Here is a 144179-nt window from a genome sequence, read left to right as displayed (position 1 = left end):
CACCATCTCACATTTGTCAAAACACCATAAAAACGTCTTAAAATAAATAACACAACCTTTTCCCCCACCAATTTCAAAAATACCACCAAATTTTTGAAATTTATAGGGGTATTTTGGTCTTTTTTATTTAACTTATTTTTATTTTTTTACTAGTATACTATGGATAGAAATATGGATGCCCTGAGATTAGTTGGATATATTGAAAAAGAGTAAAATTAAAATACCATATATATTATTAAAAAATTCAGAATTAAGTGTAAAATATAAAATATGTATAACTATTTTTAAAGGGTGAGGTTTGTATAGAGCTTAGGCTCCAAACAATCAACTTAGAACAAACGTTCAAATAATGTCGAGAAATGTGGTTTCAATATTGGAAATCTTTGTGATAGCCTTAAAATATATTTTCATATTTATTTATAAAGTTTAAAGCTTCAAAATAGTATAGATCGACATACCTATGAAAATCTTGAATATTGGTGTCCAAAAATGTTTCCAAAACTTGAAATCCATTTTTTCTCATGTCCATGCATCTTGATGTCAGGATGATCTATTTGAAGATATTTGGATATTAAAACTACCTTTTCCAGTGAAATTTTTGAGGTAGGCTAAAATTTGATTGTTTAGAGCCTCGGCTCTATATAAACTTTTCCCATTTCTAAAATTTGAAAACAAAAATATATGTTTTGGTTAAGGGAAACGTTTATATAGAGCCTAAGCTCTAAACAATCAAATTAGAACCTACCTCAAAAATTTTACTAGAAGAGGTTGTTTTGAAACCCAAATATCATCAAATTGATCATCTCAACATCAAGATGCATGGACATAAGAAAAAAATGGATTTCAAGTTTTAGAAATAGTGCATCTTGTAAAACATTTTTTTACTGTCAATTTTCAAGATTTTCAAGTTTTCATAGATCTGGTTGATCTACATTATTTTTGAAGTTTTAAATTTTATAATTAAAGATGAAAATATATTTTAAGGCTATTATAGAAAATTTCAATATTAAAACGATATTTCTTGACACTATTTGAACGCAGGCTCAAATTTGATTGGTTAGAGCCTCGACTCTATATAAACCACACCCTTTTGTTAATTTCCCTTAATCTCATGCATCAGAAGGGACCATATTCAAGGTCCAGAAAAAATTTATTTTCTCTTCTATGCATCAATTTTTGCTCAAATTTGGGCAGTTGATGCTTATCACCATCTCACATTTGTCAAAACATCATAAAGATGTATTAAAATAAATAAAATGACCAATTTCCCACCGATTTTTTAAAAAAAAGAGCAACTTACCATTAAAGTATTGAAAGTATAGGAGTATTTTGGTTATTTCTATTTAGCTTATTTTTCAAAAACTTTACTAGTATACTATGGACAGAAATATGGATGCTCAAAATTTGAGCTTAGTTGGATATATTGAAAAAGAGTAAAATTAAAATACAATATATATAATAAGAAAAGTAAGACTTAAGTGTAAAATATAAAACGTATAGGACTATTTTTAAATTTTAAAAACAAAAAAATGTCATTTTGTTAATTTCCCTTAATTTCATGCATCAAAAGGACCATAGTCAAGGTCTAGATAATAGAAAGTGACTACACAATGAGCTAATATGTAACACGAAAAGTATGGCATCCACGTCATGTGGGCACATAAAGGGTACACAAGTACATTCAAAGGCTTAGATTTAATATGTTAAATCCAGGCCCAGCCATAAGCCACAATTATTGGATTTATTGTATTTTTAATTATAATTTTAATTCATATGAAAAATGGGGGTACATGCAAGGCTCACTCACTAAAAATAAAAATTGATTAAAATAAAAAGATTGATCAAAATACTTGAAACATTTAGGGGTATATTTTATTTTTATTTAAAATATTTTTCTGTTAGTTGGTCCACCCTATAAAGATGTTTGGAGCTCTGGACACACCAATGTTCTATTGTGTGGAAAAAATAATACTAAAACAAATGAATTTGTGGCCCTTGAATAGGCCTAGAATAAATTTGAACAGTTCAAGGCTGCTTGTCCGTATGTTGACGATCCTCATGTAATATACCAACACCTAGACATTCATTTCATCAATTCTTTGCTAAAACCGCTTGCCTTCATGATACTCCAGCTGTGAAATTAAATGAAAATGAATTTCAAAAATATTTAATTCAAATAAAATATATTATTTCTACTTTGTTGTGTAATTTTTAAGCTAATATTTAATTTAAAAATTTTATCCAAATAATCATGAGAAATGAACTATTTAACATTATGCCCGTATCTTTACGCTTCAAAAGACACATGATCATGACTTAGAAATGTTGCAAATAAGAATGGGAGCCGGGTTCCTAGTGGTAGTACTACCCAAGCCCTAGTTAAAGGTCACAACATCCATTCTTACAAACACTTTAAAAAAATTAACTATTTCCAAAATAGATAGGGGCCTGTAATCTCCACTGATTTACACAAAAAGAAAAAAAGAATAGTTAGTTCAACTCTCATTTGTATTTTGATAAATTTCCCATTTAAATTTTTATCTTTATGTTTGTTTTACTTTTCGTCGTAATTATTCTTTATGTTTTCATATTGTATTTTGTTATTTATATGCCAATTTTTTTGACATATTCTAATTATTTTGATGGGAGTTCTTTTCTAGCAGGTAAACTTGTTTTAACTTGAATGAAACTATGTAGTTCCCATTTTGGAAGGAATTTCAATATTTTATGGACAAGATTTTGGTGTGTTGGCCAACACACTTATTCTATGGACAAGATTTTGCTGTGTTGACCAACAAAATTATTCAAATGTAGTCCTTCCAAAATCCATTTCAAAGAGAGATATTTTATCTGTGACATTCTTGTTGAGATAGGAATCAAATTTTTTTGATGCGAGTTCTTGTCTAGCAGGTAAACTTGTTTTAACTTGAATGAATGTATACAGTTCCTATTTTGGAAGGAATTTCAATATTTCATGGACAAGATTTTTGCGTATTGACCGACACACCTATTCAAATGTAGTCTTCCTTCCAAAATCCATTTCAAAGAGAGATATTTCATCTGCAATTTTACAAGTTGATAATTCAAAATCCATCTTGAAGATGGATGTAGATCCAAAATTTCACATGTTGATAATCTCAACCACCACAATCATATATATATATATATATATATAAGTAATGATCCTATGAGACTCTCTCATACTCATGTGTATAGGACTTCAAAGGGTCACTATTAAATTTGGCACAAATCTCTATAAAAGTTATCACATGGGTGTAGGACTTAACTTTTCTAGAGATCTATATCAAATTTAATGGTGGTCCTTTGGGATCCTACACACATGGGTGTGGGAGGGTCTCATAGGATCATTACTTTTATATATATATATATATATATATATATATATATATATATATATATATATATATATATATATATATATATATATAAGATTAATTTTGAGCTTTGAAAAACCTATATTTATTTGTTTATTTTGCACCTTTCAATTCACTTATTTACAAATCATTAGATATAAACCATTTTTTGAGCTATATTGCATCTACAATGATTTTGAATGCCTCAAATCCTAAATCCATCTCTAAGATAGATTTTTAGAATGGAATTGCATTTAAATGGGTGCGTTGGAGACTCCCTTGTTTTTTAAATTTGGTATCAATGCCGCCCTTTTCTTTTCTAAATCTGTCCTATTACATAGTAAAGATTTTGGAGAACTTGTGGGGAAAAACCAATTGTGCAGGGAATTTTATACTCCACAGCACTTTTTTCTCTTTTTGACATCTGTCCCCCTAATTATCAAATAATTGTATCACTCTCCCTTCTATAAAAAATATTTATTTATAAAACATAAAAGGAAAAATATCAAAAAGGTCTTGAAACCCCTTCCAAAATACTAGAGAGGTCAAAAAAATATTAAAAATTTCCTAGGTTGCTTTTTTTGGTGTTCGAAAACCCTAATAATTAGGGGAAATTTTTTGGCCCCAAACAAGGCTTACCCGAATGAAAAAAGTACATCCACTTGTTAGGAGTTACAAACAACCAACAATTTGTTTGGTATTTGAAATGAGGAACAATAATAGATATTTACTTGTAAATACTCCTAATTGCAATTTGTGATCTTTTGATCCCTTTAGTGATTTTGTAAGTCGTTTCAACCCCTAAATTCATATTTTTCCAATATGAATTATCATTATGCTATGTTAACAAGTTAGACAAGTAAGCACCATAATATATATAGGGAAAAATGATCACAACCCCCTAAATAAAGAATTATGCCCAACTTTCACCGCCAAACTTTCTTCCCCTCGACCTTATTTTTTACTCTTAAATACGACCCTCTGGACATTTAAAGAAAACCTAATTAGAGAGCAGATATTTTACCCCTCAAATCTCTCTCTCTCTCTCTCTCTCTCTCTCTCTCTCTCTCTCTCTCTCTCTCTCTCTCTCTCTCTCTCTCTCTCTCTCTCTCTCTCTCTCTCTCTCTCTCTCTCTCTCTCTCTCTCTCTCTCTCTCTATGCGATTTCGAGATTGACCAGACAACTCAAAGTCCAATCTGCCTGAGATCGTGTCCAAACTTAAATTGTGACGGTTGAAAGAGGTAAGTCAAATCAGCAGATCAACCTCAAAGGGCCTCTCTTCACTCGGGGTGGCAATGGGTCGAGTATGGATCTGGTCCGGCTGGGCTCAAACCCGAATAGTATTCGGGTCCAAATTTTGGACGTGGATCCGATCTGATGGGTCCAAAAGTTGGACCCCATACCCGTTGCGTTTCGGGTCTATCCCGTCGGATCCGGATTTGGTCGAGTCCATTGCCACCCTCAAAGAGCTTTATTTTTCTCCTTCTTGTTTTATCATCATATACCCATATTATTGACAATAAGGTCACAATCACCTGCTATTAGACTTCAAGTCATATGATTTGATGTTTAATAGCTAAAGATGACTAGGAGTTCTTATTTATATAAATCCTTATGACTAGGAGCTCTTATTTATATAAATCCTTCGTATACCCAAACGAATAGGGTTTGAAGTATTTTATCTCCAACAGTTTACGGGTATGGGGGAGGTACGGATCAGGTCCAACCAGACCTAGACCCGACTCGTCGGGTCTAAATGATGGACCCATATCCGAACCTATGTCGAATATAGCTGGCAGGTCCTGGGTTAGGTCCAGGTCCATTGCCACCCATACTCTTCACTTTCTCTTTAGGGTTAAGGCTTGGAGGCTAGGGTTCCATACTTTGGATTCATGCAAAGGGCTTGAAAAATGCCTATTTATAGATTTTAAAAAAAAACAAAAAAAAAAAAATGGAAGGCAGCATTCTAGATCAAATTTGCGTCAACCAAGTGTCAGCATTGCGGTATGTGTCTTTGAGCCTCCTAGGTCTAGTAATGTGGGTATAAACCACTGACAGTTGTCTTGCTTTAGATGAGGTAGCGTTTTTTAGGATGGCTGATTTTGAGATATTTTTTAGCATATTTAACTCCAATCATTCCCGTCTTGATCCGTTTTGAATGTTTTCGTTCATTTAACACTTGGACTTGCATATTTTTCTAAACATGTATTTTAGGAATATTTTGGGAATCTTGGGACTATTCCTAAGCTGGATTATAGTTTGGGTATCGATTATAGTTTGGGTATGGACTATGGTCTAGTGTGTCTTATGATATGATTTAATAATGTGCTTTAAAGGTTTTAGAATTCATAAATAAAATTAAATTAAGAGGGTTTATCTAGAGTTGCACTTATTTGGTGTTCACTGGCCTTTGGGGATTAAGAAAACAACAAAGAAGTAGACACATGCGAGTGATGAAAACTTGAAAAACCCGGAAACAAATGGCCAAACGATGGTGGTCCCACCAGGTCCCTCGATACGTTGACTGATGTCCACTCAATTGTACCTAAGGAGTTTACATCCAGGGCTTTGGGTTGCGTGATGCGTGATCCAGAGATGTTTTTACCAGTGATCAGGTTCGACCATGTCACGAATGTTAGGTTTTAAAGTTTGAATAAAATTAAAAGAATTGAAATGAATATAAATTTAGCATACTACAAAATTATTTATCCCTATTGCACCTAAGGCTTCTTAATGGCTCATAGGTTAAAAGGTCAGGGGAATTAGTTTACTAAAGATTTTGTTCAAGGATATTTAAGGATTTTGAAGGGCTTTCCTAAGTTTTTCTCTTCCCCATTTCACTCTTGATTCTCTAGATTAGTCAGTTCTCTTGGATATCGAGATGATGTCATCGTTTATTGGGGCTCGTTCAATTTGTTTTTAAAAATATTTTAGAGAATTTTTAAAAGGAAAAAGTTTATATAGAACCGAGGCTCTAAACAATCAACTTAGAGCCCAACTCAAAATTCTCACTAAAAGAGGTTGTTTTGATGCCCAAATATCCTCAAATTGATCATCTCGACATCAAGATACATGGACATGGTAAAAAAATGGAATTCCAAGTTTTGGAAATAGTGCATCTTTTAACGCATTTTTGGACCGTCAAATTTCAAGATTTTCAAGTTTTCATAGACATGCTTGATCTACACTATTTTTGAAGCCTTGAATTTTATAATTAAAGATGAAAAAATATTTTAAGGTCGTCACAAAGATTTTCAATTTGAAACCACATTTTTTGACACTATTTGAAGTTGCGCTTTACTTTGATTACTTAAAGCCTCGGTTCTATACAAACCACACACTTTTTAAAATAGGGAGAAATTTTAGAAACAAATACTAGTCTCAGGATATGATTTTAAACTAAACAAATTAAATTTTTTGAAATGACAAACATAGAATTTTGAAAGCATCCAAATCAGGATTGCCCATGTATTCAGAGATTAAATAATTGATAAATGAATATTAAGAAGTAAACAATCAACAAATTATAAGTTAAGAAATTGAAATTAAGAAAATCAAAATTTGAAGAATATAAAATTTTTAAAGGAATAACTTAATCAGCCATTTAAGCTCATGTGATTTTCGAGCCCACGTAGTTTAACATGTAAATGGCCCATACTATTGTGGGGCTTATTTTAAGAACTTTGAATCCTTTTAATTTGAAAATTTTGTGGAAAGACCACCCTTGGAAATAGTTTTATTTTTTAAAAAAGGTATTTGAAATGTTTTGAAAGGATGAGGCTTATAGTTTAACCATATGTGACCCTTTTAGTTTGGAATTTTTTTTTTTTTTCTTTTCAACTCTTTTCAATGACATTTTGCTACCCAAAATCTTACTCCTAGAATCCAAATTTGGGAAACAATTTTACCCCAATATTTTTCTTTAAGGGTGTAAGTTGATTAATTGATTTACCATGAGCTAAGCTAACTCTGGCTAGGACTAGTCATGACTAGGAATCTTCACGTACTCCCTTGTCCTACGAATCTTTAAACCGCATGCCGAAATCCAAAGAAATATTCTGCTAGGTATTAAAAAAAAAGTCATATATTGGAAGATGCAGGATGTTGTCCCTATAGTTCGGAATCTCCTCGGCTTTCCAATTTCATTCCGACACTATCAATGGCCAAAGTCCCTTTAGAATTTGAGAGAGATCTTAAGCTTGATTCCATAATATTTATTAATCTTTGGGCATCACCTTTTGGTCCCCGAGTGTCCTTTTGGATTTTTACTTGGGAGGTCGAGTCATATCGTGCTTTGTAGGTTTTCACTAAGATCTTTTTATGTATGTCAGCTTTTTTGCTATAATGTCCTTATTGTATTTGTCTTCCGCTTTTTTTACCCATGCCCCCTTTCAGATTTTCACCACATCCTTCATTTTGACATTTTTAACCATGGCCCCCTTTCGAGATTCCACCATGTATGTTACGACCTTTTTTTTTTTTTTTTTGTAGCCCTAAATTATTTCTCTTGAGGTACATAGTATTGATGAGATCATTTAATCATTGAGACTTTTGGTTTTACATCGCCTTTATGTGATTGTGTAACCCTTCCCAATCCGGTTTGAATTTTCCTCATTGGTGCAAGCTTACGAAATTGTTGCTGGCAAATGTCCATATAGGAGATCATGGCAAGGGTGGTGCATGGATAAGTCACCCTTAGGCATTCTTCCAAGAGTCTTCCACCATGGCAGCCTAGCAATACCCTTACAGCTTAATTTTTTTTTTTCTTTTTTTCTAATTCCAATGTGTCCTGCAATTTCTTTCAGGACCTTTATCAATTTCTGATAGTCTATGCATCTCAGGAGGACTCCATCAAATAACTTTTTATAGATGTGGTTGCCCATTATAACGAAACCTACATAAATCTTCCTAGGGCTACCTTGTCTTTCTTTGTACCTCCAAAGAACCTGAATTTCATAGGATCGTGGCTTCATTTCCACTAACTACTTTGCATTTGTTTCGAATATTTCCCCCTCTTCCTCTTTTCTTCATTTTTAGCTTCATTTATTATGGGAAGAGATGCGTTGTGCTTGTGTCTAATAAAGAAGGGTTGCATAGTCTTCTTTGCGAGAACATCAACCATCGAAGCTGAGGTGTCTAGGGTGCCAAAAAACCAGTTATTTTTCCTAGCCACACATTGGAAGTTTATGCCTTTGACGTACTTGAGCAAGCTTTATACCTTTTTCTCAATAAGGTTGAAACTTAACATCTTTAGTCTTCCATTTTCCTTGTGTTGGATTGATGAGAAGGAGAGATTCACTAATAACTTGTAATCATTCACTTTAGAGTTAAAACAAGTTCCCGAATTTAGCTATTAATGGCTCATATGGGGAAGTTGGGGTAACGTGACTTGTTCCGTTGAGCATAGGGTGATTATTGTGCCTACATTGTACTCGTATCTTGCTTTGTGACCATATACTTCGAATTTGGATCCTCAATAGTGAAGAGGTCCTTATTAGGAGAGTTTGTGTTAACTGACATTTTATCTAGGAGTGCATGCTCTAAGTGATCGGTTACTACTTTTCCCTTGATTGACTGTTGCATGATATATTCGATGTCGAACTCGCTGAAAAGCATTATCCACTGTGCCAAACATCCATTAAGAATGGGTTCCTCGAGCAGGTACTTAAGTGAATTTACTTCGAAGATCAACAGAGTTTCTTTGTATCAAAGTTTTGTGTCTTGTAATTGACCCTCATTCTTGTAGACATGAGGGTACGTCTCTAGTGTCAGAGAACACCCAAATGGACCACACTCTCTTCATGAAGGGACTTACATTACTTTATGAGAGGGAGGTGGGGAGAGGTTTGACCTCTTCATGAGGGGGTTACCCTCCCATGAATGGAATGCACCATGCACCATTTAGGTGCCCATCCATGAGGAGGTTACTCCCATATGAATGAGGGAGGCCTTTCTCTCACTATAAAATGGGGAGGGGTGGGGGTCTCTACATACAACAACACACACACAAGAAAGGTGTGAGAGGTGTGAGAGCTCCTATTGAGAGAGAGAAAGTATGTGAGAGAGCGTGAGTACAATCCCTCTCCCATTCGAGTTCTAAAGATAGAACCAACCCTAAGAGATATTGTTGTGTGTGAGAGTCGAGCACGGACAGCTCCTCAATCGTATTTGTTGGAGTATTCATGAGCTTCCTCATCGCTTGGGATTTGCGGTGTGGAATAGATTTCGACAGCTCTAATAGTTGTCGGACGTGCCAAGGTGAGTTGATCATTCATCTCCACATTTGTTCACCAGAGCAGTTTTGCAAGTACTCATGTATGATACTCGGTTTCTGGTTGATTATTTTGCTTCCGCTTCGGCCGTTAGACCATTTATTCCAATATTGGTATCAGAGCGCCATTGTGGATTCCCGATTATGCCCGCATTATCGTTTTCGCCTTATTTTTTGAAGGCTTGATTATGGTTAGCCTATGATGTTGCAAAGTACACATGACAGTTTTATTAAGACTATGGGCAGGTGCACTATGTAACCTTATGCACCGACCATATAGATATGTAGGCCTTATGTATTGAGGAGTTGCCAGCCTTATATATGGGCTATGCAAGTTCATGCCTCCTAAACCATGAGCGTCATGACTACCTAATTTTTATAGGCATCACTTGTTAAGCCATGCATGGTAGGCCCTACTTATTTTTTTGGCATTTTAAGGCTGCATATATATATATATTTTTAGTGGGAGGGCATCTAGGAAAATGTATCACTTGCAAATTGTGAAGTATTTGAGATGCTAGATCCAAAAAATAAATTTGGTATTGATTATAAGTAATAGCTCAATGTGGTCACACGAAATTTTCATATCAAGACTTTTAAGGGTCAATTTTTTTTTCAAATAACTAGACAATTAACAAATATAAAAAAGATAATATTAGTGCAATCATGGATCAAACAAACTATCAAACATCCATATTAATAGGTGCACTTTTATTGTTTTGACTTAGAATGACTTTTAAAAATGTGATTGTGGATCTCACTAAAGGTGAAAAGTTAAGTTGAAGTAATTTTCTTATGTGGCATAGGAAAATGCAATACCTTCTAAATGAGTAAGGTACTCCTGAACATCTAATTACCATTAAGGAAAAACCTGAACAAGGTGTCGCAAATGAACTTCTCCATGAATATGAGGTATGGGATAATGCTGACCGTAGTACTCACTTTACTTTGCTAAGTGTTATGGTTGATGACCTCATTTGTGAGTTTGAGGGATTCACCACGACGAAGGCCATGTGAGATGAACTTCAACAGAAATATGTTGGCACTTCCACTGCTCGGTTAGGAGTCTTATCTATGGCTTTTGAGACATACAAAATGCCTTCAAATGTGTCGATACATACCATGTTTGAAAAATGTCTCAAATGATATGTGACATAGAGGCAGCAAGAAACAAACTCAGTCACGAGTAACAAATGCTCGGATTGCTTAGGTCTCTTCCAGAGTCCTAGGAAAATATCAAGTCGCTAAAGCTGTAACAACGTTTTCCCTACTTTCCCATCACCTTGAGATAGAGAAGCTGAGTTCCACTTAACTTCTGGAGCTGGAACCACTCTAGTTGCCCAATCAAGCAAGTCTCGAGGCTGTAAACCTCGAGGTAAGTTAAAGAACAAAGCACCTCAAAGGAATTTGCAAGCTAAGCAAGAGGTCGAGGAACAGAAAAAAGGTCAAGCATAGACGTGGGAAGTGCACAAGGGACAAATCTTAAATAATTTGCTCAAATTGCAAGAAAAACGGCTATTATGCACGTGAATGTCCTAAACCTAGAAAGGTACAAACTAATTTCCTTAGCTACACAAATGTTTACACCCAGGTGCTTGTTACTCATTCACAATTTATTGGGTGGATTGTGGATCTAGGAAAGACAAGGCACATAACAACGGATCAAGATGGGTTAATTGCGCTCTCCAAACTTTGCAGGTTGGAAGTCAGAAGATTTTCATAGAGAATTGTGCATCAGATGATGTGCTAGGGGTTGGATGTAGTGTTTTAAAATGCGGCCACATCATCGTGAGGACCATGTTTGCTTTAGAGCAAAGGAGTCAAAGTAAATGGTCAAAGCATAAGGATGAGAGAAAGACTAAAAAAATTATTCTGAATACCTCGTTTTGGAGTCAAATAATTCTTGCATTGGAGGTGGCTCGCCTTTTAGTGAGAGTGCTTCGACTGGTTGATGGTGATGTGATGCCCGCCATGGGCTACTTACATGAGGCAATGAAAAAGGCAAGAGAAGAGATAAAAAATGTTTTAAAGGATAATGAAAATATGCACAAGGCTATACTTAAAAATTTTAATAGAAAGTGGGATACCTAGCTTCACAGGCACCTCCATTCTGACGGTTACTTTCTAAACCCATCTCTTCACCACAAGCACCCATCCTTCTAGTCAAATCATGTAATAAATGGTTGGTTCCTAGATGTGCTTGAGAAGATGACGTCTGGCAAAGATATCCAGAGCCATGAATTGATTACGTTCAAGTTGGCATTGGAAAACTTTGGGAGAGATATTACTACTCGAAATAGGGAGACTACAGAACTAGGTAAAGGCCAAAAGTACCCTTACTTGTCTATGACTTTATATATAGTTCCATTGTTTATTTGTTTACCCTTAATTTTTTATCTATATTATAATTTAAATTACCAAATATTATACGGTTGCATGGTGGGCATTATATGGAAGCGAGACATCAAATCTACAATGTCTCGTTATTCGAGTGTTGAATCTCACATGTAGCTCATCTTATTGTGAACACAATTGGAGTGCATTTGAGCATGTAAGTCCTTAACTGCTTATTCTTTAATCCTTATTCTAATTTCAAATTTCAATTTTCTAATATAAAATCTAATTACAATTTTCTACCGCTGCTCCATACAAAAAAAAAGGAATAGGTTGGAGCAAAAAAAGTTGAATGATTTGGTTTATGTGCGATATAATGAGCGGCTTAAGAAGAGGTATCAAAATCGCATGAAGCTCAACCCTATTCAATTATATAGAGTTGATGGTGATTCCACAAGTGAGTGGACCATGAATCCAAGACTAGAACGTGTGTTTGAGGGTGAGGATCTTACATGGCTCGATGTCGAGCTAGCAACAGGGGCTAATGAAGAAGATCGACCACCAAACACTAAAACATAGAAGAGTAGAGGAGCTACGTCTAGAGTCGCATTCACACTTTAGCTCTAGAGGTCGAGGAGGAGGAGGCCGACTCAGAGGAGACCGATGAAGAAGAATACGTGGAGGTCGTCGAGGATGATATTGATGATGCACATGACGACTCTCAAGATGACTTCTCTAATTAATATTTGAAAAATTAACTTCAAATTTGTTTGGGATGATTGTATTAATTATTAACTCTTCTTGAGCTTGACTTCAAAACTCTTTAATCTTCATGGAGACGTGGACTTTTGGTTTGTAATATCACTATTTTGTAATTTTAAAGTTTGTGGTTACAAATTTGTGCTTATGGTTGTTGATTGTTGACTGTTTTATGAAGCTAGTTTCAAGTTTCTAGTTTCTATTAGGGGATAATGGATACATAATCTCCGACAGCTAATACTTTTGGAGTTAATCATTAAACTAAAATACCTACTATCACATATATCACCTCTATATTTTTTTCTATGCATTAACTTATCTTTGTAGATTTTTTAGATTTTTTTTATATTTATTGACCGCATCGTCGCAATGCACCCGCATCTGGATCGCATCGAGTCGCATCCCTTTATGGGCTCCCCCACTGCTTTTGACCGCATCTCGTATTTTAAAATATTGGTTGGAACTTATCAACTCCGATTATGAAGTGGACAAACCATTCTACTCCATGATGTCCTCTATGCTCCTAAAATGAGAAAAAGTTTGCTTTCAATTCTATGTCTGGTTAGAGACGGTTGCTTTATCAGTTTCATGCTTAGTTATGCTACATTTACATTTCCTGATGATTTTCACTATTTTAGTCGAATTATGAATGACTTGTTTGTTTTGGATAATGATGATGTTAATGTTTCCCTTCCTTCTACCTATATGACATCTTCATCTTTTTACATCACTTCTATTGCACACAACTCCATAATGTGGCATGATACGCTTGCCCATATAAGAAAAGATAAGATGATCCAATTAGCTAAAGAAGGATTATTGCCTTTATCCAAAATAGACATGCCTATCTGTGAACCATGAATAGTTAAAAAATCAACTAGAAAGCTATTTTCTAAAGCAAAGAGAGCAACCAATCTTCTAGAAATAATACTTTCCGACATTTGTGATCCATTTAATGAGATGGCCTGTGACAGTTCATGGTATTGGATCACATTTATTTATGATTATTCTCGCTATGGGTATGTATACCTAACCTCGCATAAATCACAAGCAATAAATTGATTTTTCTATTTTATACTAGAGGTTGAAAATCAATTGGACATAAGAATTAAGATTCTTCGGACTGATCGAGGGCGAAAATACTTATCTGATCAATTTAAAAAGCTTTGTGAGGATAAAGGAATCCGTAGACAAGAGACGATGTTCTATACTCCGCAACAAAACGGTGTTGCCGAAAAAAGGAATCATACTCTGTTGGACATGATGAGGTCTATGATGGCTCATGCCAACTTCCCAATATCATATGTACGTCCTAAATAAAGTGTCATCAAAATCAGTTCTCAAGACTCCTTATGAGTTATGGACAGGTAGAAAGCCAAATATTTCCCATTTATGTCCTTAAGGGTCAGTTGCACACATTCAGTTGATAAGGAAATTAGACAGGCTGTCTCTTGAGTGTATTTTTGTCAGATATTATGAGCACTCGAAGGGATATGTGTTCTGTCAATAATGTGATGGTGGTGGGATGAAGAAATAGAATCTTGCGATGTAGATTTTATAGAGATGAAATTCCCTAACAAGAAGTGGTCTTGTATGTTTGAAGAGCTCTATGAAGAGCCTAAATCTCATATAGACATTGAGGTAGTTCCTTCACTTGAGGCTAATAGTAGGAGTCTTCCCATGATTGTCGATGATAGTGGGAGTGTGCCATCGGTTGAGAATGAGCAAATTACCCATTTTGAGTCACCGACCAAGCTAGAGGCACCTATTGAGAATGAATCACATGTCGAACTTCAAAAGAGTCAATATGGAAAAGTTCTTTGTAGACACTTCAAAGTAGAGGGTCTCACATGCATTTCACTTACTCCTGATGAGCCTAGCTCATTACAAGAGGTCATTGAATTCTCATACTGTAGACCTCCGCTTGTCTAAATCAACAGCATAGTCAAAATCGTCATATCCCACCAGTTTTGTAAAGCTTCTCTGCCCGTTGAAGATAATTTCGAGATCTGATGTCCCGCTTAGATATCTAAAAATCTACTTAATAGCATTCAAATACTCCCTACCATGATTACTCATGTATCGACTAACAACACTTACAACATGAGATCAATTCGGCCTGCTACAAACCATAACATGCATGAGGCTTCTGACTGCAGAGACATCTGCTCTATCTCCTCATCCGTAGTGGGACACTGTCGTTCAGATAACTTGAAATGACTCGCCAATGGATTGCTTAGTGATTTGGCTTTCCATATTGAAACTCTCCAACACCTTTTCAACATACCTTTTCTGAGTTACCCATAGTTTACCTGCACTTATATCTCTATGAATCTCCATACCAAGAATCCTATTAGCAGCCCCTAGTCCTTCATATCAAACTCAGAACTTAACATAGACTTGAGAGATGTTATGTCATATGCATTCTTGGCAACGATGAGCATGTCATCAACATAAAGCATCCAGAGAATAAGGGAATTATCATCAAGAACTTTAAAATAAACACAACAATCATACTCACTTCTTGAATAGCCAATTCGCACCATGAAATAGTCAAAGCGCTTGTATCACTACCTGGGAGATTGCTTAAGACCATAAAGCGATCTCTTGAGCAAGCAAACTTGGCCTTCATTTTCATGCACCTTGAAGCCTTCAGGTTGTTCCATAAAGATTTGTTCCTCCAGATCACCATGAAGAAACATTGTCTTCACATCAAGCTGTTCTACCTCCAAATCAAACATGACTACTAAAACAAGTAATAGCCTTATTGAAGTGTGCTTGACAACCGAAGAGAATATTTCATTGTAGTCCACTCACTCCCTCTGAGCACAGCCCTTTGCTACGAGCCTAGCCTTGAATCTCTCACATTCCTTTTCTGTTGATGCCTCTTTCTTCCGAAAGATCTACTTGCACCCAATCACTTTCCTTCCTTTGGGCCTCTTGACAAGCTCTCAAGTCTTGTTCTTTTTCAGAGACTTTATCTCCTCCATCATTGTTGTCATCCATTTATCATTTTGTGCATCACTTAGAGCATATTCAAAAGAGTCGATTTCCCTAATACCAACTGTTAGAGCAAAAGCTACCATTTCCTCAAAGCCGTATCTTACAGGGGCTTTGTGAACACGATTCTTTCTGTCTTTTGCCAAATTGTAGGGTACACAATGTGATTGCTACTGTTCTGGTATGCTGCTAGATGATTCTTCCTTTTCTGATATTTTAGACTCTTTTAGCTCCACTTAGACTGTCGATCTTTCTCCATCACTTTCATCTACTAGCACTTTATCATCTTGCATGTTGATTGACTTCACCATGTGAGATTCATCAAACACAACATCCCTGCTAAGCACAACCTTATGTGAAGTAGGATCCCAAAGGTTGAATCTCCTTCACTCCCTTCTCAAAACCGAGAAAGATGCACTACTTAAACTTGGAGTTTAAGTTGGAACGTTGCCCACTCTGCACATGAACATACGTTGGACATCCGAAGATCCTCAACATAAAATAATCTATCGGCTTTCCTATCCACACCTCCTCTGAAATTTTGCAATCAATCGCTGTAGATGGTGACTTGTTAACGATGAAACATGACAACTTAACTGCTTCTGCCCAAAAACTTTTCTTCAAATCTGCATTCAATTTCATACCGCGAGTTCTTTCCAAAAGAGTCATGTTCATCCTCTCAGCCACACTATTTTGCTGAGGAGTTTATAGTGTGGTAGAGTGACGTACAATCCCCTCTTCTTTACAAAATTCTTGAAATTCTCTAAACTTGTACTCCCCTCCATTATCTGATCTCAAGCATTTCAGTTTCTTTCATGTCTTCCTTTCTACCTCTATTTTCCATTGTTTACACTTCGTGAATGCTTCACTTTTGTATTTCATAAAGTACACCCAGACTTTTCTTGAGTAATCGTCAATGAAGGTAATGAAGTATTCTACCCCACCCTTAGATTTGATTGGTGAAGGCCCCCATACATCAGTGTGTACATAGTCTAGTATATCTTTGCTCGTATGAACTGCAGTTCTGAATCTAATCTTGCACTATTTTTCGAAAATACAATACTTACAGAAATCCAGTTTACAGGCTCTGACACCCTTCAGCAATTTTCTTTTATGAAGTTCCATCATACCTCGTTCACTCATACGCCCTAAAGGAATATGCCACAATTTTGTGTCATACGTGTTGGACTCTACATCTGTTGTTACAGAAGCCCCACATGTAACTGTATTCCCTATCAACCTGTATAAGTTTCCAGCCATCTGATCTTTCATGATAATCATAAATCCCTTACTAACCTTGAGGATTCCACCTGTTGTTGTATATTTGCAACCATTCGAGTCAAGAGCCCCCAAGGATATTAAGGTTTCTTTAATTGTGGGACATGCGTCACTTCTGATAAGATTTGTATTATCCCATCAAACATCTTGATTTTGATATTTCTTATTCCAATGGTCTTGCATACCGCATTATTCCCCATTAGAACAAACCCCCCACTATATGATTTGTAAGTTTTGAACCTGTTTTTATTTGGACATATATGAAAAGAACATCCAAAATTTAAAATCCAAAAATCAGTAAATTGATTCTTACCTGAAGATATAGAGAGAAGATCTCTATCATCTTGTTAGAGTTATCGGTCACGCTAGCTTCATCATATGTTTTTCCTGTTTCTATCCTCTTTATATCCTCCTTTCTTTTCGGGCAGTCTCTCTTCATATGACATTCTTTTTTGCAGTAATAGCAAATAAACTTGCCCTTCCCCTTCGATTTTGACCGCTTCTACTTCCAGACCTCCTTTTATTTGATCTGGCCCTTTCATGACTCTCTTTGTGTTTTCTAAAGAAACCTTCTCCTTGAGATTTAATACTGCTAGTCTTCTTCCTTGTCTCGTTTGACATAAGAGTAGCAGTGACTTTGTCCATCTCAAGAGTCTCCTTCCTGTACAGTATAGTTGTAACTAGGTGACTATATGATCTTAGAAGCGAAGCCAACAAAAGTAGGGCATTGTCTTCATCCTCGATTTCGACCTCAAGGCTTGCTAACTGGCTTATGATCTGATATAACTCGCTGAGATGTTCAAGCAGATCTGTACTTTCTTCCATCTGAAGAGAATATAATTACTTCTTCAAGAACAACTTATTCGTCAGAGATTTCGTCATGTAGATACTCTCGAGTTTTATCCAAACCTCTAGAGTAGTTTCGAGGTCCACCACATAACGCAAAGCATCATCTGACAGATTCAGACGAATCGCGCTTACCGTCTTTTCTTCTATCTCTTGCCACTCTTCATCTTCTATCTTTGTTGGTTTTTTCGACTTCCCTAGCAAAGCCTTAGCCAAACCCTGCTGCAACAGAAGATCCTTCGTCCTTCGTCGCCAAAGAGTGAAGTTGTTCTTTCCATTGAATATCTCAATGTCATACTCGACGCTTGAGCCCTTTTCTACCAGCGTGAGCAAACCCCAAAACGCGAAATAACCTTGTAGGCTCTGATACCAATTTGTAGAAACGAAAAGCAATCCACGAAAACAAGAAAGAAGAAACAAATACAAAAGAAAGATACAACCAACAACAACGCGAAGATATACGTGGTTCGGCAACGTGCCTACCATGGGGGATGCGAGCTTCTTCAAGCCCTTCGGGCCTCCCGGCTTTTAACGGCCCTCTGGAATTGTTCTTTTGATTTTACCTTGACAAATCTATTTCCTCAGAATACAAGACATCAATCCTCAACACATGGGTGAGGTAAGTTACATACTCGATGTTAAAAAACATCGAGATCGCTCTCAAAGATTTCTTGTTATGTTACAAGAAACATATATCCAAAGGATTCTTGAGCGGTTCCCTATATAAAACTCGAAATAAATAGACACTCCAGTTGAGAAAGGGCATACTATAAGTCTCAACATGTGTCTGCAGACAGTAGCTGAGAGGAACAAAATGTCACGTGTTCCATATGCAAATGCAACTGGTAGTTTGATTTATGTGATGCTCTGTACGCATCCAGATATTGCCTATGCAGTGAGTCTTGTTAGTTGGTATCAAAGTAATCCATGACAAGGTTATTGGCAAGTAGTGAAAAAGATTTTTTGCTACTTTTGGAGAACCTCGAGTCAGATGATATGTTTCTAGGGAACCGATTTGCGGTTACGGGGATATAATGATGCTGATTGGGCAGCAGACTCAGAAGAGCGTAAATTGACTTCAGGTTATGTCGCTAGGAGGCGGTGCAACCTCATAGTGTAGCAAAAAGCAGTCGTGTGTCGCTCTTTCCACTATAAAGTTGAGCAATACAAAAAGCCATAGAGTTGAGAATATTTCTAAAGAACTTAGGTGTTGTCGCAACTAGTAATGAGTCTGTCACTGTATTTTGTGTTAGTACAACAGCACTTGCTTTTGCAAAAGACCTAAAGTACTATGGAAAGTCAAAACATATTGATGTTAGATATCACTATATTTGAGACATTGTTGCACATGGACAGGTGGTGTTAACTCATATTTCTACAATTGAAATATTAGTGGATCCCTTCACTAAAGCAATTGTCAAGGCCGCGCATCAGCCTCATGTAAGAACTATGAGCCTCAGGACCCTATGAGTTTATGTTACATTGTAGGATCTTGGCACCCTGTGATAATTGAATATATATGTTATTTTGTGTTATGATGGATTATTTGTATATTTTAATACACACAGGCGCACAATAGCGTGAGATTATCATTTAATTCGTCAGTAGGCTAAAGCTCACTACTCACACAGGTTACCCTCAACATTTAGGATATTGGAGGATGAGATATACACATGGTGTATTTGTCACCTTAACTAAGGGTTCGAGATGAGATTCCATAAGGGAATTGACATGATCTATTCAACTTGACATCCCGAAGATCATGTAGTATTTACGTAGCTAGGGATGAACGTCATGGATGTTCAAGTTGACTCATGGGTGTGACTATGGGGTGCTAAGTGGCGACCGGTTGCATGACTACGAAAAGACTAAAACCTGCAAGGTGTGGATTCTGACGCACATTTGATATGATCCACTATACTACACGTGTTATATTGGTGACCAAAACACATGCTCGTATGGAAAAAGATGATCCGTACTCCTTTTTGCCACTATGTGAGGCTAATAAGTAAGTGACCCATGATGCCCTCATAGACCTTAGATTGCATTAAGAAACTTTGCTTCGATCATTCACTTTGACATTTACTCCTTAGGGTCAAGTATGAGACTCGTTTGAGACATTGTTGAGAAAATGATTGGGTCATAGTAGAATAATGTATGTTGTAAGAGAAGACCATTTAATATCACACTTTGTTTTAGTACAACAAGAAAATAGTACATATTATGCGTGCATTGAAAGTAATTATGTACGAATGGGCTAAGTAATCTTCTGAGCTGGGCTCTTGAGAGATTAGTTGAGAACTTAATCCGGTGTGGTCAAATCAATTCTAGGGCAGGTGGAGCAAATTTTCTTTTGCAGGTATTGGAGAGATGATGTGTTCCATGCCAATTGGTTAGAAACTTAGTATGGTTCTCTCTAACAGAATGTTTGCTCCAGTAGGTTGCACACCGCATTTTCCCTTTATATGAAAGAATACTCACAATACAATAACAAACGACAACTCTTATTTGAGCATATAACTCCTCCCACATGTAGGACGAGTGGGAGATGTAGACATGAGGGTGCGTCCCTAGTGTGAGGAACACCCAAGTGGACCACACTCCCTTCATGAAGTGACTTACATTACTTCATGAGAAAGAGGTGGGGAGATGTTTGACCTTTTCATGAGGGGCTTACCCTCCCATGAATGGCATGCACCATGCACCATTAGGGGGCCCATTCATGAGGTGGTCACTCCCACATGAATGAGGGTGGCCTTTCTCTCACTATAAAAAGGGGAGGGATGGGGGCCTCTACACACAACAACACAAACAAGAAAGGTGTGAAAGCTCCCATTGAGAACGAGAAAGTATGTGAGAGAGTGTGAGTACAATTACTCTCTCATTCAAGTTCTAAAGATAGAAGCAACCCTGAGAGATAGAGTTGTGGGTGAGAGTTGAGCTTGGACTGCTTCTCAATCGCATTTGTTGGAGTATTCATGAGCTTCCACTTCGCTCGGGATTTGAGGTGTGAAACAGATTTTGATAGCTCTAATAGTTGTTCGACGTGCCTACGTGAGTTCATCATTCCTCTCCACTTTCGTTCACCAAAACTGTTTTGCGAGCCCTTAAGCATGATACTCGGTTCCCGTGTAGTGTTTTGCTTCTGCTTCGACCGTTGGATCATTTATTCCAGTAATTCTAAACTCTAATAGTGCACTCTGTAGGTTCAATTTAAGGTGGTGTTTTTGGAGTCGGTTGATGATCAATCTTAAGTTAGTTAGGTGACATCCTTAATGTTTGATTTGACGATAATTCCATCCATATAGCCTTTTGTTGTTCATTATGCTATGAAAATCGTGGTGATTGCCCAAGGATCAAGTAAAGCTCCTTCTCATTTCTCCATAATATGACCATCTTCATGTTCTCCATGTGGTAGGGAGACCTAGTTTCGGTTGTCCTCCGGTCACCCATGCACTTCTATTGGTATCTAACATATCTTTCACGATGGTTAATGATTTCCTACCATACTCACTTTTGGATTGCTTCATTCAAACCTTGGGCTCGTCGAACTTAGGACCACTCTTAGTTTCTTGGTCCTTTGGTCCCTCACGTGGGTGGCAAAGCACATTTGAGATTTTACCTTTTAAAAGGCTTGCGTTAACCTACCCCAATATGTTAGGCATGTTTTAATTAATTATAAATTTTTAACAAATTTTAAACTATTTTTAAAATTTAAATTGCCCCAGTGTAGGAGTGTCAGGAAAATGTGCACAAGGTATGCCTTTTAGCACGTACACTTACATTCGCCCCTTTACAGGTCCACGACCTTGTAGTGTCTACTAGTACTTTGATCAACAATTCGAGAGACATAAGACCGAAAGAAAGGATCTTCAATTCTGATGTACTCGTGCTGCTTTTAAAAGACTCAATTTAGAAAATACGTGGATTTGTGCTAACTAGGGCTTTAATGTTGTTGGACCATTGAGCCTAAGTGGGCTTAAAGGCCTCATTTGGCTACTAAGGGGGATGAGTGATGACCTTACTCCCTTCTTAAGTCTTTTTTAGGAATAACGTTAGTTTGTTGTTCTTCCTTGGGAATTAAGTTCATGTTGGCCTCATCCTCAAGGCCTGAGTCCACACAGTACTTTTAAATGAAGGGAGATGTAATGTTAATTCTTAAACGCCTTAAAGTATGTTGGGATGGATCAATGAGGGTACAACCTCACATACCATCCTTGTCATATCATTTTCCATAGAGGGGACCACTCTTATCAACTAATTCAATGGGGTTGGGCTTGCTTGGTTTCCATTAACAGTGGGGAGTAATGTCTTCTTCAACAAAATTTCCTAGCCTTGAGGTTCCCCTATACCACTGCGGTTCTTCAATTGTGGAAACTTGAGTCTCTTTTGGTTGACCGCCTTGGTCTTGGGATGCCCTTACCAATTGGTTAATTGGGATGTTCCTACTAATGGAGGTATGTCTCCCACTCTTGTGAGTCTCTAAGCATTCTTCTTGATTTGGTTCTTCTTCCCATTTAAGTGGGTTGTCAGTATTAGGCTAATTTAAGAAGGTAGCTCGAACGGCCCCTCTGGGTTCAGTGCTTCATATGATGGGCCACCCTATTGAGGATATGACTTGTTCATGTCTTCTAAGTTTGATTCTTCGTTTTTCTTAAGCAAGTTATTCCTTGAGTCGACCCCAGGCAGTAACTCGAGTGCTCCCTCTAGGTTTGGTTCCTCATCCCACTTAGGTGAATTGGCTAGGAAGGCCAATGGTAATTGTTGGACCACAATTTGCCTTTATCAAAGGTAGATAAATTACTGTTGATATTCTTTGTGCACAAGAATACACTAGTCTAAGGATTGCTGAAAAAGGTTATCTATAAGATTTATTTGGAAAAGGCCTATGATAGAGCAGAGTGGGAGGTCTTAATGAATATAATGAAGGTTATGGGTTTTGGTGCTAACAGTTAAAATGGATTAAAGTGTATTTATCAACAACACATCTCTCGATTCAAATAAATAGAAGACCAAAATATTTTTTTAAAGCCACAAGGGGTATTAGATAAGGAGACCCATTGTTTCATTTCATATTTACCATCATAGCTAAAGTCTCCAGTGCGATGTTTGTGAGTTTTCACTGTGAAAGAAAGTGACACAATGGTGTCTCATTTGCAATATGCAAATAACACACCAATATGTCATGGAGCAAGCAACTTGAAAATGTTGACACTCAAAATATTCTTGAAATGCTTTAAGGTGGTTACTAGTTTAAGAGTTAGCTTTAACAAAACCAATATTTTTTGGGATGTTTGTGGGGGAAATGAAGTCAAAGAATATGTTGATCTTATGGATTGTGGAGGAGGAAAAATTCCCATTATATATCTTGGTGTAGCTTTAACTTAAAAGAAGAGATCTAGTACTTTATAGGACTCTATAATCCAAAGGTTCCAATATAAATTAGACTAAGGGTTTGTTTGATAACAAGAAGTTAGTTCATGTTACTATTCATAATATGTGTTTGATAAAAAAAGGTAAGATAAAATTAGAAGTTTATTTACTATTTATGTTCCCACTTTTACATGTAGAAAAAGTTCCATGGTAACCATGGAACTTGAAAATAGAAGTTCTTCCCACCCCCAATAAAACACCGCTCTTCGCACCTGTGCCCTATTTCTTTATCCCTCTCGCACAGCCAGCTGCTCGCCCTTTCTTCGCAACAGCCAGCCGCTCACGCTGTCTCTTGCTCTATCACTCTCTTCTCTTATTGGAGCCTCCTTTCCCTCTGTTCTCTCTCTCACCCTCAACGACCAAGAGCTTGAGGAACCAGTGCGAGCTAGAGCAACAACCTCTCAATTATAGTTGTACGCAGATTTTCCAATTTTTTTATGTTTTTAGGGTTTTTATTTTTAAATCCCTGTAAAAAGATTTAGGGCTTTCCTTATTTTACAGGGATTCCTTAAAATAATTTGAGGCTTTACCGATATTATCGGCTGTAAAAAAAATGGAATCCTTGCGAAATATGCCGTAAGAAAATTTGGGGCTTTCTCAATATTTCTCTGTTGTAAATCTGCTGGATTTTATTATGTCTTCTTATTTCTTGTTCCATTTCTTTTCATGCACAAGTGAACAAGATACTTAGATTTATTTCAGTGATTCATGATATTTGATTCCCCAAATGTATGTAAAAAATCTGCAACCTTGATGCATATATTTATGTATTGGTGATTCGAGTTTACTGATTCTAGAGAGCTACAATAGTTCTTTATTTTATGGCTTGAAATGAGAGCCAAGATAATCTAATTTATTTCATTGATTCATGATATTTGATGGCACAAATGCATGTAAAAAAATCAAGAACCTTGATTCATATATTTATGTATTGGTGATTCGAGTTTACTGATTCTAGATAACTACAATAGTTCTTTATTTTGTAGCTTGAAATGGGAGCCACAAAATTTTAGTTTACAGTATGGAACTTTGCCGCTCTGACACAGCCAGCCGCTCACCCTGTCTCTTGCTCTCTCTCTCTTCTCTTCTTGGAGCCTCCCTTCCCTCGGTTCTCTTTCTCACCCTCTGCGAGCAAGAGCTTGACAAGAGCAACAACCTCTCAATCATAGTTGTATGCAGATTTTCCAAATTTTTTTATGTTTTCAGGGTTTTTTTTTAAAAATCTCTGTAAACAGATTTAGGGCTTTCCTTATTTTCAAGGATTCCTTAAAATAATTTGGGGCTTTACGAATATTATCTGCTGTAAAAAAATGGAATCCTTGTGAAATCTGCTGTAGGAAAATTAGGGCTTTCCCACTATTTCTCTATTGTAAATCTGCTGGATTTTATTATGTCTTTTTATTTCTTGTTCCATTTCTTTTCATGCACAAGTGAACAAGATACTTTGATTTATTTCATTGATTCATGATATTTGACTCCCCAAATGTATGTAAAAAAGCTGCAATCTTGATTCATATATTTATGTATTGGTGATTCGAGTTTACTGATTCTAGAGAGCTACAATAGTTCTTTATTTTATGGCTTGAAAAATGAGAGCCAAGATAATCTGATTCTTGAAAAATGAGAGCCAAGATAATCTGATTCATTTCATTGATTCATGATATTTGATGGCCCAAATGCATGTAAAAAATCAAGAACCTTGATTCATATATTTATGTATTGGTGATTCAAGTTTACTGATTGTAGATAACTACAATAGTTCTTTATTTTGTGGCTTGAAATGGGAGCCACGAAATTTCAGTTTACAATATGGAACTTTTATCGCTTGTCATTGAACCTCGATAAAGATTTTTTTCCCCTATTGTGTTTTGGATTTCCTTTGTTTATTTAGTGATTGTTGGTGATGTTATGCACATAACAAAGCTAAGAATGTTCCTGTATAATCTGATTTATTTCCTTGATTCGAGGTAGAATGTGTGAAAATCTCTCCTCTATGCTTTTTCTTCCATTCTTTCTCTGTCTCTACCCTAACCTACTCCAACATTTATTCCTATTTCCAGTTCGCTCTCAAACCTTTTCTTCATTTGCAAGAAGAGATAAAGAGGGAAAAAGCTAAGCAAGGGCAAAGTCTGAAAGGAGCAATTATAGAGAGAAAGGCCTGTTAGTTTGAACTTTTCATGGAGAAAAAGAATTGGGATTCGATTAATATTGATTTTATGGGTTTTTTAGATTGATTGAAATGTTGGTTACAATGAGAAAATCAAGGACTTGTTTACTTTAACAATTGAAGACAACCGTTGTCCTAGGGGAGGGTTAGACCAAGATTCATGACCTTTTTAACATTGACAGAAATGTTGGTTACAGTGAGAAATCAAGGATTAGTCTTTAGCATGTTATCAATCAAGGATTAATCTTTAGCATGTTATCAAATACAAGTACTTAGAACTTATTTAACATTCCGTGAGGTTATCAAACACAAAAACCAGGAACAACTTTAACTTTCTAAGGAGTTATCAAACACAAAAACCATGAACTTCTTACGGTTACTTCTATCTTCCCAGCTGGGTAGAAGATTAACTTTGATTAAGACATCTTTATCAAATTTGCCAATTTATTTGAGTCTCTATTTAGTACGCCGAGTGGGATTGCGAAGAGGTTACTACCTATGAAGAAATTACCAGGGAGAGAAACCGAGGTTGGTGAGCTGGAGGAAGGTTTGTACCTATATGTGATTAAAGAATGGAAGTGAGAAGAATAAAGGTATGAATAGCGCTTTACTCACAAAATGCTGGTAAAGCTGTACCATTAAAGAGGACCGATATAGAATTCTTCTTAAGAAATATAAGAATGATGGTGGGAAACGGGGATAATGTTAGGGTCCGGCAACAAAGGTGGATAGGGATAGGCCGTTAAAAATTCATTACTATGTTCCTGGTGAGGTGGATAAAGTAGTGTGGGAACCACGTTACAAAGCGGACATTTACTGCTGTTTATGCATACAAGTTGCTCTTTAACGAAAGAAGAAGACGGAGAGAGCCGAAGCTGGCTCATGCATGGAAGTTGTTAATTCGGTTGAAGGTTAAGCCTATAAAAATGTGAATATGTAAATCACTGTAGCGAATGGGTGTCCAAATTGTTAGAAGTACAAGTTACTTTTCCAGTATAGTTTTGAGGATCCGATCAACAGAAACATAATGGGTCTTCGCACAAAAAATATTAGTTGCGGAAAAGAAAGAAATAGAAGATATTCTGAAAATACAATTAAGGTGAAAGATGATCTATGCCAGCAAATTCAAATTACATTTGCATAATGGCTGTCAATCGAAAAAAGTGCTGGGTATCTCAAGAATCAATCTAATGTGCAATATCACAGAGTTGGTATAAGGAAAGATTTATAGGGTAGCTCTGAGGCTCCTTGAAAGGATGGATCAAAACTAAACTTTGATGGATACTCGTGGTAATTTAAAGCCAGCTGGGATAGATTGGTTATTAAAAACCATAATGGGACAGTACTTGATAAATTTTATGGCCAATTTTATTGAAAAAATAAATTATCGGAAATTACATCGACAAAAAGGCCCAAATGTAGCCATTGAATTTTGAAAAATGGGTTTTCCCCCTAACAACCCCGAGCTACTCATTTAACAAGAGGCAGCCATTGGAACTCATCACATCAAATGTCAAAAGAAACAGATTGGAAAATCATAATAGAATAAATTGCATCAATAAATAGAATGGGACCAGACAGTTAAATAAGAAGATAAACAAAAGAATGGATGCCTATGGATGCCTGAATACAACCGGAGTAAAGGCAAATAAGCAAAAATCAAAACGCCCATACCAACTTCTGGAAATGGGGATCTTATGACTTTTCCTCCTCCATAATCCAATCATGTGCAGGGTTGGGTCAGAAGCTGTATATCTTCCTATAAACACTTACACTCTTCCCTTCTTCCATCTAGCCAAGCACTTGAGAAATTCCATGACCTGAACGAAACAGCAGGTAGCTTCATGTTAGAGCGAGAGGGAGCACACAGAACAAGCAGCAGGCAGCGGCAGAGAGAGAGAGAGAGAGAGAGAGAGAGAGAGAGAGAGAGAGGGAGGGGGGTCACTAAGATGATATCTCAGGTTACTAAAACACAAATAACCATGGTTCTACCACCTACTTACCTCTGATGGGTCTCTCAGAGAGTAGAAGGCATTTGTCTCCTTGGGCAAGGCTGACACCAGCATGCCATAACCTCGGTTACTTTCTCGTAAGACCTGAAAATTATTTCATCAAAATGAGAGGTAATTAGACTCCCACAACCAAATGTAAAAGTAAACTCTCTCTCTTGTTTCTGACAAAAGACATCATGACACAATACCTTGAATGCATCTTCATCAGTACGGTCATCTCCTATGTATATGGGAAGCACATTGTTTGAATCAGTCAGATCTGCATGCAACAACACCGACCATCCCATACATTAAGTTTTCGAAACATATATCAATCAAAGATCAAAGCAAAAGAAGCAATTATATGCAACCATAAGTAAAAGAGTCTTCGCCATTTGTTAATATCACTCACCAAGCGAGTCAAGTAAGAATTCAACAGCCTTTCCTTTGTTCCAGTCTATCTTTGGACGGATTTCTAAAACCTAATGGGCCAAGTAAAATTAAGTCACTGTTCAAGGAAGACCTTCCCAAGAAGGTTAAAAAGAAGAGGAAAACACATAACAAAAAGGAAGACCTTCCCAAGAAGGTTAAAAAGAAAAGGAAAACACATAACAAAACCCTTTTGCTGCTTACCTTCCGCCCATGGGTTATACGCAAGCGCGGGTAACCTTTTAATACGTTAATCACACATTGTGCAACTGTAACCCAATCCTGCATGAATTTTGTTTCTCATGTCATTACAACCCGGGTGTTTGAACAGAGAGAGAGAGAGAGAGAGAGAGAAGGGGGGTTTGTCATGTAAAGGAATTTCACCTCCTCATCTACACGTCGATAGTGCACAGATGCACAGAACTTGTGGTTCTCAACCTTCACACCTTTAATCCCCTTTGTATTCTTCACGAGCAGCTCAAAAACCTGCGAAGACAAATCCCAACACATAAAAAAATGAACTAAATATTAAGCATATACGTATATAAATCAATAGATACACCAAATACAAATGCTTGCCAAACTGCCAATTAACAAGACAGTTTGCCAATGGTCTTTTGAATCAATCAATTTGGCAGTTAAATCCATAGGCTATGTTTCAGATGATAACTGCTTTTTTCTTAAGGACCCTTACTTCATATGTTCCCTAGTGTTAAGCTCCAACACAAGTGAAGCTTCTATGAGGCCTCTTGGCATTTACTTCATACATTCTCAATGTCAAGCTTCAATCCTAGTTAAGGTTCTAGGGCCTTCTTTCATCTATTAAGCTTCAGTGCATGTTCGTGCCTCCGAGGGGCAGAATCTCACTCCTGCTTCATATGTAGCACAGGACTAGGTTTTGTAGAAATCTATACTCGAATCAGAGAAAACAATTAACTAGCTTCTCAATCAATTGTATTTCATTTTTAAGTTTTCAATCTTGCAAAATGATTGAAATGTTGACGTCAAGAGAAACATAACGGAGAAAATTAGCTGAGAGGAATCAAGTACCTCCTCAATCATAGGTATAAATTCCTTTGCTGGCTGAAATAAATTTACTTCCTTCCCCTGGTACAAGAAAAACAAATAGGAGATTAAGGACACAAGTTCATACATATTAATAATAAGATGGCCCAAACTCAACAATCCCAAAAATGGCATTTGCATAATAATGCCTACCCTTTCCTGAGGTGAATGCCAAAAATCAGTTAAAGGCAGGGAGGGCTTCAAACAAGGAAAACAAGTAATCTTTATTTGCAATTTGTAAGCAAAACAGGTCCTTAAGCCTTCCCACTCCAGAGAAGTAGAATTAAGTGCCTACCACAGTGTTTGCAAAACCGCCGATCTAACCGGTAACCGCCCAGTTATAACGGAACTGGCCAGTGGCCTGTTCCGGTTTTGAGCGGTTTTGGTAATCAACCGATATTTTTAAACTTTTGATACAATACTACGTCGAATTTACATCACATATATTAGAATGGTTTATTGGTTAGCTTTGATGGTTAAGTTGTATGTGAATCATGGTTCGAATCTTGCTCCTTGCGTTTTTTCTTTTTAAGTTATCTTGCTCCCTATGTTTTTCCTTTTAAGTTATCATTCTTATCTTGCTCCCTACATTTTTTTCTTTTAAATTATCGTTGATTCAAAAAAATTACTGGAATCGAACTTGAAACAAGTCCTGTATTATAAGACCCACTAACCAATATGTCATTTACTACTTAGTTGACAAAAAGAAGGGGCCATATTATATATAACTTAATGTTTTCTTCATTTTCTTTTAAAAAAAGAGTTGGTCAAATCGATTTTTTAACACTATTTTAATATTTTTTACATTATGGTAAAGAATAAAAAAAAAAATTGGTCAATGATACTTTCATCTTTTCCAAAAAATTTTAAAAATACCTCTAGGCACAAATCGATTAGTTAAAATCCATTTTTTTCATTAATTTTCAAGTTCATTTGAGTGTGTTTTGTTTTAATCACATTCTTTATATACTTTTCATATTTTAATAGAATTTGTTTTTGTATCTTTTTTATTTTATTAACACTTTTTTGATCGTACGGGACTTGTAGATTGGTTGAATTGGCTAGTTTACCGGTTAGGCCGGTAAATCGCTTCTAGGCCCATGTCCGGTTAACCGTTCCGATTTGATTTTGAGAACACTGGCATGCCACTCTTAAGTTGATTTACTCCAATTTTCAATCATGTGCATATTAGCTATTATGCAATGTACACCAATTCAGGATGCCATAGCACCCCATCCTACTCATTCCACTCACCTGCTTGTCTGTAGTTCTAATGCAGTTTGGAAGTGACTCCTCTACAAGGGAGGGAGACTTCGAATGCTTCACTGGTCCCAATATATCCATTCCATGACTCCCAGCATAATAGAGTTCAGTTAATCCAACAAAGTCAAACACCTGAAAAGAGATTGTAAATGTTAGATGGACCAAACCATCAACTAATGAATGTGCAGAAATCACCATGGGAAGCTGTAAGTTCATATTTCATGTTACCTGGTCACGGCATCTTCCACTAATTATTGCTGTTGGAAAAAGTTCTGCAACATCTCTAACAGCAGCGCGCATCTGATAGCAGAATAGCAAGGATCAATTTTTTTTTAATAAAAACAAAAAAAGATAAAATCACATTCCCAGTTTTTAGAATCTAGCATAAATTTCATAAGCACATAATGAATTCCTAGTATAACACTGGTATCAATGAAGTTAGCATCTTCATGTCAAACACGAGAAGAAAACGCTTCTGGTCTCCACCCCACCCCCACCAAAACAACCAAAATGAAAAAAAGCCCCAAAAAAAAAGATCCACTTCTAAAAATGGCTGGCTTTAACATGATAAAATATTCAACTTCCAAAACAGCCACACCACATCTTAACATTCCTGGTAAATAAACCAATCTTACCGTGTTAGACATAAAAGCACGATCAGGATCATCCACAATTGGCGAAAGAGTCCCATCATAGTCTAAAAACAGTGCCAGTTGTTTTCCTTTGGCAGAACCTACTATTTGTTCAAATACGCTCAGAGCCGATGGATACTTTAGCTGCCAAGACAGAATAAGGGTACACTAAAGCACATAAGCTTCTTATTTGCATGATTAGAACAATGCAAACCGGTATAAATAGGAGAGATTCACTTACAGTCCATGATTGATAGCAAGCATCCTTTGCTTCCGGGTCCATAACTTCCACACTGGTGACATCTTTGACAAATCTCTTGCGAGGTGGTGAAGAGGATCTCATAGCATCCAGCCATCCACTTGCACGAGCATCATCAAGTTTGCTGAGAATGAATTTCTTCCTGGCACATGTCCAGTGCAGGCCGGAAGAGAAACCAGTTTGGGAGGGCGAATATGGCAGCAAACTTGCGGCAATACCTAATCTCGCCTTGTTTAAAGGTACTGGATCGGTGAGCACTGGGGAGGAATGATTAGACTTGAAGTCCATCGAATCAACACTCTTTTATCTTAATGTTAAGAATTAAACTCTTATGTACAAGATATATTCCTTCTGCTGATAACTGGACCAAGATAACAAGCACAAACCAATATCACACAAAAAAGCTCCTTCAAACTGTTTACCCAACCCTTTTATCAATGAAAAACCACCTCTTCAAAGTCTTCTTATCACTTGTGTTATGTGTGCAACCCATCAGGTGCAAGCTTCCTGAAAACTGCCATTTAAAGCACCCACTGAGGCATTTCAAATAGCAAAAAGCTAGAAAAAATAAGAGATACTGCTACACTCAAGACGAAAGGATGTGGAGAGGTCCAACAATACCTTATCATCCCCAACAATTTTATGCATTTATACTCTTCGGCTGAACATTTGCACAATGACCTCAACCCAAATGTGCTTACAAATTATAACAAATTATCCCACAATCCTGTCATTCAACAAACGGGAGACACCACATAAGACTTAGGAAAAATGCATAAACCTCATGATAAGTGTAGGTTTGAGTGCATGTACGCAACCTGACAAAGAGTTTCTAATAATACATATCCATTTCAAAGATGGTACTTTCTGCAAGAAACCTATAAATATGAAAGGAAATGTTTCCCCAAATTTCAACTCGACTAGGCCCCATCACAAAAGAAATACCAGAAATTGTATTTAACTCACAAAACCATGAATCCCATTTAACTATCCAAATTCCAGGTCACATGGACCTTCATACCAGTATATGGTCCACGAAGGTAACAAATGAAGATAAATCGTAATCGCAGCCCATGCATCCTATGATCAAACAAATATCTAGGGGTATATTCACATCGCCCCTGTCCTCCTATAAATAAATCTGTTACCAGGCTCATTGGATTTCACACGCATAATCTTAAACAGATTCAAACCTCTTCAAGCTATTCAGTTCAGTAAACTATCTGGCTGGTATTATTCTTCTTTTTATTCTAGCCAATCTACCAGGAAATATTTGAGGCAAAATGTTGAACAGGGTCTAAATCTTAAGATTTTTTTTTTGTTCTTTTTAATCAATAAACTTACAGTCTACATTAACATAAGGAACAGGTTAATGAATAGGCTTGTAAAAATGGCTCTCCAACTATGTCTATGAATGCCACTCACAAAGTTAGCAATTTGGGGACTGTATCTTGGTGAACCAAAAGCTGGTATTAAATCAGTTTGGATCAAAACAAAACAAAAAAAAAAAGAGAGAGAGAAAAAGGTTCCAAGAAAACAGAGAGTCATTGGGTAAAAAATGGTCATTCAATCGATTTAATTCACATATAATTGATCTAAGAAAAAAAAGTGTACGTTTATTTGTGTATATATATGATGGGGTAGGGTTAGATGAACTTCCAAGAAAATAAAAAAAATTCAATTCACAATGTAAGTACCCAACAGATAAACCAACATTAGTACCTTGTTACTGCACAAAGGAATATAAATGAAAAAAATGAAAAGAACGTGAAAAGCACAAAATTACTTCCTAAATTACTTCCTAAACCAAATATACTAATCATTACCATAATATTAATTTGTCGACAGAATTAGAAGCTTAATATTGAATCCCATCATCAACAATGGAAAACTCAAAATGATAATATATATATATATATATATATATATATATATATATATATATATATAGAAAGCACTACTCATGAGTGACTTTCTACAGTATTTTGCTCATGGCTCATTACATCCAAAGTCCATCATAGGGTCACAGTTGTCTGATAGTATTTGAATTTTAATAATTTTTCTATAATTAGATTCATCTAAAATTTGAGGCGTATGTACATCTCGAAACTCGAAACTAAATAAAATATTAAAAAATAAATATATATTATATTAAATTGAGAATACGCCTGAAATATTCATAGGGGTAATTTGGTCAATTTATATTAAATTATTTTTTTATTTTGCTTAGGTACGTGTCACTAAGGTGCACACACAAAATTACAGATGAATCTGATTTGTAAAAATATTATTAAAATTCAAACACTAATAAGACAATCGTGCCCATTTTCTGGAATTTGGATGGTGATAAACAATGAGCGAAAAACTATAGAACTTCACACACGAGTGTTTTAAGTGTTTTTCCTGCACATACACAGCATCATCATAATTATTATCCTTACCTCATCTATTTCGGATAGGCTACACCAATTTTGCTCTGCTATTCTGCTCTATCAAGTACCATGTCCTTAGTCAGACCATAATCTTCTCATTACTTCCATCTATATCCTTTTGGGTCTTCCCTTTGCCCTTTTAGAGCCTTCCATTTGAATCAAATCACCCCTCCTAACTATTTATAAGTCGACGTTACACATGGTTAGACCACCTAAGTCTACTATCCATCATTTTATCGCATATAGAAGCCACCCCTAAATTCCCTTGGATGTATATGCAAATACATATGTATGCATGTGTATGTATGTATGCATGTATATATTTACATATATATATAACGGAAGACAAAATGTTACAGTTTAATCTGTCATTTTTAGATGATCAAATTTTTCAAACTCTCCATAAATTACCAAGGAGTAAAAAGTCATGTGCACATCAAGTGCCTCAAGACCTGCAAACCCTAGACCACCTAGGGCAACTTGGTGCATTCGACAACCATGAACCCAACAAATACATGAAGGAAAAACAACAAGCGCAATCAATTAAGAGAAACATGTCTAATAGATCTTTAGGAAATATGGTAGAATGCAAAGTAATTTTCCATAATTTTCTAAACAAAATCACTCTCCATAAATTACCAAGGAGTAAAAACTCATGTGCACATCATGTGGCTCAAGACCTGCAGACCCTAGACCACCTAGGGCAACTTGGTGCATTCAACAACCATGAACCCAACAAATACATGAAGGAAAAACAACCACCACCACAATCAATTAAGAGAAACATGTCTAATAGATCCTCAGGAAATATGGTAGAATGCAAAACAATTTTCCATAATTTTGTAAACAAAATCACACTTCAATTTTATGGTAGATTTTATAAATATTGAAAATCTACTCCTCTTATGTATTTCGTTTGCTGTCTTTTTCAAAGTGAACAAGTGTGAAATCTTTAAAAGGAAAAAAAAGGTAATCAAACTTTCACATATATAACAGTTCATTCCAAACAATTTCATAAATTTTGAGATGCACACAAATCTTGCAAAGCTTCTAACTCAATACTCATATTCAATTCAGCAAGGGGTTTCACATGGATGATGCTGAAGATTGTGGGATTGCAATATCAAATTGGCTATACACATATATTATTCAAAAAAAAAATCACACACGCACGTATGCACACAACATGACCATTTATCTTTGACATAAGCAGCTCATATTCACCCCTAGCTATCAGAGATAAAATAACATGGCTGACAATTTCCTGTCTCTGCACAAAGTTCGAGAAACATTTTCATGGACTTCACATTTAACATGTCTAGCATGGTCATTGGCACATCCCTAGCAACCTGATTTCACATTTAACAACTGGGAAATTGTGAACTTCTTATGCCAATGGACAGCCAGCACTCACTGAATTTTCGCTCTCATGAAATCGACTATCTAGGTTTCATTTTTATATTTTGTTTAATTGTTCAATGGATTCAAGACAGCATGTGCAGAATTTGGGGTCAAACAAATCCCCCGAGATAGGTTTTTTAGAAGCTTTTGGGCTGTGGGTGAAAGCCAGGAGTTTCTAGACTATGAGCTAATGCGAAGATTTTTTGGGTTGTGAGAGAGTGAGTTAATGTCAAAGACAATAGGAAATGAAAATGGATAGACCGAGAGAGAGAGAGAGAGAGAGAGATGATAGATGAGAAGACGTGCAAAGAAAGTAAGGAAGGGAGGTCGTGGACATTGGCAGAGAGTAATTGGACATTGGCAGAGTAATTGTGAAAGAGAGGCCAGGCGGCAAAGAACAATGATGCGAGAAAGAGAATATAAAGGAAATAGGCTGGAAGAGCAAAGGGTATGAAAGTGGCCAAGAGAGGATGGACAGAGGGAGTATTGAGGAGGAAAAGATATCAAGGGGGAAGAGAGAGAGAGAGAAAGAGAGAGTGAGATTAATTGGAGTAGAACGAGAGTGGCACTAGAGGAGGTTCAACTTCAAACAGCAACAGTTCCATCTTATGCCATACAAAATTGTTCCAATTTTGTTCAACCCCATCTCGTAGATATCTCTTTTCTGATTATCAACAAAACTCTGCAAATTTTCTTCTCTACAATGTGTTAAAATGACATTAGAAATTCACCTAAACATGATACCAAATACCAGTGCGCCAATTGCCAAAAGCCCAAAACAGAGAATAAGCAAAGCGGAAAGTTTGAAATTGAAAGCATTTCTATATACGGGTTCAGATGCAGAGAAACGGAGAATCAAGACTCAAATGGATTGAATTTGCAAATACAGCAATAATGAATAACATTTTCTCTTGCAAGCATCATTTATCAGAACACATATCAGAACATCAAAACAGAATTTGGCAAATAAAATCGACATAACATTAGATGAGATAATCAAGGGGTACAATAAATGATTGGTCAGTATTTAATATAGAAAAAAAATGACACCATTGCCAACATGAACAAGTAAAGATAAAATAGATGAAAAACGCATATGAATCAGAAATGGAGATGAAACAGGGAACAGTCGATACCCCGCCAAACCAGGCGATCTTCAGCAGAACAATGCACTTCCAAATCTAGAACTCCTGATACCTGAATATAATATATAAAAATTAATCTGAGAAGGCTAAAATCTATGAAAAATAAAAGGAAGAGACTGCAAAATCAAGGCAATAAGCACTAAGCAATGACGCATCATTTGCTTACCAGAAAAAAATCAATGATATAAAATTATAAACATACAAATGCAAGGTGGAAAAAAGGCAAGGAGCTTTTTGCATGATTTTTCATAGTAGCTACCTCTTAGGCAATGAAATGTGCACAAAAAAATGCCTACAAACACAATTATGAGAGAAAAGAAAGGAGATTCTGGGATTATTTTCTTCACCTCTTAATGGCGAGAGGGAACTCGTATTGTAAAAAAAAAAGGAGAGAGAGGGCCTGGTTCTGTAACCAAACCAGAGCAAATTTTTAGAGAGTTTTTAGAGAGAGAAAGGAGAGGGCGTGGTCTTGTAACGTACCAAGAGAGAATGAATTTTGAGAGAGAGAATAAGAAAAGAAGGCTAAGAAGGCGGAAGGGCGGGCTATTTATACGCGTTTAGGAGACGTGGGGATCACGGCATCGGCCCCAACCAACTGGAGCTCAGTTTTTGAATCGTGAAAACAACCCCTCCCCAAAATATTATTTATATCCAAATACCAATGAATGGGCCTTTACCATTGCTTCCTCCTGTTATTGTTTCCTCCGAGGTTCACTACACCGAATAATAATAATTAAAAATAATAATAAAGATAAATAGATTTGTTAATTAAAACTAATAATCAAGAAAAATAGATTTGATTGGCCAACAAAAAGAAAAGGACATCATGCATTTGAGCTTGTCGGCCCTCCTTATTATTGGTCTTTATCCCTTCAACAGGTTGTGAAACATATGAGCTCATAACTTTCTCAACATTTAATTAGGTTATCAAAAACACATAAACCTAAAATTATCTTGTTATAATTTTTTATTTCCACTAAAAAAATAAAAAGGGGCATTAACTAGAGAAAAAGATTTCTATGTTTCACTACAACATAGAAGTTCTATGTTCTTCCTACCATCAAGCTGTCTATTTTATATCGAGAGCGCTATTCGTCGTTTGATCTTAGATCAGACATCTCAAAGTATTTTAGTTTTAGTTTTTTTAATACAGTTTTTTTAATATGAAATTTGGTACGTGTTATCTTTTTATTCGGGTGCACCTATAAAAAATATTAACAATAAGTTTTTGATAAAAAATAATGATCAAAATATCTCTTGAAACTTTTAAAGGTATTTTGATCATTTTATTTTATTGAAAATATCTTTTTATATTTTTCATTGGTTTAATATAGGAATGGACGTCCAAAATTTGGTGTCAAAACAGTTTATAGAAAAAAAATAAAAAATGAAACAATATAGAGACGTGACATTGTGATTGAAATAACCTTTGCCCTCCATTAAAAAATGGACGGTTGGATAAAGAGGAACATAAAACTTCTATATGGTAAAGGGAACGTATAAAACTTTCCCTTAACTAGAATCGCACAAAGATTATTAGTAGCAAAAGGGAATGGGTCAATAATAGTGTGCAATGCACTTTTTGTTAAACACATCTATTGTCAACATTGGGTTCTCTTGAATGGGTTGGGCCATGCAGCCTAGTGGGCCCGGCTCTAAAAAGTAGGGCCGAGACCAAAACTGTAATTCAAACACTGAGCGAGGCCCAATAAGGCAGGTACAATAACCTCAACACCGCCCTCCTTCTTTCTTGTTATTTTTCTTTATTATTTTTTTCATTTGGTTTTAGCCCGACCCAAAGCACGGCCCCCTTTTTTTCGTTTTAGTTTTTGTTCATTTATTTTTAGCCTGATCTTGGGCGTTGCTGCCATTAATTAGTTTTTCCTTAAAGAAAAGGTTATAACTTTTTCTTTTCTTTTTTTTCCTTAAAAAAAGGAGGAACGTGTCTCTCTATGACTTGGTAAAAGTAAAAGGCACGGGAAAGTGAGGTTGTTCCCGGAAAGCTATCGACCTTTTGAAAACTGACCTAGTTCCCAAAAAGCAATTCACCCTTTATTTTCTCCATCCGCAAAATTAAAAGGCAATGAAAAGGAAAGATTTGGGGTCAAAAATGTTGATGGGGCCGCGGGCGAGGGGCTGGACCCTTCCGTTTTCCAACCGTCGGCACCGAAGAGGGCCCACGGGCGATTCCGCGCCAGCTGCCCGTGTGACGTGGGCCCACTTGAGCGCGTGACGACACCTGTGTCACGCGTAACATACGTGGCGTGAGGACTCCTATGGGCCCGCCACGTAGGGGCGGCTGCCCTCCCGTCCCTTTCCTCCTGCACCCCCCTCTCTCTCTCTCTCTCTCTAAAACTTTCTCTCTCTATGAGACCAAGACCACGCCGTGTATTTTCTCGGGATTTTATTGGGAAATAAAATTTGGTAATATTGTTGGGCCGCACGGGCGGCGACACTTGGTGTGGAAACAACCTTTGTGGGTCCCGCAGCATTCAAGCCGCGGGTTTTGCCATTCACGTGCAACCCGGCGATCTTTTGTTTGTTTTCGCTTTATTTTTGTCGAGTCGTCGGCTCGGGAAGGACTCCGCGTTTGCTTGTCGAACTAACTAGAGATTATGCCGCCGTTTTGTTCACTCGGTCTATCTAAGTCGGAGTTGGCCATGTAACTCGGACTCGCAACGCCAGTGGGACCTGATTGCTTATGAGTTCGGTGGGCTGGTTTAAATTTTTCCTCCTCATTATTTCTGAAACACTCTCATCATAAATTTATTTTTTCAAAAATTCATTTTTTTACTACTTTTTAACCATATTTAGATGCGTTATATTTTTAAAAAATTGTTTCATGCAAGCTGGATTGCATTTCTATATATGCGTTCTAAAAAGTGTAAGGCATCCATCGTAAAGATGATGCAGGTAAGTGTTCCATCTAAAAACAATGAAAATTAATTGTCCAAATGTTTTCTTACTAGATTTATTACTTTTAGTTTTTGAAATTTATTTATTTTTTCATATTCATGATGATCTTCGTATTAGTGATTACATATCTTGGAAAATTAAGTCTTAAAATCCGTCTCAAAAATAGATTTATTAAGAGGCCCGTATTTCTAGATATGTGGGCTTGGTCGCATAGAAATCGGATCCTATATTTAATTTTACTTTAAATATATTTCCTTTTTAAAAAAAAAATTTGTATTTTTTCTTTTTTCAACATTTTTTGGCTTGACTCAGGCTGAGCAACTCTGACTCAGCTCGAGCTACTTGGCCTAGGCATGGGGGAGTCCCATCCCGAGTCCTGGTTTTGAACATTGCCACACTCCAAATTGGGACTTTAGCAGTCCATACAAAAAATCGTAATACAAAGGGAGCGTGATCTCTAAATAAAAGTTAAATATTTGTTCTTTACTAGAAATGTAACTCCCCAATCTATTAAAAAAAAAGGGTAGGGCCTTGTCTTCCCTACTGAATTACTCAAAACAAAACCAAAAAACCTTTATATATGAGTGAGAATTTGTCAATAATTTTTAAGGCTGCCAATGAACCTATCGGCCTAATATGGCCTTAAAAAATTAGGGTTTGAGATACAAAATGTAACTCGAGAGCCACCACAGGCTGTGGGGCCAGCCTGCTCCTAGGCCAAGTCCATTATACGGTTGACCCGGTTTGGTTAAACCCATCCCTTTTATCCTTTTTTTTGTCTACTTTTATTGTATTTTCTTGGGCCAAACACTCTTTAACCATGTCCAAGCCGAGCTTGGGCCAGATCCGTAGGAATTAGGTCAGCCCTGGCTGGCCCAACTCATTGCAACCCCTATCAACAAAAATGAATGGATTTCCAGTTCCACTCAAAATTTTTCCCAAAAATTCCCTTGTTCCTGTGCAGTCATTATTCGAGTTTGATCTTATTTTTTCCCTTACATTCTCCTCTTTGGACGCAGTTTCTATGAATCCATGTAGAAATGAGTCAACGTTTAAAAATAGATTTTTAAAACGGATTTTTTTACCTAATTTTGAAGGATATATAATCTCTAATATGAAGATCATGAATATAAAAATAATAATTTTATAAATTACGTTTGGATCGTTAGTTTCAATTGTTTTTAGATGGACCATTTATTTGCATCCATCTTTTAAAATGGATACCGCGTAGAAATGCGGTCCAGCCCCACGTGAAACAATTTCCCCTCCTCTTTTCATGGAAATAACTCATTTACTCTAAGTAATAATAGCCCCATGATTGAATAACTGATTTTCGTTTGTGGACTGTGTTTTTTCCATGTTTTATCCTATTACCATTGGAAGGTCTCCTATTCCCATAGGAAGTAATCTCTGGTGCCTTGACTTATTCGCCCTTTTCACGCCATAAATAGTGTGTATGGTCGTTATTCAGAGTGGGGGTGGTAGGATTTTGCGTGACGTATATACTTTTAAGGTCAAATTTTAAAGCACAATGTATAGTTTTCTAATTTTCAACAGGAAAAGTGTTTGGTGAGTTGGTCGACTTCGGCCAACTTCAACCGACTCACGTTATTTTTGTGTGATCTCCCTATAAAATATGCTAAAATTTTAGGGCGTGTTTGATAAGTGGAGTTTCTGGAAGTGAGAGTTAAATGTCCCACTTCCATGTTTGATATTACTGTGTGGAAGCAATAAAATGGAAAGACGACCCATGTAGCTTTTTTTAGTGTTAAAATGTATTCATTTTTTGAATATCTCTTTTCTATCAAAAATGATGGAAGGGGAGTTTTCCATAATTTGTGGGAGAGTCCCTTCCACTCCCAAAATCTCTATGTATCAAACACAACCTTAGGGTTAAGTAATCTCAACAATCTAAATTTGAAATTTTCTTTTTTTCAATAAATATAAATTATCATTTTTTTAATTCATTTTTTCACCGTCTATTTTAACTTTAGTGGACATCCATTGTAAAGATGGACATTAGATAGACAAGGGACCATGCAGTAAGAAGTGCGTCTGCTGACCCACCAAAACCGTGTCCATTTTTTGAACATTGGACGCTTGTTTATGTGATGAGAACCATATGTGGAGCCTTTAGGTTTTTTCGTTTTCTATTTCCTTTGATAACGGATGCTCTTTATCATTTTTTTTGTTCCATCCTCTATTGAACATTCAAAAATGCCAAATATTAACAAGCTACTAGTTTGACTAAATTAATCAATTTATGAATAAGTTCATTCTTTTATGGTTGAAGTTGTAATTTTATGTTGATTAGTACAGGAAGAGATGACATAAGCTACTAGTTTATGGTAGGTATATGGTACACCAAGATGGTATCCATCAGTGCTTACGAAATCGCCAAATCGACTCAGGATTTGACTGGCTCAACTTGAAACAGGAGTTAGGTGACTCAGAGCAACCCTGGAATTGCCCTAATCTCCTACATTTTTTGGTAACTTCAGGATTTTTCGTGTTAAAAATTGCCCCATCCACCTTGGAATTGCCCAATTCCCACCAAGTAGTAGGAACGTAGTGAGTTGGAGCCCAAGTCTAGCTAAAACTTTTGTAATGGCCTCAAAAATCATTTTCATTATTATTTATGAAATTTAAAGCTAAAAAAAAAAAGTGCAGTTTGAGCACATCTAGAAACATTTGAAAAGCCTGAAAATGGACCGTACAAATAATATGTTACAAGTTGTACAATTTTTAATAATCGAAATCTTTCTTCTTCTTTTTTTCCATATCCATACATCATCTCAAGGCCGAAATGATAACTAAGGGTTTTTCAACATCAAAATAACATTTTTCTATAAATTTTTAATATGCAGCAAGCTTACCTCTATGACATTAGTATAAGGCTAACACGTTATATAATGTTAGCTTACATCTATGACATTGCTTCTATGACAAAGACCTTTTACCATTGAACGAACACCAGAGATCTACACATTCACCTTAATAACGATAATATCCACCGTTGATGATTAAAAACAGACGGCTTTAGATATGTATACACAAATAACGTTAATTTCCACAATTAATGACCAAGAACAAACATTTTTAAAATCATATGTCTTCTTAAAAACCTACCCTCTTGTTTTCGAATAATAACTTGGAAAAATCACAAGACCTACCATATTTCGTATTAGTTTTTTTTTTTTTTCGTGTATGTGTGTGTGTGTTTTTTAGCTTTAACTTTCGGATTCTATTTCCTTAAAATTATTATTTAAGAGGAATACTAAAAGGTATAGAGAAGAATACTGGAAAGCACAAGGACAAATATATATAGGACCCGGTTTTTAAGCCCGTATATGTATAAATGCAGGCCTCTTAAAAAATCTATTTTTGAGATGGATTTGAAGACTTAAATTTTAAGGACATGTAATCTCTAACATAGTGATCATAAATATGAATAATAAATAAATTTAAAAAACTAAATATAATAATTATCGTAAAAAAACATTTGGACCGTTAGTTTCCATTGTTTTCAGATGGAACACCTACTTGCAACCATCTTTAAGATTGATGCTTTACACTTTCTGGACCGCATATGTAGAAATGCGGTCCAGCCCACAAGAAACAATTTTCCATATATCTATTTGTATGATAATAGTGAAATTAATTTATGGTATGCTATAGTCTATAACATAAATTCACTAATGCTCTCATACGATAGTTTAAAATAAGATCATTTATTTTTGGTACAAAGAGGTCACACTTACTAGTAGCTGTTAGACTTAAAATTAGGTGGTTGAGGATGTGCCACTGACTAGGCTTTAAAATTTAACATCTGGCTCTTTAGAGTGATTGTGACCTCTTTGCACCAAAACAAAATGGTCTCATAATATACAATCCCATAATATACAATCCATGAAAACATATTCTATGCAGTCATAAATTATTTAGGGAAACATGAACATTCATCTGCATCATGTTATTGTTTTTTTTAATGTTAACTTAGTTGTATTGAAATATCTTCAAATTTTATTGCTTATAAAATGTGCATCCATCATGTTCTTGATGCCCGATGGTTGGGATTTAACATATCCTAACAGGACGTTTGTTTTGAACCAATCCCCCGCTTCCATCAAGTTTATAAGTCGCCACTTCCATAACTTACCATAGAATTTTGAGGCATTGAAAGCTGCCACTTTCAAAAAATGGCTTCCACTCCCACCAAACAAACATGGGAATACTACAATTTGTAGAAGCCGTGGCTTCCACCAAACAAACGTACCTTAAAACTAGATATCCTGGGGAGATGCCTCTCTTAGTAATTATTACAACTCTGATTTGGGTGCGCATCTCAACCATTCTATAAAATATAACTTACTGCAAGTTTTTGGGGCCTATGGCTCTCTTTCAATCTTTTGAAAATGTTAAGTACGCCTATTTTGGTGGAATCACATTTTTGTAGAAAAAGCTTAAAACGTTAAAATCGATCTCCACGCATAAAAAGAACTCCCCTTCTAGGAGGGCATCCAAACAACATTTACAAGTCATTTCCATATAACCAAACAAGCCACATGTTTGCTTTTTAGAAGACGTGGTTTTGAAAACCGTGTCTTCTCGAAAAATGGGAAAGTAGACATCTCAAGTTCTATGGGCCCTTATGAAATCGGCGGTATCCACTTTTTAGCCTAAAATAAGATACACATGGATATCCCGTAATATTACTTTACTCTAAAACTTTTCTTTTATCAAATATAAAAATACAGCAGTACTAAAAGATACAATTTTCAAAATCGCATCTTCCAAAAATCAATCATGTTATAAATGATAGACAGGTTTCTTCCACTTGTAAATTCAACCAAACACAACCAACACTAGGGCCTGTAGGTGAATGGTGCAGCTTGGGCGGCTGGGTCCTTGGTCAATGAGTCGCCACTGTTTAAAAAAGAAATCGACGATTAATTGCATATGAATGTCTACATTTATTTATTCACATGGTGAGTAGACTAGACTATGAAACTTGGGCCACTTGAACAAGGGGGTGGGGCCCCCTCTTTCTTTTATTTGGACTATTGAATTGAATTTTTTTTCATCTAGATATCGATGTAATAAATTTATTATTTATTTTTGCTTGATGGTTGATGATATTATTTTCAACTACAAAAAAAATGTGCATATGTGTCTCATGCAATAAAATTGGTAGGCAAAAGTCCATCTGATAATGAATGGGCCCAAACCAACTTAACAAAACTGCTACATAAACGGCTCGAATTATGTTGGTGGGAAGCAGCATTACGTGGAGTGAGAATTAAAAAGAAGTAAAGATTTGACATATGATTATTTGTATCCACCTAACACATAGCTTTTCATTTTCCACCATCTGTTCCAATACGTCCTACGTGTTCCCGCTCTTTCCAGCTGTGGTAGGCTGAAAATTTGGCATCCCCTCTCTCTCTTGGATAGTTCTCTCCCCCTCTAGAGAGAGATTAAAACATTGTTGAAAAACCGAGGGATCTAACTGTTAACTGCCTGGTTAGCCTGGTTAGATTGGAGCTAGTTTTGATATTAGGCAGTTTTGGTGATCAATTGATATTTAAAAAATAAAATTTAAAAAATATATATATAAATTTTTTAAAATAAGGAATTTGATTAGTAATATATTTTTTAATATTCTTTATATTACGACAATGATTAAAAATTGTTTTGGTCATTAATACTCACTTTACGTTTTCCCATCTTTTTCAAAAAATTTAAAAAATATCTCTCATTAAAAATCGATTCGTTAAAATCCATTTTTTCCATTAATTTTCAACTTCATTTGAATGTGTTTTGTTTTAATCATTCTTTATATGCTTTTCATATTTTAGTAGTAATTTTTTTGTATCTTTTTTTTTTCAAAACTTTTTGATTGCTCGGGACTTGTTCGGTTAGAGCGGTTGAATCGGCTGGTTTACAGTTAGACCAGTTAAACAGCTTTTCCGGGCCTGTGTCCGATTAACCGTTCCGGTTTGATTTTACAAACATTGGATTAAACAGATAGGTGGCCTGAATCGCCCCCTCTGGATTTTTTGTCAAGTTTGGCAGATTGGCGACTTGGGTCACCCCTCTGGATGTTCAATCCGGATAGGCGATCTGGAAATTAAAAAAAAAAAGAAGTAAGTGGGCTGGTTATGGTTGATTATCTAACACAACCAAACTGGCCGATTTTGATATTTTTATAAGATATAGATCGGCCCGACTGATTCCCGATCGGTTAGTTTTGATCCGAATTACCTATTTTTAAAACTCTTAACTAAACAATCACAATTTGTCCCCTTTTTCATGTCTCTCTTGTAACCAACAAGAGGGGTGATCCAGGTCACCAATCTGGAAATTTTAAAAAAATTTAAAAAGTAAGTAGGCTGGTTTTGGTCGGTCTATGACAGAACTGAACTGGCCGATTCTTTTTATAGGATCTGAATCGGCTCAACCAATTCCTTATTCCAAATAAGTTCCGATGCGAATCACCTATTTTTCAAACCCTGAAATAAACAATCACAATCCGTCCCCTTTTTTCCCTCACTCTCTCATAACTAGCTCGAAATGCTAAACAATGAGAAAGCCCCATCTTTGTGTCACTCATTTTGTTCACATATTCAATGGAAGTAAGCATGGTTTTAGGCAGAATGAGACCAGCTTGCAATTTGGTTAACGGGTAACTAAAGTGACACTTCTAATTTTAAAGGAGCGAGTCACTTCATCATGATTGGGACTTGCAACTCCCATTCGAGCGCTCCTTCAAATCAAAGAAAAGTTTTTTTTTAGTGTTTCAAATCAAAGGAAAGTCTGGTACAATATGACTTCGTTCATTTTATTTTAAAAAATGTTTTTTATTGATATTGGTCAAGATCGAGATCATCGATTTAAAAAATTTTGGATATTGGAACCGCAAAAGTCACGCAAAACATCTCAAGCCAAGATACTTCGTTTACTTCATTTAAGAAAACGTTTTTTATCCATATTTGTTAGGTCGAGATGATTGATTTAAAAATTTTTCGATACTGAAACCGCAATTTTAGGTGAGATTTGAAATACATTTTTGTTTTTTATTTTATAAGGCCTTGACTTTAATTTAACCTTTTCCACAAAAAATAAAAAGCAAAAGATGCATAATAATGGGAGGCCGTAGGTCATTTCATCTCTACATTTTTCCTTTCACAAAGTGAACACACGCTTCACCGCTCTTGTTTCAAAGTTCCAAACTATGTACCATCATTCTTTGCTAGTTTTGTGATATTGGTGTGGTTTTTCTAGGGCTGAGGGCCTAAACAATCAAAGTAAGGCGCACCCGTAAATAGTGTCGGAATATATTTTTTGGTATTGAAAATCTTTGTGATGGCTTAAAACGTTATTTTTATATATAATTATAAAATTTAAAGCTAAAAAATAGTGTAGACCGAGTAGATCTGTGAACACTTGAAAAATCTTGAAAATTGATGATTCATAAATACATTACAAGATGGATTGTTTCTTAGACTTAAAATATATATTTTATTATGTCCATACATCTTGAGGTCGAGATGATCTATTTGATGATTTTTGGGCATCAAAATAACCTTTTTTTTAGTCTTAATTTAACGGTTTAAGGCCTCACCCTTGTATAAACATTTTTTCCTTGTGATGATTGATACGACACGAATTTGGTGAGTTGGCTAACTATTGCGTCGTCCGATTTTTGAGGAATTTAGGATACCAGACCTCTCATGTCACTACAATTCTATCTCCCCCTCAGATCCATAAATTTAGAGCTCTAAAAATTATGCAAAATTTGTCATAGTTAAGGAGTTTAAATGGATACTTCGAAAAAAATATACAAATGAGAGATTTTCAATTCTATGAGTTTGTTCATTTTCACATTCATAATACTGGTGGTGGAAATAAAAGACTTGTGGAATTTTGAATTAGGGGTGTGGTTTGCATAGGGCACTAAGTTCAAACAATAAAAAAAAGGCGCACGTCTAAATCTTGTTGAAAAATATAAGTTCAATGCTGAAAACTTTCATAATGGTGTAAAATCTGGGTTCACCACCAATAATAAAATTTAAAGCTCAAAAAATGGTATAGATTAAGTGGATCTATAAAAATTTGAAAGTTCTTGAAAATGGACAATTTCGATAATTTATTTTAAAAAAATAAAATTTCTATAAGGCCTAGGCGTTATGAAAGCAAAATAAAACCTCATCACAAATCCTCAATTCAGAAAGCACTATTGGCGTCGAAAATCTCTATGATGACTTTAAAATCAATTTTCGACACCAAAAATAAAATTTAAAGCTAAAAAATTCTACAGATCTTGCTGATCTATGAACACTTATTTTTAGGGAAAAATGGACGGTCTAGAAGATTTGTTGCAATATACACTATTTTTAAAATTTAAAATCCTAATTTTCTTCATGACCATAATATTCAAGCTGAGATGATCGATTTCAAGGTTTTTCAAAACTTGAATTGCAATTTTTCCTGAGTAATGAGATTATAATTTACTTATTTGGATAGGACTGCAACCATATCAAACTATTTTCCATTAAAAAGCATTATTTTTAAGACTTAAATTTTATTTTTCCTTTTTCCATATCCAACATCTCAAGATCATTCCAAAACTTTTCTAATATCAAAATTTATTTTTTAATAAATTTTTGATATGCGCCTCACTTGTATAACACAATGATGACATTTGAATTAGCCTATCTCCCACGTGGATTTTGGGTTGGTGGAGAGATGATGGTTTGATTTTGTAGGTTATTGGTCATCTACGTGTAGGTGTACAATATTGGGAGCCACATTGGATACACGTGTGGCTGAGTGAGATGTCTTCTTGTTTCCACCGTCGAAGACAAAAGGAAAAATATGAGTAAGAAATGGTGAACTTCTTTGAAACCTCTCTCGCCCCAACGTGGACACTTCTCATTGACGTCGACTCGGAGTCTAGGGCTGGAACGGGTAGGGCCACCGGAAACTGCATTATGGGATACGGATCCGGATCCAGACTCAGACCCAAACCTGGACCTAAAAATTAGTGTGGAATCTAGACTTGGATGCGCACCCGAGAGAGAGAGTGCACGCATGTTACAAGTGCAGGCTGGGCATGGGGCTTGGCAAGGAAAAATGATTGTGTTAATTAAAAGAATTTTTTTATTGGATGGATAGAGGCTTTGGATTCCTTTAAATAATTGTGTGTTTCTTTTATTTTGCGAGACACGTAAGGCAATGACTATGAGCTTCTTTTTTATCCTTTTTTTTTATCTTTTTTTTAATCATCATTGGGCTTTGGTTTAAACAATTAACTCCATCTTTTTTTTTATCTTTTTTTTAATCATCATTGGGCTTTGGTTTAAACAATTAACTCCACCTGTGAAGAGAGCGAAGGAAAAGAAGAAAGAGAAAGTTGTGGCCGTAAAGGGTGGAAGGTGAAATATTTGTTGCTTTTAAAGTTTAAAAAGTGAAAGCTTGTTTGGGTGAAACTTTAAATAATATTATTAAACATTATTTAAATATTTGTATTATTTGGGTCTGGTCCTGCTAGACTTGGACCCGAATAGTATTTGAGTATAGATTTTGGACTTGGACATGAGAAGAATTTAGACTCATACCCGGACCCAAGGTCGGGTTTAACCGTCAAGTCTCGAGTCTAGTCAGGTGTGGTCGGGTCCATTGCCACTTCTACTTGGACATAACTTTGTTTTGGAAAATATCAAAAAGGGATTAAAAAAAGAGAAACCCCTACACAATTACTAAAGGGTCAAAAGATAATAAATTACATTAGAAAGTTTTGCTTTTAAATATATATAAATCATATGCATCATCAAAAAAAAAAAAAAAAAATATTATTATTTTAAATTACCTTTATCTAGGATTTGAAATATAAAATATTTAGGGGTATTTTTGTTATTTGGAATAAGCGTGTGCCAACTAATGAAATTACCCTTAAATAGTTTAACATCAGGAATGTGGAACCATGGGGGTACTTATGTGACTCTAGCGACTTTAATTTTTACTCTAGTTCCATCTTATAAACACAGAAGAATGTTCATTTTTTTTTAGTGTACATGTAATACTGAACTTTGAGGGACAAGATGACCAACTTAGCTCTAGTTGTCAGCATTAGGAAGCTAGAATTCTATTTTTCCTTTGGAAACTTTTTGTAATTATTTTATAAAGCAGAACAATGAAAGACATTTTTGAAAATAATACCAATGCCAAATGACAAAAATACAGCTGAGTTTTCCACATTTCGAATACTGAACTGGGGGCAATTTGAAAAAATATTAACACTTTTTTGAGGCAGTACCTGATTGAAATAGAAACTTAAAATCGTACTTTCAAGTGTAATTTGTTATTTTTTGACTCATTTACCAATATTAGAAAGAGATTCAACCATAGGTAGCAAGTCCGACAATAACTACACATCGACAAACCAAAACATACGTAATAAATTAATTTTGCTCCAAAAGTCAGAGACAAAAAAAGGGGTAAAAAATACATATTGCCATAAATTAGGTAAATTCGAGAATTGTGAATAATTGATATTTGACTAAAAAAGGAGTGAAAAAAATCGGATATGTAAAAAAAAAACAATATAAGATTATGAGTTGTGATTATTGTATGGATACATTAAAATTATGGACTTGTGAATCCGAGCGTAAAACGTATGCTCAAAAAGTGAGTTCATAAAACAAATGACCCAACCTTGTGGTGGTGCATCTCTAGTGGAATCGTTAGTTGGTTGGTCTTGGTTCCGTACCTCGTGACAACAAAGCCCTTTATTAAAACCACGATGCTTCTACTTCTTATTTTGAAAAAAAAGGAGAAATTGTGTACCGCGCACCCCACTAGGTTCGTATGCGTGTGCGCAGGAAGGTGACCCCATTACCTTTTAGGATAAGGGTTAGGAAGTGTGGTGTGTGTGCAGTACAAACCAACAAAAGAAAGTTTTGAGGTAAGACTTACCTCATGGTGTTAGAATCGGATGTGCCCGGTCGTGTTTGCCCTCTTAGATCTCAACATTCATTAAACTCAAAATTGAATTATTAAGGATTAAGGTATTTGGGAGTTATTTGGATATTAAAATATATGGTTTGAACCTATCAAACAAGATATACAAACTAACATAATTAAGATCATGAAAGATTCTAGATTATCTTGAAATATTAGGATATTAGCGTGCTATCAAACATACCCTAAAGGTCCATCGGAGTGATATAGTGATGCCGAGATAAATAATAAACCAGAAAAATAGAAACATGAAATAAAAAAAAAGTTGACAAAATATACCTTCTCTCAAAGTCTACAAGGGCAACCACCCCAAAACATATTTTCACAATATCAACTTTACTTAATTCCAATATCTGTTGTCCTTTAAATACATTTACAAGAAATAGATAAATAAATAAAAAAACCACAAAAACCTCCCTATCTTAAAAGTCACTCACCACTTTTCATTCTCCCTTATCTATCTCTCTAACTACCACATAAAAATCTATCTCAATCTATCTCTTTAAGGGTGTGTTTGTTTATCTGAAGGTATTCTTTGAGAAAGCATTCTTTGATATTTTGAAAACGTTCCACATTTGTTTCACACTTTCATGAAAAGTTCAGAAATTAATATTTCAACAAAAGTTCCCATTCCTTTGTTAAAAAGTGAAAGATTAAGTTCCTAAGGGGGATATGAATTTAATATTTGATAACTTTTTTGTTGATCACTATTCACTATACATGATATAAAAACATAGTATTAATATTATTAATATGATATAATATAATATAATATTACTATAACATAATATTATATAATATAATATTCATAATATAACATTATCTTATATCATATATTTATTTTATTAATATAATTTTATATTATATAGTATATATTGATTATATATTATATGTAATATATAATATTACTATGTATTTATATTATATTATACATTATGTAAAATATATATTTATTATATAATATATAATATATAATATATAATATATAATATATACTATATAATATATAAATATTACATATATCTATTTTATTAATATAATTTATATTATATAGTATATATTAATTATATATTACATGTATATTTATATTATATTATATTATATATAATATGTAATATATATTTATTATATTATACATAAGATATATATAGAACAAGGGTTTTTTCGAATAAGCCAATATATATTAATATTTAATATAATAATTTATACTATACTAAATATTATATATAAAGTATAATATAAATATATATTATGTAAAATATATAAATGCAATATATATATTTAATACACTATATAAATACCTTATATTATACTTTATATTTTATATAATATATAAATATCTTATATTAAATTATAATGAATATTGTATTATATGTTACATATAATACAAACATATATTAATAAAATATATAAAAAAATTTTAACATTCCAACAAGTTATCAAACACAGTACCAATAACTTATTTAAATATTCAAGAACAAAATATTCAACGTTCCAGAAGATTTAAAAACATTCAACTTTCCAGAAGATATCTTTCAGAAAAACAAACGCGCCCTAAATCTCATGTTATCTTCTTTTTCTAAAAAGTAATTAAAGATAATTTGCATTTATCTAAACAGATAAACTATTTCCTAAACCAAAAGATAGGCCTTCTTGGGTGACAACTCATGCTCTTACTAAAACTCACACTCTACCTAACTTATCCCAACACTTCCTATTCCTAAAATTAAAAAATATATATATATAAAATAAAAATATCCAAGTTCTATTTTTATTATTCTCCTTGAGTTAGGAGAAACTCAATCCTGAGCTTACACCCTATAGAGGCAAATTAAATAATTGACGATGTAGTCCCACCATGCGTCTCGGTACTTTTGTTTCAATTTCTTCAATGAATCAATTCATCAAATGCTTTGTGCTTATCTCAAAGTAGAACACTAAGATCTTGGGCTTAATCTTGATTTCTCCTTTAGATTCACAGTTGGATTTTGAATACGGCACCACATATTTTTTTCTTCATAATTGATTTTCAAAATTTATTGAACATTTGGATTCTTGACGTCTTTTTTTGTATTGAGATCTACCTTTTCATAATTCATATTCTTGTTCCTCAAATTGCCAACTATGAAATAGATCTAATAGACTTTGTGTTATAAATTTGTTAATACGCTCTATGGGGTCTTCTTAGAGTCTCTCAATCTTTGATCAAGAGGTTTGATAACTAGATCGTACAGATTTATTGAGGAGAATCAGACATTGTTGGAATTAATGAATGACACGTATTTGACTCCAAATATAGATGATAGCTTTATTTGGGATCTTACCTCTTCAGGAGAGCTTTGTCAAGCTTTTAAAAGATTCATTCAAATCTTCTTCAAGATAAACCACATATCCAAATCTCATAATAACTTGGCCTCCAAGCCAAAGTTATTATTCTTATCAACTTAACCCTACAAAATAGAAAAACCCCCTAAAATTGGGTGTGCCATCCATGGGGATAAGGAAACCCCTAAAATTGGGGTGTGTCACCCATGTGGTGGTATTGTTGACCCCACCAATTTAGGTCATGGTAGGCCAATGTGCACAATAAGCCCCAATAACATTTTTTAAATATTTAAAAATTAATAAAATATTTTAGAATTAATTTGAATATTTAAAACATTGAAAAATAAATATCTCCGTTTCTATAAATCCAAAATTTATAAATAAAATATCCAGAGATCTAAAAAAATTCAAATAATAATTCTAAACTCATATCATCATAAAATAAATAAAATTAAATTCATTAAATGAGATAAGGATCTATATGGTCTAGGAATAAATATATTGGGGCAATTCACCTTCAATTGTGGACTACGGAACACACTTGTTTTATCAATCGGATCAGTGTTTTCCATGACCCATAGTCCATACAGGAGCTCATTAGTGGGTCACTAGTCAAGGGGTCGTAATCTCAGTTTGTAGATTTTAGGTTCTCCCCTAGAAACGTGCCAAGGTCACATATACCTGATGCAGCTCCAATGGCATATAGGGGTATCTCTCGCACATGCATAAGTTTCACCATAAAAGGTGGTTCGCTTTCTTGAAACAGCTATCATTATGTATGTCGTGTGATGATACATAGATGAGGCTTTGACCCCTATCTCTGAATGCCACCATCACACACAAGGGTCACACAGTCCCTTGGCTCATTTATCTAGGAGGATGACCTATTAGAACCCTTATCGGATATTTTTCTATGCCCAAGTAACATAGGTTTTTTCCAACAGACTAGCCTAAACTGCGAGCACAGTTCGGTATGAGTGAATGTTATTTGCTTAGCATGGTCCATGAGGGACCACACTCCCACTGAGTTCATGTTCTATTATATCAAAATATTTCATTAAGTCAAAACGTTTCATTACAAGCACTAATAAGGCCTTTAATGGCCACACTCACCAAACAATTATGAGAAAACAAGGTTGGATTCTGGGTCTAGCCAAGTGGAGTGCTCTATTACCCAATTTATCCTAATTTATCTCCTTAATAGTTTTATTTGATGCCAAACTTGTTAAAAATGAAAGTGAATGATTTAAAAAAAAATGAGAATTTTTCTAAACAAAAATTGAATTTTAGAAATTTGTTTTGTAAAAATAAGAAAGGAAGATACGACCCCCATGACCCATATGTGACACATGTGTCCAATAGATGCCACATGTGTTACGTGAGCATGAATTTTTTTCTTTTTTTTATGTTTCTACCATTACTTCTATCATATGCAAAGTCTCTCTCTATCTCTGTCTCATTCATATTAAGTGAAAGAAAGACTAATGTGATATTGTTAGGGAATATATTTTTTTTATTTTTCTTCTTTTCACCCCTTTTGTTTTCTTTTTTTTTCTAGCAACGATCACGTACAAGTAGTCTTATTACAATAGCTCTTGCTTCAAAGAAAATTAAACTAACAAATCTAATATCTTAAAAACATTTGATGCCATTAAACCAATTTTCTTTAAACAAAGAAAATATCCACAATTCTTATGCTTGAGAATATAAAGACAATATAATTAAATATGATAAGAAAAAAAAACGAGAGTACTGGAGATTACTTCAATCGGGCTTATTACACCCTACACCGAGTCACCATCATCCAATACTGCGGGATCAATGATCAACCTTCAATCTCAACTGGGAAAGCAAGTTTAAATCAAGTCACACCAATAGAATATGAACCCCTTTAATCACAAACTCAAACCCTAAGTGAATTCCCTTAGCAACCTAGTTTGAGAGAGATGGATTCTCTTTTTGCTAAACCCTAAAACCCTTAGCCATAAATCCATTATTGAGAGATGGGAGAGAGAAGAACATCATAGCTTAAACCCTTAGGTTCTTCACAATGTGAGGAGAGAGATCAAAGATGTCAGAGTGGGGTGTGCCCCCCTTTGGCTTTCATGAGAGAGATAAACTTTCTTAGAAGAGAGATAGAAAGATAAGGTGTAGATATTTTTGGTAGAGACAAAATTAGGGTTTTTATTGGCTTGCCTCTCATATGAGATTGAATGTAAACCATTGATCATGGGTGACTTGTGGGGTGAGAGATTTGAGCCCTTAATTCCATAGATGGGCCATCGACATTATGGAAGGTGCTAGAATCTTTATCCCCATTTTTTAAACCATTTTTTCATCAATAAAAATTAAATAACATAATTTCAAATATAATATTGAGTATACCAAAATAATGCACAAACCTTCGCATGCTTTTTCAAAATTCATTCAAAGCTTCCTCAAGCTAATACCTTTCCAAAAAAAAAAAAACAACTCGGCCTACAAGCCAAAATCGCTTATCACAAAAATAGAAAGCTTCTAAATAGGTGGAGTGTGCCACCCATGAGAGGATCTCAGGGGCCCCACCATCTAGACCATGGTGGGCCCATGTGCACAATGGGCTCCCATGTAATTTTAAATATTTTTAAAAACTCAAAAAAATAATTTTAGAATTTATTTGAATATTTAAATCAATGTAAAATCAACATATCTGCTTTTATAAATCTAGATTTGATAAATAAAATATCTAGAGATCTAAAACTAAAAAAATGTAAATAATAATTCTAAAATCATATATATAATAAAAAATATATAATTAAATTCATTAGATGGGAAAATGATCCATATGGTCTAGGAATTAAATTAGTAGAATATTGGGACACTCCACCTTCAACTATGAACTACGAACCACACTTGCTTTATCAAACCGATCTAGTGTTTCTCATGACTTATAGTCCATGTAGTGGCTCATTAGTGGGTCATCAAAGTCTGGCCGATGAGCCAAGGGGTTTCAATCCCATTATGTGGATTTTAGGTTCTCCCCTAGAGATGGGCCAAGGTCACCTAGAATGGCCACACTCACCCAATATTAAGGTACTCTATTTTATATTTTTGTTGAAATTAGTCATCGACTAAAATTTATGCCTACAACTCCTCCCCCAAAATGTTTTTTGTTTTTTCATTTTTTATTCAAACCTCCTTAACTTGGTGCTAATGGATATTACCTATTTTTCTTATTTCAAAAATCAAGTCTATTATTTGAATTCTTACAAAACTTCCCAAAAGTACAACAAATTTCAAAATTAATTAGGAAAATATGCACTATTTGTATTAGTTGTTTCAAGTCACACAGCTTAAAATACCACAAATTTCAAATTTTATGAAAAAAATCACATGTACATCATCATGATTCTTAAAAAAAATTTAAATGTTATTTAATATCTTTATTAAGGACATGGTTCTTAAAAACCACATGTGTCTGAATTGTAGATTCCTCTTCTATTTTTTGCAACAAAGATGCAAGATAGTGGTTTTTTTAAGAGAAAGTACAAATTCATACATTATATATATAGTGTGGTTTGTATAGAGCCGAGGCTCTAAACAATCAAAGTAAAGTGCACTTTCAAATAGTGTCGAGAAATGTTGTTTCAATACTGAAAATCTTTGTGATAGCCTTAAAATATATTTTCATCTTTAATTATAAAATTTAAACCTTAAAAAATAATGCAGATTGAGCAGATCTATGAAAATTAGAAAGTCTAAAAAATTGATGGTCAAAAAATGCATTACTAGATGCACTATTTCCAAAACTTGAAATCCATTATATTCTCATATCCATGCATCTTGAGGCCGAGATGATCAATTTGAGAATAATTAGGCATCAAAACAACCTATCTTGTTATGTTAGCCTATAAAATTTTTCATTGTTATGTGTGGAATGGCAGTTTTGTTATTATGAATATCACTTTAAATGGGGTTTTGTATACCATTTTTTAGAGAGAGAAAGTAGATTGTGAGGGAGAGCCTTGGTTGAGGTTGAGACTTGGGATGGGTGTTTTGGGTAAGACCCTAGTATTCATTATGCCTATTTTGGGTTGTTTCGTCCCGTGCTGTGAAATTTGTTTCACTTTGGTCGAAGAGGTTGAAGATGAAAGTGAAGCAAAGCTTGGTGCCACCGCTTCGGTCAGCTTTGGGTTAGCTTCAAGCCGATTTGGCCTCTCGGCCAAAGCAAATAAATATCTATATACAAATATTTTTCTTTATTTTTTTGAAAATTTTATTTTTAATTTTTAATTTTTATATTTTTTATATATAAATATCTAATTTACTTATATTAAAATAAAAAAAAGGTCCAAAGAGTTCCTCTGAATTGGCTAAAGCATCGAATTACTTCGTTTTTCTCACCAAACCGAAGAAGACTCCAAAGCGAATCTGACAACATTAATTTCATCATCATTTTCTATTGTAGGTGGAGTCCTTGTGATGGAGTTGATAATGGAGTCTGGTTCTATACCCGTTTAGTCACAGTGGAAATAAAAATTGGCAATAGTAGGTGATGAAATCGATGGTGCTTTGATGATTGAAGAAACTCATGTATTTAGCAAACTTTCATAATTCTTTTATTATAATGTTAGATCATATCCTTGCGGGTTGCATCTAAACATAGCCCAATTAGGGTAAATAACATATATTTGTGTGTTGGTGGTGTTTAGATTATAATTTAAAATATACCGGTATAATTTTTGGTTTTCTTGTTTTGCTTATCTTATTTTCCTGCTATTATTCCTAAATTAATTGTACCGATATTTTTCTTGTGATTGAGTTTTTTGTGATTGATTTGTTGGTGATAAGCGAGTTGGTTTCAAGATATTGGATTTGTTGTAGTAGGGGGCTTACCACAACCAAGGGCAATTGAGCTAGGCTCGATTCCCAACAAGAAATATGAAAACTCTACGGTGTGTGATAATTTAAGAAAAATGACAATCTACAAGTTCAAAATGGAGAAGTTTGATGAGAATAAACATTTTAGATATTGGAAATTAAAAGTTTATGACATATTGATACAAGAAGGTCCATATACAACACCCCAAGAAATTCCTAGGAACCCTAAAGCATGAAGGATGTTGAATGCAATGAAGTGGATAAGAAAGCATTTACCACTCTTTGCATGTACCAACATGTTGGTATATTTTAATGGGATTGTATATAATGAGACCATTTATCTTTGGTACAAGGAGGTCACAGTTACTTATAACCATCCGATGTGAAATCTGATAGCTTGGACGTGTCAAAAAATTTGAGAAATTTCTTTTAAGCTTTGAGTTTGGTTTAATGGAATAAATATAACCACCCAATTTCACATCCAATGGTCAAGATTAATTGCGACCTCCTTGTACCAAAGGTAAATGGTCTCATTGTATATATTTTTTTTTTTTGGGTTTTGAGAAACTAGATAGATGAATATTAAAACATGAGCGACTCATCAGTTTAGGCCCAGTTTTGATGTCAAAGAAAAACATATTCACATTGAAAAAAATTGCAATTTTTTCCCCTCAATTGAGAAACATTATTGTTTTATTTTATTACGTTGGTAGATTGTTTGGATGTCTATTGAAATATAATGAGAAAATTTGATTTGCCATATATGTCTGTTTGGATTCGTTGCAATAAATTCTAAATTCGTATTTTTTGTTTTTTTTTTCTTATTACATAAAAATGTTTGGCCAACCTTGATTTTTACCTTAGTTCTTTCATGCGTCTGATAAACAGATGATTTGGGAAAATATTAATTTTTCCATGGGCATAGAGAGGAGAATGAACAATTATATATGTTTAAAAGTGAGAGTTTCACACCATTTGCATAACCCATGAACGATAACCCAAGCAATTAATATTAAAATTCGAAGTGCAAAAGAGAGTAGTGGAGAATATGATTACAACCAGTTATATCTATGTGCCATATTATGCTCGACGGTGAGCACAATAGTCATCCCAAAGTGCTTTAGCAATATGATCTCGCAATTCATCGCCATCATTTTTATCAGGTTGAGGGTTTACATCATTATGTTGAATATTTGTTCCTTCAACTGATCCATGTGCAAAATCCCTATCATACTCCTCATAGAGCCAATCATCACCACCTGTTATAGTTCGGATATGATTATGGAAAGTACAAACAGCAACGACAATCTTAACTTGTGTTTCATAAGGATATGTTGTTGCCACTTTCAAAATAGGGAATCTTTTCTTCAACACACCAAATGCACATTCAATAACGTTCTGAAGAGATAAATGCCGAAGATTGAAGAGTTCCTTTGCATTTCGTGGGGCTAAATTTCCCTGACCATAAGCCTTCAACTGATTCCTCACACCCCCAAATGGAGCTATGAAGTTCCATGTTTTCGCATAACCTGCATCGGCGAGATAATATTTATCTGAATGCATATAAATGACAAAAGTTATATATATACGGAATATAAAATTTTTAAGGAAGGAAAATAAATGTGACCTTTAGGAACCTTGAAACCAGATTTTAGTATAGCTTTTAATACAGAAGAATCCGATGATGATCCCTCCCAGCTAGCAAGTACAAAGCGAAGGTCAAAAGAACAAGCTGCCATTACATTTTGTGATAAAAAGCCTTTCCTGTTCCGATATGGAGCTTGCTCTTCAACACCACTACTCATTTGACTATGGGTACCATCTATTGCCCTAATGCAATTCTTCAAAAAGTAAAGAAAGAAAACTTCAATTAAAATTAATCATCAATTTCCCAAAATTATCTAAAGTTACCTAAATTTAAAATAAGTACCTTGAAAAAAGGATAATACATGCTTTTTTTTGCATATTTCTGGAAGTGTGCTACTTGAAGGTAGATGAACATAATCAAATGAAAATTTATGTATTGCATTGAGAACTCTCTCAAAATGGCGACTAACAGTTTCACCTAAGTGTTGGAACCAGTCTTGGACTATACGATTGCTTGAGCTCTTCCCCAGGATATATAAGAACATTGCCAACTGCTCTTCAACCTTTACACCTCGGGTATCATTTAGAAGATGTCTACTTCAAAAAATATCACAAAAGTTTTGAAATACGTTTAACTCCATACGACAAACTTGAAGGCATCGTTCCCTATGACCTTTAAGTATTTCTTCTATGTATGCATAACCAGATAGAGATGAATTCCGAAGAGGAATCTTGTTTACATAAATATCATTATAACTGCAAAGAGCAAGTGCAAGAATTAACTGTCACTTATGCCGTTGCTTCTCATGTCGTTTGGCTAATTCCATCTCAATCATGTTTCTTTGTTGATATGCTTGCCTTCACTGTATAAAATAAATGAAAGATATTCTAACGAAATTGAAAAAAAATTATGCGAACAAATGCATTATTGAAGGACTATATCTAACTCAAATAAACATCTACTACAAAATTGAGTCAATGTGCATTAGAATCTAACCTAGAAGAGTGTATTAGAAGTGCATATGCGTTTACACATTAAAGCTATTTTCTCTAAGAGCATAAATCAATGGGAAAAGGATAAGTAAAAATCAACAAACATTTCACACATGCCCTAAAAATCAACAACCATTTCATACATGTTACTCAAAAAATTCAGGTCCAAAAGTTATACAGAGATTAGGAAGTTCTTCAAGTCACTAATTAAGAGCGCCCCACAAAAATAAAAATAAAAACACAAAATGGGATGTCTACTCTACTGTGGCATGTTTACCTATAGGCATAAAATGTCATATTCTAATGAGAATTGTAGTGCAATATAATAAAGTTAAATAAATACTATTAATAGAATGGAAAAACTTACATTCTACTAGTATGGCAAGTTGATCATAAAGGGAAGAGCTCACCTTTCGAAATGGTTTTGCTTAAGGATGGGCCTATTTGCTTAGATGTGTGAGTTTTCCAAACATCTTGCATAACTAAATTCTTGCAACAACCAAAGAAAATAAAGAATTGAATAATCAACACTAAAAACCTACTTGAAGAAAACGATCACACACACCATTCAGAGCAGTTACAGCATGGGCATTGTTATCCCAGCCGAAATCACTTTGATTAATAAGGTTCTTTGCAATAAAATATTGCTTCTTAAGTGTAGCCCATCGAGTTTTTAGTTGTTGTATGGTATTTTGAACATTCAAATTTTTATTAAATGCAACCAAGACAGACCTCCAATCCTCTTTCTTCTATCCAATATCAGACCGCTTTCCAGTGAAATGTAAATTTTTCAATCGTTCAACCATGAATTCATCGTGAGTTGCAATCCAATTTGCCTTGGTTGGATCTTGAGAGGTAGGGGGTTGTTCTGACATCTCTAGGCTGAATGGTACCCTCTAACACTTGTCAAATTATCACACAATCTTGACTTTATGTAAAATGGATGCTATAGAAGTTCACATGTATCACAGTTCAAATATAAACAATTTTAAAAGGGATCAAATAGCAAAGCAAATAGTCAATAGAACGAACTCAAAGCTGTCACACATTTATGGAGAAATCTGTACAAAAACAATAATAAAAAATAACTTGCTTATAACTCATGCAGGGAATTCATAAATGTTTAGCTCAATAGCCTACGTCAAGAACACTTCATCAATGACATCTCATACAATAGAAGATGACTAGCTCCATCAAATAAACATTACGTCCACCAGAAAATCCTAGGATTGGAAAATCACAAGATTTAGGGGTTTGAAAGTAATGTATGAGTTCGGGCATTTAGATTAAGATATATGAAGTACCATTTAAAAAGATATAAACAGAAAGAGTAAGAACCCAGAAAACGGAAAAATAAAAAAAGAAAAAAGAAAATCAGTAGGGTTTAGGTATAATCAACATCATAACTAAACTAGAATAAACAATGTTAGAACAATACCAGTAACAAAAAGGATACATAAAAATCAATATAAAACTATAAACACAAGTGAAAATCAAAGTACATTATATGAAGTTATATTAGCTACTTCATCAATATAAGTAGAAAACAATAAAATACAAAAAAGTAAATAAAATACTGACTTTTTGTGTGATAATCAGAGAAAATTGTATGTGATTCTTGAGGTGCATATGTTATTCTACATTTTAATGTTGCAACAAAAGTTTTCCCTTTTAAGTAATTCAGTAGGCTTTTTAAAGGTATTAGTTAGAATAACCAAGGCTTCTGCCATTTTTTTCTTTCTTTTCCCCTTACCCTCTCAAAAACATCGATACGACATATCCTTTTCCCCTTACACACAATGTTTTGTATTTTCAGATGAACATAGTGTTTTCAAAATGAGACGTCTAGGTTACACATAGTGTTTTCAGAGGAACATTGCTGCAAAGTATTTTCAGAATGCAACGTCCAGGTTACACACAATGATAGAATAACATGGAACATAGTGTTGGAACTGTCAACAATTAAACCAATGAAGTCCAAGCTCAATTTCGAAACACTTTGTATCAACATACATTTAACAAAGACAATAATGAGTGCGAAGTAATATTTCATAAAAAATTGCCATCCATAACAAGGATTCGAACCATCTAATTTCATACTTTACAAGATACATAACAACTTCATAGGTGGAGGAGTCTATATAGCAGCCAAACATGTAAGCTAGAGTTGAAAACCTGCAATTTCTCGTTTCTATTGAAAGAGATATATTGGGAACGAAGAGAGGGACGACTGATGGGATAGATACAGAGAGCTTCCATTTAAGTTCAAGATTTGATAAGAGAGAAAGAGAACCGACCTTAAGTTGGGTTTTCAAAGGAAATTATTTTGGAATAGAGGAATTAGGTTTTACTCAGTTTATTCCCTTTTGGATTTAAAAACCCTAATTTGGGTTTTCAAAGGGAATTATTTCTCTCTGAGTTAGCAGCTATGAAACAACATGAAGGATTGAGAAGTTCAATATTATTATGAGAGAGAGAGTAGAGAGTACCTTGGATGGGCAAAAGAGAGACCTCCTTTACAAACCTTCATCTAAGACGTCTTTTACATACTTCCTCTGCTAATGTTTTGAGGTTGTAAAACATTTGCCTCTGAAACTTTTTTGAGCCTGCTTGAGAGTGGGAGATAGGCTTTTGTAGGTATGACTGAGAGTGGGAAGGTTTTGGGGAAAGTACGATTGAAAGCGGGAAGGTTGGGAAAAAAAAAAATTGTGAGCGTCACGTTTTTGGGCAAATTTGGCCCAACGTGATAATTTATTTTGATGGGGAATAAAATCCAATGGGATTATCCAAACGGTTCCTATTGCTATCTCAATCTTTTTCTCTTGTAATTTTAAAATATTCTAATTTTGGATACATCCAAATTAACCCTTAATTGTCACAATGCTTAGAAAGCATTTCCTAGTGATAAATATCAAATGGCCATTTCAAAACACTTGGCAGCATTATTTAGCAAGTAAAGCTTATCAAAATAATCATATCCAATATAATCACAACACATTTAATCTAGAGAGAAGAGAGAAAATAGTTCTAGTTCTTTATAATAAGAAAAATAAAGCAAATCTACTCGAGGATCAAGAACTACGTGCAGTATACAAACAAACATTGCAAGAACCTATTAAAACTGGTGATTTATATTAACCAAAAACTGAGATTTCAAACGACAGAGGGAGCAAGAGAGATTTGTTATGCATGAATAAGCATGTGCATAACATAGTTGAAACATCCAACGAAAGTAAGTAACTTCAAAGACTGGAGAAGGGGGTTCATTTCTCAATAAGAAATAGAAACCCTAAAATCTACTGATATGAAGAAGTGGTCCTGAATCACTTTTTCTTCCAGAATATGCCATCACCTTGAGGAATGGTAATGATGTGTGAAGTAGTGTATTGGTGATTGTCAATTTGGATTGCCAATTTGAATAGAAATTAGTTGGTACCAAACAAGTCCAGTATGGTATGGGTTCTGGCCTGGTTCCCCTAAAACTACCCCCACTTATATTTTTGTCTTTTTTTTTTTATATGCTTGTATAATGTTTTTTAAGGTTAATTTTAATGCCTACACCAGAAATCCTTATTTTTTTTGTATTTAACTCTATCTTTTTAAAATATTTTTTAGATCACCAATCCAATCACGATCTAAATCACCAATCAAATGTTCCAACAAAGATTTGTGGGTGAACAACAATTGTGGTTTTAAAAATATGTAGTATACACGGGAAAAGACTTTGATGATGATGATTATGACACATAATCTCTCCCACGTGACCACAAATTTCATATAATCACGAGGTTTAGTATACATGTGTATTACCGAAAAGCAAGAGGTTTTATATAAGGTGGACACCTTAAATTGTAAATTTAAGGTGCCCCACAAAACATCATGTGAAAAAGTTTTTGATATTAGAAAACCTTTTAATTGATCATATCAACATTGAAATGTATGAATATGAAAAAAAAAAGAAAGATTTCATGTTCTAAAAATCGTACATCTTACATCACATTATTTGGACTCGTTCATTTCCAAAATTCTTAGGCTATCTTACAAAGGGAAAAATTTATATAGAGCCGAGGCTCTAAACAATTAAATTTGAGCCTAACTAAAAAATTTCACTAGAAGAAGTTGTTTTGATGTCCAAATATCCTCAAATGGATCATCTCGACAACAAGATGTATGGACATCAGAAAAAAAATAGATTTCAAGTTTTAGAAGTAGTGTATTTTGTAATGCATTTTTGGACAGTCAATTTTAAAGATTTTTAAGTTTTCATAGATATGTCGATCTATACTATTTTTGAAGCTTTAAATTTTATAAATAAAGATAAAAATATATTTTAAGGCTATCACAAAAATTTATAGGATTGAAACTACATTTCTAACACCATTTAAAGGTAAGCTCTAATTTGATTGATTAGAGCCTAGGGTCTATACAAATCGCACCCTCCTACAAATTTTAGTTACTAAATTTGCAGCTTATGACGTATTGAAGGTGCGCTTAAGTTTGATTGTTCGCAACTTACTGCAAATCTAACCCTACTGAAAAACCCCTATTTCTTAATGCTCTTATACAAGGCTCAACCCCAAGGCGGAAGAGTGAAGCAGCGTCCTTCATTTGAAAGGCGGCTTCTCTCCATCTCTCATTTTTGCCTGAGCCCTGATACTAGGTACCCTCTCTCTCTCTCTCCTTTTCTCTTTCTCTCTCCACCATCTCCTCACCAGCCTTAGTATTTTGAACCTGTGACAGAGGCATAAAATGGTGCCACTAAAATCTCTAACGAGGCGTATTTGCTCCTGTCCACTTTTCATCCATCAGACCAGAGCCATTTCTTCGCAGCCCAACATCGCTCATGATGATGCATTGAATCAGGTCAGGGGTTTATTTGTATTTGCCTCTCTCTCTCCTTCTCTCTCTTTCTAACGATGCCTTGGCCTCGCTTAGGTCCTAGTGGAAGGTCGTGCTCATTCTCGAACTGTGGTCCTTAACAGGACTTCTTCTCTCAATGCTTTCACCACTTCAATGGTATTCTTCCCATCTTTTTCTGGCCCATTTTCCATATTTTGAATGCTGCATTGTATATGGTATTCATGGACCTCTCTCTATCTATCTATCTCTCTATCTATCTATCTCTCTGGGCATTTGGTGCGTATTTTGTAGTTAATGTTATTGCAAATCATGCGTTTGGTGGTTTCTTCAATTATTGCTTCACATTGCAATTCTTATTCTTTTTGATGAAATGATAGCTCTTTTGAGAGCTGAAGAGTGTGATTAATGGTTGGAGTTGTTTTCTTTGAACACTAACTAATGTGGTGAGTTATGGAATAAGCATGCCCGTTTTCTTTTTAAGTAAATGCTGTTTATGTACTTTCAGATTCTGCGGCTGAGGAAGCTGTACGAAGCATGGGAAGAAAACCCAGATATAGGTTTTGTAGTCTTGAAGGTAAATTGTGCTTGTTGATGTTTTTGGTTATTTTGTATGGTTTGTAAAGATTATTGCTTTTGAGTTTCTATATCATCCATTTATGCTGATAGTATACTTGTCCCAAATTTCATTTACTCCCAATGTTTGGCTGTTTACAGTTGTACTTGGTGATATTTGTATTGTCCTTAAAGCGTTATCATTCAATAGCATGGGGAATTATAAGAAAAGAAATTTTAATAGTTGACCTTTCTACTTGTTGGGTTCCTAAAGGGTAGCGGCAGGGCATTTTGTGGAGGTGGTGATGTTGTTAGGCTTTATCATCTTCTTGGTGAAGGTAAGCTGTTTCTCTTTGTTGAAATTTTTTATGAGCAGATGTTGAATGTATGATTGATTGGATTGTCATGTCTTGCTACTAACTTTAATGGATCGTGTTTACAATGCATAATCAGATTATAAGTTATGCTATTTTCGATCAATTATAATGGGAATTGAAAAATATGAATTTGCATTATACATGTTCCACCGTTTTCCAGTGTTGTACTGCCTTAGTGTCTAGCATGGTTTTCTTCTCTTAAGAATTAGAACTATACATCGGGACTTCATTGCTAGCACTGCGACCTGTTTCTTGGTTGTTGGAGTTGTTTGTGGCCAATAATTGCATAGACCTTTCACTCAATTCTGTCTAAACAATTTTTTATAGTAAATGCTTGCTTTCAAAACAAAGAGAATGAATCATAACATGGATGGATCCCTTTGAAAGTTTGTTGTTCAAGCTAAGCGAGTAGTGTTCATTGACACTTGTTCTTGTGACAACTAAGAGGTCGTCAAACCCTCCAGCAAATAAATTAGTATTTTTTTAATTGTTCATGTGAAACTTTAATTTTGGAAAAAGTTTATATAAGGCGTTAAACCTTACATTCTAGAAATAAGGGTACCAGAAAAATCCAACCAACAAAGTTTTTCCGAGGTCAGAAAACCCTGCAATTGATCATCTTGACCTTGAGATGTTAGATATGAAACTAAGAAAACAAAATTTTAAAACTAAAAATAGTGCATCTTGTAGCACATTATCTAGACTTTTCATTTCAAAATTTTTAAGTGTTTATATATCTGCTTGATCTACACTATTTTTGGAACTTGAAATTTTATAATTAGGGGTGCAAATAGATTTTTAGGTCCTCATAAGGGTTTCGGGCACTGAAACTGCATTTTATTGCAAGATTTAGAGGTTTGCCTCACTTTGATTGATTAAGGTTGACACCTTATACAGACCACAGCCTTTAATTTTTGAGCTAGCCTAACCCCACTAATTAACCCCAAAGTTACCTATTCATTGCGCTCACCTCTCTAGTAAGCATATGAAAAGACTGGCTGTTTTTATGGAAAGCTTGATGTCATTCCCAATATTTGAAAAATATTCTAATGGTAGCCTTGAATGTTAACTTTTAAATTGTGCCGATTTTGGAATTGCCTATTGCGGTTGGATCTGGATGCCTTGTTGATGTCCTTGAGACAAGATGATAGAGTGGTGTAGCAAATACCATGAGCGTAACTGGGACTTATCTTGTTTCTTGGACGAGTATGCACTTGGAACTCACCTTTAGATAGGGATCTGCTGATTTTTCAGATCTGGATTGCAACTAATAGCTTCTCCATTCACTGAATTTTACTTCCTTTTCTCAAATTAAGATGCAATCAATCTATTTGCAACTGCAAAATGAGAACAAAGGACATCAAGGTAAGATATTTGGCAGGAAATCCCACTTCATATTGTAGTTGATACCGCCATCCTTGCCTCCATCTTCCTCCGGGTTGAAGATGAGAGTGGGAGCATGGTGAAGGTCAATACCAGAGGTGATCTAGTTTGAGGTGTTGAATCCATAAGTTATATAAGAGAGAGAGCAGACTAACTCAACTATAAATCTTATCTAAATTGATCGGAATCATAGTTCAATGGCCTAAAAAAGGTTTAATTTTTTTTAAAAGATCATAATAACCAGCCAAAACTCAAAATTGGTATAAGCTAGTTTGACTGGCTGGTGGTTCAACATAGTAATTCAAAAAACAGTCTGCCCATTACCTAGGCGGGCATGCGGGCCCTCAGCCATTGCTAGGCCTGGGCGGCCCATCTAGGCACTAGGTCCTTGGGCGGGCCATCCAGGCACTAGGTCCCTGGGCGCCACCTAGAGCTAGGCGTTGGGTGCCTAGAGACCTGACCTGCCTAGTGGCGAAAATGCCCATCGAGTAGGGGTACAATCAGTTTTCCACCAAATAAGGGGAGGGGGGGGGGGGACAGGTGGGGGAATTGTCTTAACCCCTAAAAGTATTTTGAACCTCTAGAGTCCCAAAAAAAAGGAGGAAATTTTGAATTTGATTGGATTTAACTTCGAATTTGAAGTTTCTTAAAATTGATCCAAACATCATCCTTTTGTTTTGGATTCATTTTATACATTTTGGATTAGAGATTTATTAACGATTTTTTGAGAGTGGCAAGCATCTCAAAAAATGAAGATTGAAGATCGGGCATAAAGGCTATGACTTTGATTTAGAACTTTGGAATTTGGATCATGGGATTTTAATATTTTATGATTTGTTAGCATGCTATTATTACTTTGTCATGTGCTTTGTTTTGGATTTGACCTGATTTTAAATAAAAATGCCTGAATATGCATTTTTTTATACAAAAAATTCTCCTAAAACAAGATTCTTGAAGGCCCCCTGTCGCCCTTTTGGACCTGGGCCGCCCAGATCCTTGGGCACTGACCTAGGGGCCTGCTTGGGTGATGGGTGGGCTGGACCACCCTGGCCACCTAGGCGCCAACATTTTTTGAAATGCCGTTCAACAGTTTTTGAGCAGGTCTGATTGGTTCTTGACTAGTTTCATGTCTGGTTTGTGGTGAAACCGGGGTCTTGTTCAGCTTAATAACATTGCTGACTTGTGAATGGGTCTTTATCCTCGATATGGTAGGCATGTCAATCAGGAGACCGACATGCAAGTTAGTAAATATCCTTCTATTCAGAAGTTAGGTTGGGCATTTTCAAATTTCGACAACTCAGTTTCAGTTTCGGCTTTTCAGTCTTGGTAACATTTCTAGTTTGTGGTATGGGTCTTTATGTTTGATATGCTAGGGGCATTTGAATTGAGGGACCAACCCACAAAAGATCCTTCAATTCAAAAGTTTGGTTCAGTCTCTTTTTAATTGGGCAATTTTAGGTTCTTGAACTAACCCATCCCATTACTTTGTTTCTTTTTTTTTGTTGGTCTAGATAAGCCCAGGTTTTCTGAGGACCAGCTCATTGTATTAATGTATTAACAAAAAAATAGTATAAAGAAGGGCAACGCAAAATGCCATTGGAGAGGAAAACAAAAGTCTGTGACTAAGGTCATTAATAAAGCAAAAATAACCATATCGCTTCCCTTTTATGTTACCCTTAATTTAAAAATATCGAGCACTACAAGTATCAATACATTATGGGAAGAAAATAATCAATCAAAAGGGGACTGGGTTTCGATCTTTGGAGAGGCGGTGTTGTCATATCTGCATGGCAGTGGGATTAACCCCCATACTGGCTAGGAGGTCTCCAACCTTACTGCCTTCACAGTAAATGTGTGTGAACTTGATTTGGTAGAAGGTGCTTGCTTGTTTGCATGTTAAGGATACAAGCTACTTCCCTTCTAAACTTCCATCCTGAAATAGAGAGATTGCATGTACCCTCCTTTTAAATGTTTAGAATTGACTTCAATGCATAGATGATGAATGCGCATGTAAATGATATTTCAAACCCCTATATGGATGGCCTGTAACTCCGCATCATTGGTGCCATTCCTTTTGATTTTTTGTGGAAGATTTGAAGTTGTCTTTCCTGAGTAGAATTCATTGTCAGCCAAGCATTAGGGCTTGCGTGCATTCTTCTCTCGTCATTTAGGTGTTTCAAATTTGCTAACCTTCAATAACCAAGTTCATGAGGGAGAACTTCTCGCCCCTATCAACATTTTTTTTTTATTTATAACATTTTATGAAAGGAAAGGGTCATTAGTGTCATATTTCCAACACTATTATGGCTGTGGCTTGTGTGCATGGTGACAAATGTCTTTTTTTTTCTTTTGGGACAAGTGATAATTTTATTAGTGGAAAGACAATCTGGAAAAGTAAAATAAGAGCAGTCTGAGCTTACATAATGAATATATCTCTGTATAGAAATTTGAACAAATATATATTTATTTCACTTTGTCTAGAAGACAAAGATAGTCCTTATATTTGCTTCAAGTGATTTTGCTCGCATAGACCTATCCAGCCAGGGCTCTGTAAGTCTCAATGAAAAGAAAATACATGAGGGTGTAGTTTGCATATGGATGCATCCGTAGGTGTAGAGGTAAGGTGCACCTTCAAATTTTATCATGGTATATAATTTTGATGTAAAATGTTCTTAGGATTATCTCAAAATCTATTTTTATATCTAATTATAAAATTTTAAATTTCGAAAATGGTTAAAATCAAGTAGTTCTATGAGCATATGAAAATCTTGAAAATGGACGGTGTAGATAATATGTTGTAAAATGCACTATTTTTGAGCCTTAAAATCTTTTTATTTTTCATAGCAATACATCTCGATGTCGAGATGATCAATCAAAGGGTTTTTCAACATTAAAAATACCTTTTCCGATGGATTTTTGAGGGGCATCCGTGGTTCTACATTATAAGGCAGCATCCTTATATAAACTTTTTCCAATACATAATTCAATGAAAAGATATATAAAGCAATAAATGAGTGAAAGAATATTATCAAATTTTTTACTCCCACTAAATTAAGGTGTGCAATTGGATGTTGACATCTCAGATTTTGCCTTGTCATGCATGTCCATGCATCATAGATATTTCTCTTGGAAATTGAGGGATCAGGATTCATTGCCTGCACTTGCAGTCAATCACTTGAGTGATTCTGGAAACCATGACTGTTACCATGCAGTCAAGGTACCATATTTGCCTTATATATGAATTTAATCATGCAAGAATGTATTTGCGTGCCTGTGCAAATGTGCACATTTCTGTATGCATGGGCACTTGTGCATGGTATGGGACATTTCTGTTGAAAATGATAGAGATAAAAATGTTGATGAAATGCGTTGAATTACATGTTATGAACGTGTTTGGGTTTGTTTCTAAAAAATATAAACTGTTGCAATAGAGCAATCTTGAAACTTTAGAGTAAAATTACACTCAACTGTACCTTCCATATGCTATTCATATTTTTATGTCTTTATTTGTCTGTTGAATGCATGAATGTAATATTTAGTTACTTGTCTATTGAATGAATGCATGTAATATGTAGTTTTTGCCCCTTTCACAATGCAGGGAAAACAGAAGAATGTAAGGAGTTCTTTTATAAGTCATATGGATTTATGTACCTTGTTGGAACATACTTAAAGCCTCATGTGAGTATCAAGATATCTTGGGGATTATTTTAGGAACATTTTATTGCAATTGTCTCCTTTCATGTGTTCCGTCCAGATCCACTTTGATTGTTTATCTTTTTAATCATGATTTGAAGCTAAGGTAACATTTGGTGGTAATCATTTTTATAATAATTTTTTAAGAAAAGGTTCATTGTTTAAGAACTTGAAAGTTGTTAGGTTTCCTCAACTTGTGCCTAGCCAATTAAGGAAAATATAAATCTCTTTTGGTTTTTTTGAGTGTTTCCTCCAGCAATTATTGAACACTAAGCAAAGCTTATCAGTTCCAAGCTCTCATTTAGACCAAGTTTTATTATTTTGTTTTTTACTGTATTTCTTTTGTGCTTTAACTATATGATTCTGTCAGAATGCTAACTATAATTCAAAAGTCAAGAGCTTGACTCCTTAAAAGTTTCATCTAACTCCTTGTCGTTTTCATGAGACACTTTGAGATGAAGGTATTATTATTTTGAGGAATCATGATAAAGTATTGATCGATGTTATAGTTCAGATAAAATGAAAGCTTCTAATTTCCACAAATTATCGTTTGAAGGTTTGACATCTTTGTCCTGTCTATGACGATAAGAAACATTTTGGATAAGCAGAAAAGAAGTTAGACATGGGTTGTGGTAGAATAAAATCTCTTATATGCTTAAGTTTGTCTAGTTGATATACATGTGCACAGATGTTTGGCTAGGGGAATTTCTGTCATAGATCCTCTGTCTGTTAGGGATAAATGACTCCCTATACTACTTAATTAATCATCAGTAATGTGAATCAATAAATATATCCTTTTTTTTCCCCTTAAAAAGAGATCCAATTCTATTCTCCTCTTCTAGGGTCATATTTGCCAAGGAAAAAAGTTTTTTACAGTCAAAAAGGAAAAATCTCTAACTTGGACATTAGAGCTAAGAAAACTGAAAGTGATGTCTTTTGTATTTGATGAGTTTCTATAGCTATGCATGCTATTAGCTTACCATTGAGTTGGGCCATTGTTATGTGCCTGTATGTTTTAGTTGTAATATTTTTAATTTTCATTCTCAATTAAATTACATACTATTAAATGATTTCTATAATAGACATTCGTTAAGTTGAGCTACTTTGCTTTATGATATCAGAAATCCCCATATTCTCATTCTCAGTATAATGTTTTTGGAAACTATTGACTCTCTATGCTTTAGATGTTTACCTGTGAGGATTTTGTCCTGACATAGACCAAGTGAATATTACTTAGTCAGGGCACTTCCTTACCTACACTATCCTTTCTTGGGTGACACCTCTATGCTTGAATCTGAAAAATTCTAGTCCTGTCATTGTCCCTCCTACCTGCCCATGTAAACCATTCCATAAGTTCATAATTGATTATGTCTCAGAGCTTCTTAAATCAAATGTTGTCGAGGGGGCAGCAACCAGTAATTCTGATGGTTTGATGTAAAATTTGGAGTTGTAAAGCAATTATACAATTAAAGCGAAATAGTTAAATGTATAAAAAAGTTTCTTAAATCAAGTTATATTTCATGGGACTGAACCCTAGCTTCATTTCTTTACTTGCAATACCTGAGTTCGTAGATTGTGAGAGTTTGCCTTCAATGTTATTTTTCATCCTTCCATTATTAACACATTCTTATATTGTTGCTGCTTCATTGATAGCTTTTTGTTTCATGGATTCAATGCTAAAATGATTCACTTTTTTAGGTATATGTAATTACAAGAGTAGGGTGAAGTCATTTGTCACTAATTCTAAAATAGATGATTAATAAATAACCATAGAATTACAATTATAGAGAGTTCATACCGGTATGCATACAACTGAAAGGAATCATTAGTTGGTAATATTATTAATCATCTATTTAGAATTAGTGACAAATGGTTCTCTTTACGAAATTCTGTGACATCTCTTTTAATAGTTGTGACTATTTGCTGGTGATATTTAGTTACTTATTATGATGATGTTTAGGTTTCTTTATTGGATGGCATTACTATGGGAGGTGGGGGAGGGATTTCGATTCCAGGGACATTTCGTGTGGCAACTGAAAGAACTGTAGGTATTATGAAGTTAGGAGTGAGATATCATTATTGTCCTTTTATGTGTAATCTGATATATTGTTCAGTATGTTCTTTTCCTAGAAGGAATAAATCTTGCTAGTTTTCAACAATTTTATGTGTTTACTTAAAAACCGTGTTGATGCTAGGGAAATGCTGAATGTGTCATGGTGGATGGGCAGCATGAACTATTTTAGTGCATTTCTACAATAGGGATTATCGTATATGACTATTTTTTTGGATTTTAGTAACATAAATTTTAGTGGATCAAAGCATACATGTACAAAATGATAGACACGATGGAGATGACAGTATACCATCGCAATGGTACAAATACATACCACAACAAATTTTCATTTAGAGAGTGAACGTAGTGATCCGTCTGGCTTATCGTTTGCATGACCATCATATGTGACTATTTCGATCGTTATCATGCTTTCTTGTACTGGCTTAGTAACTTAGTATATATATATATATATATATATATATATATATATATATATATATATAGGATTAGCCCACTAGCTCATATGAACATATGAGCCCAACGACCCAGATTGAATCTGGGCCGATCTGACGATCACGGATGTCCGAAAGTGCTTGAATTTTATTTATTTTTCTACATATCCAAATCACTTGAAATTTTAGGTGTGTGTTCTTCTCATCAAGGCACACCTAATAAAAATATAAAAAAAATTATTCGAAAAAAGACCAAAATACCCCCCAAAACATTTTGGGGGTATTTTGGTCAATTTATTTCATGTAAAATATTTTTTTGATATTTTTCGAAGATTCACCTATTTTTGATGAACACACGCCTAAAATTTCAAGTAATTTGGATTTGTAGAAAAAAAAAACTAAAATTCAAACACTATCGAATATCTGTGATTGTCAGATCGGCCCAGGATCAATCTAGGACGTTGGGCTCATATGTTCGTATGAGCTAGTGTGCTAACCCCATCTTTTCCCTCTCTATATATATGTATAGGCAAGTGATTTCATGCAACAGTTGTATAGTAATATTATGAAACAATCTTCAAAACCTTGTTAGGGCCATTTGTTTGACCCACATTCCAAAATATACACTCTTTTCATTCTAATGAACAGTCCCAAAAACAAAAACATTTAAAATCACAACTTAGAAACTGGTTTTTAGCTTATTTAATATAGGCCGTCTATTTTGGTGAGATACTTAGATCTAGGCCTTTGAAAGATAATTTTTCTTTCATTAGATTGACAATGTTAAGAAAGAAAAAATTGATTTTGAATTCATAAAGGCCTAGATCTTGAAATTCACCAAATGGATGGTCTAGAATCATTGTTGGAGGGGATTCATTTTGACCATATATAGGGTGCAAATTAAATTTTATTTTTTTGAGATTGATTATTGAGATGAAGAGTATGTGTGCAAAATTTTGGGTCATACATAGAAGTGTGGTTTCATAATATTATAATGGCATGGTGACATGATATCATTTGTATATAGCCCAAGAAAGTAACAACCGAGCTACTAAGGTGTGAGCCAAGGGTGGTAACAACCGAGCTACTAAGGGACGAGTCTAGGAAGGAAACAACCGAGCTACAAACGGATGAGTGAGGTACGGACGAGTACATTCGGAATGATCAAGCGAATACCTATTAACTAGACCGCTTGACAGAAGGATTCCTATCATGTTCTTGCTTTAGTCAAACCTATTCTTGTTCCCATCTTTTGCTATAGTTCCATTTTACCATAGCCGCCTTTAGTGAGCTAAGGCATCTAGGCCACTTTCTAGCAACTTGATAAGCTCTATTTTATAAGCTACTTAGCCACTAGCTAAGCTATTTGATAAGCTTCTTAGCCACTTGACTTTATATGCTCCTTCTCCTTGGCTACTTGCTTGATAAGCCATTTGCCAAAGCCACTTTCTAAGCCATTTGAAAGGCCACTGGATAAGCAGCTTTAAAAAGAAGCTTCCTTAGCTACTTGCTAGCCACTTTCTTTGAACTTTGCCTTTGCAAGCAAATAAATAGTCTTTAGCCTACTTTTTCTAAGCTCCTTCTCCATCGGTAAGGCAGCTGTCTTTCTCCTTAGCGAGCTACTTGATAAGCTACTTGACAAGCGTACTCGAAGTAGTGAGTAAATGCTCATATATATATATATATATATAGAGGGAGACTGGTATTAGTTCTCTGAATTTGCACAATTTCTTCCAAGATAACGGTTTGAGTTTATGATAACAAATTTGAAAGTGTATCAGAAAGATATTAGAGAAACAGCTCCGATAGCTAACACAAAAGATCAGAAGGCCAGGGCTCACCTCCATGTACAGAACTATGCAAGTGCCATAGCAGATATATGATGGATATAATCCACCTCCAAATACCAAATCCATCTCCCAATACGCCAACTTGGTCCAAACTACCTTATTACTTTATAATGAGTTGTGCGCTTTGCTGAATATTTCACTTTCTCTTCCAGGAAAATCTCAATTCCCATGAAAATCTCAATTCTTTTTCAGCCATTTCCTAATTTTAGCTGCATTCCTCTTCATCATCATGACCTTTTGGAGATTAATCGCCATTGTCAAGAAAAGGATGACTAAATATTGAATATATAGCATCTTTTTGACATTCTATTGATCCTAGATTTCCCACAGTATTGGTATTGAACTTCTTCTGAGCGCTTATGTTTGTGTCCAAATTTCAAGGTGGTGCATACTTTATTTATTGTTTTCGTTTTCCCTTTTTTGGGGTAAGTCCATAGGGGAGAGGGCCCTTGCTATTTTCCCTTGATGTAAGCAAGGTTGTGGATAGTTGGTCTATGAACCTCAGTGATGGAAGTTGAATCGATAAGATATTGTGCTTATGGATATGTATGATGTACTTAATGAAAGGTGTGACTTTGTAGAATTCCAAAGTATAAAGTCAAATTTTTTCTCTTTTCTCTATTAATAACTGGAATTTCTACTTACAATTGCCCCAATACAATGCAGAAATAATGCTGCTACAGTCTAGGATCTTTAATTTGTACTGCCAAATAAAACTTTATTCAAAACTGAATTCAAACTTACAATATGAGTTCTAATACAATTAGGAATTCTAATCCAAATGGGACTTCTAAAACAAATATGAATAAACATTGGAAAATACATTGATAAATAGCGCTAGAAAGACTTATTAAAGCGTTGCCTAAGGTTAACGTCCTTAGGACTTAGCACATTACCAAACCTATCACACACTTGATCTTTAGGTGCTACAAAATCCTCTTGAGAAGCACCTCTGTAATACCCTCTAACAAAGCTATAGGGCTGAGATCATGGAATAAGACTGAGTTTCTTCCAACCTTTAGTCTTTGGGTCAATGCCACAAAGGTACCTACCTTGCCCTCAAGTTAGCATGTGGGCTGGGCATAGCCCTTATTTGGCTAGCCTGGGTGGTGCGAGCCACCCTTTATGGCTTTGACTTCCAGGTGGGGCATACCTGCCCGAGAGAGAGAGAGAGAGAGAGAGAGAGAGAGAGAGAGAGAGAGAGACGCCTAAACACAAGTAGTGGGAATGAGGGGACGACCTTCCTTTATATAGGCATTAAGGCCCTAGGATATTCCAAAGTGAATTAGGATTTAATTTGACTTAAGGAGTCCTAGTTAATATGTGAGGTGTGAGAGAAACAAATCTAAGCTACCCATCCTGAAAATTAGCCATCATGATGTTGGGGGGGGGGGGATTTTAGGAACCTTATCCTTTGAGTCTTTGAGCCATATCCACTTCGATTTAAACTAGAACTAGATCTTTCATAGTGCTATGAAATTTGGACTCTTACTCAACTTAGAAACATAGAACTAATTCTTAATCACATAGAAATTCAAGTCGACAAGGAAGATCTTTTTCAAAATTATTTTCATAAAACAAAATATTTCCTTATCTAGCTGGATTCCCTAATAGATCCCCGACTTACTAAGAAATATGGAGGGTGTCCCACTTCGTGGAGTGTAAACTCCAGTGGGCCTTGCGTCACACGCACCAGTGGGTCCCACATGTGTGGGGGCTTAGGCCTTGGTCCCACCATGTGGGTTTCACTCCATAAACATGCCCTTGGAAACTTAAGAAATATCAAAACCATGCTTTAAGGATTTTTAATGGTTAAAATAAATGTAAAAATTCTGAAAAAATATCTAAAAATCATAAGAGCATGAATAAAGTGGAAAACAATATGTTTGAAGTTCTTAATAAAGTCTAAAGCACTCAAAAATACCTATAGAAGTAGATTGGTACCAATTCGTCAAGAAAAAATGACTATCAGGGCATTCCACTTGTGCTAGAAATTGTGATGCACGAGTATCTTCTCAAACCAACCCATTGGGACTCATGACCCACAATCATATGCATAGGCTCATGAATGGCCCGTTGACGTTGCTTAATAAACAGTCGAACCATGGTCCTAGTCTGTGGATTACAAGTTGCCCTTCTAAGAGCACGTCACATGCACATATCGCTCTAGTGCATGGGGGGACTCTCTCTGTGCACATGTACATATATCTAACTATAGGGTGACTTCTTAGAATGTGGCTGTCATATATACATGCATGTGGAAGTTGGTTAAGGATTTGACCCTTGCTCTCACAGGCCTACAACCGCAAACGAGAGACCACAAAGCTCTTTTGGCCTACAAACATTGCCCCTGGGCATTTCTTCGACCTCAACAAGGGATGACCCTCTAGGATACCCTCAATAGTAGTGCCTTTGCCTATCCATTTCTTTAATTTCCTCAACAGTAGTGCCAATGCATATATCCACAAATCTATTTTTTCCACCTTTCCCATCTGGAAATATTCCCATCATTCCATCATCTTTATCCTAAGATGTGAGCAAAGTAGGAGTACTAGTGGCCAAGTTGTGTGCTAAAGGGAAAGTACCAACATAGCTTTGAATCTATGTGGAAGAACTTAGGCAGAAAGAGCTAGAATTCTAGGTTTCAATGGCTACTCACCAAATAGATTTAAGTATTATGCAGATATGTAGCACTCGATATTGTTCATGCAAAAGATTAGTTACTGGAGATGCCTTAACAAATAGTTGTTGATATCCTAAGAGGGATTTAGAGTAGGGGATAATTGCTTGTTCAGAGGTCCCTAGTTGGGGAGGGCCACTACGATAAATATTAGGGATTTTATAGCAAATATATTAAACTGTTCCTTTTTACATATGCATAAATATACCTAGCTATATTACATTAATATTGATCCATGCAACTACACATGAGATCTACTCATTTTTTACTGAAAAGGAGTTTTCTCAAAAGTCTCTATCTCCAACCCCTGTTGTCCCTCTCACTCTTAACTTCTCTCCTTGAATAGCTGTTGTTCCCCTCTCTCTAATTTCTCTCCCTACACCAGCCGAATGCCAGCACCAACGGGTAGGCAAGAGTGGGAGAGGAGAGGGATTATGTTGGAGAGGTTTGAACACCCACTTGTTGGCACTGTATGCTTTCCATAATGTTACAAATTACAACCCATTTCTCTCTCTAAGCCACTTTTACCCAACAACAAAACATACAATCCCTCTTCTCTTTAACCCTTCCACAACAACACAATCCCTTTTTCTCTCTCTAAACTAACTTACAACCCTCTCTAGTCCTCTTCGATCGTATCTAACAACAAACACAATACCCTTCTCTAAGAAGGGTGAGGATCTTAAACTTTCCCTTAACCCGTCCCAAGCTCGGGTAAAGGAGGAAGGTTGTGTTAGATAGGCAGCCAACATAACACTTTACCAAATGTTTTCATGAATATTGAAATTACGTTATTTGCTTATGCTTGGGCGTCCTCGTAAGCGATGTGTTGTATCATATGGTATGGCCTTTAATACAACAGAATGACAAACTAGGATTCGTGTTACCGACCCCAAATAGTTGAGAAAAGGCTTTGAGGATGATGGTGACGATGATCTCTCTAACCCCCAGACACTCTCTCCCACTCTCTCTCTATCCTCTCTCAAAAAAAAAGCAAGCCTCCTCTTTGTCTCTCTTACTCATGACAAAGATTAGTGGCTCTCTCAAGGCTCTAACTTATAGCAAATGACAATCTCTCTCTCTCGAAAGCACAAGCTGCTCTTTCTACCTCTAAGCCACAACAGAGCAACCAATCACAAACCACCTACTTCAATGAAATGGGAAAGTGATCTATCCACATTGCTTAGTGTTTTCACAATATCCTTTGTTATCCCACTCCACAGCCTACATGTCATGATATTGGCCACCAAATGCCTTCTCGCTCTCCTTAACCCTTATATCACATGCCAAAGCAATTAATGGGGTAAATTGGCCCATCGAGTTTCCTCTGATTCTGTTCATTAGGCTGCAAACAAAGCCAATAAATCTCTCTCTCTAATTCTCCTTCTCACTCCAAATCTCTCTCCCCCATATTGGGATGAAAAGCAAGAGATCTATCTATCATTGGTTTGTGGCGTTCCTTCTCTTTGTCATCTTAGGTCTCCCTACCTTGGGTCTCTCTATATATTCGTGTCTTCCTCTATATATTACTCTTTCTCTGTCTACTGATTAGGAGAGAAGTTAGAGAGAAAGAGGGATGTGTACTTATTAGAAAGAGAAGTTAGAGAGACAAAGGGATGACAGGTTAGAGAGACATCAAAGAGAAAAATCTCTCTCTCTCTCTCTCTCTCTTTTGTTAAAGAGGTAATGCCAACAACAACGTATATTTGAATATTCCACGTATTTGTACGGGTCAACCTTATGTAGAAAAAAGTATATCTATTTTATCATAAAAACTATAAATATTGAAAGATAAGTAAATATTTAAAAATGAGATAAACTTCATATTGAAAGATTTTGTTGCTCGAGTTCTCTTTTAAATTTTTTCTAGACTAATACTATCCTCCTGTCTGCAACGTACAAATTTACCATGTGATGCATTTTCTAGGTGCATAATGGAGCCGGCCGAAGGAGAGTTTGGGCTTTTCCTTAACTTTAGTAGAAAGGGTTCCCAAGAAAACAAGGAAAATGTTCCCAAAACAATCGCAATGCATTGGGAATGAATTCCAGCTCTTGATACTTAGAACAGCGATCTGGGAGGAGTGCCACCTTAATTAGAGATCCAACTAACTTAGAGTGAACAGCTTTGGAAGTGGGACAAAAATTTATGAATTGGAGGGTTTTACATGAGGAATCACTTAGAAATACCATAGGGTTATTGCTTTTGACGGTGGCATCCCACACAATTGCAAGGCTCCTGCAACTAAGAGCATGTAACAGTTTGTTCGAGCATCTTCCTAACCTCAAATGGTAGTTCTTGTGCTATACTATTCCTGGAATCAACTACATTGCCTTTAGCTTTCAATACATGCAACTGGTTGATAGATTGGCAAGATAACCGACACCTATTGCTAGTTGTCTAAAGGTCAAGAGACATTCATTGTTTCATCATCCAGAATAAAGCTAAATGCTGAGCCATATGAGCCTACTATTGTCTTTGCTGATATGCCATTCAAATGACTTCTGTAACTCATGATTACAGGGAACACCTGGGTGTTTTGCCATACCATTAGAGAATAAAAACATTAGCTTGATGACCTCATCCCCATGTGGATGATCAGAAATAGATAATTCTTGGTTTTCGACTGCGGACTTATTGTCCGACATGAAACATGAGGCTCTCCTTAGCTTTTTTGGCCTCCCATCACCTTGTGTTTTTTCTTCTTTGTGGTTCATTCTATAGAGGCAGGTAGCGTGGTTGGGGGTGGCAATCCCCCCTCGGAATCTCGCTCCAGCAATCCCAGAGCCAGAGCTGGAGCTCGCTCGTCCCATCAAGGGTGCTCAATCCCTATTTTATAAGGATCTCGATTCCTGACTGAAAGGGATCTTGATTGCTTTGGAAAGGGGATTGCGACCCCATTGGAATGGGGAATGATCATGGTTTGAAGGGATCTCTATCCTTGGGAACTCTTTCAAAAGGTTTCGAATTTTGAACCAAGTCTTTGAGTTTGAACCAAGTCTTTGAGTTTGAACCATTTATTTTGCTTTTTGCCAATTTTCTAGTTAACGACCCCTTGTAGGCAATTTTTTTTTCTTATTTTCTTAAGTGCTTGAGAACTAACAAACTGACTTGGAATTGCCCTTGTTGGCTTTGACCTAGGGGGCTTCCCTGTCCTGGATAGTCCCGAAGGGGAATTTTCCAAGGTTTTCTAGAACCATTACAGTGAGTGGCCCTATCACATCTGGTTGGGGACTTGGGTGATTCCTAAGTTTGATTGCCCTCCAGTATCTTTTTTCAAGATTTTTTATGGGACTTTCAGGCTATAGATTTTCGTTCTATATGTGTAGATAATACTAAAAAATGGATCATACATTTCTTAATTTTTTTAAATCAGTTAAAATTAAAATAATATGTGTGTTTAGTGTTCCCCAAAGCAATCCAACATACATATAGTACAAATATCATGCTACTCCCAGGCCCGATTCATGAACAACGCTCCCAGGCGCTCCCAAGGTGAGGGGCTTTTGCCATGGGCAATTTCCAAGCTCCCTTCCACTCCCAACAACTATGCTCCATTTCCTTATGTTTTTGGTTCATAATAATTTTCTAGGGCCCCAGCGGCATGTAAAGATTTTTATGCAAGGATGAAAACAATTATGAATGATGTTCTCAAGATGTATCTTTATTTTCTATTCTTCAATAGCAACATACTAGTTTTTGTGTAGAAGTTTTGTTTTGGTTGAGTTGCTACTGCTTTATAGTTTATTTTCTAGTTTAAATGTCATTTGTTTGGATGTAGAGAATGTAATCTTATGTTGAATCTTTCCTTATTCTATGAAATATGATGACAGGTTTTTGCTACTCCGGAAACTCAAATTGGATTCCATCCTGATGCTGGGGCTTCTTTCTATCTTTCTCATTTGCCTGGCTATTTAGGTATTTATGATGTGGATTGTTTCTTTGAAAATATTTCTATTTATATGGATCTGATTGTGCTATGCATGTATAAGCCATTTCTTTGTTGATAAGTGAGCATTAGAATTGTATGTTAGAAGTGCATGTAATATACTGGGGGGTGCAAGCTGAGTTTTACTGTACCAAAATGATAATTGCAAAACAATAGAAAGTGCATAAAACAGTTAAAAAGGAAGGCACAAGATTTGGTTGAAAATTTATGAGGAATCAGAATTATGTGCTTCAGAATCAAATATAGTATGAACTATTGTTTCTTGAGAAAACTGTTTAAAAGATGGATCACAACGTATGTGGGCTGTTCAAAAGGGACATATCCTATTGTTCCACAATGATGCTGCTGAGATTGTTGGGATATGTTTAAGAGAAAGTAGCGAGAGAACCATGCTCACAAAGATGGCTTAGGACATCTGCATATGCATACCTTGTTCATCGTGTGATCAGATGAGAAGGGGTTGAGAGTAAAATTCTAGGTGAACAAGGGCTGATTACATATGATAACTATTCATACGATATGTCAGTTTGAGAAAACCAGAGAAAACGATTGCAGCATCAGAGAAAGCTGTTTAATATTAAGGGACTTCTGAAAAGCTGGGATGCATGAAAGATTGGATAATGTGTTGATCAAACCCTGCAGTTCTAGTCTACCCGGCACCCACTCCACCATCAATGGATCGATCACCTGTGGTGTCCTGAACCCTTCGTTCAGTCGGTATATGTCTTTTAGGGTCTTTAGTATTCTCTTGACCTATTGGGGCCTACAACTTTGCCGAGTCGACTGGCATCCCTTTCAATTGCGCACTTATCGAAATGCTCATTACGAGAAAAGAACATTTGAGCCATGTAAATTTCTAAAAATAGACATTAAGTAAACATGTAATTTTTTTTTTTAATAAATTGACTTCTTGTATTGAAGTGTAAAGGTGTACCAAATTGCATGTATGAATGAATGAGAAGAAAAATTGCGTGTACATTTGTACAAAATTGGAAGGGCTTTCTGATAAAAAATTGTTCAAGGGAATTCGATCATTAAAGGATCTTTAGATCTCTCGGATAGGTGAAGAATCAAGATCTTGAGGAGGTTTTAAGAAAAAGTGCCTTACAGCCAAGGAAGGACTTGGAAAAGCCATGTGTCACACTTGGTCACATGACTTCTCATATATACAAAGGTGCACAAGCACAATATTACCCCTAATGAACTATAATAGTGCAGAAATATTATTTGGTCATATTTACATATACTAAATGACCATAATATTAAGAAAAAAAATTGAGGGTAGAATAATAAATTACATTTCTTCACTTCCCTAAACTATCCTTCTCTTTACACTCCCTCAAACTAATGGGGTTGATCAATAAGTAGCATCCGTTTGTGCAGAAGGAGATCATGGCACTTGCTAGCTGTAGATTGAAGGAATATATGGAATAATTAGTTTGTCATTTTGAAACTGTCCCCGACCAAAGTGACAATCAACTTCAATGTATGGTCCTTTCATGGAATAAAGGGTTATTGGCAATCTTGAGGGCACTAACATTATCAGCATTAACTGGAGTTGGAGCAGCAAGCCGAATATTACTAATAGGCTATCTAAGGCAAACCACCTCACTACTAGCGGAAGACATGTCTCTATGGTCCATACTCTAATTCATATGTCGAATTGGAAACAACAGATTGTTCCTTGGATTTCCATGTAATAGGTGATGAAGCAAGGAATAAGTAGTATACTCTAGTGGAGTGGTGAGTGTCAGGGCATCCAACATAGTCAGCATCAATGAAGGCCACTAGCTCGAGCTAGGAGTCAGGAGAGTCGAAATGATATCTGTCTTGAGTCCACGATTCGATGCACAATAGTCAAGTGTAGACAATGGGGATTTGAGACAAACTGACTAACGTCAGAAAACATGGAAAATTTATGGTTTGAGACATTATGAGGTATAAAAGACTTCCAACGAGGCATCAGTAGGTAGAAGGATCAGAGATTCTATCTCCATCATTTTTGGAATACTTCACATTAAGCTCTTATGGAGTATCCACAATATGGTTGTTGGGAACGGGAGCAGTTGCTGATGCTGGCGTTGGAGCCTGAGATTGATCTGGCTGAAGGTCCTTACCTTGGGAGCTATTTAGGGAGCGGCCTACTATAAGTACTATATGTATATAGGAGCGACTTTATACACACACTCACACACACACTCACCAGTAAGCTGCATGTGCTTTCACTTGTTACTGGAATATTATTTGTCTTAAAAATAACAGAGTTTTATCATTATAGTTGTATAAATGAAATTTATTTATGAAATACAAAATTAGCATACTTGCTCTAGAATAAAAAAAAAAGCTCGATTATTACACTTTGTTCTATAACTGTTTGTGTTGAAAATTCTTAATAACACTCAATTGAACATAAAAGATTTTGTAGTAAGAAGACATTTTAACATTCAAATATACCATGGAAATTATTTACTATACACATCAGTTGTCATTCCATATTATTGTTTATGAATAACAATATCCGTCCCCTTAATTGAAGAGATAATGGTCATACATAAGGTCTTAGCAAGAGATGCTTATGGAGGAGATGTCATAAGGAAGATAAAGGAGCTAAAAATCATAAAAATAGTGAAAGACAACTTTTGAAACATATAAATATTTAAGACATAAAAATTGTAATTAAAAACATATGAATTATTTAAAATTTACAAAACAAGAAACAATGCTAGTTAGCTAAATAGCATATTTTAAAATGAGAAATGATCCTATAGGACCCTCCCCCACCTATGTGTGTAGGACCCCAAAGGATTGCCATTAAATTTGGCACGGATCTATAGAAAAGTCAAGTCCCACACGCATGTGATCACTTTTCTAGAGATTCGTGCCAACTTTAATGGTGATCCTTTGGGGTCCTACACACATGGGTGGGGGAGGGTCCTATAGGATCATTACTCTTTTAAAATATTAAAAAGTCGCAATCAAAAGAACTGAAATATATCACTGACAATTTTAAATTATAGAAAGTCATAATTAAGAAGTGCAAAATTTCATAAAGAATAGTAAAAGAAGAATAATGTAAATATAGTATTTTTAATAAATATATTAAAAGGTGATACCTTATAAGATAAAAACAAAAATGTTATTCCAAAACCAAGATATTATGAGCGACATATTGTAGATGGAAAATAGCAAGAGAAAGCTAGGGGATATAGGAAGGTTAAAAAATTAGTTATAAATGATTTTTAATAAGTAAGAATTTATAATTAAAAGCACATATTACTTAAGAATCTCAAAAAATTAAAGTACTAATCACACATTTTGTAGAAATTATGAATTCATAAGTACAAAACCTTAAAAGATATTCATAAAAATGAGTAAAATACAAAACTAGAAATTAAATATGTTCTTTTCAAAAATCCTAAAAATAAAATCAATATGTTCTTTAAATTAAAAATAAAGCAAGGGTTCAAGAGAGACCTATAGAGGAGATGATATGAGAAAGGTAAAGGAGCTAGAAATCATAATTTAGTGAGCAACAATGTTTGAAGCATATAAATATTTAGAACATGAAAATTGTAAAAACATAGAAATTGTTCAAAAATTCCCAAACCCCAGGTTTCAAATGAGTATATCGCTTCTTGATTGAATGTTATACATTTGTTTAGAAAAGTGAGTAAATTGTTTATGTTATGTTTTAAGATAATACATAGGTAGCCGTGTATGCCACTGTGGGCCAGAGGTGCGAATATACACATAATGTTAGCATTCTCAAATTTTTTTAATAAAATTCATATATGATTATATTTAGAACTCGCAAAATAAATTAATTAAAAATATTCAACTTTTTTTTTTTTGTTTGACAAAGTTAACATTTTATTACTGGGGAGAATGATTACATGGATGTGATGATCCGAAGTCACCCACGCAAGGTGACTCGACAAAAAATGCGTTTAGTCTATCATGTACAAAACAGGCTTATAGAAACAGCCCAATTACATTGATTTACATGGTGCTTTCAAAAAATTCAGCAGGGCAAAAAATATGCCAATATACAAGGATTTTTAGGTTATGTGCCAATGATCCAGAGCAAAAAAGGAATTGGACCCGGCTTGAGCTTGTCCTTGGCTTCTAGCTCATTCTTTCGCCAAGCGATCTGCGGAGTTATTGGACGTCCTCCATATATGCTTCCAGGAGACTTCCATAGCCCTGCAAATGTGATCAATTTCATAAAAAATTGAGGTTAGGTGCCATGGTGGAGAAGACACTTTACTTACCCAGGAAATGACATTTTGTGAGTCTCCTTCCACTATGAGGTGCGGGCCCCAAGAACGGTTGAATTTTTTCAAGTCTAGTAAGAGGGCCAAGGCTTTTGCGTGGTGGGAGTCCTTGAGACCAAGGTGCACCGAAAATATTAGGAGAATGTTGCTTTGGTGGTCTCTGAAGACCCCTCCAGCCCCTGCCGGGCCTGGATTCCCTAGGTGACCAAAGAGATTTCCTTGTGAAGGAGTGCCGATGTGTGGACTTTTTGGCCTTGAAAGATTCTAATATTTCTTTCCACCCAGACTGTCCAAATGGTTGCAGCTATTGTTGCCTTCCAAAGGATTCTTCCGGCCTCCGGCCAACATAAGTCGAAATCACAAGATGTCAAGGCCTTGATCGAGGGAGGGGTGATCCATTTGATGCCAAGTAGTTGCAACACTTGGCCCCTAAGATCGTAGGTAAAATCGCAGAGGATGAATAGATATGGGGATTTGATTCCTCCTCACATTGTCACAAAGCACACCTATTAGGGATCGGGATCCCTTTCTTTTGGAGATGGTCCACTGTGAGAGCTCTATGGGAGCCGGCAAGCTAGTTGAAAGTCTGAACTTTGGGTGGAGCTATGGTGGACCAAACTTTGGACAGAACCGAGGTGGGATTCCTCGAGAGAGTGGGGGGTAAAGTTAAGCTCTTATAAAAGGAGGCTATCGAGAACTTGCAAGAGGGGGCTAGAGTCTAGACTATAGCGTCTCTGCCATGAGGAGAGATGAATAGAGAGTGAAGGGTTGGCGAGAGCAACATGAAGTGAATGGTTTCCTCTTCAGTTAGGTTCCTTCGGAGTGATGGATTCCAAACTCTATGTCCTCCTGTCAAAATCATTTCCTCAGCAATAGTAGAATCTTTGTTTAGAGCAAGTGAGTAAAGGGTAGGGAACACCTCTCATAGAGGGGAGGGTCCTAACCATAAGTCCGATCAGAATCTCACTCTGGAACCTTCTCTAGGATGAAACCTTATGAATCTTCCGAACTAAGCAAAGACCGAGGAAAAAGATTTCTAGGCTCTTGAGGTGCTATGCTACTGGCACCTTTCTGGCATCCAGGCACTTTCGGAGATTCTATACTTATTCCTTAATACTTGAGCCCAAAGAGCATTAGGCGGGGTGGCTAGACGCCACCACCATTTCCCTAGAAGTGCCAAGTTATGTTTTCGAAGGTCTTTGATTCCTAGACCTCCCTGATGTTTGGGTAGGCAAATATTGTCCCAAGCTACAAGATAAAATTTCTTCTTTTCAGCCCTCCTCGACCATAAGAAGTTCCTCATGAGTTGGTCCAGGCAGTTAGCCACCTGGCCTGGCATATGGAAGAGAGACATGAGGTAAACCGGGGAATTTACTACTGTAGCTTTGATCAGGGTCGTTCTACCTGCCATTGAGAGGAATCTGCCTTTCCACCATGCCAAACTTCTATCTACCTTATCTAGGACATGGGACCATTGTCTCTTCTTGGGTTTCCCTAGTCCCAAGGGAAGGCCTAGGTAGGTAGTTGGGAGCTCCTCCACTTTACACTCTCAATTCGGAATGAGTGCTCCGACTTCTGCATTTGTTATAGCAGCACCCAACATTTTTGATTTGTCCATATTGACTTTGAACCCAGTGGCTGTTTGGAAGCAATTCAAGAAAAGTTTTAGGGTGCCAACTTCATTTGAAGAGGCATCAATAAACACCAACATGTCATCTGCATATTGCAAATGAGACACAGTTGGGCCGTCTCTACTACTTCTGAAGCCAGAAAGGAGATCTGCTTGATATAACAGGGAAATAGAACGACTGAAGACTTCCGCCGCAATAGCAAACAGGAAGGGGGAGAGGGGGTCACCTTGGCGAAGATCCCTCGAGGACGGGAAGAATCCTTTTGGGGTTCTGTTATAAGAAAAGTGTGGATGGGAATAACAACCTCTCATCCACTTCCTCCATTTATCCCCGAAACCCATTCTAGCCATCGACTCGTCTAGAATTAACCAGTCAACATGGTCATAGGCTTTTTCCCAGTCTATTTTAAAGATAAGCCCTGGTTTTTTCTTTAGATGCCTCGAGTTGATGCACTCATGGGCCACTAAGGCCCCATCGAGAATCTGCCTGTCTTTGATGAAGGCGGATTGTGAAGAGTAGATGATAGAAGGGAGTACAAGTTGAAGCTTAGAAGTGAGAACTTTTGCCAGAATCTTGTAGGAGGAATTGAGAAGACTGATTGGACGAAAGTCTTTGATTTCCTCTGCCCCTTCTACTTTAGGGATGAATGCTAGGAAGGTGGCGTTCATGGCTTTGTGCAGGGTACCCCGTAGGAAAATTTCCTCAAGGAACTTGATGAAATCGCGACGGAAGGTATCTCAGAAAGCCTTGAACGGAGCAATTGGGAAGCCGTAGGGGCCGGGGGCCTTATCTTTGGCAAGAGCATTGATTGCTTGTTCTATTTCTTCTTCTGAGAAGGTTCGTTCTAGCCAGACAGCTTGGTCTTTTGTGAGGGTTAGTCAAGGGATGACATTCTCTGTCTGGGGCCGGGATGAGCAGAGTATAGAGTCTGAAAGAACTCTATGATTGCTTGCTCTATTTCTTCTGGTTTACGGTAGCAGTTGTTTACTTTGATCATTGAGAGAGTATTGTCTCTCTTGCGACAATTAGCTATCCGATGAAAAAAGGCCGTGTTATGGTCTCCCGCTTTCAACCAGCTAATCCTTGACCTTTGGAACCAATAGATCTCTTTTCTTTTGATGGAATATAGGTATTCCTATTTTCTCTTGGATCTGAGGTCCTGCTTTGATGCATCGAGGGTTCTAGTCTCCTCAAGAAGGTCAATCTTTTTAATGGTTTCTAATAGGGAAGACTTGATTTGAGATAAGTTACCTGGCCTGGATCAACTGCAAGTTTTGAGAGAGGATTTGAGGAGTTGGATTTTGGTTTGAAGGATGTATCCAGCTCTACTCGTGACCTTTGAAGAAAAGAAGTTCCTCCAGGTTTGGACGAGGGTATGTAAGGACTCCTCTTGGAGCCAGTGAAGTTCAAAGCTGAAGGGGGTAGGGCCCCTCTTTACTGCACTCGTATCAAGCATAATGGGGCGGTGGTCCAACATAGGTTTAGGAAGGGCCATTGATAAGGAACTAGGAAAGTGCTCCTCCCAGTTCATAGAAAGGAGAAATCTGTCTAATTTGGAGAGGGTGGGTTTAGTAGTGTGGTTGGACCATGTATACCTACAGCCTTGAAGGGGGATATCTAGGAGTTCATTTGGGCTGATAAAGTCTGAGAAATCCCTCATGTCTTAGGAGATAGATGTTGAGGGGTATCTCTCATAGGACCATCAGATGACATTAAAGTCTCCTCCCAAGCACCAAATGGGGTGTAGTAGGGACGCAACGTTATCCAATTTTGATCAAAGCCTGTTCCTGCTGGTGGGAGAGTTTGGGCCATAAACTGCCGAAAAGTTTCATGGGATTAGTGCTAGAAAGGAGAAGTGTGACTGAAAACTCTCCTATGAAGGAGGAGTTTAGGGTTTGGTCAGAAGGGTCCCATAACACCCCTATACCTCCTGGTGCCCCATTCGCCGGTAGAGAGACCCATTGGCAAGGTCTTCTACCCCAGACCTGGTGAATGAGTTAGAGATTAGGCCCTGATAGTTTGGTTTCAAGAAGTTCAAGAATTGTAGGAGAGAGTTTGGAGGTGAGGTCCTTGACAACGTCCTTTTTGGAGGACTGTCCTAGTCCTCTCACGTTCCAAATAAGCTGCTTCATCTTTTAGGGGTAAGCGAGGAGGAGGCCAATCTGAAGGACCTCCTTGAACAGTCCATGGTGAAAGGAGAGGGGCGACTCTCTACTGGGTTCCCACTTCGCAACAAAGGTTAAGGAGGAAAAAAGGTTGCAAAGCTCTCTCTGACCTTTGAATCTCACTTGCATCTTGCTCTGTGCATCCGCTGTGATGAATCTGTGAGCCGGTCCTTCAGGTCCATCATATTTGAATCCCATTAATCTGTACATCTCTCTCATTCTTTGTTCTCGAGGTTGGTATCTCGTGGGACTCAATTTCAGATTCTGCCAAAGGGGTAAGGTTGGAGGGGTAGAGGTTAGGGGGTAGGAAAGGAAGGCACATAAAAGTTTCTGGGGCGGTAGCTTGTGCTGGGTGGATGTTGAAGAGGGTAGAAGTTGCAGAGGAAGATGCAGGGGCAAAGAGTGAAGCTGTTGGGGGTTAGGGTCAAAGTTTGGGATCGGGTCATAGGGTGAAGGGGTAGAAAGGGTTGCATAAGGGTGGGAATAAACTTGGGGAGGGTAAGCAAAAGAAAGAGAAGGGAGGTAAGTGAGGAAATGGTGTGTTTGAATGGAGGAGTAAGTGGAGAACAAAAAGGGAGAAGAGGGGGGCCAAGCAACATGTAGAGTGCGAGCGCTGCGGATGTGGACGAGGTGAGGGGTATATGAGAGGTGAGGGGCCAGCAGGTTCGAGATAGAAGATGGGTTAGGAGGAAGGTGTTCCATTGTTAGGGCAGCGCCAATACATATTGGGATGAGGTCATTGTTTCGTTGTCTGGTTGGGTGTGTTGCCAACCGATAGCGCTAGCTTCTGGCCAGGCTGAAGAAGTTTTGCAAGGTTAAGAGGACAGAAGGTGAGGGTGAGGGGAGTAAGGGAAGGGCTAGCGGTGGCCAACGGAGTGGGGTTAGGCAATAAAGCGGGGTGAGAGGTCAGTGAGGAAGGGTCAAAGTTACAGAGAGATGGGGAGGGGGTAGAAGGTACCTGTGCGCAGGAAGTTTGGGGAGGGTGGTTGTGGGGGAGGGGCGTGAACTAGTGCCGATGGAGGGTTTCGACAGGGTGGAGTCGTCAAGGGGGTTTGCCACTGGAGGGGATGGGGGTTTATCGTACCGGGGTGACAGAGGAGCAGAGGGATAAGGTGTGGAGTAAGGGCAGGTGTCAACATCGTGACGAGTGGGAACAACAGTGGAGGTGGTAGGAGAGATGGATGGTGGAGGATAGGCGAGAGGGATTGAGGGACAGGTGTCAAAGGTTGTGAGGCAGAAAGGGGTGGTGAGGGATGCTCGTAGGCAGGGGCTGTCAGCGGAAAGTCATGAGTTGCCGGCTCTGTCCGGGACACATAGGGCAGGAGTTGAGCGGCTGGGGGCAGGTCAGATGATGGGTGTGCAGGGTTGAGTGGCTCGTGGGGACACATGGTGGGGGAATTTGAGAAGTGAACTGGGGTAAAAGAGGAGAGAGGCTCAGGACAAGATGGGGGGGTTTTAGAGAAGGATGGGCCGGGTCGGTCTAGAGGGCTAGGAGAGAGGGTGGAGGGGGCAGAGTCTACCAAGACATCTTTTCCGAGTTGGTGAGATACGGGGAGAGTGACGACGATGGGGGACCTGGTTGTGGCAGCTTCTATGGGGCTCGGGTTAGTAAGGGTTTGCGGGGCCGAATGCAGCTTAGATTGATTAGTGGCCGTACGCTTTCGCTTTGACCGTTCAGGGGGCTTTTCCCACAGACGCCAGAAAGACTTCTTCTGCGGCTGTTGTCCCGGGTAGCCCATCAAGTGATGGGTCGAGTAGGGTGCACGCTAACAAGGCCTCTTCCGGTGACGCTTTTCCTGGTCACTACTGTCTAGGGCTGAGCTGAGGTTTCCAGTGAAGGAGTAAGGTCGACATGTTGAAAAAACTGCGGGGAGGGGGGCGATGCCGACGACCACGAGACGAAGACTGGATAGTAGAGTTCTTCTACCTCGAGCCATACTATTTGTGGGATACGACTAGTGTTTAGAACTTCCAGGAGTAATCGTATGGAGCCCAAAGGGAGAGTCTTCTGGGAGATCCAGTGAATACAGACAAGAGAGCCACAAATTGCCGCCACTCTCCGAAAGGCGTTGGGGGACCATGCGTGAAGGGGGACGTGGTTCAGGGTAATCCAAATCCTTTGTTTCCTGAACGAGCCTTCTTTAGGCGACCACGCCCGAAGAGTGCAGGAGGCTCCTTTGAAGGAAGGGCTTTTGGCTTCCTGTAAGGCAAGTTGGGCTGCAGCTGATGCCGGGAAGGAAAACAGGAAGTCACCACTGGAAAGACGTCTGCAGGTTAAGTTAACCTCTTTCCAAAGACTCTTGAACCAACTTTCAATCCCTTTTTGGTCGTCACGTCCAGGTTTGAAACTACCTACTATTGACGCCTTAAGTTTAGTTCTATTTCTCGCTGTCTCCTCTAGAGGGGAGGAGATGTAGAAGGGGAGGTAGGAACAACTGGCGGAGGAGTTTTTGACTCAAGGTCCACTGCCCTTGTGTTGAATACGAAGGATGGATATAGAATTTTCCAGCCTGTTGCCTTGCCCTTGGGGGTCAATATATCTATATAGGTGGAAATCAAAAGAATTAAAGTTTGGGTATTGGAGATTTCATCCTCCAACTTGAGAATGGCAAAAGTATGGTTCGAGAGCAAACTCTTTATGCTCCTGAGATGAAGAAGAGTTTCGTTTCGATCGCAAAATTGGCAAAGGCAGGCTACTCCACTTTTTTTACTGGTAATAAGGTGGAGGTGAAATATGGAGATGAATTAGTCATGAATGGTCATCTTGTAGAAGGTTTCTTTTCACTTGCAATAAAAAATTCCATTTCTGATGTCTTGTGTTATAGTGATGATGATAATGATGCATATATATGGCCCATGAGATTAGGGTACATAAATTCTAAAAGAATGGAGAGATTAAAGAGAGAAGGATTATTGAGTAATCTTAATGGAGACTTAACCAAAGTCTGTGAATCATGTGTTCAAGGAAAGCTGGTTAAGAAATCCTTTGCGAAAGCTCAGAGAGCTACTGGCATATTAGAGGTTGTCCATAGTGATATTTGTGGGCCTATGAATGTGGCCACTAAGGGTCCTAAAGAGGTACTTTATCACATTTATTGATGATCACTTCCGTTTTGGCCATGTTTATCTTTTAAGTGACAAGTTTGAAGCCCTAGACTGGTTCAAAGAGTTTAAAGCCAAGGTAGAGACCCAAACAAACCAGATAATTAAAGTCATTAGATCTGATAGGGGTGGAGAATATTCCTCACGACTATTTAAAGAATTATGCATTGAGCATGCTATATCACTATACTATGCCATACACTGCTCAGCAAAATGGGGTAGCTAAGAGACGGAATAAGACGCTGATGGAAATGGTGAGGAGTATAATGAGACATGTTAAACACTCCCTAGATTTTTGGGGAGAAACTGTCTTGTTAACCAACTATATCCTTAATCAGACTCCCACAAAAGCCTGTCCCACGAACTTCTCACGAGATTTTCACTGGTCGTGCTCTGTCCCTTGTTCATCTTAGAGTGTGGCGATGCTCTGCTCATGTCCTAATACCCTATCAAAATAGAACAAAATTAGATCCTAAAATAATTAAGTCCATCTTTATAGGATACCGACAACATGGTAAGGGATACTGTTTTTATAATCATGACACAAGGGCGGTCCTTGAGAGTAGGGATGCTCATTTCCTTGAGGAAGAATTACTTGAGGGTTGTGCCACTCTGAAACAAGCCAAGTTTCATGAGATAGAAAATGACACAAGTCAGGCCATGGATCTCGTACCACCTCGTCCTTGGAGAAGTAACCAAATTAGGAGAAAACCTGAGTTCTTCACTTACCTAGGAGAACATTATGAGAGAATTGAGTAAGAACCCTTACATGAACGCTGTTCCTACCAAGAAGCCATAACCTGTCATAAAAAGACCCAATGGGATGAAGCCATGATTGATGAACTTAACTCTATCAAACAAAATAATGTTTGGGAATTAGTGAAACTACCTCTTGATAGAAAACCAATAGGCTGCAAGTGGATTTATAAGAAGAAATTAAACTCAGAAGGGAAGTGGGAAAAATATAGCCAGATTAGTTGCTAAAGGCTTTACCTAGAAAGAAGGAACAAATTATGATGAGACCTTCTCCCTTATAGCAAAATTCACTTCCATAAGAATCTTAATGGCCATTGCAGCCCATTTCGACTTCGAAATCCACCAGATGGATGCTAAGATTGCATTTCTGAATGGGAAGTTAGAATAACAAATTTATATGAAACAACCAGAGGGTTGCATAGAAAAGGGAAAAGAAACCTGTGCGTAAACTTAATAAGTCCCTTTATGGCCTTAAACAAGCCTCAAGGCAATGGTACATTAAGTTTCATGGGACCTTGTCATCTGCTGGTTTTGTGCCTAACAGGAGGTCTATTGTATATATATGTCAACGTCAATGGGAGTGACGTGGTCTTCATCACTTTATATGTGGATGACATGTTAATTGCCAATAGTTCAATGAGTCTCGTATTGAACACAAAAGCTTTCTTGTCACAATATTTTGATATGAAGGATCTTGGAGAAGCATCATATGTTTTGGGGATCAAAATTACCTGGAACAGAAAAGAGAGAACAATTCAACTATCTCAAGAGACATATTTGCAGTAAAATTCTTAAAAGATTTGAAATGGAAAATTGTTGGCCCATATTAACTCCTATTGATGAGAAGACCAAGCTTAGCCTAGCCATGTGTCCCACTACTCCAGAGGAAAAGGAACCCATTCAGAGAATTCCATATAGAAGTGTGGTTGGGTCACTAACGTATGCTATGTTAGGGACAAGGCCGGATTTATCTTTTGTTATGAGTTTGATCAGCAAATTCCAGAGTAATTCAAACATGGAGCATTGGGAGGCCATCAAAAGAGTATTGCGATATTTAAGGGAACTGTTAGTTACGCACTCACTTATGGAGGAGGCTCGGATATACATATACAATAATATTCAGATGCGGACTATCAGGGCGATCCAGATGAGAGTAAGTCCACGTCTTGATATATCTTCACGCTTGCAGGTGGAGCTGTTTCTTGGTGCTCAAACAAACATGATGTTGTTGCATTCTCGAATATTGAATCAGAATATGTGGCTTGTTGCTTCGCAGCTAAAGAAACAGTCTGGTTGAAGAAGTTCTTGAATCAACTCAAATTTGATCCAGTGAAGTGCCCGTGTGTCAGAATCTTCTGCGATAACTAGGCAACTATTTGCGTATCAAAAGAGCTGATGTTTCATAAGAAATCTATGCATATAAAGCCGTGCTACTACCACATTCACAACAAGATCCGAGTAGGAGAGATTATGATTGCATATCTCTCGACACAATCTATGTTAGTAGATCCTTTAACAAAAGGATTGGTGGAAAATGCTTGCCAAACATGTACATGGGTTGGGCTTGAGAGAAATTAAGAGGGAGTGATTGTATGGCCTTCAAAGGCCAAATAGGAGATGTTGGGTTTTGTGGTCTTTAAAGGTCTAGAGAACTTGTAAAAATGATATGTAGTAGAATATGCACTTCAGTGGGAGTGTGTATGTTGACTGACCAATGGTTGGGCGGTTTTATGGCCCTGGTCGTGTTCAAAACCCTTGGCATTGGTCATGTTCAAAACCCTTGGCGCTGGGCATGTGGCACAACCGAAAAGGGTGTGAAGTGGGTCATCCCTTGTTGAGGTCGGAGAGATGCCCAAGGATCATCTTTGTAGGCCAGGAGAACTGTGTGGTCTCCTGTGTGCAGTTGTAAGCCTGTGAGAGCAAGGGCAAATCCTCAACAAACTTCTGTACGGCATGTAAACATGATAGCCACAAGGGAAGTAGCCCTTTAGAGGGTCACATGTACATGTCAAGGTTTCAAAAAACGCTAGGCGGCTTGTCTGGCAGCCAACACCCAGTGCCTAGGTGGGTGCCCAGAACCTCGGGCGCCCTGTAGTGCAAATTCTTAGCATATTTTCATATATTTGCTATACAAATTGATATATATGCATATATTTGTGTCAATTTTGTAATTTATTCCATTTGAAAATATCGTAAGTTCGCAACATACGTTTTTGTATGCAAACATATCATATATCTCTAGTTGAGATGAGAACAAACTTATTCAAAATTTCAAACTAGACAAAACATTTAAAAGTCTAATAGGTTATTGTAAGGTCACCAACTCTCATGTTCTCCATATTCCATATCCATAAAATAAACCTTAATAACATCCAAGTCTCCAACTCTCCAAGTCTTCAACAAGCTGACTTCCAAAACTATAAAGAACCACACAACAAAATAGTCCAATAAGGCAAAAAAAGTATAAACCACATAACAAAATAGTCCAAATGTCTAAATCCCAAACCAAGATGGTGCAATAAAGTTACTACAAAAGAAGAGAGAAGACATCAATAAGAATCAGAATCATTATCTTCATTGCTTGCATCTGTATCAGAATCAAGGGCATCATCATCAGAATCATCACCCTCTTCAACATATTCCTCTTCTTTCAAAGATTCTTCTGAATCTGCCTCCTCTTCCCCTATCTTCCTCCGTGCGTGGGAAGTATCAGCAGAAGTCGTTGCTCAAGTGGCCTTCCTAGGATTAGAAGCTTGTCCCGAAGCCTCCTCCACCATTTCACATGTTAAACCCTCCTTAGGGAAGACCTCCTCAGTACCAGGGTCACCAACTAGCCAATTTGAAGCATTCTTCATGTCCGAAGAGATGGGATCCTTCTTTTGCTGGTTTTTATTCTCCTTGAGCCTTTGATTTTCTCTAACAAAAACCAAGGCATTGAGTTTCTTTTGCTCAATCTTATTTCTTCTCTTTGTATGCACCTATAAGGAAAAATGCATATAACAACTCCTTTCAATAAAATGTTGTAGCCTTGTAGACGAGCTTTTCCTCTCACACCTATAAGTAAAAATGCATAAAACAACTCATAGTAGACTCAGCCTACAATGAGTCTGTGATCTTCTTACCTTCTATGAATCTATATTAGAAAAATGAACTTGTAAAGAAGAAAAGCATATAAAATTGTAAAATAGTAAAATACCATCTCAAACGAACTCCAATTGCGCTCACAACTAGAAGATGTACTTGTCAAACTCAAGATCCGTATAGCCATCTTCTGAAGGTTTGAGCGCTACTCCCATGTTGTCTCTACCACTGGGCTGCACTATGTAGGCAACTTCTATAATTAATTTAGGTATTTAACATTATCACACATAATTTTTGGAATTTGAAACTTGAAAGAAATATAATCTATAAAACAAAAGTAAAAAGTATATTACCTGGTTTGTCTTTGTTGCTTTGTCTTAATGGCATATCTGTCCCAAATGACATCAAAGAACACTTATACGAAATAAGCTCTTCAGTTGATATCTTATCTTGGATATGTGGATCGGGAACTAATTTCGCAAGGCACTAATTAAAAGCTTCCATAATTATCTTTTTTGACTCAATATGCGCATCTGCATAAAAGAATTTGGGGTTCAAATAGTACCCCGCTGCATGCAATGGTCTATGGAGCTGCATCATTGCCCAAATTCTCTGCAATCTCATTCTTAGACCTTTCCATTGCATCATATATATAGCCCATGGACGGCTTATTAGCATCAATCAAGCGCAAGACCTTCACCAAGGGAAGTTAAACAAATATCGCGTGCTTCACCCCATGCCAAAAATATTTCGAAAGAACAATATCTCGTGCCTTCTTTCCCTTGGCATCTCTAGACCAATTGCATGTATTCCACTCCTCTGAAGCAAACATAGACCTTAATGTGATCCTCCCCCTATACATGCTCTGTAGACTAAGGTAGGCAGTGGCAAATCTAGTGACCCCAGGCCTCACTAGCTGTCTTTTCTTTGTAAACTTGCGCGTTATGCTACGGGGTCAGTATGTGACTGTATATGAAGGTTGTAACCTCCTTAACCTTAAAACGAACTCCTTTAATTGTTGGCAAATCACCAATGTTCTCAAGCATAAGATCTACACAATGTGCAGCACAAGGAGTAAAAAATGTGGGGCCTCTTCTGTCGAAGCAAATGACCTTCAACTACATTGGGAGCAGCATTATCTGTGACCACTTGAATTACAAGTTCCTCCTCAACATTCTTATCAATGAAAGAAAATATATAATGAACATCATGAATATCATTAGAAGCATCAATTGATCGCAAAAAAACTGTACCCGAGGGACAATTTACCAACAAATTCATGTTACTCTCCCTATCACTCCACATATCTGTCATTAATGAAACCCCAAATTTAGCCCACCTCTCCTTATGGGTCTTGAGATATTTGTTAGTATATTTAACTTCTTTCTTCAGTAGTGACTCTCCATTCTCGTATGGAATTTGGACCTTTCAAACGTGGCCCAAATTGCCCAATTGCTTCCAACATTGTATGGAAGCTATTCAAGGGAGTGGTATTAAAAGAAATGCCCGCATGGTAAAATCACCTAGAAATATTTTGAATCATCCCTGTCTCTATCTTCTTTCTTAAATCTATTTTCAATTGTCACTTGTTTTTTCCCCTTTCCTCCCTTGGTTTTCTCAATTACTGTCTCAGGGTCAGGTGTAAAAAAACTATCTATAGGTCCTCTCATATGAGGCTTCTTAGACCTAAAAGCCCTCTTGCTCTTAGAGCTGTAAGTACCAACCATGGCTACCTCTTCTTCCCTTCCTTTATCCTCTTCTTTAGTGTCAATATTATCATAAAAAACATAGACCCCTGACTTTAATTCTGCTATAGCCTTTTGTTTTGAAAATTTTTTACTCTTTTCACCTTTAATGTATTCAGAAATTTCTTTCTTTACAAGCTCTGGGACTTTCTTATATGGGGCAACATTATCTCTAATACCAGCAAGATGTTTCTTAAATCTATTTATGTTGGCATTAGAAACATTTCCACATAAATTGCACATAATTTTATTCCCATCATTCTTATCCGCGTTAACACAATATTTCCATCTCGGATCTCCATCCCTAGTAGGCCCCGCAAAAGACATCTCAAATTGGAAAAATAAAACTCAAATAAAGATTGCAAATTGACATTTTTCTGCCAATCTCTGATCTTGGATGTTGGTTACCTCAATCGAGCTACTAATCAACTCAAAAATCTTCTAATGCCACCAATAACACCCTAAAAATAATTTCAATGAGAAAAAAAAACTTTTTCATTCCACAATGAGAAAAAAAAACTTTTTCATTTCACAAAAAATACTTTCGATTCTCAGAAATTACTTTAGATTCTCATAAATAAGTTTAGCGTAGAGATTGAGGTTTTTTTTTCACTTTGGGGGTTAAAAAAAAACCACAATATTTTTATATAAGATTGGGGTCAAGATGGCCCTTTTTTCCCTTTTGGGTGATTTAAAAAACAAAAAAGGGCCTACGGCGTTGGGTGTCCGCCTAGCCCTCCTTGGCGCCTACCCTGGTACATTCTCTCGTGTAGGGCTGCTTGGGTCTGGGCGTGTGGTTTTTGGTCAAGGCCGCCTAGGCGGGCGCTTAAGTGTCGGGCGGACCGGTTTTTAAAACATTGGTTCATGTACATTGAGAGTGCCTTCTTTGCACTATAATGACAAGTGCTAGACTTGCTCGTAAAGGGAGAACTGTAATCCACATTCCAGGATCATAGTAACACAATTTTATTATCCAATTTTGACAAGCCATTCATGAGCCCCTGCAAAGAGACTGTAGGTTATTGGACTTTGTTGGGTTGGAAAAGAGAACAGTTGTGGATCATGGTTTATGGGGCCAGTGAAGCGCCCTTAGTGTTGATTATTTTAACCCATTGGTACCAGTCCACTCCAAGTATATTTTATTTTGGTATTATTAATGTCTCTTTGATTTTTAAGTATTTTTTAAGAATTTTAAAATATTATTTATGCAGTAAATTTTCATAAAAGGGTATTTCTGAAAATTCTAAAACTTTAACAAATACATGTGAGACCAAGGATCTAGCCCCACATGTGGGACCATGTGCACTATAGGGACTACACCCTATTTCTTTTGTAATACAAAAGTGGTACGCCACTTTTATGGGAAGAAAAGGGGGGCACGCCCTTTTTCTTTGTTTTATTATAATATGTTTATTTATTTCAAAAAAGGGCACGCCACTTTATGAGGAGAAAGGGGACACGTCCCATTGTTTTGATATTTGTTTCAAATATAATGGGAAATCCTATTATCTTCAAAATAGATTTGATGTTTGATTCAAATATTATGGGATATCATATTGATTTAAGTTAGATTTGGTTTCCCAAGTATTATGGGAAATTTAGATAATATTTATTTAAAAAATATTTTAGTTTGATTTTAAATTTAAAAAGATAAAGTTTAAATTTGATTGGATTTATTATAAATAGGAGTGGATTGGGTCAAAATGTAAATGGATAATATTCTTAATCTTTCCATCCAAAATCACGATGGTTGATTTTTGGGATGGATGGCTCTGATTAATCTCGATTCATTGATTTCCTATTTATCCTAAAAAGGTGTAGCTGAAAATTAAATAAGGCAGATCTTATTCAACCTTGGAGATAAATTTCTTCTAAATTCCCTTCTATTTAAAGATGTTTAAACCTATTTGAAAGTACACTAGTTTTCTCTCTTCCCAAAGGTCTTTTTTGCTCCCAAAGATCTCTCTCCCCTCACACAACAATATTGAAACATCTCTCTCCCTCACGCGCTTATATTAAGGGGGATCTCTCTAACGCAAATATTGGGGATCTCTTTTCTCTCTTACGTCTCTCTTAACCAAAGAGAGGTACACCACCTCTCTCTCTCTCTGTCTCTCTCTTCTATATTTTTATCTTAGAAAAAATATATGTGGCCTCTTTTTCTTGGAGAAACATTAGACTAGAGTTTGCTGTATTTTAGAAGAAAGAGGAGGGAAGCTTACTTTAAAAGCTGTATTTTAGAAGAAAGAGGAGAGAAGATAGATATCAACTCCCAAGATTAGCCCTATTTTGTTCCTATAGAGTTTGTATAAACCCTAGTTTACTTTTGAGCTCTTTAAAACCCTGGAAGAAGAAGGATTACCTACAAAGCTTCTCTATCTTATAATTTCCAGCTACAATTTAACGAGGAAAAGTGCATCATTAGTCAGGGAATTGGGTGTGGTGTACTAAGTCTTGGTTAGGTAACTCCAGTCATTTTCCAGTAAACCTTCATTTTATTTTTTATTTATTCTCAATTTTATTTTCTATTTTTCTGTAATTTTTAGGAAAATATATTGTCTTAAAAATTGTTATAAAAGCTAGTTTAAAGTTCCTGGATAGTTTCTATTTCTATTGGTAGTAAAGTAAAGATCCTAGGTTGTATCTACGACATTGTTTTAATTTTTCAATGTATTGTGGTACATGTAAGTGAAATTCTGATATTTTAAAGTAAAAGAAATTTTTTAAATTTAATACCTTGAGTTCCACATAGCCACACCTTTCATTGGTATCAGAGCTTCTATATTTTACTACCACAGTTTGGGAGTTTTATTTTATGTTTCAATGAAAGGTGTGGCTATGTGGAACTCAAGGTATTAAATTCAAAAAATTTCTTTTATTTTTGTTCAAAATACTTGAATTTCTCTAAATGTGCCACAATATATTGCTGGAAAATTAAAATAATGCCTATGCCCTAAGTACAACTTAGGATCCTTATTTACTGTCAAGAGAAATAGAAACCATCCAAAAACTTTAAACTAGCTTTTATCACAATTTTTAACACAATATAAGTTCCTGAAAAATAAAAAAAAAATAGAAAACAAAACTGAAAATAAATAAAAATTAATGGGAAGACTTGCTGGAAGATGCCTAGCCTCATCCAACCAGGACTTGGTACACCCCACACCTGATTCCTTAAACAATGATGTACTTTTCCTCCTTAAGGTGTTGGAAATTCTAAGATAGAGAAGCAATCCTTCTGCCTCTAGGGTTTCAGAGAGCTCAAAAATAAACTAGGGTTTATACAAACCCCATAGGAACAAAATAGGGTTGATCTTGAGAGTCGATATCTCTCTAAAGTAAGCTTCTCTCTTTTTTCTTTAATGCTACAACAAACTTTGGTCTAAGGTTTCTCCAAGTAAAAGTGGCCATCTTTATTTTTTCGAAGATAAAAATATAGAGGAGAGAGAAAGAGCGGTGGCATTCTTCTCTTTGCTTAAGAGAGAGAAAAGAGACCCCCAATATTGTGCGTGAGAGAGAGAAACCCCCCTCAATATTAGTGCGCGAGGGAGAGAGATCTTTCAATATTGCTGCATGAGGGAGAGAGAAATCTTTGGGAGAAAAAAAAAAATCTTTGGGAAGAGAGAAGATCTAGTGTATTTTCAAATATCTTTAAATAGAAGGGAATCTAGAAGAAATCTATCTCCTAGTTTGAATAGGATTTTCCTTATCTAATTTTCAGCTACATCTGTTTAGGATAAATAGGAAATCTATGGGGTGAGATTAATCAAAACCATCTATCTAAAAAATCTGCCGTCATGATTTTTGGGTGGAAAGATTAGGAACATTATCCAATTACACTTTGACTCAATCTACTCTTATTTAATATAAATCCAATCAAATTTAAATTTTATCTTTTTAAATTTGAAATCAGACTTAAATATTTTTTAGATTTTTCATAATACTTGGGAAATTAAATTTAATTTAAATCGATATGATTTCTCATAATATTTGAATCAAATATCAAATCTAATTTGAAGACAATAGGATTTCCCATTATGTTTATATCAAAACAATGGGGCATGCCCCCTTTTCTCCTGATAAAGTGGCGTACCCCCTTTTGAAATAGATAAATATATTTTAATTAAAAAAAAAAATGGACGTGCCCATAAAAGTAGTGTACCACTTTTGTATTACAAAAAAAATAGGGTGTGGTCCCTAGGGTGTACGTACACATGTGGGGTTGGATCCTTGGTCTCACATATGTTTTTTAAAGTTTTAAAATTTTCAGAAATACCCTTTTATGAAAATTTTCTACAGAAATAATATTTTAAAATTCATACCAAAATAAAATATACTAGGAGTGGATCGGTACCAATGGGTCAAAATAAGCGACACTAAGGGGTTCCACTGGCCCCATTAACCATGATCCACAACTATTCTCTTATCCAACCCAACAAAGTCCCATGACCCACAGTTTTTTTGCAGGGGCTCATGATTTGCTTGTCAAAGTTGGATAATAAAACAGTGGGACTATGATCTTAGAATGTTGATTGCAGTTCTCCCTTTAAGAGCAAGTCTTGCACTTGGCACTACAATACAAAGGGGGCTCTCTTGATGTACGTGTACAAGTGTTCCTCTAAAGGGCTGCTTCTCGTGCGATTGTCATGTGTACATGCCATGCGGATGTTTATTGAGGATTTGACCCTTGCTCTCACAGGCTACAACCGCACGTAGGAGACCACACAATTCTCCTGGCCTACATACCTGATCCTTGGGCATCTCAGTTGTACCACATGCTTATGGCCTAGGGTTTTGGACATGACTAGGGCCATAAAACCACCCAACCTTTGGTCAGTCAACATGCACACTCTCACTGAAGTACATATTCTACTACATATATCATTTTACAAGCTCTCTAGGTCTTCAATGTTCACAAAACCCAACAAACACTGGGAGGTGAAATTCCCCGAGAATTGTGTACTTGTGGCTGATTGTCATGACCAGCATATCCTTGATTTTCATAATGTTGGTTAAGTAGATAAAATCTACCACATCCAGACTGCGGGTATTCCTTCCTCTTCCATGGCTTCTAGTGGTAGTGTTAAAGTTATAAGAATTGACATTTAAAAGTCATGATTCTCTTTCTTTGGCTTCAACTGATTTGTCTTGAGTAAGGCTTCATGCTAAAACCAGGTGGAGGTGGTTTAGACATGACCGATGTGACAAAGATGTTATACTCTTTAACCTAACCCTCCAAGCAAGCGTAGTACTTTATCATCATTGCTTACCACATAGCCAATAGTAGCTAATTGATCACAAAGTCCCTTCACTTTGTTAAAATACTGATTAATGGTAGAATTCTCTCTCTTACATTGTCGGAGTTGATGGTGAATATAGATCAGCGTTGCCTTGGATGATTGAGAAAAAATCTCATGAAGAAGATCCCATAAGTGTTTGGTGGAACAAATACTCTCACTTGCGACAAAATGTCTTGAGAAAGAGTAGAATTTTAGGCAACCGAATAAAGACTGGTCTTAGGCAAACCAACTCTCAGAATCAGGATTGCAGATGAGCTTCATCCTTTTTGTGTCATCTTTAAGTACAATCTCATTCTCAGTAGTGGAGAAGATAGGGTCCCATTGAGATAACGTATAAATTTTAGACATTTAAGAAAGAATGACTTGGCCTTTTCAGATTATGAAGTTGGTACAGTCCAAATTAGTAGAAACCATATGTGGAAGCATGTCGAGTGTGAAAGAGAAATTTGTAGATGAGGAAGCCATTTTTGATACTAAAGAAAAATCTTGGTGTTTAGAGATGGGTTGAGGACCCCAACCTCTACATCTGCGACAATGGATTTGAAACAAAAGATGGATTTTTGGCGCTAAAATTGGTCCATCTTCGAATGCTTTTCCTTGATCATCTATTTTTCTTTTCCTAGATCGCTCAGACCTTCACCGTTTTCGAAGTTTGAATTCGACATTTGGGAACGACAATGGATTTGCGAGTGAACAATATGTGTTTTGGATGTAGTTGTTTGAAACATCTAAAATTTCTTAATCGTTTTAGGAATTGAAATCACAGAATCGTGGCTGGCTTGAAGCTTCATGTTTTCAGAAGCGATGTCCATACAAGGGGAATTTCGGGAAACGAGATTCCTACTACATAGGAATCAAGATTCGTCCCAAATGGAATCGAGATCCCTGCATATATGGAATTGAGATTCCGTCCTCTTTGGATTCGAGTTTTTGACCTATTTGGAATCGACCTATATAGAATTGAGATTTCCTTCATATATGGAGTCAAGATATCGATATCTTTGGAATCAAGTTTTTAATTTTATGCTTCTCATAGATTTTGAATTGTTTAGTTTGTTGTTCATGGCCCTATGATTGTGTTTCCAATTTGAAGGAGAAAGTACCATTATATGTGGAATCCAAATTCAACAAATGTAGAATCGAGATTCAACAATTGCGGAATCGAATAATTTTTATTTTTTTGAGAACAGTTAACATTGTATAGCTATGGGAGTTTACATAGGGTAAGACTGTAAGCATACCCTCCCTGAGTGGCTAATAGTAAAAAAATACATTAGTCTTCCATTATCAGTATAGGCTTATAAGAAGTGCCCATGATACAAGATTTGAAAAGAGATTTACAAAAATCTGAGCTATGGGTTGCTCGATGAGAGAGGTGCTAATCTGTATGGCTGAGGTCCTGAATAAAAAAGGAGTTGGACCTAGGCTAGGAGTCAATACGCTGAGGTCCTAAACAAAACAGGAGTTGGACCTAGTTTGGGAGTCCGAATGCAAATTAGCTCCTTCAATCGCTAGCAGATCTGCTAGATTGTTGGACATCCTCCAGGTATGCTGCCATAAGACTCTAATATCGCTGCATAAATGGGAAATTTCGTCAAAGATTGAGGATAGTTGCCAAGGAGGAGGGGAGAAGCCTCTTGCTCAGAATGTGGTGTTAGAAGAATCTCCTTCCACTATCAGTGTAGAGGCCTAAGAGGACATAAGGTTTCTCAATCCCAGTAAGAGAGCCATGGCTTCTGTATATTGGGAGTTGAAAGTTCCTAGATGCGCCAAAAGAGTAAAAAGGACATTGCCCTGGCTGTCTCTAAAAACGCCCTCTGCGCCTGAGGGACCACGGTTGCCTAAGGAGCAGCCATCGAAGTTCTTGATGGTGCCCTCAGGTGGGGTTTGCCATATCCTGAATCTTGGGGGTTTGGGAGGTCTGTGCTTAAGAATGTTTTGCCATTGAAGGAGAAAAGTGTTTTTAGGGATGCCCAATAAGGATTTGTGTTGAGAGGCCGGAAGGTGGTTAGTGAGAGGCCCGGAAGGTGGTTAAGGATGCCCAATAAGGATTTGTGTTGAGAGGCCCGGAAGGTGCTGTTGTAGCTGAGCACCGTTGAAGATCCTATTGTTCCTTTCCAGCCAGAGAGACCAAATTGTAGTAGCCACCGTGGCCTTCTATAATATTTTCCCTGCCAAGGGCCACTGAGAAGCAAAATTGTGGGTGAAGAGTGCTTTGACCGTAGGTGGGGTAATCCATTGGAGGCCGAAAAGCTGGAGAACAAGTGACCAATGTTTACTAGAAAAGTCTCAAAGAATGAAAAGGTGGGGGTTAGATTCCTCCTCACAAAGACATAGGGCACATCTGTTTGGTAAGGAGAGGCCTCTTCTTTGTAATTGGTCGATTGTGAGGGCTCTTTGAGAACAGGCAATACAACTAAAGAATTGGATCTTTGGTGAGGCTATGGTGGACCACACTTTTGATAGGATAGAAGTGGGGTTTAGGGGGAAAGTTGGGGGTGAATGAGGGCTTTGTAGAAAGAGGCTACTGAAAAATGGCCAGAAGGGGATAGGCTCCAAACCAAAGAGTCATTGCTGGAAGAGGGTAGGAAGTGGGAGGATAGGGTACCCAGTAGCTGTAGGAACTGAGTGCACTCGTCCTCTGAGAGGTGTCTATGGAAAGAAGGATACCAAGTTCTTATGACTTCCACGAGGGGCAATTCCTCGTCGATAGAGGAGTTACAGTCAGTGGAGAGGCAAAAGAGGGTAGGGAGGGCCTTGCACAAAGGTAAAGTACCAATCCAGAGGTCCGTCCAGAATTGAACTCTGGTGCCAACTCTAACGTGGAATCTAGTGTGCCTTCTGAACTGTGGTAGGGAAGACGCTAAAGACGACCACACTCCAGACGGCCTCTGTTTTTGAATGCTCTCTGGAACCCAACTATCATCCCTGATCTTGTATTTTTTGCATAATATTTGAGCCCAGAGAGCATTCAGTTGAGTGGCCAAGCTCCACCACCATTTGCCTAGAAGAGTTGTGTTGTGCTTTCTCAGGATTCGAATCCCTAAAACCCCTTGTTTTCTTGGTAGGCAAATGTTATCCCAAGCTACCAGGTGAAATTTTGTCTTCTCTGCCTGGCCTGACCAGAGAAAATTATGCATAAGTTGTTCTATGCGGTTGGCCACCTGTGCTGGCATCTGGAATCGAGGCATGAGATAAACTGGGGTGTTTGCCAGGGTAGCCGTGATCAGGGTTACTCTGCCTGCTGGTGAGAGATATCTACCTTTTCAGGTGGAAAGGCGTCTCTCTACTTTGTCAAGTACCTGGGACCAAAGTCTTGTTTTGGGGTTTCCCTAGCCCTAAAGGAAGACCTAGGTAAGTGGAGGGGAGAACTTCCACTTTGCAGTCCCAGTCTGGGATAAGGGCAGCCACCTCGTCAGGAGACAAGGCTACGCCCATCATTTTGGATTTACTCATATTAACTTTGAACCCTATAGCAATTTGGAAGCACTGGAGGAAGAGTTTGAGGGTGTCAATCTCCTCTCGGGTGGCATTTAGGAAAACCAGGGTGTCATCTGCGTATTGCAGATGTGACACCTAGGGGCCTTGGTTGCTAGTGGTGAAGCCAGAGAGGAGACCATTCTGGTAGAGGCGGGAGAGAGATCTAGAGAAGACTTCCGTGGCAATGGCCAAGAGGAAAGGGGAGAGGGGGTCCCCTTGGCGGAGCTCCCTGTGAGCCGAGAAGAAACCCTTCGGTGATCCATTAATGAGGATGGATAAAATGGGGGTTGGAGTAACATCCCTTCATCCACCTACTCCAATGATCTCTGAAGCCCATCCTCGACATGGTTTCATCCAAGATAGACCAGTCTACGTGATCGTAGGCCTTTACCTAGTCTATTTTGAAGATTAAACCTAGTTTCTTAGCTAGGTGTCTAGAGTGGAGACATTCATTAGCTACCAGGACCCCGTCCAAGATCTACCTATCTTGGTTAAAGGCAGATTGGGAAGGGGAGATGACTGTTGGTAGTACTTTTTAGAGTCTAGAGGCTAGGACTTTAGCCATAATTTTGTAGGTGGAATTCAGGAGGCTAATGGGTCGAAAGTCCTTGATGTCCTCAGCCCCTTCGAATTTAGGCACCTAGGCTATGAAGGTGGCATTTATGGCTTTGTGAATGATTCCCTTATGAAAGAATTCTTGGAAGAAATTGAAGAAGTCGGGGCAGAAGGTACTCCAGAAAGTTTTGAAAGGGGCGATAGGGAATCCATCAGAGCCAGGGGCTTTGTCTACGGCGAGGGCTTTAAGAGCTTGAAGGATCTCCTCCTCGGAGAAAGGTTGTTCCAATGAAGCTGTTAAGTCCTCACTCAAAGTCAGGAACGTAAGATCCTCCATTCTAGGCTTCGGGCCAGTGGGTTGAGAGTAAAGAGATCGGAAGAAATCTAAGATGGCATGCTCGATTTTTAGTGGGTGCGTTAAAAAACTATTGTTGACTTCGAGCACCGAGATGGTGTTGTCCCTTTGGCGACAGTTTGCTATCCGGTGAAAATAAGATGTGTTTTGATCGCCTGTTTTTAGCCATTTAACCTTGGATCTCTGGAACCCTTAGATCTCTTCTTTTTTAAGGGTGGATAGGTAATTGAGTTTAGACTGGGCCCTGAGGTTTAGTTCCAAGTCATCAAGGGCTTTGGATTCTTCCAAGCGGTCGAGGCGTTGGATGGTATCCAAGAGAAGTGATTTGGTTTGAGAGAAGTTGTCAGGTATTACTCCAGGTTTTGAGGGAGGCTTTTAGGAGCTGGATTTTGGTTTGAAGTCTATATCCGGCTCTACCCCTGACCTGAAGCGAGAAAGAGTCCCACCAGATGGGTATCTGAGAATGAAGGGAGGCTTCTTCTAGCCAATGAAGTCCAAATCTAAAAGGTTTTGGGCCTCTTAGAATAGCATTGGTATCCAGGAGAATGGGACAGTGGTCAGAAATAGGTTTGGGTAGTGTTAAGGCTTGGGACCCCGGGAAGTTTAGATCCCATTCGGTAGAGAAGAGGAAACAGTCAAGTTTGGAGAGGGAAGGGCTAGAAGAGTGGTCAGATCGGTGCTGGATCCGACCAGATCCAGATCTGAATCCAAATAGTATACATTGGATCTCAGTCGGATCCGGGTTCAAACTGGATCCTTGATATTTGGATTCGGATCTGGATTTGGATCCGAATAGTATACATCGGATCTGGATCTGGATCATGATCGGAATAGTATATCGGTTCTAGATTATATACTTCAAAAAAATTTATTTACTTTGGATCCAGATTTGGATCTGATCCATCCACCTTAACTCGGATCTGATCCGGATTTTATTTTGGATACAAATTTTGGGTCCAAACGCAGATTCGAATAGGGTCAGAAATCCGGATCGGGTCAATTCTCACCCCTATGCTTCGGTCTTGTTTAAGAAGGAGTGCTTTAGTCTTTCAAAAGCTGTGGGAAGGAATTTGGGGTTCACTTTGAGGCTTGCTTTGGTTTGTTTGACTTACAGAAGTGTTTCTGATTGTTTGAGGAGGAGAAGTGTTTCCGATTCTGAACTTTTTAGGAAGGTGGTTGTATTCTTTACAAATACATGAATATAAGATATAATAGAATACAAGTTAAATATAAAAATTGTAATGTACCAAAAAAAACTACCTTTTCTCGTGGATCTAGAAAAATTGAATCTTGGAGTTTTTCCATCAAGTAATCCTCTATGTGTTGATAAACTTCTATCTACCTAGAGTCTAAATTCTAAAACAACATAACAGAAATGCCTTAAACTTATTTGGTGTTTGCAGTAAAATTAGAGTTGTCTGAATATTAGTAAAAGTGATATAGGTGTTTCTTGCACATTACGACTCTTCCCTTCATCTGTCGCTACTTATTAAAGCCTTTGTTAAAGTACTGCTTCGCTGCCAGTTATCTATCTCTTCTCTGTAACCACATGAACAGCTCTCCATCAACCCACATGTTCTCCACCATTTTAAAATTGTAGGGATTTATTACCATCTACACCTCCTGTGCTCAACGAATGGATCTTATTCGATATATGGTATGCTTGGATTTGCAGTAAGAGTTTGTTTTGGCTTATTCTAGTGAAAAGAGCTCTTTTTGGTTCAATTGGCCAAGATAGTCCAAATACCTAACTGAATAGAATGATGTTTCAGATTGTTTTCGATCAAATGGCCGAAACTATACCTTTACTGTAAAAAAGAAGTGAATCTTAAGCATTTGTCCAGACCCTTGAGACAACTGAATGGTTCTCCAAACTCCAAGCTAAGATTTTATAAAGCGACTTAATTGAGAACATACCTTTACTGTAAAAAAGAAGTGAATCTTGTTTTCTCAGTACATAAGGAGGCTTGTAGCTCCTCCAGTGAGATCCGCTCTCACTTACCTTTTACATGTTTTACTTCTCAGGGTTGCAGTCTAGACTCTCTTGTGCCCACCCCCCGAGCAATGTAAGCGACAATTGCATCAAACTTTGTGGCTACAGCATACAACCCTAGTTCCCGATTTGATAGGTTCATACTTGTGCCAAATAACTTTTCAGAATCAAGTCTTTCCATCTCCTATCAGGAACCTCATCTGGCTGGTAGAATTTGTACTAACACTATTTATTCCGTTCCAAGCTCATAACGTGAGTTGTATTTCTTAGATGCTTTGTAAACCATCATGGAACCATGCTTTTTTCCTCTTTCCCGGGAATGGATGCACTCTTGCACAATGAGTCCCCCATCTGGAATTTGAATGTCTTTTACGAATGCTGCTTGAGGTGGAGATTTACCTTACTCAAAACTTCATGTAGCTCGAGGTTAGCAACTTTGCCAATATTTTGTGCATGTTAGTGATCCAACTTATGAGTTTCAACTCTGTAATGCCTCCAACACCTTCCTTATTGGGCTCCAATGCTATGAAGGCGTCTCCCCCATTCATCCCTTCATGCGTCTCCCCCATTTATGAAACTTCTGGAACATCTCACATATCATATCCCAAAATTTCTGAAAGTGGCGTAGAGACAGCCATATAGTCCGGGGGCTTGGGGAGTATGTTCGCATGAGTGAAACGCAGGCAGGGGCCAACGCAAGTGATCGAGCATGCAGTTAAATTCGATGCAAAGCTAAGGACATTATGAGGGCTTACGTGGGCTTCAAATGTTGAGTCCTATTTATAGAAAGGGGTACCTTCGAAAAAATACGAATGCAACTGGTGCATGGCTGTCGTAAGCTCGTGCCACAAGGTGTTGGGTTGAGTCCCGTAGTGAGCACAACCTTTATGTTTAGTTGCCTCCATTGAGTTTGGAACCCTGGACAGTCGGAGGAAGGTGAGGATGGCGTCTAGTCATCATGCCTCTTAGCACAAATATAGCCTGCCTCACCTCCTCGAATGGTCTCTCTAACCACCTCACACATTCAACAGATATTTTATGAAATGGAGCTTCTTTCGTGTAGCATTTCAGTCTTCTCTACTGTAAACAGTTGCTGAAAGTGGGCAACTTTTGCTGTCTTGTTATACTTTGAGTCGAGTTATTCCTTCTTGTATAACTAACATCGGTATGGAAATATTTGATGTTTATATCTGCTTCTAGATTCCAGGTATTTTTCAACCTTTGATTCTAAGGGGGCATTTGAATATGCCAAATGTAGGGGAAAGTATCCGACTTTCCCCTGTACTCTACCTTTCTCTCGTTTTGGAATAGTAAAAAGTGGGAAAGTCGAATATAACTTATTCCCCAAATCACTATTCCAAGAGAGAAACTCCCAGCTCACGGGTAACAAGGTCTGCCACTTTTAGAGAACTAACGGGTGGGGGAAAGCAACCGTAAATTTATTGGGGAAAAAATAGGGCTCCCTCTCTTTTAACATTTGCAGAAAGCAGTGCCCTAAAATCTCTCTCTCTCTCTGTCTTCCTATGAGTTCTGGTTGAGCTTTGGCTGGAAAAGCTCCCACCATGGACGCTCTGAGAAAGCAGCTAGACGTTTGGATGGGGGCGAATAGGAATGGCAACGTCAGAATTGTAAGTACTATGACCGATATGTTTGTTGCTTGTTTCTTTTTGGTATTTGCCCTCAAGAACTTTTTCAATTAACGATGAGTAATCCTTGTAGTTATCAGAAGTTTCAATCTCGTTATTTTTGCTGATTTTTTGGGATAAATTTGTGTTAGCATGGTGCGTTTATGTTGGTTTTGTGGTTTTATTTTACAAGTTTTAGATGGTTAGATGAATATTGTTGGGTTTTGTGGTTTGAGTGATCATGGAATTGGTTTTTAGGGTTTTGGGGATTTAGGGATTGGGGTTCGAGGGTTTTGGAGGTTTAGGATGGAGTAAGCCGAGTATGATTGGTGGATTTGAAGGCTTAAAGGGTTTAAGGTTTCAGAGATAGTGGATTTAGAGTTTTTAGGAAGCTCGATATCTCAAAGATGAGTGGATCAATGATTGAGTGTTTTAATGACATCGAAATTGAGGGTTAGAGAGATTTAAGGTTTGTATATTAGTGATGCATGACCTTGAATTTGAAATTTTTATGCTTTTGGCTTTAGGGTTTCAACATTGAGGAATTGGAGAATTAGGATTTGAGGAATTGGGGGTTTGGAAACTGGGTTCATAGAAATGCATGTTGGTATTTCATTTTTGCTACTTCCTTTTCTTCCAAATGACTAATTGCAAGGCAGCAATTTGTTGAGCACGTCTCACACACTGTGGTTTAATTCCATTTATTCTTTGGCTCCCTCTATCTCTATATATCCTTTGGCTCCCACTCTCTCTATGTATTTATCTCTCTCTCTCTCTCTCTCTCATTCATCTGTCTTTCATAAGTACTTCATGGTGAACTTTTGATATATTGGTTGTACTTATCTTTTCCGGCATGCTTGTGTGGTTGAAAATTGATTTTTTATTGAGGATATTTCTTAAGTTACATAGATGTGAGAAATTTCAATCTTGACCTTACATTGTAAGAAATGCATTAGATAGTTAGTAGCAAGAAAATTTTATTAAAAAATATACATTACTCGTATCAAATCATGCAAATGCATAATGAATAGTTAAAACAAGCAGTTTTGTGCATTCCCAGCATTGACATTACCAAACAGGAGAAAGTAGCAGCACCACAGTTTATTAAATAGGGTTTTTCGGGCTACCAATTTTCACTTTCTTTCAGATTCTAGGAAAGTCAGCAGCTGGGAGAATCCTAGGGAAACTGCACAGAAAGTTATCAAACACCCCCAAAATGACACCCCCAATCTTTGGCACTGTTGTAGATCTGCTCTTGCAGCTACTGTTAGGCTATATTCATCTGGGGCTATGTTCTTCTTCAATTTTCCCATGCTCGGCCACCTTAACCAGAACCTAGAAGCATGGATTTCGAACTTCTTACTGGCTGAAGCATTCCCTGTTTCATGATTTAATATCTGATTTCAGCAATAAAATCTTGTATCCAATTCCAATGCATCTTTGCACCTTCTAGGAGGCTGACCAACCTCTGATGAGACCCAACGATTTTTTCTTCCAACCATATCGACTTGAAACCAATGGTTTTTGGTCCTCTGCTGCCCACATGGATTGTTCCCTGGAAGTGAGTCTGCCATTCTGGTGTAATGAGAAATTGGTCAAGCTTATTGAGAATTAGTCTTTCATTTCTGCAATTAGACCAAGTAAACTTAGCCCTGTTCAAAGGAATCTCCACAAGTTCATGTCATTTAATAAACTCCTCAAGCACCACCATGCTAACTGTTCAGCAAAATGGTAAAAAGAATTCGTTGCATTTCGGCCAAATTCATCAAATTTCAAAACTATGAGCTAAGCTCAAGAGTATCCATTTCTTTAGTTTCCCAAATGATCCGTTTCTTTAATTTCCCATATGATCCTTTTTTTTTCAGTTTCCAACTCTCTTTTTGGATGTTGCATTGATGTAAGAAATCGAAGAAGAATAGAAAATCAGCAATAATTCAGGCCAAGCACTACCAACCAAGTGAAAAAGCTTGAGGTTTCTCCACCACAAAAGCTGAACTAGGGCTCAGGCCAAGCACAAGCAACCAAGTGAAAAAGCTTGAGGTTTCTCCACCACAAAAGCTGAACTAGGGCTCAGGCCAAGCACAAGCAACCAAGTGAAAAAGCTTGAGGTGTCTCCACCACAAAACCTGAACTAGGGCTCATGGAGCTTGAAACTTCTTTTTTTTCTCTAAACTCACGTGAATAAGCCATAAAGGCTCCACACACACCTATTTATATTTTAATTCAGGTACAAAGTCCGAAATAGCCTTAGCTAAAAACAAATTTGGCTGAATAGTCCCAACTTAAACACAAAATTTTCAATGACATTTTTTTCCCCTGATAAAAATAAGAAGTTCCATAAATACTCTATCAACTTTTCCAAACAGCTCCTGAAATTCCTAAAAAGCTAGAAAAAAAGACCTTAAAATCCATAAAATACTTAAAAACCAGATAAAGAACCCTGAAAATTCTCAAAAAAATACATCTTTTAATTTTAATAGGAAAAATTTAAATATATGAGCATTCTCTCCTACATCAAACTCCCCTGGTTGAAGAAAACTCATCCACGTTTTTTGACAAAGGCTAAGATGAATCCTGCACTAGAATTATTATCTTCTTCAAATTGAACATTGTGCCTTGAATTCTGGAGTTGTGGGTTACTGACCCAATTAAGGTAGAACCATGGTGCATTGAAATAGAGTCTTTGCAATCAATTGATATACTCATGAATTCTTTTCAGAACACATCGAGGAAACGGTCTTTATATGTAGAGATGGAGTAGTTTATCATACATACACTTGGTTCAACCCAAGAACAAACCAAGAGAGCATCTTCATGATGAGCACTCGATTCGATGACCAAAAAAGCAACCTCACCTATTGATTGTCCTTGGAGTTCTTCATCCTACTATTTTTCACAGATATCACTCACCAAATCATCATCAAGAATAGGACCTTTATCAAAGATGGGATCACTATCAAAGACAAGATCACTGACTCCATCAAAAGGTTTCTTATCATAAATAGAGTCTCTGTGAAATGCTAGCTTGCTGTCCTCTTCAAGAAACTCTTCAGCAAGCTTCACAAGTTTTTTATTCGGGCAATAAGAACAGATGTGTTAGATTCTTGAACACTCAAAGCACTTAATAACACAATTAAAGCACTTAATAACATTGTTGTTTGAGCGATTCATGTGACTAGAACTGCCCCCAACACTCACAGCATACTGCTGTTTGGATGAACCAGCAGGTCGTGAGGTCTGTCCAGCCACCAAATTCCCACTTTTTCCTCTAAAATGGTTCCACGGCCACTTGTACCGCCCTGGGGTGCATCCCACCTTCATGATGGATGCCTTTTCTGAGCTTCAACCTTAACTGCAAGGTTTTAAGCTTCATCTAAAGTCCAGAAATGTTGCAGTTCACCCAACATCTTGTATAGATGGTCTCCGCCACCTATATAGTGAGGTAGGCATTGTTCCTGTCTTTCTACCACATCACTCCAAGCTATCGACTGAAGAAATTCATCGATGCACTCTTCTACACTCTCTTCTCTTTGATGAAGATTATTCATTCTAAGATTCATTTTCTCCTTCTAGCCTAAGTCGTTCCCACCATGCCGATGAACCTTTCTTTGATTCTGTGGCAATAGTTTTTGCTTTTTTATTTTTGGGAACCTTCTTGTAATAAAAAACACTTTCTACAATATTTAACCAGTCTATAAACTCCTCGGGTTGAGGCTTACCATCAAAATCAGGTATATCGACCTTCAAATTGACATCCCTAGAGTGATGCATCCCATGTTTAGGCCTTTGGTTGTTGTCATCATCAGTTGACTCCACACGCGGAACATTATAGTGAAAAGGGTTGTACTCAAGATCTTCTTGGGCCAAAAGATCACCGTTTTGTCCACAATCGATACTTACAAACTGTTGGGTAAGTTGCTGAACTTGCCTCTTGAGGTCTTCAATCTCTTCATCTCTGGGATCACGAAGTGGTTCTACGACCCCTTCTACGGCCCCTTCTCAATGCCATAAGTTCATCAAAATTACAAACCCCAGGCAGAGAATCAACTAAACCCATTGTTTCAAAAAGTGCTAGGTGGCCAGGGGGGTCCAAGCCGCCCAGCGTATAGGCGGGCACCTAGAACCTGGGTGACCCAGTAGAAAGAAAAAAATTGTGGGGTTTTTCTCTCTCTAAAATAGGCTGTAATGGTTTTTAGGTTTCAAATGAATTTAAAACCCACAATCTTGCCCCCTTTAGTATTAAAAAAATCCCCTCAACGAAGGGCATTTCCGCCCCTGGGCAGGGCGCAGGCAGCCCTGGGCGACCGCCTAGGCTCCTAGGGATATCCCCCTAATTTGATCGCCTAGGGCAGAGCGATGCACCCTGGCCCTTTGGACCGCCTAGGCGTTGGGAGGTATGCTTTTTAAATCACTGACTAAACGTAGTCGAAGTGAGGAAGATCTAGGCTGAATTTGGTGAATCCTGGGCTGCAATTCGCAAAAATTTGGCTGAAATCAGCAAACCTTGGCCCAAAATCAGCAACCTTGACTTGGTTGTAGTTCCCCGACCTTGCCGTTAAAGATACTTGGTAGGGACCCAAATCCCCCCTGACTTACCTTTTTTTTTGGCTCTGTTACTTAATGGATAAAGGAAATTCGATGAAGAATGGAAAATCAATAATAATTCAGGCCAAGCACAAGTAACCAACCGAAGAAACATGAGGTTTCTCTACCACAGAATCCTAGATAGGGTTCACCAACCTTAATATTGTTTTTTCGTTCTTCTCTAAAACTCGCGTGAATAAGTCATGAAAGTCCCATGAACCTTTATTTAATTGAGGTACAAAGTCCAAAATAGCCTTAGCCAAAAATAAAATTGACTAAATAGTCCCAACTTAAAACATAAAATTCATAATGACATTTTATTTTTGATACAATAAATAATTCCATAAGTAAATTGTTGTTCCAAATAGCTCCTAAAAATCGTAGAAAGCTAAAAAAATCCTTAAAATCCCTAAAAATTTTAAAACCTAGAAAAGCAAACTCTGAATATCCCCCCAAAAAATAATATGTGAATTTTAATGGGAAAAATTAAAAAATATAAAGCATTTGCTCCTGCATCATATATGCACATATCATCATCATCATCATCAGAGCCTTATCCCAACTATTTGGGGTCGGCTGCACAAATCATGTTTCACTGTTCTGCTCTATCAAGGGCCATACCCTCAGTAAGACCATAAGCCCCAATATCTTTCTCACTGCTTTTATCGATGTCATCTTGGGCCTTCCTCTTGCCCTTGTAGAGCTTTTTACTTGAACCAAATCACACCTCTTAACTGGTGTTGTATTGGGTCTATACTGCACATGTCCCGTCCACCTAAGTCTACTTTCCGTCATCTTATCACCTATGAAGCGACACCTAAGTTCCCTCGAACGTATTCGTTTTGAATTTTATCCTTTGTTGTCTTACACTCATCCACATTAACATCCCCATCTCAGCTACACTCATCCTATGAGTATGTTGTTTCTTGACCACCCAACATTCTATCCTATAAAGCAAAATTGGTCTCCCCGCTGTCCTATCAAGCTTCTTCTTTAGCTTCATTGGTATGCGGCAATTACATAAAACTTTGGATGCACATCTCCACTTCGCCCATCCAGCTTTAATTCTAGGTGCAACATCTTCCTTAATCTCTCCAATTTTCTCGATTATTGACTCATGGTATTGAAAATGGTATCTCTTCCGTATTTCTTGGGCATCAATGTTAACTACTTCTTTGTTTCTACTCCTATTATTACTAAACTTGCATTCCATATATACTATCTTAGTCCGACTAATTTTAAAACCTTTAGTTTCTAGAGCATCCTTCAAAAGTTCTAACTTTGTGCTGACGCTGCTTCTAGTCTTATCGATCAAAACTATGTCATCCGCGAACAACATACACCATAGTACCTCATCTTGTAGGTGCTTAGTTAACTCTTCCGTAATAAGAACAAAGAGATATGGGCTTAACACTGACCCCTTATGTAGGGCTATAACCTATTGTGACTGGAAACGCACTTGTTGCTCCACAAATTGTTCGCACAGTAGTTAGCTTTCCTTCGTACATATCTCTCATCATGCCAATATAGCATATGGTGACTCCTTTTTCCAAAACCCTCCAAATTAAATCTCTAGGTACCCTATCATGAGCTTTCTTTAAATCTATAAAGATTATGTGGAGGTCTTTTCCTTTCTCCGTGAACTTCTCAATCAGTTATCTAAGTAGGAAAATGGCCTCAATTGTTGACCTCCTTGGCATAAAACAGAATTAATTTACTAATACCCTAGTTTCATGCCTTAGTCGTTGCTCAATCACTATCTCCTACAACGTCATAGTGTGGCTCGTAAGTTTGATCCCTCGATTGTTCACACAATTCTATATGTCTCCTTTGTTCTTGTAAATGGGTACCACAATACTTTTTCTCCATTCAACTGACATTTTCTTTTTTCTCAACACCTTGTTGCACAGCCTAGTCAGCTAGCGTATGTCAGTCTCCCCCATGTACTTCCAAATTTATATCGGGATACCATCTGTTCTTAAAGCCTTTCTTGTCTTGATCCTCCTCAAAGCTTCTTTTACTTCAGATATCCTAATCCTATGCATGTATCTACGACCTCCATCCTTTTTTATGCCGAAGGCTCCTCCCAGTGTTGTGCTCCCATTTTGTTTATTATTTAACAAATTTTGAAGATAAATTCTCGACCCTTTGTTAACCTCATCCTTCACTAAGACCCTTTGATCCTCACTCTTAATGCTTTTAATGTTGTCTTTTTTTTTTGTTGAAGCAATGTGCATCTAATATTATCTAGATCCGTACACTTCATCTCTTATTTTTGCTAGTTTGAAGATATCTTTTTCGCCTTCTTTTGTCCTTAGTTTATTGAATGGATTATTATATGCCTTAAGTTTAGCCTTACTATTTTCTTAGTGTTCTTCTTAGCATTTTTATATTCTTCGAAGTTTTGATCATTTCCATTACATTGTCAAGTTTTATAACAAGATAGTTTTTCACTAATGGCCTTTTGTACCTCATCACTTCACTACTAAGTTTTTTTAACGGAATTTCTTTTCCCTCCAGTTTCTTCTAAAACTTCGTTTGCTACTTTCTTAATTCAATTAGCCTTCTCATTCCACATAACATTAACTTCGTGTTCAGAGTTCTATTTTCCTTCTTTTACCAATTTATCCCTAAGGAAGTCTATTTTCTTCTTTTTTAAGTTCCACCACGTAGTTCTTGGATAACTATTAATTTCACTCCTCTTCCATCTCTTCATACAAACGTCCATAACTACGAGCCTATTTTTCATGGTCAAACTCTCTCCTGATTGTAGTCTTATATGATGACCGATCTACCTTCTTAACTAGGAAGAAGTCTATCTGGCTTGTGTATGAATCACTTTTATAAGTTATTATATATTCAAACCGCTTTTTAAAGTAGATGTTTGCTATTTCTAGGTCTCAAGCCATAACAAAATCTAGAATAGCCTCGCCCATCCCATTTCTTTTCCCAAAACCATATCTCCCATGTGCTCCTTCATATCCTCTACTATACTACCCTACATGACCAATTAAGTTCATCATGCATAGACATACACACTAAAAAAGACATATCCACGCTTCTTTTCCCTTAATTGACAAGATGAATTTCCTTTCCCGAGAAAAAGTAACAGAACAAGATAGCTTCTATTATTGATTCGAACAAGGAGTGATTGTGGTTCTCAGATGTTTGTGTTTTGAATCTTTTAGGGGAGTACTTGGCTCTAACTGGAGAGAAGCTTAGTGGAGAAGAAATGATAGCTTGTGGCCTTGCAACACACTTCTCACACAGTGCGGTTTGTTCTCTTGTGTCTTCAACTGAACTTTTACCAATTTATTTGCCCCACTAGCTATCAGAAGGAAAAACAAGAAAAAAACATATTTTTCCTTTTCAAATCACTGTTCAGACAATTGTGTTGTTCCTCATTTGCATTGCATGAAGACATGGAACCATAAATAGTCTAAATTTCTAACTTATTTCCTGTTTATCTTAGTACATAGTGAGATAGCTCATGGTCAGTCTTTAGTGAGATAGCTCATTGTTTTACTTCAACAGAGGCTAAGCTGGATTGAAGAACGTCTTGGTAAGTTGATCACTGATGATCCTTCTATTATTGAAACATCTCTTGAGCAATACGGTGACGTTGTCTATCCTGATAAGAGCAGTGTGCTTCACAGGTATGGTGTTTTGCCTGAATAGTTTCAACATCTTGTTTCAGTTCTGGACAGTATTGGCGATACATCTTTTTCTTGTTTCACATCTTTCTTTTTAACTCCAAACTGAAAATTACACAATGTTTACTTTGACAGGATCATGTTGATGAAGGAAAATAATCAGCTGAATATCATTTATGCTTACAGTAGATCATAAGATTTGATCTCATCTGACCTAGTGAAAAAATGATTATTTTCTCATTTATTGTCCTTTGATTGTTCAGCTAAAAAACACATTATGTGTGCAGTTTAAGTATTTCTTGACGTGTATTTATTGTCTTCTCTAAGTTTAGGGGGAACTGGGATGCCGCTTGGCATTTCTGAAATCTAAAACTTAAAGATGATGCATTGACTAAAGGCATGTTCTATTTATCATATAAAATCCATAATGAAATATGCAATACATGATATATGCATTAGAGATAGAACACATAATACATCTCTTGTGGTATGTTTTTGGAATACATGCCAAATATGTGCTATTTTAACAATATATTTATAAGATGTCTCTATTTTCACCCATGTTTTTGTTATTACCAAATATGGTAACATTACTGGCAATCGTGATATCCACACATATTGTGGGTGAGAACAACAAAACACCTCTTATATCATTTTGGATATATTATATTCTTTGTTCTAGTCATATGTTTTGAAGTTTTTCATGTTATGTTTTAGATAAATTATATTGGAATTGTATTTTCATGTCATATTTTAGATAAGTTATATTGGAAATGTATGTGTGGTAAATGTGGCTTACAAATAACAACTGCATGTCACCTCAGTTGTCCCTTGGTGATGAAAAATGATTGAGAGATCAACTTTTCCTCTGCCCAAGTGGACATTGGGGCTTGAGTGGAACAACTGTTCATTTCAACCATCCAGTTGACTAAGAACAGTTGAGGTGCGATGTAGCAACTATTTGTAAGCCCCATATCAGATCATGCAATATTTACCATTTACATATGTCGAATTACATATGTTTTTGTAGACTTACCATACTTTGACATATGTTATGTTGGGTTGGTATACATTGAGCACAGTGAACTTTCCTACAATAACTTCCCTGCATCTGTCGATTCTTGACATCTGATGGCTGGGGTGATGTGAAGTTACCGTAGGAAAACTTTGGTGCTCGTGTTGAAACATTTTGTAGTGGGTTATCGTACATTGTTATGTGTTATATATATTATTTACTTTATTCAGTCATATTTTTATCATTTTGTATCTGCCACAGTTTCAAAAAGCGTTAGGCGGGTCCTAGGCAGCTTTGGGGGTGCAGGCCGCCCAGCACCTGGGCGGCCCAGTTGAATTTAAAAAGGATTCTACTGTTATATATTGTATAAAATATAAGAATTAGGTATATAGGGCACATCAGAATTGAAATTATACTACACATTAGCACACACTCCATAAGCATAACCATAAGTCGGTCCATAATCCATATCCAATTAAAACTTAAAATTTATCATTCATCGTTCAATCAAAGTTCAAAATTTAATAATTATTCAACATTCATCATTCATCATCAGAAAAATTACGGTCAGCTGCATTGGCATCATATTCATCAGAGTCGTCACCCTCCTCGACATATTGGTCGTCTTCCTCCGTCTCTTCTGAATCTGTCTCTTCTTCCTCCTCCACCTTCATTCTCTGTGCAGAAGATCTAGTGTCCCTTGGAGGGTCAGCTGATGTCCCCGAAACATCTATGACCATGTTTCATGTCAATCCATGCCCCTCAACGTCATCATCATCAATTAACCATCCCATAGCATTGTCCATATTTTTTGATCTGATGGGGTCTCTCTTGTCTCTCTTAGCAAACCTGTCCTTCAAGAATCGATTATACTTGACATAGACTAGGTCATTGAGCCTCTTTGATTCAAGCATGTTCCTTTTCTTTGTATGAATCTAACAAAAGCAAATGAAACTAATTAAAATCTATGGTTCATGTATTATTAATACAATTATACAAATTACCCTTACGGCCTTACCCATTCAAAAGTACTCCAATTGCTCTCACAATTGGATGAGGAAGTGGTTAGGTTTAAGATCTGAATGGCTTAACTTTTGTAAATTTGAAGAACTAGACCTATGTTGGCTCCACCAATTGGCTGCAAAGATATAGAATAAAATCATAAATAAATAATAGAATTATAAAAATGAAACTTGATTCTTGAACTTGATGAACTTAAGAATATTATTACCACAGTACCTGGATCAATTTTGGTCATTTGCCGCATCGCCATTGGACTCCCAAAAGATTTTAATGAGCACTTCTAATTTATCAACTTATCAACGCATATAATATCTTGGATATCTGGATCAGGGACTAGCACATCTACACAGTTATTAAATCCAGTCATTTGTATGTATATCCTTGTCAACATAAAAAAATGCTAGGTTCAAATAATAACCAGCTGCATGTAATGGCTGATGTAGCTGCACACACTTATTAAATCCACTCATTTGTGTGTATGTCCTTGAAAACATAAAAAAATGCTAGGTTCAAATAATAACCAGCTGCATGCAATGGTTGATGTAGCTGCCTATCCCATTTCTCATCAATAATCTCTAAAACGGGCTTGTAATAGTTCTCATCATTATCAAAATTTTGGGCTCTCTCTCTTTTGCATTTCTCCATAGCCTCATATATATAGTCCATAAAAAGCTTGTTATTATCAACCATGCAAAGGATTTTGACAAGAGGAAAAAATATCTTAAGAGCGCCCTTCACCCCTCGCTAAAAAGCCTTAGAAAGGATAATATCTCTCACCTTCTTCCCAACCTGATCTTTGGACCACTTGCATGCTCTCCAGTCATCCAAGGTAAACATCTACCTCAACTGTACTCTCCTCGAATGTATGCTATCTAGGCATAATTATCAGGTCCCAAGTATATGGTCTTTTGACCCATTTTTTTTCGTCGGGGGCCCAAAGGCTCCCTGGACAACTACTTGTATGTCTCTCCTTCATTTCAATATAAATGTTAACAGTTCTCAAAAAACAATTACCAGGTTGCAAATCTCGTGACCACAAGCCTCACAATCTCTTTCTTCTTTGTAAATCTACGCATCATGCTGAGGGTGAGATGGTGGCCATAAATGAAATTTGTAATTAACTTTCCCTTCTTCACTGTACTTGATATCTCGGTTAAGCCGCCAAGAGCCTCAAGCATGAGGTCTATACAATGTGCTGCACATAGTGTCCAAAAGATTTTAGGATAAGCTATGTGCAACAAATTAGCTGCAGCAACATTAGGAGCAGCATTGTCCGTGACAATCTGTACAACAAGATACTACCCAACTTCCTTGATTCCCTTCTCTATAACTTGGAATATGTAATGGGCATCATGGATATGATCAGGGCATCAATAGACCTCAAAAAAACAGTCCCTAAAGGACAATTCACAATCAAATTCATCTGACTTCTTCTCTTCCTATCACTCCAAGCTTCAGTCATAATAGAAACCCCATACTGAGCCAATGCATCCTTCTTAACTTCTACTGCTTCCTTCGTGATACTCACCACGGTTTTCAAAAGAGGTTCTGAAAGCTCATATGGGGTTAGAGGTTTCATCCCAGGTCCAAATTGGCAGAACCAAAACCGAGGCTTCTTATTCCCAGAACCAGAACCAAAAGCAATTACAACTCCCTTTCCCTTTCCCCTAATAATAGATTCTTCTACCTCTTGACATCCCTCCCCAATCCCATCCTCATCACTATTATCATCATCATAATTGACCTAAACCTTAGACCTAATCTCTGCTGTGAGGAAAATCTCATATTTTTTTATTTTTACCATATTCAAAAAATTCGTTATTTACTCTTTAACAGCATCAGGAGTCTTTTTACATGCGGCAACATCCCCCCTGATACCGGAGTCTTTAGATGCTTCTAAGGACTCAAAATCTTCTAAAAAGCCACCCAATATATTTATAAAACATCAAAAATTAGATCTAATATCAATAGGTGATGTTTTGATCAATTTCTCATAACTTTGAGAAACCCTTCGATCCTAAAGTAATCACCAAAAAACTGTTTTTGGGGGGCTTTCTCGCTCAAAAATGGGTTCCGATACATTTTAGGTTTCAAATGGACCTAAAACACTCATTTTTGGCCCTTTAGTATAAGAAAAAAAGACAAAACAGGCCACTTGAAAACTGTTTTCCGCCTCTGGGTGGGGCACAGTCCCTGGGCGGCCGCCTAGGCGGTGCCCTGGGCGCCTAGGCGGGCGCCCAGGGATGACCACTGTTTAAGGCGCCTGGGCCTGGGCGATGCACCTAGGCCCCCAAATCCACCTAGGCGCTAGCGGTCCGCTTTTTGGAACACTGATCTGCCATTATCTGGAGTATTTTATATCGATATGGAAACTGCTGCTGTGGGCTGAAAAAAGACCAAGGTATTCTAGCAGACATATGAGGAACATATTAGATAGAATGGTTTTGTTTGTTTATTTTTCATGGCCTCACTAAGGTATAACCCTTAATAGAGCAAAGTGTCGGATCAGGATTCATGTAGTTGACCCCAATTAGTAGGGAAAAGGCTTTTGACGATGATGATGATACTCGCTTCCGTTAAGCTTCCTTGATAATTAGTTTTTCTATTTGAATTAGGGCTATTTATCTTCTCACTTGGGACACTGTTGCGTAAATTTCTGGTTTTTTAAACAAAGGATCAAATATGTCGACCAGAATATACTTTAACAGGGTAAGAGCTGTAAGTGATGAGATGTGGTTTTCTTGAATAAATACAACACAACTTCAAGAAAATATTTTGGGAATTCTTATTGCACTTAGTCAGAGTATTCTACTGTTAGAAAATCTTGAAGATTGATTACGTGCAGAGTGCTTGATCCAAATGAATCTGCAAATTGGAGATCTAGAAGTCCCTGAAGATAAAGAATTCTAAGAAAGTGCTGAACTTTCTTTCTGTGGGAACTTAAGTGGGATAATTTAAAAACTTATTTTCATGAGTGATCAAAGGATCAGATTTTGTTTGGGTTAACTTCTGCATGAAGACTAATTTTGGAAGGTTTTGGAAGGAATCGAGTGTAATAGAGGCCTCAATGCATACTAACTTTCTCCTCATGTCTACATTCTTTATGCACTTGGGCTTCTACTCAACATGAAGAATGTTTATTCTGCAGTTAGTGATGAAATTGGTTTTCTTGTATAAATACAACACAACTTCAAGAAAATATTTTGGAATTCTTGTTGCAATTGGTCAGTATTCTACTATTAGAAAATCTTGAAGATTGATTACGTGCAGAGTGCTTGATCCAAATGAATCTGCAAATTGGAGATCTAGAAGTCCCTGAAAAAGAATTCTAACAAAGTGCTGAACTTTCTTTCTGTGGGATCTTAAGTGGGATAATTTAAAAACTTATTTTCATGAGTGATCAAAGGATCAGATTATGTTTAGGTTAACTTCTGCGTGAAGACTAATTTTGCAAGGTTCTGGAAGGAATCGAGTGTAATGGGGGCTTCAATGCATACTAACTTTCTCCTTGTGTCTACATGCATTATGCACTTGGGCATCTAGTCAACATGAATAATGTTTGCTCTGCAGTTAGGCAGGTGGCTACTTACATGATACTAATACACGTTTGGAAGTTTCCATGCTGGTCTGCCAATCCATTCTCGTGTTTCATTTGTGGTAGTATTAGGCTTTATGTCTATATCAGGATGCATAGACTTGAAAATGTTTATTTTTTAATAATTAGAAGTTAGTATAGAAAATAAGAATTTAGGTTCAGACCTTTTAGGTAGCAACCCTTATTTGCTTTTCCTGTTCTGTTCAGGATTGACATGGTTGACAAGTGCTTTTGCCATGACACGGTCGAGGAAATTTTAGACGCTCTGGTAAGAATTTTCCGGCATGCTTGTTATCAACTTGATGTACAGGCAATTTACCTGAAAAAGAAGAGACTGTGTGTTAGCCAGTTCAACTAAATTTATGACAGTTCAGTTTTAGCCATTAGATCGAATAAACTTAAATCAATTCTATATTTTCAAGCTATTCATTGATAAAGGTGCATGTTCAGGAAACAGAGGCAGCTAGATCGTCTGATAATTGGTGTTACAAAATGATAACAAGGTTGAACGAAGTTTCACCTTTAAGTTTGAAGGTTGCACTGAAATCTGTGAGTAAATCCTACTTGTGCCTGTGAGTTCTCAGAACAATTGTTTTCATGCCTGTTACATCTAAATTGACTCTTGTAATTTGAGCACACATTGTAAATGGTATCTAGATACGTGAAAGTAGATATCAGCCCCTGGACCAATGCCTGATCCGTGAGTATCGCATATCTGCACATGCCATGTCCAGGCATGTCTCCAATGACTTCTGTGAGGTAGGCGCATACGACATACACTTCTTTTGTTTCTGATGCATTCAGTTACTGATTTCAGAGCTTCACAACAATAATGCAGGGAATTCGGGCACGCCTAATTGACAAAGACTTTGCCCCAAAGGTCTCTCTCTCTCTCTCTCTCTCTCTCTCTCTCTCACTCTTTGGAAAATGAAATTAATGGGATTCAATTTGTGTATTTTGCAAAAGTTCAGTGGGACCCTCCCAGCTTGGAGCAAGTGTCGCAAGACATGGTGGACGATTATTTCTCCCCGCTCGGTGAATATGAGGCAGATCTTGAGCTACCCACAAAGCTACGAGAAGCTTTTGTTTGATCATGTGTTCAGCTGTGCCCTCGATTTTATGGGCCTTTTGTATTGCCCAAATGTAGTTTCATAATTTGGGCTCACCCTTGTTAAGTCTGGTTTATCGAGGGTGTGATATCTATGTAAATTTGATCCAGATTGCTGGTTGCTCTATTAGTCTCAATACAAATTTCAATTTCCTTAAGTGAGTTTTTCAAGTATCAGTTCAAATTATGAAGATTTTGTTTTGGAAATGGGTGTTACGAAAGCTGTATCACTCGTAAGCATCTTATCTTACTGAAGTTCCATGTATGGATTTTTTAATTTTTGGTAGATACGTGGGGAATACAGGCCCTTACCCGTTTTAAGAAATAGTTGATGGTTTTTTGATGCGTCAGTGGGAATGGAAACCTAGACCGGTAGTTAAGCCTCAAGTGGTGCTATCCTTTTCATCTTCAACTCCATTCCCACAAATTTATTAGAAGGGACAAAAGAGTAAGTCGATGGGGATTTGGGCTTTACCTTTTGGTGAGAATGTAGTTCAAGACTTAATCAAGACTCAGAGGTACTATCGATGATACCATAAATGGGTGGTAACTGGGGAATGATTTAATGAATGGAATTGTTTTTTCCTCTCAATTTATTGATTTAATGGACGTGGGTGGGAATGAGTACAATAGGACAAGTTATCGGATGGAAAGTAGCACCACCCTAAGTCATTCCATTAGAGAGGTGAAACCCATCTTGACATGTTTTGCCCTTTCGACTTGAAATAAGTGGCCATTTTCCCCTAAACCCATAATAATCCAAAGCATCACAAAGATTCAGGGCACGTTTGTTTCATGTGAAAATATTTCTCATGAAATATTTTTATGTGAAAGAATTACTTCACATGATTAGGTATGGGAATATTTTCACACCAATTGGTCGTAATATATCTTTTCACATCAATTGGTAGTTAATTGGTGTGAAAATATTTTCACACTTAACCATATGAGGGAACTACTGACCATAGTCACTTACCGTCATGTATTCATGTAGCCAAGGGTTTATTAATGAGACAACTAGGAAATGATCTTTTTCTATTTGTCGTGAAACCTCTTACTACTTATATTGGATTCATTTAGGTGGCACTCATTTCATTGTGGTAGAATGTCAGCTCTTGGTTTGGTTTTCCGCCAAGGTGGATAGATGTTGCCCTCCTTCTCAATTAGGTCATTCTACTTCACCTTTTGTGCCTGTTTTACCAACGATGGTTTGTCTCAATTGCCAGTTGATTCATTGTGGTAGAATGTCAGCTCTTGGTTTGGTTTTCCTCCTAGGTGGATAGATGTTGCCCTCCTCCTCGATTAGGTCATTCTACTTCACCTTTTGTGCCTGTTTTTCCAACGACGGTTGATCTCAATTGTCAGTTGAATAAGTATTTTGTTGTCCCTTTCTCTTTTGCGGTATTTTTCATTTATATAATTTAACATTATATATATGAGGAAAGATATGGAGGTTCATGGCCTCACTGAATGTATAGTCATTGATAGAGCAAAATGGTGGATATATGTAGCCAACTTCAATTAGTTGGAAAAAAGCTTTGATGGATGATGATCATCATCATTATATATTGGTTTTTCTGTTTTATGCTGATGTCCGTCTTGCCATGCAATTACTAGATCTATAATTTGAGTTCTTCTAATTCAGCCAGGTGAAAAGATGAAAAAATCAATAAGGTGTTGTCCTAATATGGAGTGTTTGATCATTGTAGATCATTGCTACTTAAATTGTGTTCCGAAATTTGTGAAGCAAGGAATTTCAATTGGCAAGGGAGGGCATGCATCTTATAACTTGGAAGAAGCTACAAGCCCAGTTCATGATGAAAGCAGCATATATGGAATTCCATTGGTGAGGGGACAAGAGTCCTTGCCAAATACTCCTTTTTTTGGCTTTAGTAAATTCTCCTTGCTTCCTTGAGCTTTTTAACGGGAAGATGGTTTGATGTAGTCATTAACTTAGAAGAACCTTACCTTTTCCGATTCATTTTCTAGACATGCTTTTTGGTTTTCAATCAACGACAGTTGTAAAGTGAAACTATTATCTTGTCTTATTTCTGGTGTTGCCCAATCAATGTTGGCATGCATGTTCATCCTATCGTATGTCTGTTTGTGGAGTACGAAAGCCATTTATTATTAGGAAAAGTGTTTGGTTGGTGGGCCTACTCACACTATTCTTATGCGGTCTCCTAACAAAATATATCTCAAAGATGTATTTTCGATCCAAAATTAAAGAATTCGACAATCCCAACCATGACAATGATCTAAATTCGGAATTTTTCTTTTTTAAAAAGAAAAGTTATTTTTTAATTCTTTTCTTCACCATCTATTTTAACTTCTAGTGTATGTAACATTTTTTGACACCCATCTTAGAGATGTACGTTAGATAGATAAGGACCTATACGGTAATAGGTGAATTACCTGACTCATCAAAACTATGTCCCTTATTATTATTGTATTACCTGACTCATCAAAACTATGTCCCTTATTATTATTGTATTACCTGACTCATCAAAACTATGTCCCTTATTATTATCGTATATATATATATATATATATATATATATATATATATATATATATATATATATATATATATATATATATATATATATATATATATGGAAAAATTTTATATAAGGTGTCAACCTTATACTGTACGAGTAAGGTGCACCTAAAAAACCCAGTAGAGAAGGTTGTTCAAAATTCTCAAATCTATCATCTCAACCTCGAGATTTATAGATATGAAAAAAAAAAGGGATTTCTAATCCTAAAAATAGTTCATCTTCTAACACATAGTTTGGATTGCCCATTTTCAAAATTTTCAAGTGTTTGTAATTCTGCTTGAATGTCAACATTTTTAGAATTTTAAATTTCATAATTGGGGGCAACAATAGATTTTCCATATCATTGAAAGGCTTTGCAGCACCGAAATTGTATTTTCAGCATAGTTTCTAGATACACCTTACCTCAATAGTATAAAGTTGACACCTTATATAAACCTCACCTATATATATATATATATATATATATATATATATATATATATATAGGGAAAATATGGGATTAGCCCCCTAGATCATATGAATATATGAGCCCAACTGCTCAGATTGAATCTGGGCCGATTAGATGATCACGGATGTCCGATAGTACTTGAATTTTATTTATTTATTTATACAGATCCAAATCACTTAAAATTTTAGATGTGTATTCTTCTCATCAAGGCGCACCTAATAAATATATATATAAAAAAAATTTTATTCGTAAAAAATAAAATGACCAAAATACCCCTTGAAACTTTTTGGGGGTATTTGGGTCAATTTATTTCATGTAAAATATTTTTTTATATTTTTTAAAAATTTACCTATTTTTTATGAACACGAGTCTAAAATTTCAAGTGATTTCGATTTGTAGAAATAAAAAATTAAAATACTACCAGACATCTGTGATCGTTAAATTGGTCTAGATTCAATCTGGGCCGTTGGGCTCATATGTTCATATGAGCTAGTGGGTTAAACCCGTCTTTTCTCATATATATATATATATATATATATATATATATATATATACACAATGAGACCTTCCCACACCCATGTGAGTAGGACCCCAATAGATCACCATTAAATTTTGACACAGATCTCTAGAAAAGTTATGACATGGGCGTGGGACTTGGGTGAATGGGTTTATTGATAAATATTTTACAGATATGTGTCAAAATTTAATGGTGATACTTAGAGGTCCTACTCACATGGGTGTGGGAGGGTCTCATAGTATCATTACTCATATATATATATATATATATATATATAAGGGTTATCATCATAAGAAAAGTACAGATTCAAAGAAATGATTCAAAGAAAGTTTAATAATATTGCGGAAACAATATTAGACAACAGACAAATAAAGGAGTATATATATTAACAATAACCCAATTTATATAACAATATGCCAAATTTGTATACATATAACAATTTTAAACTGCATAAGGAAAGAACTTACATAAAGCACTTGCAAAAACTGGAAAAGAGCTTCCACTCTTCTGGACAGTAGCTGGATAGAAGATCCCAGTGACAATCACCCATATAGCTTTTGAACACTACCAGGCTTGTTACAAACACTTAAGCAAACTTCAATTAAACACTCAAACAAACACTCGAATAAACACTCAATACTTCTCCCTTTCTTCCGATGCCCCTTACTGAGTAGCTAAACCCGTTCTTATAGCACTTGGCGGACGTCAAACAAATATTTCAAGTTCATAAAGCAGATCTTGATGTGTTGAAAAAGGTGTCAGTGTCAGATGCTGTCGAGGGAAAAGACATAAAGCAGTCTTTAATAGTATCTTGAGCTGACAAAAAGGTGTCGGTGCCAGATGCTGTCGGGGTAAAAGACATAAAGCAGTTTTCAATAGTATTTTGAGTTGACAAAAAAATATTACTAGTATTTTGAGCTGACAAAAGGTATGAATAGTAGGTTACTATTTTGTCGGTATTTTGTTTTATTATGAGGACACGTGTGCTATGTAGACTGCAATCGATCCGTCCTCTCTGTTGTGTTATTGCGAGATTCCATAATCCATGTCTTCATTTTCTTGTTCATAAGTTTCTTCATTTTAAGTTGATGTTGACATGGCTTCTTCTTCATCATCAAATATTTGTAGCAGCTTTTTCTTGAGCTCTTTTTTGGTTGCCTTTGGATATTGCTGACTAATTTTATTTAGGTAGTCAGTCATATTCATTTCTATATTGGGGGGTAGAGATAGTACTCTTTTCATTCTTATTTTATCATGATTTAAATAGTCATTTTCATAAACATCCCACTATTTTATATATATTTGTTTTCCTAACTCAGAAAGGTATTCCCAATTATTTGTATAATTACCAGACATATGACATGACCATTTCATAATCCAAGGGATCTGGTATAAGGCCATAAAGTACATATGGAGATCTATCTTTGGATTATTATTATTATATTCCATAAATTTTCTTTGAGAAGCTTGTATATTGGGTGGTAATATATCCGTCTCGGATCCCCTATAACTGGAACCAATTTTTAAACCAGTTTGGAAATTCTCTTATTACTGGTATTTTTATTTGTATAAACCATGTATGAGAATTCATATCATGTATGAGAATTCATACATTAAACCAGTTTTAATGTATTCAAAGTATTGGTAATATCTATTATTAAACCGTTCAGCTTGCATTCTTCTGGGTTTTAGGGGGTCAAAACCCCACTCCTTGAATGAAATTATTTTCCGTATTTGGAATTTGGAATATGGAATTGTATTAATATTCTTTGTATACAAATGGACTAGAGTTATTGATCATGTTTTAATAAGAATGGTTTCATACCATTGTTTATTCTTCTCTCCATTATTGGGATGTAGATGATTCTTTAGATATATTGAAGTTATTTCAATAGGATCCTTATCCTTATGGTCATCTTCTATTATGATAATAGTAATAAAGGAGGTTTTTATAAGTTTACTTTTTTCACCAGTCATATTAATGCCTAATGGTACGGGCTCATGGGAAAATGTTATTTCCTGAGTTTGTCTATTTTGTCTTCGAGTTATTGGTGATGATGATGATGCCAAGACTCTACTTGGGACATGAACTATTTCCATAATTCCCTTCTTTGATAGACTCCTCTTGCCCTCCTTGCAAAAATTCTCAGGTCAAAAAGTCAGGAAGGTAATTAGTAGTACCTTTAATATGTTCAATGTCAAATTCGAAAGATGAGAGAATACCTTGTTATCTAGCGAAGATCTGTTTCGAGACAAGATTTTTTACATCTCTATGGAGTATATCTTTGGCAGCTTTACAATCGGTACGAATTAAGAATTTTTTATCAAGGAGATCACTTTGGAATTTTGTCACACAGTGGACAATAGTTAGGATTTCCTTTTTAACGGTAGAATAATTTTGTTGGGTCGAATTCCAAGCTTTGGAAGTAAAACGGATCAACTATTCTTTTTGCTCAATCTGTTGTTTTAAAACTCCTCCCAATCCAATTTCTGAAGCATCACATTCAATAATTTGGAACGCAGTTGGATCGTAGAGTGTAAGGCAGGGTAACCTTTTAGCTTTTATTTTTATTTTTCGAACAGCTGTAGTATGTAAATCTGTCCATCCAGAAGGATTCTTTTTTAATCTTTGAAATAAGGGTTTAATATCAATGGCCAAATCTTTATAGAAATCAGCGATATAATTAAGGCAACCAAGAAATCTTTGGAGCTCAGTTTTATTAGTAATTATATCCGGGAATTTATTATCAAAATCAATGGCTTTATCTATAGGGACTATTCTTCCTTGGAAAATGTTATGTCCCAAAAATCTGATTTTGGTTTGGCAAAGGCTAATCTTTTTTGCATAAACTTCTAAGCCAGCCGTTTTAATTGTTTTAATAAAAGTATTTAGATGTTTAAGATGTTGTTCTAGATTTTCCGTAAAAACTAGGACGCCATCGATATATACAATCATGTATTTTGTATAGGGATTAAAGATATCATTCATAATCAATGGTTTAAAAACCGGATCGGTGACCCGGATCGGGCTTTTCAAAAACCGATCCGGATCGGCGAATCGGCGATCCGGATCGGCGAATCGGCGGTCCGGATCGGAATCGGGTGAATCGGTCAGAATAAAGCTTCAAAAAAATCCGAAAAAATTATTAAAATTCATTATAAATATTGTTTTTTAGGAATTCAATAAAAAATGAGGGTACTCCATTAAGAATTTTCATGTTTTTGGATGAATATGCGAATATTGATATGTCCTATGTTTGGCAATTTTTTTACCTTTGCTAGCATTAAGAATTGCCACCATCTGTTTTTTTACATTACTAGGGACACTAGTGCATGCAGAAACTTCTCCGTTAACCCCTGCCAAGTGTTGCTTGAACCTATGTACCCCACTACTTATCACTCTTTGACAGTAATTACAAATAATTTTGTCTTTCTTGTTGAGATCAAGTCTGACCCCATGTTGCCATGCAGGGTCTTCTATAGATCTTGACATGATTCAACTGTTTTAAGATGTAAAAAGTTTAAATTAACCTGACAGTTCAAAAAGAAAAATAATCACAATATGTAGTGATAATATGTTGCGGTAGTTCATGTAGTCATATTCGTTGTTATTTGTTATTGCAAAATACCTTTTTTGACAATAATATTTCGTACATATCAATTACAAACATTTAGAATAATACAAAATGCAAGCTCCAAACATGGCTACAACTCAATTATCAAGAACATACATTTTTTGCATTAAAAAATTAATAATAAAAACAATTCTTCAAAGAGCCGGCTAACATCAGTCATTCCAACTTAAAAATCCATGAACAACAAATAAAAAAAATACAGTTTTGTATTGAAAATATAATAACATGCATTTTTTTGCATAAATAATCCATCAACGTACAATTTTTTCAACAAAAACTTTAACAATAAAAATTTAAAATATGGTTTAATACCTCATGATAATTAAAACCTTGTCACGATTTTCACATCTTTTCGGAAAATCATCAATTTTCAAAAAATTCGATCATGAAAAAAAAAAAAAAAAAAATTACAGCAAACTCAAACAATAAAAATTAAAAATTAGGTTTAAATGTTTAATACATCATGATAATCAAAACTTTATCACGATTTTCACATCTTTTCGAAAAATCATCATTTTTCAAAAAATTCGATCATGGATAAAAAGAAATAAAAAAAAAAGTACAGCAAATTTTCAAAAAATTCGATCATGGATTAAAAAAAAAATTAACAAATTTTCAAAAAGTTCGATCATGGATTAAAAAAAAAAATTCATAAATTTTCTAAAAATTCGATCATGGATTACAAAAAATTCGATCATGGATTACATAAAATTCGATCATGGATTACATAAAATTCGATCATGGATTACAAAAAAAAAAAAAAACATAAAAAAACAAAAAATTCGATCGTGGATTACAAGAACAAAAAAAAACAATTCCATCATGGATTACGAAAAATTCAATCATGGGTTACAAAAAAAAAAAAAACACAAAAAATTCGATCAAGGATTACAAGTAAAAAAAACAAACATTTTGATCATAGATTACAAAAAAGTTGATCATGGATTACAGAAAATTCGATCATGGATTACAAAAAATTCGATCATGGATTACATAAAATTCGATCATGGATTACAAAAAAGTCGATCATGGATTACAGAAAATTCTATCATGGATTACAAGAAATTCGTTCATGGATTACATAAAATTCGATCATGCATTACAAAAAAAAAAAACAAAAAAAAACAAAAAATTCGATCGTGGATTACTAAAAAAGAACAAAACAATTACATCATGGATAACAAAAAATTCAATCATAGATTACAAAAAACTCTATCATGGGTTACATAAAAAACAAAAAACAAAAAATTCGATCATGGATTACAAAAAAAAACAAACATTTCGATCATGGATTACAAAACATTCGATCATGGATTACAAAAAATTCTATCATGGGTTACAAAAATAAAAAATAAAAAATAAAATTCGATCATGGATTACAAGAAAAAAAAACAAACATTTTGATCATGGATTACAAAAAATTCGATCATAGATTACAAAAAATTCTATCATGAGCTACAAAAAAAAAAAAAAAAAAAAAAAAAAAAAAAAAAAAAAATTTGTTCTTCACAGAGTCGTTTTACATAAGCGATTTTAACTCAAAAATTCACCTCCAAGTGAATAAATTACATCCAATTGACTATATTTTCTGATAAACAACAATATAAGGAATCAAAAACCTAAATTTTTAACACATTATTTCTAATATATCATGAAAACAAAATCAAAAGGCGGAAAAAAAAAAAAAAAACAGCGGAATTTTTTTCCCCTGACATCTCACTGTTCATATCAAATTTCTTGCTGTAATTGACCAGATTACGTAAAATTAAAAATTTTAAATCATACTAGACACAATAAAGATTAAAAACCCTAATTATTGAACTCATTTTGTTCAAAATATGCCATGAAATAAATCAAATGGCGGAAAAACAAAAAAACCCAAAGTTCTTACCTGTTTTTGTGAACCGAAGCCTTCAATCTCCAAAAAAGTCTGTTTTTCTCAACGATTTTCACAAATTAGTAACAAAATCTTTTGATTCACAGCTTTAAGATCAATATGCCAACAAATTTTGAAAGATTCATGCCCTATTTGGCATGAAATTTCAAAAATGGCGGAAACCCTAAACCCCGAATTTTTCTTGATCCAAAAAAAACCAATTTTTCCACCATTAAATCGTTAAAAAAGCTGAATAAAGCTGTTTACATCCTGAAAAACAGATCACGTGCCGAAAAAAACAAAAAAAATGATCAAAAAATGACAAATTTGAAAAAAATCCGTGAAGAACACTGTGCAACCCGTGTTCTTCACGGACTCGCCGATTCCGCACAGTGAATCGGCGAGTCACTGTGCGGAATCGTCCGGTTCTCTCTAGAACCGGACGATTCCCGGTTTTTGAACCGATCCGGTCCCTTTTTCGTGAATTCCGAGTCGAACCGGGCGAGTCCGGTTCGACTCGGCGATTTTTAAAACGCTGTTCATAATGTTTTGAAATTCTGAACCAAAGGGCATAACATTCCACTCATATTGCCCAAAGGGAACATTAAAAGCGATTTTATAACGATCTTTTTTAGCTATTTGTATCTGTCAATATCCTGATTTTAAATCAAATTTTGAAAAAATACAAACATTAACCTGTCTATCTAATAGATTTCTTTTATTAGGAATAGGATATCTTATCCATCTTAAGGCTTTATTGAGGAGCTTATAATTGATGACTAATCTAGGTGCACCCCGTTCTATTTCAGAGGCTTTTTCAACAAAAAATGCTGAACAATTCTAAAGGGAAGAACTTTTTCTAATAAGGTTTTTCTGAAGTAACTCAGCAATTTCCTTTATACAAATTTCTAAGAGTCTAGAATTCATTTGAATAGCCCTAGCTTTAATAGGAATTTTCTTTTTATGAAAATCAGCCTCATAGGGTAGATACACAACATGTTTTTGTCTATTCCAAAAAGTATTTGGGCGTTCGGCACATATCTCTTTTTCAATATTATTTCTAAGGTTGTTTATTATCCTCTTATTTTCAGGAAGTAAAAGCTTGGTTTCTATGGTTTTATATTTTATTTCTTCTTTGAGGTAATAGAAAAAATTTTCTTTATTGGAAATTTTCTCTTTTATATTATTAATTTCCCTCAATTTTAGCTTTCAATGAAATTAAATTTTACATCATGTCCTTCAATATTAGCTTCAATTCCCGTACTATCAATCTTTATTGGATAAAGTGTGTTTAAAAATGGAGTTCCTAGGATTACAGATTGACTTAATCCTTTAACCATAATAAAAGGGAATTCAAAGCAGTTTCCATTATTACAAACTGCAGTATTGGAGAGTTCATAATTTATAATCATTTTATTGTCATCCGCTGTATTAAGACTTGTGTTGTTTTGCTAAAATATTTAGTAGGGACAAGTCCTTCATTTATACAGTTTAAATCTGCCCCTGAGTCTATTAAAGCAATGGTTTGAAAACTGTATTTTTTTTGGACAACTATTGTTATTACGGTAAACCATTTTTGAGTAATTACTTTACCAAGAAGGCTAACATAATTATGATCCTGTATTGTATTCATATTAGAGGATTCTGGCTCACTAATTACTTTTGGAAGAGTAGTTTTGGCACGCCCCAAGAATTTACAATACTGATATTCCTGAGATGTGACAGTCAAAACATATATACATCTCTTGATAAGACAAATTTACAGTGGCGAATTCTTACAAAGTAACAAAAGAAAGTTTAAGCACAACTACAATATCTTCCAGAGTTGATGAGCACTCAAAATGAAACTGCAGTTATCCTGAAAAAATGTTTACCATAGTTTGATGAGTTTGGCTACTTAGTAAGTGATCATCATAATCTTAAAAATAATCATTGTTGAAAGATATCAATATTTTCAAAAAGGAGATCTATTAACAGAAATGCATTAATAGTTTCACTTTAAAAAATGCATAATTAAGTATATTCCGAATAATTGAAATGCATATAACATTTTAACGGCAGTGCATAATTCAAATGATTTCAAAAATTACCCTACTGGCAACCCAAGTAGGTCACCTATATACCCCATCAGCGTCTTGATGGGTCCACTTAATCCCTATCGGCTTCCCAGATAAGTCCACTTAATCCCTGCAGGTCCACTTATACCTCACCGGCATTTCGTATGAGTCCACTTAATCCCTGCAGGTCTACTTATACCTCACCGGCATACCGGATAAGTCCACTTAATCCCTACCGCGCGTACCGGATAGGTCCACTTATACCTCACCTGCGAACCGGATGAGTCCACTTGCATACTTAAAGTATTTCTAAATCTCTTTAAACATGCGAAAGTAGCAATATTATGTACTCAACATATCACTGAAATTATTAATATGAATTTCATTGCAACCATTAATAACAGTCACTTTCAGTAACATCTCAAAAATAACGAGTCAAATATTTTGGGCTCAAATTTAGAAAGGTAGCAATTCGTAAAGATATTTTAGCATAATTGCCAATCTAATACGTATAGAAAAATTCCTATAGAAATTCAAGAGTACTAAATTATCACAATTTATGGGATGTCAATTTGCAAATAAACATTTCACAGACAATGTTATAATCAAATGCAAAAATATAAATTTTCAAATAATAAGGCAGTCTTTTGCACATGAAATTTACAATGTCTACATATTCAAAAACAGTTGAAAGAAATCTCACAATTTTACTAAAAGCAAAAATATCACATTTATTTCTAATAATTTTACAGTATCTAAAATTCTCTAACAATAGACCATGAAATAAATTTATTTCTAAGAATTTACAGCATTTAAAATTTCTAACATAGATAAAATATCACACTTTTATTAAAACATTATTTTTAAAAATAATGAGGTCGCTTGCGCATAAAATTTATCGCGCCTAAAATTCATGATAATAAGAAGAAATAACTATTTCATTTTATTTTTAAAAAGAACGGATTATTTTTCAAGATAATGAAGTCACTTACCTAAAATATTTGAGAGGGAGCTTCCGATAAAAATTCGGCTAAAGTGATAAAGAGCTCACTGCGTTTCGACTAGAGAGAGAAATATCTCAAAAAATTTCTAAGGTGGGAGTCCTTGCCTCTCCTATTTAAATTCTTAAGACACCTTATTATTTTATTTTATTAAGTTACACCTCATACATGAGGTGCCACAATTATATTCCATCTACACGTTTAAAGCCCACATCCACTAAAGAACGTGGCAAGACAGCAAAAACTTAAACCAAAAGCTTTTGAAAGTAGTGATGGTCCCTAAGGATCTTCATGCTCATATTGACCAGCACTTATTAAAAATTTCTTTTTTTTTTTTTTTTGAATTTTTAGGATTATTACATTCTTCTTCCCTTGAAGAAATTTAGTCCTCTAAATTTTTGTGCCTGATTATTGAAAAAGATAGGGATATTTTTCTCTGATATCGTCTTCTCGTTCCCAAATCGACTCCTCTTTTGAATGGTACTGCCATAATATACGGACCAAATGAATCTCCTTGTTGCGCAACACTTGTACCCTTCTATCCAGTATCAAAATTAGCTGCTCAATGAAGGATAGGTCCTTCCTGATCGGTAAAGGTTCATATTTCAAGATATGGGATGGGTCGGGCTGATATTTTCGTAGTGATGATACATGGAAGACATTATGGACGTTTGCCAATTCGGGTGGTAAGGTACGTCTATAAGCGACACCTCTAATTCTTTCCAGGATTTCAAATGATCCGATGTAACGTGGGTTCAACTTTTCTTTCTTATCGAATCTCATAATGCCTTTTATTAGTGAGATCTTTAGAAAAACTCGATCACCTTCCTCAATATCAAGATCTCTCCGTCAGTTGTCAGCATAACTCTTTTGCCTACTCTGAGTTGTCCTGAGCCTTTCTCGAATTAATGTTATCTTATCTATGGTTACCTGGACAATTTATGGCCCCAAAAGCTTTCTTTCACCAACCTCATCCCAACATATGGGTGACCTGCATTTCTTTCCATACAGGGCTTCATATGGTGCCATTTGAATACTGGCTTGAAAGCTATTATTATAAGCAAATTCAATCAAGGGTAAATGGTCATCCCATCTTCCTGTAAAGTTAATGACACAGGCCCTCAGCATATCTTCCAAGGTTTGGATGGTTCTCTCCGATTGTCCATCAGTTTGGGGGTGAAAGGCAGTGCTAACGGTGAGTCTCGTCCCCATGGCTGACTGTAGCCTAGCACAAAATTTAGAAGTAAACCGAGTATCCCTGTCCGATACAATACTGACCGAAACTCCATGCAACCGCACTATTTCCTTAATGTACAACTGGGTCAATCGATCCAAAGTGTACGTCGTGCGAATCGGCAGAAAATGGGCAACTTTGGTTAGCCGGTCCACAATGACCCAAATGTTATCACGTCCTGAATTTGTTCTGGGCAAGCCAGAGACAAAATCCATAGAGATGTGCTCACACTTCCACTCTGGCACGGGTCAAGGCAGCAACAACCCAACGGGTCTTTGATGCTCAGCTTTTACTTGCTGGCATGTTAGGCACTTAGACACAAATAGTGCTACCTCTTTTTTCATATTATTCCACCAAAAGGTTTTCTTCAGGTCTTGATACAGTTTAATAGTTTCGAGATGTATCGTATAACGAGAGTGATGTGCTTCTTCCAAGATCGCTTTCTTCACACTCTCATCATTCGAGACACAAATCCGACCTATGAATCTTAGCAAATCCTCACTACATATAGAGAATTCGTCTCTCTTTCCCAACTCCACCTCTTTTGTGCCGATCGAATCTATTGGATTAATTGGGGTTCTGCCTTAATGTTGGCAATCATACTTACCACAACATTAATGGACGGAGTCAGATGCCAATCCACTATTTCCTCTAACAATCTCATTTATTGGATCATTAGATGAGGTAAGACTCCCGTAGATTTTCTACTTAGAGCGTCGGCCACAACGTTAGCTTTTCCTGAATGATATTGGATTGTATAATCATAATCTTTTAAGAAATCTATCCATCTTATCTGCCGCATAGTTAAATCCTTTTGAGAGAAGAAGTATTTCAAGCTCTTATGATCAGTGTATATCTCAAATTGCTCACCATATAGATAATGCCTCTACATTTTCAAAGCGAATACTATTGCAGTCAGCTCCAAGTCATGAATTGGATATTTTTTCTCATATTCTTCTTTCAACTGTTTGAATGCATATGCCACTACTTTCCCATATTGCATTAATACACAGCCCAAGCCTTTATGTGAAGCATCACTATAAATCCCAAATCCCTCACTCCCCTCAAGAATAGTTAAAATAGGTGCTGAAGTTAATCGAACTTTTAGTTGTTGAAAACTCTCCTCACATTCACTTGTCCACTCAAATTTGACATTTTTTTGTGTCAATCAAGTCAATTGGGTTGCGATTCGAGAAAATCCTTCTACAAATTTTCTGTAATATTCTGCCAATCCCAAAAAACTTCGAACTTCAGTCACATTACTTGGTTGTTTCCAAATTAACAACGGCTTCAACCTTTGAAGGATCAACTGATAGACCTTCCTTTGATATGACATGTCCTAAAAATGTCACTTGTTCAAGCCAAAATTCACATTTACTAAGTTTGGCATACAATTTCTTTTCTCTTAATATTTGCAATACCATTCTTACATGCTGCTCATGTTCCTTCTGATTCTTGAAATAAATTAAAATATCATCAATGAATACCACAATAAATTTATCCAAAAAGGGCTTAAAGACCCGATTCATCAAATCCATAAATGCAGCAGGTACATTGGTTAATCCAAAAGGCATGACTAAAAATTTATAATGGTCATACCTTGTTCTGAAAGCTGTATTGGAAACATCTTCACTTTTAATCTTAAGCTGATGATATCCAGATCTAAGATCAATTTTTTAAAACACTTGTGATCCTTGTAATTGATCAAATAAATCATCAACTCTAGGTAATGGATACTTATTTTTCACTGTCACTTGATTCAACTGTCTATAATCGATACACAATCTCATCGTCCCATCTTTCTTTTTAACAAACAGTACTGGAGCACCCCAAGGTGACACACTGGGCTTGATAAAACTTTTATCTAATAATTCTTCCAATTATTGTTTAAGTTCCTTAAGTTCCGCAGGTGCCATTCTGTAAGGTGCCTTAGAAATTGAGGCTACCCCTGGCAATAATTAAATAGAGAATTCAATTTCCCTGTCAGGCGGTAATCTTGACAATTCTTCAAGGAAAACGTTGGGAAATTCTTGGATAATCGGAGTGGTATCCAAATTTATTTCTTCCTTTCTATCTTCTTTGATATAGGTAAGAAAACCTTGACACCCTTTTCGAAGGAGGCAATTAGCTCGAATACAGGAGATTAGATATGATGGGGAGTCTTCTTTGATACCATTGAAGTAAAATACTGGTTGATTCGAATACTAAAGGTAACCATTTCCTTGCAACAATCAATATGTACATGGTATGCAAAAAGCCAATCCATGCCTAAGATTATATCAAAGTCTTGAATTTCTAAGAGTATTAAATCAACCAACAGTTCATTTTCTTCTATCTTTATTACACAAGAATTGTACACTATATTGGTGTCCCTTGAATTTCCCATCGGTGTGGCTACCTCTAGAATGTATTCTAATTGTTCCGGTTCTACCTTTAAGTGGCATGCAAAGTGTGGTGACACAAATGAATGAGTAGATCCAGGATCAATCAAAACATGAGCTACTTTTTGGAAGATAATAAGAGTACCTTGGATCACTGATTTTGAGGCCTGAGCGTCTTGCTAGGTGATCGCAAATACTCTTCCCTTCATTTGAGGCTTTTGAGTTATCTCTCCCTGCTTTGGAAGCTGTTGCATCTGTAAACTAGAACATTATCTAATCTGATGCCCCAATTTTTCACATTTAAAACAGGCTCCAGTATTCCAATAACAATGGCTCAATCCATGCTTTTTTTTTCATATTTTTTACATGGTTCTATTGGGCTTTGAAGTGGCAAGGACCTTGGCTTCTTGTTTGCCCTTTCAAACTGTTGTTGATTAGATGGTGTGGGTCTCACCTGACTTTTCTGATTTTTTATCTTTTGGTAATCTTCGAAATCTTTTTCGACAATTTGGGCTCGATTCACTATTTCAGTATAAGTTCTCAATTTTAAGACTGATATTCTGCTTCTAATAGCTGGTCTGAGACCCATTTCAAATTTTTTCACCTTTCTTGCCTCATTGTTAAACATATGTGGTGCAAACCTGGCCAATTCAGTAAACTTGGCCTCGTACTGTGCTACTGTCCGGTTTCTTTGAATTAATTACAGAAATTCCATTTGCTTTTGGTCTCGAATAAAATCTGGGAAATACTTTTCATTAAATGCCTCTAGAAATACTTCCCGAGTCAAGGGTTTATTTTCTTTGACCAATACTCCTTTTGCCATTCGCCACCAATGTTGTGCTTCTCCTTCTAACATAAAAACTACCAAGGCCACCTTCCTATCATTAGGACAATCCTTTACCTCAAATATTTTCTCCAATTGCATAATCCATCCCTCGGCTTCCAGTGGGTTTACAGCACCCTTAAAAGAAGGTGGGTTCAATTTCTTAAATTGTTCGATATTACTCCCACCATTTCCCGTAACTGACTGCCTGGGTGGATTGTTGTTTTCCATCTGATGTTGCATTAGAGCAACCATATTTTTCAAGGCTTTGTGAATTCCTTCCTTATTAGCTTCAGCTATTCTGGATCTTGACTTCGTCCCGATCTATACACGCAATAACTGTGATTTTAAGTACATTCTTTTTAAATTTCCTAAGAATCTTAAACCTATTGCTCTGATACCATAATTGTCACGCCCCAAGAATTTACAATACTGATATTCCTGAGATGTGATAGTCAAAACATATATACATCTCTTGATAGGACAAATTTACAGTGGCAAATTTTTACAAAGTAACAAAAGAAAGTATAAGCACAACTACAATATCTTCCAGTGTTGATCCTGACGAGCAGTCAAAATGCAACCGCAGTTATCCTGAAAAAATGTTTACCATAATTTGATGAGTTTGGCTACTCAGTAAGTGATCATCATAATCTTAAAAATAATCATGATTGAAAGATATCAATATTTTAAAAAATGAGATCTATTAACAGAAATGCATTAACAGTTTCACTTTCAAAAATGCATAATTAAGTATAATCAGAATAATTGAAATGCATATAACATTTTAACGGCAATGTATAATTCAAATGATTTCAAAAATTACCCTACTGGCGTCCCAAGTAGGTCACATATATACCCCATCAGCGTTCTGATGGGTCCACTTAATCCTTGCAGGTCCACTTATACCTCACCGACGTACCGGATGAGTCTATTTAATCCCTACCGACGTACCTGATAGGTCCACTTATACCTCA

The 144179-nt window shown here is 36.4% G+C and overlaps 3 protein-coding genes and 2 long non-coding RNA genes across 14 annotated transcripts; 2 read left to right on the top strand and 3 right to left on the bottom strand.

The window, feature by feature from the left end:
* The first annotated feature begins 23548 nt into the window (after positions 1-23548).
* On the top strand, positions 23549-25706 carry LOC148782757 (uncharacterized). Its single transcript, XR_016053084.1, has 2 exons — positions 23549-23708; positions 25356-25706. It is a non-coding gene; the product is annotated as an uncharacterized LOC148782757 (long non-coding RNA).
* Positions 25707-26989: 1283 nt separating this feature from the next.
* TPPG (Haloacid dehalogenase-like hydrolase (HAD) superfamily protein) lies at positions 26990-36539 on the bottom strand. The gene is made up of 15 exons (XM_088863509.1): positions 36427-36539; positions 36071-36131; positions 31723-31828; positions 31548-31615; positions 31084-31399; positions 30846-30986; positions 30439-30510; positions 30202-30342; positions 28933-28989; positions 28267-28368; positions 28087-28164; positions 27866-27935; positions 27663-27733; positions 27466-27558; positions 26990-27282 (listed from the first exon to the last, which is right to left on the bottom strand). Exons 3-15 carry the CDS (start codon positions 31747-31749, stop codon positions 27232-27234), a joined length of 1287 nt encoding a protein of 428 aa, XP_088719635.1. The 5' UTR covers positions 31750-31828; positions 36071-36131; positions 36427-36539; the 3' UTR covers positions 26990-27231.
* A 21462-nt stretch (positions 36540-58001) lies between these two features.
* LOC105420374 (uncharacterized) lies at positions 58002-59020 on the bottom strand. The gene is made up of 2 exons (XM_088862604.1): positions 58840-59020; positions 58002-58783 (listed from the first exon to the last, which is right to left on the bottom strand). Exons 1-2 carry the CDS (start codon positions 59005-59007, stop codon positions 58283-58285), a joined length of 669 nt encoding a protein of 222 aa, XP_088718730.1. The 5' UTR covers positions 59008-59020; the 3' UTR covers positions 58002-58282.
* A 5351-nt stretch (positions 59021-64371) lies between these two features.
* LOC18432622 (small ribosomal subunit protein mS47) lies at positions 64372-126827 on the top strand. 10 transcript variants are annotated; one of them, XM_088863508.1, is made up of 16 exons: positions 64372-64442; positions 64523-64645; positions 64718-64798; positions 65148-65216; positions 65469-65532; positions 70553-70632; positions 72608-72691; positions 74180-74291; positions 81514-81598; positions 119464-119549; positions 119810-119931; positions 125769-125829; positions 126012-126110; positions 126219-126320; positions 126400-126441; positions 126533-126827. In XM_088863508.1, the coding sequence occupies exons 8-16, from the start codon at positions 74283-74285 to the stop codon at positions 126650-126652; spliced, it is 726 nt and encodes a 241-aa protein (XP_088719634.1). In that variant the 5' UTR covers positions 64372-64442; positions 64523-64645; positions 64718-64798; positions 65148-65216; positions 65469-65532; positions 70553-70632; positions 72608-72691; positions 74180-74282; the 3' UTR covers positions 126653-126827. The 10 variants fall into 10 exon arrangements, 8 of the variants coding, with proteins under 8 accessions (XP_088719634.1, XP_088719632.1, XP_088719629.1 ...); XM_088863506.1 differs by having other exon boundaries at positions 126528-126827; XR_016053081.1 differs by lacking the exon at positions 74180-74291 and having other exon boundaries at positions 119464-119544.
* On the bottom strand, positions 121414-125880 carry LOC148782756 (uncharacterized). Its single transcript, XR_016053083.1, has 3 exons — positions 125726-125880; positions 121962-122081; positions 121414-121878 (listed from the first exon to the last, which is right to left on the bottom strand). It is a non-coding gene; the product is annotated as an uncharacterized LOC148782756 (long non-coding RNA).
* Positions 126828-144179: the final 17352 nt, after the last annotated feature.

This window comes from Amborella trichopoda, chromosome 3 (genome assembly GCF_054954075.1).
Source record: "Amborella trichopoda isolate Santa Cruz 75 chromosome 3, AtrichopodaSantaCruz75HAP2 v2.0, whole genome shotgun sequence".
NCBI lineage: Eukaryota > Viridiplantae > Streptophyta > Magnoliopsida > Amborellales > Amborellaceae > Amborella > Amborella trichopoda.
This window is presented reverse-complemented; position numbering and strand designations above follow the sequence as displayed.

Bases quoted from the DNA above. Each gene is read 5' to 3' on its own strand.
- TPPG (XM_088863509.1), bottom strand. From the start codon at position 31,749: ATGCATAAAATTGTTGGGGATGATAAG. The intron at 30,987-31,083 runs GTAAGTGAATCT...CTGTCTTGGCAG, and splicing joins CTTGCTATCAATCATGGACT to CTAAAGTATCCATCGGCTCT. The intron at 30,511-30,845 runs GTAAGATTGGTT...TTCTGCTATCAG, and splicing joins GTGCTTTTATGTCTAACACG to ATGCGCGCTGCTGTTAGAGA.
- LOC105420374 (XM_088862604.1), bottom strand. From the start codon at position 59,007: ATGAGTAGTGGTGTTGAAGAGCAAGCTCCATATCGGAACAGGAAAGGC. The intron at 58,784-58,839 runs GTTCCTAAAGGT...TTCCGTATATAT, and splicing joins TACTAAAATCTGGTTTCAAG to ATAACTTTTGTCATTTATAT.
- LOC18432622 (XM_088863500.1), top strand. From the start codon at position 64,532: ATGGTGCCACTAAAATCTCTAACGAGGCGTATTTGCTCCTGTCCACTT. The intron at 72,692-81,513 runs GTAGGTATTATG...ATATGATGACAG, and splicing joins GTGTGGCAACTGAAAGAACT to GTTTTTGCTACTCCGGAAAC. The intron at 119,550-119,809 runs GTTTGTTCTCTT...TTACTTCAACAG, and splicing joins CACACTTCTCACACAGTGCG to AGGCTAAGCTGGATTGAAGA.